Consider the following 120,033-nt stretch of genomic DNA (forward strand, 5'->3'; position numbering starts at 1 on the left):
GGTGTGGAAGAGATACGCGCTTATTTGACATTGTTTGTGACAATGAATTCTTAAACGTTGTCAATGAACTGATAGCTACTGGCGCCCAGTAGACCATATAACACATCCTACGACGGTGTCTCGCAGAGTGCCCAAAGCTTCAAGCTTTGAGAAGCAGTGATGCTTGTGACCCACTCAGCGATGAAAGTTGATGACCCTTGACCTGTGGACCAATGACTGAATATAAGAAAGTGGCCTATATCACTGCAACCATGCATGTGGAAACTTGAAAAAGTCCAGTATTTGAAAAATATCAGGTACTTTTCAAATTGGGGGACCAGCGCACTGGAGATAATAGAAGCAGCAAATGTTCATACTGCGCAAGACAAGTGTATCAGTACACCATCTTTGCACTTATCGGCTAGAGAAATTGAATTTCTTGGGTTTGTTGGTGCACGCGTTGCTGATGGCTGTGTCTGAGTGTGCTGAATTTTATCTCGTGCGACTTTCCCCTTCTTTTTTTCTTTCAACATTTTTGTATACTTTTATCGGTTCTTAGCGTATTTATAAGAAAGTGTCTTTGCAATAAACTCCAGTTGTAGTAGCACACTTGCGTTGTGTCTTCCCTAGTGCCTGTCCATTTTTTTGTACTGAACTGTACGAACCACAGAATACCAACTAGGCCCGTTGATCATGCTACTAGATCATGCAACTGAGGAGCTTTGCTTTGTTGCGATAGCCATGAAAAGACAAGGCGGGACATGTCTGAGCACCTTTGCGCTGTGAACCCAAACCGGGGTCCCCGTTTATTTTTTGGCTTGTGGCTCGCACCGCACTAGTGGCACGCGACTAGCACTCATAAATGGTGGCTCAGGCCCAGAACCATCGCTCTTGGGGACTGCCCGTGCGCCGCCGCGGTTCTATTTACTAGTGACTTTCCCCGGAGAGAAAAACTGAAGAAAACATCCATAAAGAGGTGTGTGAAGCTGGGGAAAGATGAAGGCATGCTGAGAAGTGTAATACTCGTGACAAACCATGGTGCCAACATCATTAATGCGCTTGATCCGTATGCCAGAATTAACTGCAGTGCTTTCGTCTTGAACACTGTCCTTTGCAATGCGTTCGACAACGGGTACCTTACCCAGGAGCTGCTTGAACTTTTGGAACTACAAAAAATGAATGCTGCCGTGACTTTTTAAAACAGAGCAGACTGATGAAAAGCCAGCTACCCAAGGAAATTTCCAGAAAGTATACGCACGTTGTAATTGGAAGTTCACTATGACCAAGTCTGTGCTAACGCTGATGATATTGAGAACCTCTGGGATTCAAGGGGCAGGCTACTTACTCTTGGAGGAAGGCCCTCCTGATGGAAGTCGTTGAATTCTCGGAGCCCTTCCAAAAGGCCAGAGTGAAAAGCTAGAGCAGGATAAACTGGTAACGCCGTATGTTCCGATATACTACGGAAGACTTCATAAGCATCTCACAGCTGCTTTGACAGACTCGCCAGATGTCTGCAAGTGTAAGTCCAGAACACGAGAGCTCCTACAAATGAAGCTGCTACCTTCTTGTGACCACATTTCCACCATTGCTGCATGCCTGATGAGCAGGGTAGGAAAAGTGTCCACAACAGCGTGCATGAGATGTTGACTGATATACCGTATTTATTCGAATATAAGGCAAGGTTTTTTCCCAAAATGTGCGGTCTCAAAGTCATACCCCGCCTTATATTCAAAGCTCAGTATCCCAATATGCCGATTCTGGTGTGACAGTTTTGGTTTCCACCTTCCAGCCATTTCCAAACTTGCAAAAGAGCCCGACAACACTGTTGCAAATGCAACAAAGAGATTTCAGAATAAAATGCATAAAATTTTACACAAACGCAGGTTGCAGATAGTAATTACCGAGTTTCGACAACTGCAAGGGTATTGAATAGTTCGCGATACAGCAGAGGCCATGGCAGCAGACGCCTTCGACCATGTCAACGAGCCGAGCCAGCAGTAGCCGCTCCAAGCCAGTAGTAGCCGCAAAGCTTGTAAACAAGTCGGGACACCATTTTGCATTTTTTGTTAGAGCTCTCGGAGTCCCTGCTGCAAGATTTTCTTTCTCTGTGCTTGTTTCACGCGACCAGCGCAATGGCGAGTCGTCGTTGCCACTACAATGCAGCCTTAAAGAGGAAAGTCACAGCAGAGGCGGAAGTCACTGGAAACTGCGCGGCGGGCCGAAAGTTTCATGTTCCCGAGAACAACGTGCGTCGTTGGCGCAAACAGAAGACGTCGCTCTTAGCATGCGCCGCGACGAGGAAGGCTTTCTGTGGCCCACGAAAGGGAGCGTTTCCCGAAGTGGAAAAAGTGCTGACGGACTTCGTCAAAGAGAGAAGAGGCCGCGGTTTGGCCGTTACTACCGACATCGTGCAGATGAAGGCGCGCAAAAACGCGAGAGCATGGCATTCCCACTCTCAAGTTCAAAGCCAGCCGGGGCTGGGTGCAGAAGCACACGAAGAGGGCCGGGCTTCCGTTGCCAAGGCGAACCTCCGTGATGCAGAAGTTGCCAGGAGACTATGAAGAAAAACTAATTTCCTTTCAAAGATATGTTATCGGCCTGTGACGCGACCATGACTTCCTACTTGGGCAGATTGGCAATGCCGACGAAACTCCGATTTTTTTTCGACATGCCGTCGGCCCAGACCATTCACCAAAAAGGTGATCGCCAAGTGAGCCTGCGCACTACAGGCAACGAGAAGGCTCGGATAACCGTCATGTTAGCCTGCACCACCGATGGGCGGAAGTTGCCCCCCTTCATCAACCTGAACACAAAGACTATGCCAAAGAACGAGGTGTTCCCGCAGAACATCCACATTCGTTGCCAAAAGAAAGGGTGGATGACGGAAGAGCTTTTTCTTGACTGGATAAAGTCGGTGTGGAGCCGAAGACCAGGGGCACTTCTCGCCCGGAGGTCAATGCTGGTGCTCGACGCCTTCCGCGGGCACCCCACGGAAGGTGTGAAGCAGCAGCTCATGGACAACCAGACGGAGCTGGTCGTCATTCCGGGGGGCATGACGAGTCAACTACAGCCGCTTGACGTTTGCCTTAACAAGCCCTTTAAGGCACACGTCAGATAGCTGTACAATGAATGGATGGCGTCTGACACTGTGGCCCTGACGCCATCGGGACGTCTGAAGCGGGCGTCCCCGTCTATGCTTGCCCAGTGGGTGGTCGACGCTTGGGCAGCGATCCCCGAAACCATGGTTGCGGCATCGTTCCGCAAGTGCTGCATTTCAAACGCTCTTGACGGTGGCGAGGACGATGACCTCTTTGAGTGCGCAAGTGACAAGGAAGATTCGGATACCACAACCTCTGAAGACAGTTTATATGTTGCACTTTCGTCTCGCTTCGAATAAATCCCGTTGTGTGCAGATAGTTCATGAATACTTGGTGTCTGCTTTGCTGAAAGGTAAGGAATTTAGTTGCCTTTTTTCTTTCGTTATTTCGCCTTATATTAGTGTGCAAACTTTTTTCTTTTTCTTGTATCCTTCAACTCCCCCCTCGCCTTATAATCGTGACCGCCTTATATTCGAATAAATACGGTACATCTACGTTTGTCTCAAGGAGAACCAAGCACAGAGCAGCTAGATACTGAACCCCCGGCAAAGCATACATTCCCTGAATGTAGGGAGTACAGTTAAACCTGAATATAACAACGTTGACAAAAATTCGCATTTTTTCGTTACATCCAGGTTTTCGTTACATGCAGGTTTCGAGTAAAAACTAGTGGGAATGAAGCAGAAACGAAACTAATATGCTAGGCATCAGTGATGCTGAACTCACCCTCGTGCAAGGATATATTTCACACTCAAAAAATGTGTGTTTGCACTTGCTGCTACTACACGGCCCCCCAATTCACAAACATAACTAAGTATCACTTTTGCTTTTTGATACTTTTCGATGCCTTAACGCGTTTCAAGAACCAAACTTATGCTGAAAGGGCGCCTTTTTGCGAACTTCATGGTCTTTTCTGCAGTCAAAATTAGTTGAAGGGATGCTAGCTGGGACACTGTACCGCACGGTGACGTTCTTATTTCTCGCCGGCGGAGATGGCATTTAAAACTGCGAGCTTGTCCTGAAAAGACAAATCTTTTCTTATTCAGGCAGCAGAAATCATCATCCACGATCCCATACCACAGATCAGGGGACCCATACCATACCGCGAACCCATACCATATCAGGGGACACACGCGACTACACGCCGACAGGCAGGCCTAGCACCTAACCGACACTGCACTCACACGTGGAAACACACGAGATTGCGGTGCGGGCGAAATTCATTAAATTAGTGCATATCACCAGCCAATTTTTCAGAAAAAGGGCAAGAAACCTTGACTCATCAGTGTAGCAAATCCGTTACACCCAGGTTAACCGCTGCAACTCCTTCATTACGTAGAGGTCACAAACACATGGGCTTCTATGAAGGTGGAAATGGGAAATCGTTAAATCCAAGAATTCCTCACATAGAGGTTTGTTACGTATAGGTTTGACTGCAGCAGAATTCTGTGCAAGCTCAGCCAGCCGAAAGTTAACCTTCGGGGAAGTGACTCGTGTGAGGACATAGAGAAACTGCTCGAAAGGTGGGAGCCCAGCATAGGAAGTACAATTCAATGCACGTACAGCAATCATGGATTGAAACACGACACAAAAAATTTCGGGATGCCAACCTGTGCTCAAGACAGCCACGTGATGTCGCCAAGAATGTGGTCAGCAATGGTCAGATGGTGGCTCTGACATAAGAATACGAGCTAGTATTACGTCGATGTGACAGGAACTGAATGAAGATGGTGGAAGATAAAGTGTGTGCAATACTCGACCCTAATTTTTTTCATTTCGATTTATGATTACTGTCCACACCGGATGCTCCTTCTGACTGCCCGCTACAAAAGCCACAGATCCAAATACAACAACCAAATTTCCTTCTATGTCTAAGCCGGGCTTCACGTTATGGGCCCAGCTCACACTAGATACACAGGCGTTTTTGCCTTTCTCCTCCATTTGAAAAGTGGCCGCCGTGGCCGGGGCGCAAACCCGCATCCTTGGGCTCAGCAGCACAATGACTTGGCCACTGAACCACCACAGTGGGTACCGATACAGAAAGGGTGGAATGAAAGCAGGCATGGACAATGCAAACTGCACAGTGGAAAGCCTCTGAGAAACATTTATTACGTTCCGCACACTCTGCTGATCTGGAAAGTGGTGCATATTCATAAATAATCTACTCCAAATGCACATAGATGTTTTTAATGTCACGTGCTAATAGCACAAACACCTGGATGTTTGTTTTCTTATGCCTCGTGCTAAAGACAGCCTTGTACTTCAAGGGCTTGTGACTTTTTGCTTGCAGACATGAAAAATACGCGGATGCCTAGCCATATGAGCTTCACCTGATGATGGTTGGTGCTTAATGGCGCAAGGCTAGTTCAACTAGAGCAGAGAGCTCCAAACAGAGGGCCAGCTTCGCTTACAGTCACGGAGGACATATTGACACCCAGACAGCTAGCCACGTGCCACCTCAGGTGCAGTGAGCGTGCGACGAAGCGGGAGAACATCCGCCTCGTTGGATAAAGAAAAGAGCGACCAGGTGTGGCACTGGGGCTCCGTGGCAAGCTGGGTCGATTGGCGGTGGAGCAGCTCCACAGCGGAAGGCGGGGACAGCGGTCACCGCCAGGACATGTTCCGCTGCTGTTCGGCCAGCTGTGAGCGCAGCGCCTCCTCCTGCTTGCGAATCAGCTCCTGCTCCAGCTCCGCGTGGCTCGGGTGCCACTGCCTGCACAGGCTGTGCTCCAGTGCTGCACTATGGGCCGAGTGCGAGGGCAGCCACTGCGCCTGCGATGCAGCACCGGGTCAACATCGGCCACCCTGACCACCGCCTCAGCTGAAGCAGCTGCAACAGTGTACAGACAGGGGCTCCAGAGAGGGGGGGGGGTCAAAAAGGAGCAACTCAGTCACCCCTGGTCCAAAACCAGAAAAAAGCTAACTGCAGTGGCCGAAAGCATGACGCTCAATACGACTGAGTCATTTTGCGGGAGCACACGTCCTGCCTGCCAAGACTAGTCGTCATTGGCAGGCAGTACGTGTGTCATTTTTTTATGTATATTTCTTTTTTTATATAACTCAATACTGACCCGTTGCAATAGGGTTTTGCTGTTCCTGTAATGGGGAGCTTAATGCTTTCCTTCCCATAATTTTATTCACGATGCTGACTGTGCCACGTTTAAAGGCATTTGCTTGTGCATTTCAAGTGCCACGCAGAGGGCATGATTGCTCTTCCTTAACTAAACAAATATTAGCCTTAATTACCGTATTTATTCGAATATAAGGCGAGGTTTTTTTCCAAAATTTGTATTCTCAAAGTCACACCCCGCCTTATATTCGAATCTCAGTATATTTTACGGCAGTTCCTTCTTACTCTCCAAACTGCACCCTCGCCTTATATCAGTGACCACCTTATAATCGAATAAATACAGTACTTCATAATGCAGGGTCTTTCAAGTGGATAAAGAGCTGTTATTCAAGATAAATGGTGTTTGAATAACGATTCCATTGGAAATGCCAGGGCATACGCGTGTAATACCCGTGCTACACGAGCATTTAAAAGGTCATTTGACCATCGAAATTTCAAATGCCCTTCAAACAGAAGGAGTTCTGCCGATCTACACAACATTTCTCAAAGGCAGTTGAAAGTTTTCGCGTTCACCCGTCATGTTTTGGTGTGGCCACTGCTGCTCAGTTTTGTTTTCATAATTTGGCAAAATATTTTGATATCAAGGTTAACCTCTGCCAACAAACTCCTACGTGAGTGATACAATGATTATAACCTACATACACGCACAAAACATGTGCAAAATAGAATTGGCAATATGGCTTCCATAGGCCTCTTTTTTTTTTTTTTTTTCACTGACAATCTGGAAAGAACAAAGTCACCTTCTAAATGTATATTTAGCAGAAGAAAACAAGAACAAATGAAAAATTATTCGAGGCATGCTCTTTTTACTTGTAAATAATTTTTTGTATATGCGGCATGCACAACCTGCACCCAGGAAAACGAATTTCCTCATTTCAGAGGCCTTTGAGAACCTCAAGGGTCAGTTGTGGTGTTCCTTTGACTCGAACGGTATTTCAGCCAAATGCCTTTGAAAAACATCGCGTAGCAGCATTTTTCCAGGGATTGCCGTGTGTTTCGTGGGCCCAAAGAAGGGAAGTTTCCTGGTGTGGAAAAAGAAGTTTTGGAGGGCCTTGATGGCATGGAAGACGATGCACTGTGGGCCGACGACAAATGTGAAGCTTGTGGGGATCCGCTTAATCCCCTTTCCTCCTCCCGCAAGCGCGATGTTCGAACGAGCGCGCTTTCCCGCGCACGTGACGTCACCTCGCGGGCCGACGTGCCGGCGGGCACCGACTGTCCCGCTGCCGCTGTCGCTCCTCCTCACCCGGGAACCTACCTCCTCTCCTTCGCGCCTTATAATCGCGACGCGCACGTTTCGTGGGGCTCTCTCTGCTCTCTCTTTCTCTCGGGGATCGCTCGCTTGGCTCGGAAAGGAGACAGAGGCGAGAGGATAGGGAACGCGAGGGATCGCGGTTCATCCGCACCCTCGCCGCCACCCGTCTGGAGCGGGGCCCCTGACCCCAATCGGACACGCGAGGTAGGCTAGTCCCACCTCGCCGGCAGCCCCGTGTCGCCTCAGCCGTCGCGGCCCGCTCGAGCCCGGCCTTGAGGCGCGCGTCGGTACAGTGTAGCTCTTAATCCTGTCTTGGCGTTATTATGCGCTGTACCACTCGGCCAATAAACCCCCTGGTTCGTCAGCGCTTCTCTTGGCATCTTTCTTGTATGAAATTTCAGCTTTTAAAAATCTGTAGCAACTTTTTTCCGCATAATGAACCCTCCCCCCCAAATTCAAGCCGAACTTTCTGAGAGAAAAGTGGGTTCATTATGCGAGTAAATACAGTATATCCTGTGCCCTACTTTTTCAAACTTGTTGTAAGGAATATATTTCTTGTGTGTTTTTAGTGGGGTATTTCTCATTTTAAACTAGGCATAATTTCATGCATCCCAGTTAAATGAAACGACTGTTCTTTTGCATTTTCCGACTTCAGTGAAACTATAACGGCAGTAGAACTTTTCCGCCTTCTCACACGAATCTACTCTACTTGAATAGCCCTTGCAGTTTAGAAGGTACACCGCCACTGCCTACAGGCATTAAGTGTTCAACATGCAGAGTCCTACAGTGCCTCCTGGCCCATGTGAGACCCAAGGAGGCACCCTGACCATCACAGGGCAGCTGCTGTAGGGACAGGACAGATAGGGGGCGGCTGCTAGCTTCCACTGCGATTGCGTCTACTGCTGTGCAGCCTCCCCGTTGAGATGTTCGTCCCGTATTGCATCGCCACGTAGATAACAGCTTTTTTTTCCCCCGTGTTCCCAGGTTTCTGATATCACTGTCCCCTGTGTGAGCCTCCTCTCAGGGCATGATGGGGGAAGGCACTGACGACAGCCACGAGGTTGTGCACGAGAGAGTGGTGCCCGCATTTGGGATACGTACCTGCAGCGTGTCAACCAGGTCGATGACGGAACGGGCCCGCTTTCTGGGTGGGGGGTCGTAGGCCACCTCGAACGCTGCCCGGCTCTCAGCTGCTGCACGGCTGCAATGAGCATCCACTGTAGTTGGCTCTAAGGCAACCTACTGCCATATCAGTTCAAGCAAACAGCATTCTTCTCTTCTTAGTGCTCATGAATACTGCCAGCTATGCAAAGCAGATGTTGTCAGAAATCTCCACGGACGGGATTACAGTGAGGTGCCATAAAAACCCTCGTCTAACACCGAGCTTCCTTTTTTATAAATTTTCCCGTGTGTAATTTCTCACTGTTATTATAGGCTGATCACACAGTTTCCAGCCCAAAATTTGCAGCTCCGTTGCCCAGTGCTATCATCATCAAGACTTGTAGTGGAGGAAGTGCATTTTGCAGTGGCATCAGCAGGCTGCTTCTTGTTTCAACTTGTTTCCTTTTGGCCACGCCAACTTCCCAACAGCTGATTCCATGAGAGGTCAAACATGAATGCACACTCGCATGTTTTGTTCCAGTGTGCAGCACTTAAGCGCCCGCTCCTGTGGTTCTGCGGCGCCGTCGTCCCTCGTTGTAAACCGGCGACCGGAGGGATCACCAAAGACAGACGAGATACAACGAGCAGGAAAGTGTGGCAAAAGTGTGAGGGGGAGGGCGGTATGCCGAGGCGGCACAAGACGCTCCCCCGCGGCCACACGCTACAAGGCTACAAGTAACCGAGAGAACGAAGAGGCCACCATAAAGCGCGCAGGAAAGCGAACGATGAAAGTATGTCAAAAGTGTGAGGGGGAGGGCGGTATGCAGAGGATTGCAAGAGACGTGGTCCCCTCCAAGCGTTCACTGATGCAGCGATCACTTCCTGAGACACAGCAGGAATGCACCATCATCGAGAAAACTGCAGTTCACGCTGCTCACAAATTTCACGTTAGGGAGTATTGTAATCGTCGGCCATTTTTTTCTCGTATTTTTACGAGTAATGCATACACCACTCAATAACCCAAAAATAAACGTTTTCCCTTAACATGCGTATTTTGTGACAAGAAAAAATAGTGATGTGTCGCCAATGATAGGCTGCTTCCAGCAGCTGGAGTTTTTTCCAATTTTGTGGCTTTCTGCACGGCAATGCGTGAAGGTTCTGTCTAAAACTGTTTGAAACAAAGAACTATATCAAAATGGCAATAAACATAAAGCAAACTGTGTATTCTGCAATGGACATAATTTTTTTTTATCATAAAATCACAGCAGACTCGGTTGCTACTGACTTTTGATGCCCCCTAACGTTGTGCCTGTGACAGTGACCAACCTGTAAATGGCAATGTCAGCCAGGTACTTTTAAACACATCTGTAAAGGACAGCTTGTCTAGGAAAAATTTAAATACACATAAAAAACAACTGTCGTGCTTTTTCCATAAAAATTCGTAAATTTAAAAATCACAGTAAGAAAGGCCGCTCTCAATTTTTCAGTAATTAGGGAAACCAGACTCCTCAAGCAGGACGTTAACACTGCGAAAAAACATGTTGCAGTATTTTGCTCACTCTGAAGTTTACGTGGCCGAAGTCACACGTCGTGAGACACTTCGTGCCATGCGCTGCCTTTGTGCCACTGCTTTTCTGACTTCACGCGTTTATGAAAGTGTGTCTGTTCCTATTCTCCAGCAACACCATGGAATGCTCAGCCTTTAACAGCCTTCTGAATTAGCAAGTTACACTCTTTTCTCTCTTTTTTTTTTTTTTGCAATGTTTGACCGACGATGCACTAACCCAGCTACACTTGAGACTAAGACCTGGTGAATATAGTGCGCCTTTAAAGGCGAGCATCACTTTTCTTTTAGCAAAAAAAAGAAAAGGAAGAAAGAATCAATGACAGTCATCAGGACACAACTAGCATGCAATAGCTCGTTTTGAAATTTTGTTATGGTAGTGGTCTGGTCACAGCACGAAAATATTCTGAACCAGAAAATCCAAGATATTTTGGCACGAGGGCATTCACTGAGGTAGAATATGAAAGCTGGGCAATTTGCTGGATGACAGTGATGAATAATTATTTACACTGAAAAAGCATTCCTTTTATATTTGGGTGTGTCAGAGGACATGTAAATAAAGATAAACTTGAAGTAAAATGCTTATAACGCTTGCATTACAACTTAACTCCGAGGTTCACGCTGTCAAACACAGCACAACAAACTTAGGGAAGGCAAATAATGCTCTGCCTTGCTGCTGTGATATACAACTGAGGGCTGCTTTATAGAGATTACAGAACAGAATTTAGATGAGCTGTTGTGTCCGTCTCTCAGGACAGGCACACCAGCACCACTGGTGCTACGCATGTCACTGTGAAGAAGCGCACTGGCTTACCCGTCATTTCTATGGCTGGCATACCATAAAACATTAGCGCAAACAGATGATGATTCTTTGTTGCAGCGCCAGCACCATGCGCCTGTCAGCGCAAATGCGCCTACCATGCGAAGGCGAATGTATGCCCTCCATTGCCCCCGCCCCGCACGAAGTCAGTTACGGTGATCAATACACCGAGAAAACTTCTTTCGTTGCCCTGCTCTTTTGCTAAAAGAAAAGCGATGCAGGCAAAGCTGCTTTTCATTGTCTCTTGGTCACAAGTGTAGCTGGGTTAGTGCATCTTCAGTCAAACACCACAAATAAAAAAAATTTAAAGAACGCAGCTTTTTCTTTGAGATTGCCATAAAAGGTTGAACATTGGCTGGTGCTGCTGCAGAATGCCAACAAACGCTCTTTTATAAACGCACAGAGTCAGAAAAGCAGTTGCAGAAACGTGGCGCATGGCAGGGAGACACGTCTCGCGATGTGCAACTTCAGTCGCGTGAACATCAGTGCGAACAAAATATTGCCGCATGTTTTGCCACAGTGTTAACGTCCTGCTTGAGGAGTCTAGTTTCCCCAATTTAAAAAAAAAAATGAGAGCAGCCTTTTTTTAAATTTTTTATTCAATTTATTTGATTTTTAAGTTTATGCATTTTCATAAAAAGCACAGCAGTTAAATATATTTTTTTTTACCATATTTGAGTTATTTTCTACAGAGGCCAGCTTTTGCAGATGTGTTTAGAAGTACCTGGCCGACACTACCTATCGCAAGTTGGTGACCCAGATAAGGGGTGCTGAAGTGAGTGAGAACCTAGACTCATTTGATTTTAGGATTTACATTTTTTTTTTGTCCACTGAAGAAAACACAGCTTGTGTTATGCTTACTACCATTATAACGCAGTTTTTGGTTTCAAACAATACAGACAAAAGTCCCACGCCTTGCCACGTGCAAAGCCACAAAGTTGTAAAAAACTGCAGCCGCCCAAACCTGCACTCATTCGCAACAAATTCACTATTTTATTTTTTTCGCAAGTACTCATAAAAATATTTGAAAAAAAAAAAAAAATGCAAGTGTACACGCGCATGTTTGGACTTTGAATCTGCCCGATACACTTGCATCAGGAATCGACGCGCTTGCCAAAAGTGTAGATCACACCATGTCGGGACTGCAAAGGGAGTGCACAGCTGCCATCAAAAGAAAAGTTGTTACAGCTGCCAGCACCCTAGGGAATGGTGCTGCAGGACAGCAGTTCAGCGTCACCGAGGACAACGCCTGCAGCCACAGGAAGCAAAAGGAGGCAGCTTTTTTCCATGCAGTGGCATGAGAAGAAGTTTGAGAAAAACAAAGAACAGGGCATTTCCCGAGACTGAACCGGAGCTGCCTGCCTTTGCGCAAGGCCACCACATGCTGCCAGTGCCCCTGCAGGTGCGCTTCTTCTGAAGGAGTTGTGGGCGGCGACGATGATGTCTCACGCGTCACGTTGCTTGGGTGGCCTTCAGTGCTTACGAAGAAACTCTATGCCTTCAACAACTGCCCGACCTGCTCGATGCGCTACCACTAGCACGGGGATAGCCTCATAGACAACTAGAACACATGGTATGATTGGATGCGAAAGCGAAGGGGAAGGGAAAACCAACGCGAGGCGTTGTGACCCAACAGTGGCTCTGCTGGCATGGAGACCGCTTTATTTATTTATTTATTTATTTATTTATTTACAAATACTGCGGTCTCAACGAGAGACATAGCAGGAGTGGAAGAGTTACATGAAGTACATATACACGACAGATACAAGTAATAAAGACTGTAAAATGTACACCTCTAGCAAAAATGTTACATCACACATATACACATGAAAAACCACCTAAGATTCATAATATCACGGAACATGTTCAGGCAAGTCTTTCAGAAACAGTTCAGCGGGCAAACGTCGGAAAGCTGGCTCTAGATTGTTCCATCGTTCAATTGTTTGCGGGAAAAAAAGAATACTTAAAAAAATCCAAGTGCGCTCTATAGGGGACAATATTCAAGGGATTGGTGCGTCTTGTTGCGCGCCGCGAGCGATCTACGAAAGAAATTGGTGCGGCTAAACAAGTGGAACCATGTACAATATTGTACATCAAAGCAATCCTGTCACACTCACGCCGGTGAGATAAGGGCCGAAGTGACAGTTGCTCAGCGTGAAATGTAGGGGGAAAGTAGCGATTGTAGCGACGGAATATAAACCCAATTTCCTTCTTTTGAACAGATTCAATCTTAGCAATATCACATTTAAAGTAAGGCGACCATACAACTGAAGCGTACTCAAGTACAGGACGGATAAGGGTTTTGTAAGCAGTTATTTTACAAGGTGTAGTAGAATTTTTGAGAGTGCATTTTAAGTGGCAAGCTTCCGGAGCGCCTTCACACAGATAAGGTCAATGTGTTTGCTCAACATGCACCGCTGCGGCGTAGTGCATGTTTGTTTTGTTTGCGGTGGCGTGTCTTTGGAGCCATGGTCGTGAAAAAAAAAAAAAAAAAAGAAAAAAGAAAAACAGAAGGATTTGGATTTAGCGATGAGGGTGGACGTCGTTAGATAGGTAGAGGCCAGTGAAAAGTAGTCGTCAGTTGCAAAGGCGTTTGGAATTCAAAATTCCACGTTGTAAGAACAACAGCCTTTTTTTTCCCCCCACATTCACGCATTGAGTTTTCGATGCTGAAAGCAACTGCTTATCAGCACAATGACACCTCCGGTGCCGCAGCTCGGCTCGCTATCTCCAGACGTTCGAAAAGGAAAACAGTGGTTGCTTATCTGCACAAGGTTCTAATCCCAACAAGTTACCACACTCTCGGGGTCGGAGTGGGCTATCTTGATGATGAGGATGGTTTGATGTTTATGATCCAAGGCCAACGAGGGCAAAGAGCGCCAGAAAAAAGTGGTTAACGAACCCAATCGGCACCTGCAGACAGATACACGAAGCATGAGCACCAACCCAGCCCAGGACAAATTGCACTGTCCACCATTTAGTGCGCAATAGACAAGACTTGTGAGGAGACCCGTCAGCAGACAGGGGAGAGGGTGGTCATCTGCACGAACAGTAGAGAGGCTATAAAAATCCTTGGCCACACCCCCAGAAATGGCACGCTTGCTCACGGGACCAACATGGCAAGCACAGTGCTGTACCGGCACTATGGAGTGGAGGTGAGGGTGGACTGGGTACCAGGTCACGCCGGTGGCATTGGCGATGGAGCCGCACAGGCGTTGGCGAGCGAGCACATGGACGACCGCTCCGTCCTGCTACCCAAACTATGCCGGCACCAGACGACCCTGACCCAACAGCCAAAATTCTGGCAGCCAAGAAGGAGCGAAGGCACGCCCTTTGGCGGCACATCCCCACCAACCACCACCCACTGCCCCGAGGACTGCCACGGGGGGCTCAGGTCCTCATCCACAAGGCACGTGCAGGGGCCGCGTTGACAGAAGATGGGCTCGCAAAATGGCTGGCCCACCATTGATGCAAGCCTGGGGCTACTGACGACGACCAGGAATAGGGCCCCACACCGAGCTGTTCGACGTGCACCATGGAAGTGTGCCCAACAGTGAACCACTTGCTGTGGGAGTGCCCTGGCTACCATGACCTCTGTGCCCAGTACTTGCCACCGCACATCACCATCCTGCCCCAATGGACCACCCCCAACAACAACAGCCACGACACACTGCTCTCCCTCAGGGCATTCGCTCACGAGGCAGGCATTGATCGCCACATGCGATTGTGACTGCGTGCATGCACACACATGTATGTATGCCCATTTTTCTTCTGCGTGCACCACCTACAGCTCTCAAGCTTGAAGACATGCCGTTTCATGGTGTGTCTATCATCTGCAACATGTCCGCAGGTGTTCCCCAACCCTTCCTGCCTGCCTCACATCGTCGCCACTTGTTTGACGGCATTCACAACACGGCCCACCCCGGCGTTCGTGCAACTCAGAAACTCATTGCATGCATTCCGCTACGTCTGGCAGAATCTCACGAATTTCAAGAATTCCCTGCAAATTTCTCCGAATTTTTTTACAGCTGAGAGACCTTTACGTGGATTCCTGTTCGATTTTGGGCATTAGCCAGTGACATTTATGTCCACTTCATGTAGCGTTCCGGACGCAGACGCTGTTCAGAGAATCAGAGTTTCAGCGTTAACTAAATTCCACTACATCTGCTGCTCAGCAGCATTTGACTATGCATTTCACATTTACTACCAAACAGCATGCTTAGCTCTAAGTTAAAACTGCCCGTATGAAAAAGAACACGACATTTTTGGGTAATAAAAGTAATTTTAGCTTAGCACCGGGACTACCTGGCGCCGTCCTTTATTGAAAGCATGCAGATTACGGCACACCCGAAATACCTTTTTGTATATTGCGCAGGAATAGATGCAAAAAGGCTTGCTGCAGACACCACCACTTCACGATTTACTAACTCTTTCTCATGGTGTATTCTTTCCTTTATGCTCCCTCTCTCATATGAACTGGATTGGAAGTGGTCTTGGATGTTTGTGGCTTGCGGGAACACGACTGCGGATATTTGAACATAAATCTGACGAAGTGCTAATGGAACTTAAAGGCCAACTGCACTCAAAATTTCGACCGTGCAAAATCACTGTTCCTGCATAGTATGACTAAAAAGACCGCGATGTACGAAGTATGACGCCTAAAATGTGCGTAATTACGTCGCAAGCGACCGGCAAAAATCGACGATTTTGAAAACAAAACTGGGAAAAACGCGGCCATTACGGGCGGCGGAAGTGACGTATCAGCCGTCGGCGCGAGCGGCCAGACGGCCTGGCCTGACGGCGCGAGCTGTGCGGACCGGTCGACGCGGCCGGCTCGGCCAGCCAGGAGGAGTGTGTGAGCGCGCGCGTGCGGGGGTGTGGGAAGCGTGCGGAAAAGCAAGCGTTTGTCCCGCAAGCCCGACACTATTCGTGCGCTCCAACAGCAGCACACTGCGTAGGCATGATGTCGCGACAACACTCGAAAAAGTGAGAACCGTACAGTTAACGAAGCCTCTTCGGAGCCATGAAAGCCAGGCGTACCGGCGCGAAATACGAGTTTCCTGGATTCTCCCGCTGCGAGGCAGGCCGATCGGCCTGGACGGCTGGCATGTCACTTCCGCTAAATGGCTGTTTGCGCGACACGCCGGCAGGTGCTTTGTCGTCTGCAAGGGCGTTATTTTGAGTGCCTGAAACTGAATAACCACGCATTGCACAGAGCTACCGGTCGCGTCGCAGTAGTTCTCATGGTACCTACTACACATTTCGAAGGCATTTAGCCAGGGTGAAATTTCAGTGCAGTTGAACTTTAAAAAAAAAAGTAATAAATGATAAGAGGCCCAGTTTACTGACATTATTTTTCCTATTTACTCCACAACACGGTGGTGGGCTCGGTGGCTGTGCCGCGACGCAGTGTAACCCATTTCTATTCATGATGCAGGATTTCGTACGCGCTATCTCCTGCGTGCTGGTACCCGTTCTTCTGGGCCCAGTATCACGCATCGATGCGAGCTACCCTTTCCCAGCAAGGCCCGTCAACGCAGATGACTGGCGCCTACTTCCAGCATTGGCCACCACTGCTCTATCGACGCTGAAGCCCAGAAACTGGACGCTCGAAAGTGCTCTCACGGCCACACCGTCATCGACTTCAACGAACACACAGCGTATAAATTCCCCCCGCCAGCTGGCCGCGCTCTGTAAGCTCGGTGGCTGTGCCATGACGCAGTGTAACCCACTTCTATTCGTGATGCAGGTCAGTAATCCGTACCGTCTTTTTGCTGAAAAATCTAGCAACCAATGCTTCGTTCAGCTACCAAGCCCCCAGTGCTGTGTTTTTATTATTTCTGATTGTATGAACATCGTGTTCTCTTTGCTGTTAATGTTGTCTAGAGATACTGAAACTAACCCTGGACCAACCACCCTAGAGGAAATAATGACTGAACTAAAAAAAACCTGTCTTCTGGTCAATCCCAGCTCATTGGCGATGTACAAATCCTAAAAATCCAGCTCTCCACCACTGATAAAGCCATTTCCGAACTATACTTGGGAACAAGGTAAGAACGGCAATAGCTGATGTACGGTATCACTACGCCTAAGCGACGGACCCGGACGTCAACGGGCGCGCTCATTTTGAAAGGAGATTGCTATGAATGCATGATGTTGCCTGCCTTTTCTCACATAGTTTATTTGTCGTCACTGCAGAAGTTTATAAGCATGTTAAGTTTATAAAATCAGGGAAATGGCTTGTGCTACGTTCAAAATATTCCCAGTAACGCACTACTTGCGTCGCGCGGAGTAACATCCGGTTGCGGTGATGAAGCACAGAGACAACTTCCGTTGCCGTTCTTAAATTGTAACCAAGTATAGGCAAGAGAATCGGCAGTCTAGAATCCCATTACAGTAGTCTCAACACACTTCGAACCAATCTTGACGCCATGGCCATCGCCACCTCCCAGACAGCTACCCAGGTCTCGGTACTGGAGACTCGACTGGACGATGCGGAGAATCGTTCCAGACGCAACAACTTGTCGTTTTATGGCATAGCGGATGACAAGCCACCCAAAATGTATGCGCAGTCTGAGGAGCTTATTACTTGGTTTTGGAGGGACCATCTAAAAATAACTGTCGAATCCAAGGATGTCGAGCCTGCCCACCATATTGGCCGCCACTCGCAACACCGGTGTCGGCCTATTATAGTGAAGTTTACATCTTTCAAAACCAAGCAAGCTGTCCTTGCTACTGCTCCTCAGCTTAAGGGTACCGATTTTAGCATCGGGGAGGATTTCTCGCATCGGGTCCCAAACACACAGAAGCATCTCCTGGCTTTTGCTAAAAAAAAATCAGGTCCTTTCCTTTTACGATATAAGACCCTATTTATGGGCTCCAAACGATACGTACTTAACGAGGCAACTGAAAATGTACAAGAAAGCTCGTGGCAATTGCAATTGCCTAATGGTCCCGTCTTTGGTCACAAAGCTAATCTTTCTTTTTGAGTCATTTTCCCCAACATACGCAGCTATCTTTCCAAACGCGACCACGTGTCCGATCTTGTATCTTCCATCTAATAGCAGCCTCCTTATACTAACTGAAACGTGGTTGACCTCTGACATCACCGACAGCGAAATTTTGACCGACTTGCCTAACTTTAATCTTTTTCGAAAGGATCGTCCCGGCATCCGTGGCAGCGGCCTGATTGCTACAAACGAACAACTTTCATGCTCCCTTATAAACATTGCCTCCAACCTTGAAATATTGTGGTTGCTCTGTCGTTCCGCACCACAGTCCATACTATTAGGTGTTTGTTATAGGCCTCCTAAAAGCAGTCCGGATTTCACGCGCCACCTTAATGGTATTTTAGCCGAACTTACGGCCAAATACCCAAATCCTCCTCCTGGGGGACTTTAATTTTCCTAAGATTGATTGGCTCAACCTAACCTCGTCTGCACCCAATGCAAAAAAGCCAACGATTTCCTTGATATTTGCCTCAACTTTAATCTCACTCAGCTGATAACACAACCTACACGTGTTATTGATGATACCACCAACATTCTTGACCTAATCTTAACAACTGATCCTGAGAGCCTGTCTTCTATAACATATCTTAACGAAATAAGTGACCATAAAATCATTCACGCTAATTTTACTTTCGTTCCTCAAATACGCCAAGCCTGCAGTACAACAATTAGGCTATATGACAAAGGTAACTACAGGGCCATCACTCGTGAACTTGAAGCCTTTCCTTTGACGTTTTTAAATGGCTTTCGGGAGCGACCCACTAACAATAACTGGTTAATCTTCAAAAACAAATTAAACCCGGCTAGCTGATCAATTTATCCCTAAAATAACTTTCCGTCCCACCTGCCGAAAACCTTGGTTTACTAAAATATTAAAAAGACTTGAAAAGAAGAAGAAACACCTCTTTCGGGCTGCGAAGAACAAAAACACTGACTCTGCATGAGGAAACTACAAGGTTGCTGAGAAAGCATATTCAAGTGAAGTGCGCAGACCCGCCGCGGTGGCTCAGTGGCTAAGGCGTTGCGCTGCTGAGCACGAGGTCGCGGGTTCGATTCCCGGCCGCGGTGGCCGCTTTTCTGATGGAGGCGAAAAGCAAAAACGCCCGTGTGTACGAGATTTCGGCGCACGTTAAAGATCCCCAGGTGGTCAAAATTAATCCGGAGCCCTCCACTACGGCGCACCTCATCGCCTGCGTTGCGTCGGCGCGTTAAACCCTACAATCAAAATCAAAGTGAAGTGCGCAACGCCAACCACTCATTTTTTCATACGGAACTACCGAAAATTCTTGCTGATTCACCGAAACGTTTCTGGCAAATAATAAACCAACTTAACACGCCCCCCCATCGCCCTTACTAATCAGTCTGGTCAAGAATCAAGTTGTTCAGAATGTGCCAATATATTCAATGCTGCCTTTTTGTGTGTGTTTACAAATGAATCTAACCCCGTTGAAACAGAATTAGTCCCCGTTAATCTGCATGAAATGCCACCCCTAAACATAGGTTTCAATGGTATCCTGTCCTTAATAGAAAAAATGAAACTGTCATCCTCCGCTGGTACCAATGAAATTACATCCAAGATGTTCAAAAACACTAAGCACATATCAGCCGAGTTATTACTTTTGCTGTTCTCCCAGTCACTTTCCTCTGGTATTCTGCCTCTTGACTGGAAGTGTGGGAAGGTCATTCCAGTTCACAAGACAGATAAAAGAGACTGCCCGTTAAATTATCGCCCCATATCATTAACTAGTGTGCGTAGCAAACTCATGGAACATGTCATATACACTCATATCATGCATTTTCTTGATTCTAACAATTTTTTTCATTCCTCTCAACACGGATTTCGAAAAAGCCGTTCATGCGAAACCAAACTAGCCCTTTTCCTTCACGACCTGCATGCTAACCTCGACAGTAACGTCCAAACTGATGCTATCTTCTTTGACTTCACTAAGGCTTTTGATAAATAATAGTCAAGAGTTCGACGAAAGTTCGTCTGGTCAGGTATCATGATGAGGACGAAGATGCGGTCACTGACCAAGTCAAGGTGAAAACACAGAGACGTTTCGGAACCCATACGGGTTCCTTGATCACACTAAGCAGGCAAACTTCAGTATAAAGTTCCACACCAGCGCCTACTAAAGAAACTTTCTCAATTAATTCTACCACCTGAGGTTCTTAACTGGATTGCTCAATTTCTGACTAACTGCTCTCAGTTTGTTTTCGATAACAATGTCGAACCTAATTCGCTTTCTGTTAGGCCCTGTCCTTGGCCTGCTTTTGTTTCTAATCTACATTAACGACTCACCTAACAATTTATCATGCAACATTCGCATGTTTGCAGATGACTGCATTATCTACCGCAAAATAACTAACACATTTGATCAAGTAGCACTACGGAATAACCTTAATGAAGTATTAAACTGGTGTGACCGTTAGCTTATGACCCTTAATCCTAACAAATGAGAATTAGTTTCTTCCACCGCCGCTAAAATCCACTCCGATTTTCCTATGAAATTGCTAACACACCAGTCGAAACAGCCGTATCCTATAAGTACCTTCGTGTAACATTAACCCCTAATCTTTCCTGGCGAACGCATATCACTAATATCGTTTCATCAGCCAACCGATCATTAGGATTTCTAAAACGTAACCTACGTCACTCACCGTATCACGTTCGTCTTTTGGCCTACCAGTCGCTAATCCGGTCCAAACTTGAATACGCATCACCCATCTGGAGCTCTCACCAAGTTTATTTGATCAACGATATCGAAGCAGTTCAAAATCGCACCGCTCGCTTCATTCATTCTTATTCTTACGATGTCAGTGTTTCACCCCTTAAAAATGAGTCCGGTCTGTCAAGTCTTTCTTTTCGCCGCAGAATTGCTACTTTGTCACTCTACCCCAAGTTTTACCACAGCTCACTCCGCCAACCACCTTACATCGCTCCCGCCGCACGCATTTCCCCCCACACAGGCCATCCACTTCCAACCCCGATCTGGCACCTCAACATTTTCTGCATCATTTCTCTGACGTGCCGCCAAATAATGGAATGACCTTCCCCATGATGTTGTTTCAATCACCTGTCCATCACGCTTTATTCAAAGTGCATCCATGCATCTGCAATGTTAACTTGTGGCTTTTGTTTCTATGTTTGTACAACCCACCCCTTATACAACACCCCCCCGTGGGGTCTTTAAGGAAATAAAGTGAAGTGACCCCTAAAATTCCCCGCATCTATTAAAGATTCCCTTTTTCCCCTTTTGGACAAAATTACAGTCAAAAATTCCCCCCAAAAGAGCAAATTCCCCGCACAGAACACCACTGCCCAGCGCGCAACCTCAAAACTAACGCAGAATTGTGTCGGCGGGGGACCCGACCCTTCTCGAGCCTGTCAGTGTGGTTCGTGATCAAAACGGTGCACTGCTCCCTAGAAAACGTCGCAAGGCTCACCTGTGTCCCTGTGCAAAAAGCGTGCATGCCGTGTTGGCCCGCAGGTAGGGGTTGGCAGGGGGGCAGCCCAGGCCATAGGGCCAGACACCCTCGCGCACCTTGTACGCAGACCGCCGCTTCAGCATCATCCGCAGCATTTCTCGCAGGTAGTGCTGCAAGGCCCCACCACACCCCAGCAATACGATCAGCATGGCAAAGGGACGGCGGTGGCATCTCCTTGACATATTCGGGCAAGCACAACTCGCATCAACAACCGAAAAACCTTGAGGGCAAAGGAGGGGGTCTAAAGATCAGCACTGAGTTTAACGAATAATAAATAGGCTTCCAAGCCCAGTGTACCCCCCTCCCCTCAAGACGTCCTTAATAAAGTTTTAAGAAATGTGCAAATTCCAGTGAAGCAGGGGACAGCGAAACTCGGGAGGGGCCCAAAGTGTCCCATGCACACTAGGAGAAACATGGTGGCAATGACGTCACTTTTAGCGGCACCCTAGCCTCAGGTGTTGCCCCAAAAGATTCAGTGCTATGTGCTTGCTAAAAACGTTGCATGTTGCTGACACACACTGCCCCGATGCTCCGACAGAGGTTGCCGAAAGTAAAACATTGTAGGTAAAAGTACAGAATCTATCAGAAGGAACGTGAAAGAAGCAGAGATGGCTAGGTGGGCAGAAAGGATGGGGACAGGGTCAGTACGGGGGGTAGGGGGTTATAAACCTAGGAAATGAGAAATGAGCGAAGAAAACTTTAGCGATAAAAAAAAAAGTGGCAGTATGCCGCTTTTGGAGGCCCAAGCTAGCTGATCTGCGAACAAGGACCTACGTAATGATATAGTACCTGCAACGAGATGAGACTTCTGTGTGCTAGGTCAAGGGTTCTGAGACAATCGAACACATTGTAATGGAATGCCAAAGTACCCATCCAACCTAATATGGAGGTAACGTCTACCTTCCTGGAGCTCTACCTTTTATGCCTACCTTGCTGAGGCAACTAGAGTTGTGGCAGGGAAAAAAAAGCACTCAAGATTTGAGGAGTTTTTTTCTCGAAATGAGTCAAATCTACCTAAACAGAATTTGAGAAAAAAAACGCAAGTTTGTTACCGGACCTAAATGCAACGCTGTTCAAGCCACAATATGACATGCTTTACATGTCAGCTAGGAGAAGTTTACGGCCGCAAATGATTAAAATTTATGCGGCGGATTTGACAAATATTAGGATGATAACTTTGGATTTGGTTCATACTGATTTGAAACACCCAATTTGAAGGATTAAATAATTGTTTCACATCTCTGTTTCATTTCGGCCACTTGTTCTGTTCATTTTGTCGTCGACATCTGGGAACAGACCTTTCACCAATCTCTTAATTGCCATCCAAATCCGTAATAACCAGCTCCAAAAAGCAAAAAAAACTTGCGGAAACACTTACAAAACAGTCCGAACAGTCACGTCAAAAGCACACTCCCATTGGTCGAATGGATTTGGCTCATTTCGATCCGTACCACAGCAGAATCTGGCTAATTTTCGATACAAAATACGATCTGTGTATACGTTTGCCAGGCACTATCTGACCTATTGCGTTGCAATCTCTTTTCTAGGGGAAAGTTGCGAGTTTTTCTAAAAACTAAAGTATTATCCCACTTTAGTGACAAGAAAAACTTGCAAATAGGTGTTATCTCACTTAGTTCCAGTTTGTGGATTTGACTCACTTAAAAAAACTCATAAGTAGACAGGCACGTTACAACCATAGCTAGTTTGGCTGTAAGACTGCACATGTACAGGCAAGGATCGGCCAAGAAATGGTTCATTTATATCAAAAGCAGCCTTCCATTTTCATCTGAGCACCAGCTACAAGGTGAGGTGGACACCACCACAGTATCACTACTTTTGCTGCAAGATGGCACATGTAGCAATCTCGTAGCCACAGGACATCCGCCAAGAAGCTAGAAATGGACCTCACACCTCCTGAAGCTTGTGGCTGTCAGGGGAAGAAACTTCTCTGCGAGACTCAGTACAGTGGAAGCTCGTTAATTCGAACTTCAATATTTCCAATCTATGGATAATTCGAACTGTACAATTTGGTCTGGCCAAGTCTCCATAGAAGCCTATGTATTGAAAAGCCCATTAATTTGAACGCAAGGGGCCTCCACCACAGATAATTCTAACTACGCGCTGGCAGCTTGGGGCCTGATGCACGGCCAGAGAAATAGCCCCGCTGCCTACACACGAGGCTGCGCTGCCCCAAGTAAGGAGAGAAAAATAGAGAGAGAAGTTCAATTGGGTAAAAGCAATCTAGAACGGCGGACATTTTGTTGCGGACTACGTAAATGTGGACACTAGTTCAGGGTGTGGGGCGCGCTGACAGATGGCATCATTTCTGAGGTCAGAAGCGTAGAACCTGTTGCTGCCAGTGACCCCGAGGAGGTGGCCGACGAAGCACCAGTGCGGCCACTGCTCGGAGCTAATGATCGGATGGAATGCTACCCGTCTCTTTTTCAATTTTGGAGTGCGCAATAAGGAGGCCTTCCGCTCACATTTGCTGTTAGAGAAAAAAGTTCTAGTTTTTGCCTTCAAGCATCAAAGGCAGGTTTCAATCGCGGCCTTTTTCAAGCATTAAATTGCTGGCATGCTCTACTGCTCCGCAATCGCATTGTATGGCTTTTGTGCTTCACTTTCGTTAGTCCAAACTTTCAATAATTCGAACTGAGGTCGCATTTCCTCGAAGTTCGAATTAACGAGCTTGTACTGTACACGCTGGTTCATTTACTTTGAGCACAGCACCTACTGTCAGCATGTTCGAATTAATGCGGGCATGTGACGTCAGTGTGCTGAAGTCCACGCAAACACATTGCTGTACTGCCAAGCTTCACTTGAACAAACGTCACTTGATGAATCAGCATAGAAGTAAAAAAAAACATCTTTTTAAAGCCCTTTCCATGGAATGTTCACAAAGAGCAAGCTGACTCGAGCACTTGCACACACCCTTTCTCTAGCAAGCAGAGGTGTGTTCCTCAATAGCAGCTCCCCCCTATGGGCCTCATGCACTGGTATGGTAGCGCCACTGATGTGCTGTGTACAGCGCCATCTTGCGGGCAATGAAGACATAACCTCTTTGTTCAGCGAGCAGACGGCGTCCCGTAGCATCGCATCCAACGCAGTACGAATATCAGCACGAGGAAGAATGAATGGCCGCTATTCTGTTGCAATGCGATAAAAACAGCCAAATGGTGCTTTAATAAAATGAAAAGGCTTCGCAAGGGCGACAGGAAAGTGATTCATCACAACAAAACCAGCTGTGTACAAGCGCGGGACTGTTTTCGCGCTGCATGAACATGCTGCCATTTCGCAAGGGCTTCAACTGAACACCAGCGGCGGCATCCAGACGAAAGAAAAATAACAAGACAAAAAACCCGCAAGCCCACTTACAAGAGAGGAGTGCAGGAGTGTGCATGCGCGTGTGCATAGCCTCCTGGAAGCGATAATGTGTGCAAGAGAAGGCGCGATCGCTTTACCAATGGAGAAACTCCTGTTCTGTGGGGCCCCTGGCCCCCGCGAGAGCAGGAAATGACGGCGCAACGTCCCAACGGCACTGGCAACGTTTGAAGGCTTTGATTTGTTCACCTTGAAGTCCCAGTCAGGGCATAACTGGCATAACCCTTCAGTTGGTGGACAGCTTAGTGAAGAGAAGATCGGCAACACAACTTTCATGGTGCTTGTAAAGTGAATTTCTCCCGTGTAAACTCCACTGCGTCTTGTTGGTGCCAGAAAGTGACTTGATGTCCGTTGTGCGTGTGGAATTCAGCAAAACATTCATGTGTGTTCATTGCAACACCCAAGAAATAAGGCTTCAAAAGCCTGAAGATTCAGGTTTTTGAAAATACAACTGCGCAGCAAAGCTCTGCCTGAAACTAGAATGAGTGTTCGTTGGATGGCTGAAAAAAATGTTGCTTGATGCTTTTTTTTTTACATGCTTTCATAGGTTTTGGAAATAGATGCGCATGAGGAAGCTTTCATGAAAGCCTCCATACGTTCATTTAACTTGTTTACGCTTGTATCGCTCGACATAGCCATGGGCACGGATATGGTAGAGCGCAGAACAAGCGCTATAGTTTTCTACAAATAGTTCCTCTCGTATTCGTACTCCTGGTGGTGACATCATGTAGTGACATCAAGAGACTTTCTGGCACCAACAAGACACAGTGGAGTTTACTCAGGAGAAATTCGTTTCTACAAGCACCCTGAAAGTTGCGTTGCCTGTCTTCTCTTCACCATTTGGAATAATGGAGATTGTTTCAAAGCTGATAAAATTGAACATGATGTTCTTGTAACCACATTCCAGTGTAGGCAGTTGTGCTCGCGCTGTTATCTGTGTCAGCAAACATATTTCGCGCAACAAGTTCCTTTTGAACTCGTTTCCTTGGGCCTTATACCGTTGCAGAAACGCTAACTTGTACAAGCTGTACACGACCATATGTTTGAGATATTTGAGTCATTTCAATAAAACTGTAGATGCGAGTCTCCGAATTGTGGCTGGTGTGTGTCCATCTGTTTATTGTTGCGTCACTGTGTAGCGTAAGCATTTACATTTCTCGTGTTTTCATCGTAAGCTTTCTTTATATTTTGCCGACATGACTACGTACAATGGAAGCATGCATGTACTGGGGTGCTCCATGTATTTTCTGATGCACATACGCACTTATGACACCAGAAGGCTATTTTAGGAGCTAGAAAAATAAGCACTTGTTTCGTTTTGTAAGATATACGGCATTTTTTCGCAGTGGCGCACGCCAAGTAGCGTGCAGATACGCAAATGCACCTATGGTTCTGTTCTATTTATTTCTTCTTGGGTACTATGTGCTTTGTGCACGTCAACGTCGCAAGCAGCTGATCCGTGCACTGTCGTCGACTTTTATTAGAGAAGTGGCGCTTTCTAAGACATCTTATAGCATGTATTCACGCACAAGTCGTAAGCAGAATATTTATATTGATATAACAACTGTGAACGTAATAAAACCCAATGATGTGTTGTATACTAATTTTCCGGTTGAGCCCCGTAGTGAACTGCTGTATATGTTTATTTTCTTCTTTGGAAAAAACGCCGCAACAGCTACCAAATGGCGCCCCGTGGTTACTTGAAGCTGCAGTGCACGAGGCCCCACCCCTTTTCAAGAGTAGAAAAACCGTGCGTCAAATACAAGACAATAAGGATGGGACAGGACAGGCGCAGTCCTTCCTGTCCCTGCCCATCCTCTGCCATCCTTATTGCCTTGTCTTTGACGTGCAGTTTTTCTACTCTTGAAATGCGGTACCAACTAGCCCAACAACACGCTGTACTGAGCCCACCCATTCTTAGCAGGGGAGTACCCGTAGTGCAAGCAGGATGAGCTGCATGACGTGCTCGTGGATGTCCTCCAGGCCGCACTCCCAGGCGATGACGAAAAGGCGGCCGTGCAGCATGGAGGAGTCCGGCAGGCACTCCTCGCGCAGGCAGAAGCTCAGGCTCCGGTCGGCGGGCTCCCGCACGGTCGGCACGTGCCGCGTGGCCGGCACAAACCGCTTCTGCGAGGGGGCAAGGGGGGAAGAACGGGCACCGAGCACTGAGGGGACGTGGAGATCGCGCTCAAAGCACCCCCATTCCTAGTGCTCTTCCTAGTGTTCACCCTCAACTCGTTTCATTTCCAGAAAGAGCACAGCACTACGCGTAGACCCTTTTTGAATGACAATTTTGTTTTTTTTAAGTTGGGAGCTCAGATGACAAGTCTCTAAGTGGGAACTGTTTGCCAAGTTAGCTGAGGGAAGACCCACCACAGCACTGCAGAGATTCCTGCTCACCACATTGCCCTTCCCTTGGCCCCCAATCTCTGGTAGCAGCTTACACTGCCACTGTTTCCGCAGCCACCCAAAGGCACCAATAAATTGCAAGACATGGCTGGCCATTGGGGCGCATGAAAACATGGCACAGGCACCAAAATGGCGGCAAGCAATGTCATCCCGTACGCCCCCCGTTTGTCCTCCTTTTCTACGCCACGTCTTGGCCCGTCCACTACCAACTAGCCCAGCGGGCAGGACCATTTCAGACAGCTTCAACACGCGAGCCACGTATTTTGTGCAACAAATGTGCACCGGTCAAGGCGAAGAGAGTATTGTAACCTACCTACAGCAGGTGTTCCACAAAGGCAAAGCCAGCTGGGACACATGGACACGTTAAAAGGGCTATGAAGGCAAAATTCGTTTTTGTTCTGTTTAAAACAAGTAGCCCTTGATAAGCCACTCAGCTCCCTTCCAGCTACAAAAGAGGCTTTTTGAACCAAAAAAACACAACAAATATCGAGAAACTGCAGCGATGTAACATGGGCCAGCACTAGAACCATAGTCTACAATGCGTTAACTGCATGTCATCGTTCAAGTGATACGATGAAATGAAACTAGAGGCCCCGCTACAATCATTCAGTTTCGTTGCGGTGCCCTAAGTTTGCATATGCCAATCGCACAAACAAGATTTTGTGACGTCATCGAGCAATCGCCAGAAAGTGGCTGGGGAGTTGCGACTCTTTCATCTGTTTTCCCTAATGCCCAATTACTTGTTTCTAGTTTGCAATAAAGCCTGTGTCCCTGTTTTTGCAACAACGCAGTCTTTTTGTCGAACCAAATTTGCCCTTTGTCTTCACGGCCCCCTTAAGCAGGCCTGCTGGTGACTCACCTCAAAGGTCACCCGCACCGGCTTCTCCCTGCTGTTGAGCTTGCCCTTCTTGAGCTTGTCCCGATGCTGTGAGCTGCTGCCACTGCTCTCACGGCCTGCCAGGGCAAAAAAGGGCCCAATTCACATGGGGGACACAAGGGGACACCACGGCTGAAGCACACACACAGAGGGCGCAATTCTGCCACTCTGCACAGTGAGTTGAACTACGCCGATGCAATGCAGGCGATGAGAGGCGCCATAGTGGAGGGCTCCGGATTAATTTTGGCCACCTGGGGATTTTTAACGCACGCCGAAATCTCGTACACATGGGCGTTTTCGCTTTTCACCTCCACCAGAAAAGCGACCGCCGCGGCCGGGAATCCAGCCCACGTCCTCGTGCTCAGCAGCACAACGCCAAGCCACTGAGCCACCGCAGCAGGTGCCAAGCAACATCAGGGTTCAACCGACCAAGGATTCAGGTGCAAATGCTTTCGTAGTGAGGCTTTACTGCAGGAGGCAGGTTAGCACCTTCCTGCCCATGCCTATTCAAATCTATAGTATACTATTGATGCTTTCAAGTTCTAATTTTGATGTTTTCCCATTCGAATTTGGAGCTATCCAAGTGCGCCCTGAAGGTGTCGCTATCTAATGAGTAGTAAAGACACATCCTTTTGGATTTTTATTTTCCTTCTGCGTGCCGCGATTTTTTAAAGCCCTGCCGGTACCATGTGACGGGCGGTGTTGACACGACGGTGTTCACATTGCGCACTACAGTGCTGTGGAAATGCTGCATTTTCAGTGATTTGGACGATTCTATAGTTCATACCACAAGCTAGCTGCAGCACTGTGGAGGCTACATTGTTGTCCCCCTCAGGGCGCCTAACTCACCGCGAAGGAAGCGACAAAAGGCGCCGGGGCCGTGCGGTGCCACTTGCCGAGAGGGGAGAAGGGAGTGTCCTTTCAGGACCCCCTTCACGGCGAGTTAGGCAACCTCAGTGGGCGCACTACTGATAACAATGCAGCCTCCACAGTGCTGCAGCTAGCTTGTGGTATGAACTATATAGTACATGCGACTTTTTGGATGACATTAAGAGCACTGACTGTGAGGACAACTTTTCATCATCGGATTTTAGCACCGCAAGCAACAGTGCACCGAACCGGCCCAGAACCTGATACCCCTGTTCAACACAAGCACCAACAAATGCAAAAATATAGAAACTGTGAACTGTGCTACAAACAAAAAAGAGTGGAGTAGAAAACCAATGTTTTCTGCGATGCATGTGAGGCCAACCTATGGTTTGAGGCACTACTTGCACAGTGGCACATAACTCACTAGTGCTAACATTTTTTTTTTGTAAGTCAAGAAATTTTACAGTTAGGCATTTGATATTTGCAGTTTTGCACTGATATTATATGTACAAAATGTATATCTTAAACTTTTTCTGTATTTTTTCTCTGTGGAGCAACACCGACATTTTTGCTGATTTTTCTTTGTGCTTGTCCCAAAACTTTTTTGTACAGCTTTTTTTCTCTTTTCAAATAAAAATTTGTTTGAAACAATCACCACTGCAAAGGAAATTTACTCTTCTACAATTCGATACCATACACTTATATGTTGCACACTTTTTGCGACCGGGAAAAAATTGTTTGCTAGACTACCCAAAATCACTGCTTTTCCCGTGGGCACGTAAGTGTTAAAACATGTTTTCATTCCCTCCTCACACAAGGTTTCTCATCGCACATTTGAATGCAGTGATGTTGGCAAGAGAAAGGGCACGAAATGTTGCCGTAATTAGCTTGAAAACCTGGTTGGTGATGAAGTACCTAACTCCTCTGCCACACGTTCTCACTGCCGTGCTTAGCAGGAGGATGCAAGCCAGAGCTAAAGTTGTCCAAGTAAAATAAGTCTACTTGGTGGTAAGCACAACAGCAAGCTGTCAATCTTACACCCCAGTAGTAACTCTCAACCCTATTATGGTCAAGTTTTTTTTTTGTTTTTTTTCTTTCACGTAGAGATGGCTACACTGTTGGATATTTTTTTTAGGGGGGGGGAGGGGGGGCAGCTCTGCAAGGGTAGAAATATCTATTGCATAAAATAATCAAAATAGGAATAAAAAATCACAATGCACTTGACATACTTTCTCTGTGAATCGCTATCTAGCAAGGAGCAACGACTTCTCCAAGCTCTCAAGTCTGAACAGATATCCATCGCATCATCATACTACAGTACTCCAACGTCCAGTCAGAGTAGAATGGGAACATAAACCGCACATCAACTGCAATACTACTTTCACAGGAAAGGCAGAAGAACACCAATGAAGACTCACAAAGGCAGAGGCTTGTTCACAAAAACGCAAAGCCGGAGGCTAGTTCACAGAAACATAAATAAAACATACATGGCTGCATGTTCCCAAAGATGCTGCGGAACAACGTTTAAACCCACCCCAGCTGTCACACTACATGCGAACGGGGGAAACCATGCAGGGCATAACCGCTTTGTCGTTACCACAAAAGGGTTAACTCAACATCCCCCGATTTTTTGACCCCTTCATTCCAGAGTACATGCACTTCACCACTGTTCCTGCCTTCGTTCTTCATTTTATAACACTCCTGCTGTATTTATACCAGCAGTTTGTCAAAATAAACACGTCTGAAGGGCAGCACTCTGCTTCTTGTTCAGTTGTTCTCAGCTGTTCGCATAAACAAGTACACCTGGTTTCGTCTCGGCCTCTACAACATTTCTAGCAATTTTTTGAACAGCTGGAATCGATCCCCATCATTTCTTGTGACCACCATCCACTAAAAACAAAAACAATCACTGCCACTGCCTTCAAAGAATTGGCCGGAGGCCCAACCTGAATCGTCCTAATTGTCATTCCCGTTGTTGTCGACCAGCACTGCAGGACGGTCAGAGGCGTGAAAACCATAAAAATGTTTCAAAACGCTTGCTTTCCAGGTAGAACAAAAACAACTTGCAGCAAACAGAGCTCTTTGTAAGCAGTTATGAAACTCCGCCACAAAAAACGTCCCTCGCCTGGACACCCCCTACACCCCTCAACTGTGGATCAGTTGGGGGGGGGTCTCGGGGGAATGGGGTTCAAAAAAAAAACATGCAATTATTATGCAAACTGAGAATTTCATGATAAGCTTTATTTTAGGTGTTCATATTTCTTTATTTTTGTACTACTGCAAGTTTTTCATTGTTTTCTTGACTCTGGTGTATTTTATGGTGCGACCATTTTGTGTCTGCGCAACTGCCCCAACCAATTGGCACTTGTGCGGGCATTTGAACATTAGTCCGACCTGAAGTACTAAATTTGCAGTCGCCACTCGGCCTACAGCACATTGTATGCCAAAACTAATCTAGTAGCTGATCCAGGGGCTCTAAATAAACCTTTTAAGTGTGCCTAAAGCTGTTGAAGTGAATAACTTTTCTTGCCACCGAAGACAGCAGATGATACGCAGCAGGAAATGAGTTCTTATGCCTGCTGGGTCACATGTCGGCAAGAGAAAAAAAGGCTGAATTCGTTTAATAAAACAAAAAGTTGACTTCTTTTCAAAATAAAGGCGCCGAGAGCTCTGGGTTGAGCCTTGAACAGCGCGGAGAGATTCACGCGACCGCAGCATGTCGGTGTCAGGCCACACCGCACAGTGGTGCAACGGTGAAGCATGTTATAGGTTCCCTTTATCGCCAACAGACCCCGCTACTGTACAGAAAATCCAAAGCAGTGGACCAATCGTAAGGCCGCTTTCTGATGCATGGGCCCATGGCTAGTTTTGCAACTCCTATATGAAGGAACTCTGGTGGCAAAGTCCACTTCGTACTGAGTTAGCCTTAATTAAGGGGGGACACTGCTCTTAAAACAGCTTCCTTTAATTTTTAAGTAAACTCTGTGAAACTTGCCAATCTTGCTGCTTTTTTCCCACTCATTTCAACTATGCTATTCCTCTTTTAGTAAGCCAATTAGTTCCAAAGATAATTAAAGACAATTAGTCATTTTTGAGGGAACAATAGACAAAACAGAGTTAGCCATAAAACTGTAATCTTTATATTTTCTAATGTTATGAAACCTGTCGAGTACAATAAAAGAATCGGTTTTTTGATGCACCACTTGGAATTAATTTTACAGCTCATTAAATCTAGGTGGCACCAGTGGCAAGGAAGCATTTCGGATGTCATTTTAAACACCAAAGTTTAATGGGCTGTAAAATTGGACCAGCTGTAAACCATAGCAACTGTTGCCATCGACACCCTCGATGCGTGAGCAGTAAGCAGCAGCGCACAGTGTTGAACGAGACAGAACGGACATACAGCCTGTCTGTTTTAGGGGCAAAGCCCCTTAGGGGCTGGGGCTGTTGGCGTCTCCTGTTTTCACCAACGGAGATGAACGATGGACGTCTGGTGGTTTAGTATTGCGACTACATGAGACGAACGATGGACGTCGCCATAATCATCGTTCGTCTCATGTAGTCACGGTACTAAAACACCAGAAAACTCGTTTACACCTCGCGCTAGAACGTAATGCGCATTAAAAAAACACCGGGACACTCATTTACGCCTTGCACTAGAGAGCTTTATGCTCCAAAGACAAGAGACTTTTGCAGCACAGCTGTATACCTGTACCCCCCAACGGTTTCATCTCCGTTGGTGAAAACGCCAAGGCCCCAAGAATGCACTTATGCACTGCATGCTTTGCCCCGCACAAGGTTTCACGTTCAAAATTTTTTTTTACTCTGCCCACAGTAGAAGGTCTTGGAGTTCTGTTCAGATTGCTCAGGCTCACAGATTAGCCACTCAAGCTTGAGAAAGCAACCTGCTTGGCTTCCCCTACGTCTCATGAGCTGAATCAGGATCCCCTTGAGAGACCCTCCCAAGAAAAGCTTACCCAGCTGCTTGCAAAAATACCATCCTGATACAGCCTCTGAAAGGGGGAGGGAGAGGAGGAGGGAGTGGAAGGCCCCACTGGGATAGCCAATGCCCCCCCCCCCCCCCCCCAATCAAGGCCACTGACTGGAGGGTAACTCTACCAGGCAGACACAACTACACTCAGCACGGCCAGCTCAGAGAGACCCCAGCGACAGCAACACAAGCAGCAATGCTAGGGAAGGGACATCCAGGCAGGGCAGTATAAGTCACGGTCTACCATTCGAGTCATGCATCTGTAAATGCAACTGCCCCTGCATTCAGCTATCCCCACCTGCTGCTCTAAGCTAAGGAATACATGAACCACAATGGAATTGCAAGGCACCTCGGAGGTGCACAGGCGGCGTGTGGAAGTGTTCAATGCCTTGCTTAAAACCATGATTCAAACATACAAGTGATTTTTCGCGCACGAACAAACCATTCGCAGAATAAACTGCACCTGATGGCTGCAGGAGCAGATGGATGGAGATGAAGAAAAAGCTCGAGTTGCCCTCATAGAGCTCTTCTGAAGCCAAAGCGCACACATGCTTCGGATCACAAAGAGTGCTGCAAAGGCTACTTGGGAGCGCCTGCTTAGTCACTCTTCGGGGGAAAAAAAAAAAAGAGGTTCGATAGCAAGGTAGTGGTATGGCAAAATAATGAGCAAGCAAACACCAGATGATAACCGAGGCATAGGTGGTCAGACTGATCACAGTGCTTGGCTGTCCAACCAACTAGCTCACACACCAAGAACCTGACATTAGGGGAAGCAAAAAGTTGCTTCTTTTAGTGATCCTTTAAAGAGGCCATGAAGACTAAATGCAAGTTTGGTTCATTCGAAAGACTGCCTTGTTGAAATAACACTGACACCACTTTTAACACAACTTCAGTAAAATAAACCAAACAATTAGGAAAAAAAGCGAACGGCCATGTGACCCACTAGCTCATTTCCCACACTAGAACCTATGACGTATTATGGGCAGCTGTGCGAGTGGCTGAGGCTGACGAAATTGCGGAAAAGGCTCAGGAGGCCCCGTCGATCATTTACAACTGGTCATATTCTAACAGCTTAAAAATTAACGCCAGCAAAACAGAAGCCATCTTATTTGGAGCTAAAAACAAGGATACAACGATGCATCAAATGATAACTTTAGGCAGCGTACCTATAGAGATAGTGAATAAGCACAAAATCCTGGTAGTAACATTTTCCTCTGATTTGACATGGACGGGTCACATAGAAGCCTTGACTAGATCACCGTCGTCAGCGGCTGGTGCACTAGTGCGATGTAGAAATTATTTTCTGGTAAAAGCTAAAATTCAGATTTACCATGCCCTGATCGCTGCCCATTTACATTACTTTACTCTCATATGGGGCACCACTACCATTGGAAATATTGAAAGACTCTTTCTTTTACAAAAAAGGTCCCTGCGCTACATCGCCAATGTACCCTACTTGCACTCAACTTCTCTCCTTATAAAATCATGTCTGTCAAGAACATTTATGAATTTCGTTTATTGTATTCCTTTTTCTTTTCAAATGAAAGATACCAAGCTTTTTTTGGAACGCATGGGCGATTTAAAAATGCAAAAGAGTGATTCGCGCACTCGAGGTTGTGACAGGTGGGTAGTTCCGCTTCGACGAACTGACTATCTTCTGCAGTCTTTAAGATGTACTGTCCCTTCCCTGCTAAACAAATGGGATATTGTAAACACAAATTTAAGTGGCTACACCTGAAAAGAAATGACGGAATTGTTTTTAAAAAGTTGTTAACACACACCGTTCTTTTATATATATGTTGATGAAAACTGTCGTTTGTTTCTCTTTTTTTTTGCTTTTTGCCTTTTCGTGTCTCTGGAGTCACTGTATAGAAATATTTCAATTTTTAGGACTTGTTTTTGCTCCTGTGTTACTGCAATTACTATGCTTCATTGTTCATCTGCGCATGACAGTGTATATTGTTCCTCACCTACTCTTTAAGTCAAAGAACTCTGTATAATGGAGAAAAAAAAAGGGAAACAGAACACTGCTACTGTCTGAGCTGCGAGTGCGCCCTCAGGCACCTTTCAAGTGGTCTTCACAGTCACTTTTCGCCTGGGGTACCCTCAACTTCTTGTTGTAAATAAAGGTTGAATTGAATTGAATTGAATTGAATTGAAAAAGCAAACGCAAGGTAGGCAGGGCTTATAAGCTGGTAGAGCGAGCTAATTGCGGTTAAATTTAATGCATATTCTTTTTATAGCAGGGTGATTCCATGCCAAACGTCCCAACCGTAAAATCGATCATCACGGAATTGCTCAGTAAAAATTGTGGGTCATCCTCGCATGGCCCACAATGCTCCCTGAAAGTATTTTTGTCCAAAACATTTTTGTTCCTTTTCTAGCGGCCCTTTTACCTCCAGGGTTTAGAGCAAACTTGCGTCTGTGAAAAAAATCATGAAAAAGTACTTTCTCTTACAATGGCCACCATTTTTTTGTGAATATCATGCTGACGCCCTGGGCTGTTCTATGGCGCATTTTTAAAATATTTTTCCCTTTTTTTGCTGTGATTACGCCATTCAGAAACTACACGTGGTCGAGAATCTTCAAACATTTTTAGAAAATACGAGCACATTCTCTCAGCCAATGAAGCATTTGTACCTGTAGCTCAGCATTGTGGACAATTGGTAAAAATTGTATTTACACTGAAAAAAGGTGAAATGTGCGAGAAAACGTTTGTCAAACTTGGAAAAATCTCCTTTCTGGCCCATATTCACCTTGAAATTGCACATTGTTGTGCTCGTAGTAAAAATATCAAATACAAGCCATTCACTAGTACAAATGATCACAGTTTATTTCAGAAAGTTTAATCAAAACAGTTTTTGTTTTAGCAGAGAAAAAAATTTTTCAATTTGTACAGTGACGGCTGGACATCAGATGTGCATTTAAAGCAACAGGTTATGCAATTCCCGCTAACGCATACAAATAAATCCGTTTAACTCGATGACTCCGCCGCTGTTTATTTCGTAATTTTCGGCATACTTAAAAGATACCACGTATAAAATACCCTGCTTCTTTAAATGCACGTCCATGTCCAGCCTGCCGTTTAGTTACCCGTACTCATGGAATGGGCGCACCACCGCTAGCTCCACGTTGTACTTTTCCCACTAACACACGAATTATTCCTCTTTCCTGTACTGACAGTACAAATACCATTGCGGCGAAAGGTATTCTTGTTGCGCGAACCCGCTGGCTCGCGCGTGTTTCATGCAGGCAGGTGCATGCCGTGCAGAGAAGACGCTCTGCGGAACAACGGTGTGAAGTAGTGTCACTGTACATATTGATAATTTTTTTTCTCTGCTAAAACAAAAACTGTTCTGATTAAACTTTCTGAAATAAACTGCGATCATTTGTACTAGTGAATGTCTTGTATTTGATATTTTTACTACGAGCACAACAATGCGCAATTTCAAGGTGAACATGGGCCAGAAAGGAGATTTTTCCAAGTTTGACAAACGTTTTCTCGCACATTTCACCTTTTTTCAGTGTAAATACAATTTTTATCAATTTTCCACAATGCTGAGATACAGGTACAAATGCTTCGTTGGCTGAGAGAATGTGCTCGTATTTGCTAAAAATGTTTGAAAATGCTCGACATCGTGTATTTTCTGAATGGCGTAATCACAGCAAAAAAAGGAAAAATATTTTTAAAACTGCGCCATAGAGCAGCCCAGGGCATCAACATGATGTTCACAAAAAATGGTGACCATTGTAAGAGAAGGTACTTTTTCATGAATTTTTTCACAGACGTAAGTTTGCTCTAAACCCTGGAGGTAAAAGGGCCGCTAGAAAAGGAACAAAATTTTTTTGGACAAAAATACTTTCAGGGAGCATTGTGGGCCATGCGAGGTGACGCACAATTTTTACTGAGCAAATCCATGATGGTCGATTTTACGGCTGGGACGTTTGGCATGGAATGACCCAGCAGTAAGAATGGTGGGGTAAACAGTGGAAGTTACGAACACACACATAAACATAGAAGCACCAGCACGTACGTACTGCGCTCACTATGCTTGTTATAGCAGCACAGCAGTCTGGCGCTTTGGGGTTGTCTCACACGACACTAGCCAGTTGGCATAAGCGACCTTGTCTTACGTGACCCTGTTTGTCAAGCACACCCAATGTATTACGAAGCGATTATTATCGACCACAACAAAAATAAGCCAGGTGCAAATCCGTTCAAAAACAAAGTGAGTGCAGACAGCAGGCCTGAGTGGTATTATGGCGCCATCTAGAGAACAGATGGTAAACGAAGCAACAAAAGACGTTTTGTCGTCCACTGCCATCCTGGTCAGCACACTTAACATTCATTTCCCATACCTGCACTGGATATGTCATCGCTGACATCACAAAACACACGATTTTGCAGGAGAATTGAAATTTTGGCCTAAATTGTGGAATTTCTCAGTGAATAAAGCATCGCTTGCTGCCAAACAAGCGCTGGGGGCACTACAGAACACCTAATCTTTCGAATAAAACAAATTTGCATTTTGTCTTCATGGCACCTTTAACTCTGAGGGTTTTTGCTGTATATGTACGGCGGCGGGTTTTTTGTCCGTCCCACAAAGTGCCGTGTGGGTATGGTTTCGACCTTCCGTTTGAAACTTCACATCATAATGACGATGCATGCTCACTGGGAGGTGCTGCCACCTCCTAGGATATACAAGAAGCGTTTGAAATAAGATTGTGCTACCTTCTTGCAGAGATAAACAATACTTTCTAGCTGCAGCATGTCACGAGGTCTGTGTCAACACCCTTTCGTGGTTTCAGTTTCGCCACGTGATCGCAATGGAGGCACACGAAACTTTATTTTTATTTTTATCAGCACTCCCTTGCAGGGGCGGCTGAACTTGATTTCTATCTATATTGGCGGTGCCCTCAGCTTGTTTATCACCGTAATTTATCACCGTAAAGTAATTTGACCATCTGGAAAAGTTTTTTTCAAAAAAATTCAACCCTCCAAGGGTTAATGTAACATCTACCGTGGCCTCCGCGATTTGCTGCCGGCGGCGCGCCGTTGCTCCGGCCGTCCCATTCGGCGCGGAAGCAAGGGGAGCGGTGTAATTTTGCTAACTCCGACACACGCCGCGAGGCGGCGCCGTTAGCCTAAGGTTGAAGCGAGGCACGTCTGGCCGACGCTGCCTGCGCTTTGAGTTGTAAATCAGCCTTCGTTGTCGCGTCTTCGGGATAGAAAACTCTCAATATATGGTCCATGTATTTTGACTCGATCCTAAAACACCCACGATTGCCTTTGCACGCAGCTTTAGTGGTCGTTTGCTTGAAAGGCGAATGCCATAGCCCAGGGTTCTGTCATCTCGGGAAGAGTGAATGCCAGTGTGCTGAATTCTTTTTTCACTGTTACAGCATTTTCGCGCGATATCGCTTTGCGAAAATATGCTTTTTTTGCCTTTTAAGTTGTTTCGAACGCTCTGGGTATCCGTTGTGTGTGTGTGTGTGCGTGTGCGCGTGTGCGTATGCGTGTGCTCGCGTGTATGTGTGCGTGTGTGCGAGTGTACGTGCACGAAAACAGCGTAATACCAATAAGCTCTCGTGTATTGTTTATAGGCAGGCGACTACGATAGTCAAATAATCTGTTAGGCTTCCACGGGTACGAATCAATCATTTTTTTGCGTTTTATTTAATATGCTTAGGGGTTTCAAGTACCTACTGCAATCTCGCTACCAAATTATTTGCCGTGAGTGAAAAAGTCATGGTATTCCGCGATGCCTTTCATATCGCTATCGACTCTACATATGTATTTTTTCGAAAGGATGTTTCTGAATTTCTAGATTTGCTGGGGTAATATATTCTGCACATAATTTGTTGGCATGACATATTAAGGGCATTATTTTTTTCGGTGAGCAGTTAAGCTGATCACTAATCTCTGTATGCTCAACATCGGCTGTAATTAAGTTGTTTGGGATATTAGTGAATAAACACATCAAGTGGAGAACTATACCAATCGTAACTCGGGTAAAGATTTTTATTACATTACTTAGACCACGTACATGTATGGTAGACTGGAAGTCTCTCTGTACGTTTGTATATGCAAGCATGCATGCCAATAAATGGCACCAGCACGTTTACCCTGCCCATTGCGGAAGAAATACCAATAGCCATTTGTTCAGTATACACTTCAGATGCTGAAGTATACGACGTCTCTGTTAATAGTATCGCGGTAAAAGTTACGCCAAACGTTTCAAGTAGTGTTGCAATGTCATCTACTTTATCTGTCAAAGACCGCACGTTTAAAGGAGAAAAAAGGAAACGACACAGGGGGTATTTTCGTGTTTGCTAATGGTTGGATTTCGGTCGGTTGAATTCCCATAATTTGGTTCTTGCTCGGAACGCACGAAATATGCGTTCCGTGCCTTCCAAACAACATGTACGAGATTTTCAGAAATAAAACCAGAAAACGTGTTGTGTTTTGGAACCATGTGTGACTACAAAAAATTACTCCCACCTCCCCTGGCGGGAACCCCTGTGTAGATGCGACGCATAGGGGGTTCCATTGTTGTTTCCGTTAGGTTGATTCTCCCATCGCGTGAAACGTGCCGTGAACCCCCTGCCGCGGCTATGACGCAACATGGCGCGGCTATGACGCAACACAATCCACTTTAATCCAATCCAAACCCAATCCAAGCCAAGCCAATCCAATCGAATCCAATCCAATGAACCTCGCGAGAGAGTGTTCGCTATCGGAGAGGAGGAGAGGAGAGGAGAGGGGTGAGCGGCGGAGATCGCAGCTCGCGTGGCGAGGAGAATGGGGGAGGGGTGTGGACGGACAACAACAACGCCGTATGGAGAGACAAGGCGAGTGAATGAGATGCAGTCGCATCTAAAAGAATACTGCTGTGCAATGAATTCACCTATTCATCACCCCGGGCATAGTCTACGTCGAAAATTCAAAGGCACCAGTAACTACCCTAATGGCACCAGCAACTACTTCTACCTTTCTCCTGCATTGGTGTGCAGTAACTTTTTTATTATTAAACGTTGCACACAGGCTGCGAAGGCCGAGTTTTCGTCCTCTGCGCCCGCCCACGCCAGAGAAAGCGACCTTAGGCTACGCGCGCCGCGGTGCGGCGAAAAACGCGGCCACGCCCCCTTTTCAACTTACGCTCTCTCCGGGCGATTGGGACGGCCGGAGCAACGGTGCGCCGCCAGTAGCCGATCGCGGAGGCCACGCTTCTACATAAGGCAATTCGCCCCTCGCAAAAAATTGCACCTTCATAAGTGAAGCAATTTTGCAAACATCCTTCAGCGATACTTTCAGCTACGAAGGGTCCAGCAGAAAAATGTTTTGATACAAGTGAATGAAAATACATGAAATACATGGCCAATTGCTTCTCACTTTTGAGATAACCTAACTATCAAGTTCAAGATATTTTTTATTTATTTTTATTGCTTTTTATCCATGCCAACAGTCCCTTCAGCCCCTTGGCCTGCCCATTTTCTTTCATCCCCCTATAACCTTCGACGCTGTTTTCACTACAGTAACCTAGAATTGGGAATGGTATGTTGTTCAATCTTTCCTTGGCTGCTTTTACACTGTTAGCTGTAGTCACGAGACTCCTATAAACAAGCACGTGTTATCCCCTGTGCATAGCCAGAAATAGCCGAAAGCACATTTACCATTTTACACCTTTTACACCTGTTACCTCATCAATGCCCTCGTCGATGACGCCAACGGTGTGGATTCGTGACATCTCTGTTCCCGGATCGTTCAAAGCACCCACCGTGAGAAGGGTTATTTCAGATTAAGGTGGCTGGGCGACCTCTTCAATTTGTTTGAACCTTATTTATATAATTTCCCGATTACTCTAATGTTCGGATTCACCAATATTTTCTCTGGAAAATTTTTTGTCCAACTGTAAAGAAAATTTGGAACGCAACAAGGTGACCTTTGCCGCTACCTGCCCGTGCGCCTCGGTCAACTTTAGCAACGTCTACCAACGAAAATATTCATGTAGGTGAATTCGTAAGTTTTATGCTCAATTCACATTTGGTGTACACTGCCCCAGAAAAGTTTTGTTGCTGGCAAAAATATACATTTTTTGCAATAAAATGTCACATTTGGCTCAGGGGCCAATTTTTTTCAAACTTTGAGGCTAGCTTGTACAAAAAATAATTCAAGATACAGCCTTCAAATATTACTGAATTGTGCTCCTCACCTTTCTAACGGACACAGCAAATATTAGAACTTTATAAAATACGGATAACATGCAACGGGTGCGCAAGTTTGAAGAAAGAACTGAAAAACACAAAGTTCAGACGCTAATATAAAGAAACACCCCTTCAATTTTTTTCCCAGATGTAGGCCTTTGTATGTTCTTTCATTATCATCAAAAACATGCTGCATCATTTTGTTCCTGGGGCCTGTACAGTGCAAGGGAGGAGCCCTGTTTGCCCGCCTCTCCACGATGTATTTGTAGCGATAGCGACTTTTCTCAGATTTGTATAAAATATGTTTTGTATAAAAGGCAAATTATCCCTTCACAGATACAATAACTGAGAATGGAAGAGAAAAAACTGAATATTTAATGTCCACGTTGGCACCATAACAACCAATCTGCGACCAATTTAAAGTGTATAGATTGGGGAAAAAAATGACAAAACCCTTAGGTTCAGCCCCAGATATAAAAACGCAATCTTTTAATTTTTGCAAAACTTTTTCCGGGTGCAGACCGTTGCATCCTATCCATATTTCATAAAATTATAATATTCGGCGTGTTTCTTTAGAAAGGTAAGGAGTACATTTGAGTAATATTTGAAGGTTGTATCTCGAGTACTTTTTGTACAATTTAGGCTCAAAGTTAAAAAAAAATTGGCCTCTGAGCCAAATGTGACATTTTACTTTTCCCAGGAAAAATATTGATGAATCTGGACATTATTCGAGCAAACTGAAAAGTTCAACCAGCCGCACTTTGTTCGATCTTAAATGAAATTACCCAAAAGCAATGCAGGTTCGCAGCCGTGATGCACACATTCGCTATAAAAAATTTCGATGTTTCAGCTCATTACAGGCATATTTCAAAACCTCCTGCTACATGCAGAGTTGCCCTCCTCCCCCCTCCCCCCCTTCCCCCCATTTGTAAACAAAAACTCGCAACATGTTAGTCATGCTTGCCACCATGCATGTGTTCGTTGCCTACCAGTTTGTGTAGTTGCAAGCACACTCTGAAACGAGCTTTCGCGTAGATGCCCTTCCCCATATGAAAACAAATAGAGCAAAACGGCCTTTTTTCCCAGCTGTGTGTGCCAAAGGAAGTGATGCAGTAAGCGTAGTCGAGTTGTTATCGTCCCTGCCAGTGTTCAATCGCATTACCTTTGCAGAACAGTCTTGCAGCTTTGTTCTATTATTAAAACACATCACTTGTGGGTGTCAGCAGAGACCTGCGATGTCCTCCATTTGGTGTGCCCGTCGTATTCCCCTCCCACATCTCACAGCACTGCAGGAAGCACAACACTGCACTACTAGCAACAGCCACGCACGTGTGCCACCCACTGAGGGGAAAGAACTGCAGCCGCCATGCTGCAATGCACCGCAAACTTAAACTGCCAATTTGAGAAGCCAGGCATCCATTTTTCTCTTTTTGCTCAACGTGTTCGCCAGGCGATGCATGCAGTGGCCTTGATGACTTTGCTAATCATAGAACAGCAGAGATACGGCCGCGTTTTTCTTCTCTTTCAGAGTCCTAAGGTTGCCTTCCCATTTGTTAGCTGTGCACTTTAGCCAACGCCGCCGGTAAATGCCAAGCACCCTTGCCAATTTGTGCCCTTCCTCAATGCCAGTGCTGTACCTCAGCAAGGCCCCGTTTTCCCCCTTACGCACACCATGGTTGCTTCAAGGTGTAATCATCAGCGGCCCTTTCAAGGGATCAGCACTTTGTCCACTTATTAGCCGACGTGAGCCCCCCATTTCAAGTAAGGGTGTGCAAATATTCGAGACTTCCTAATATTGAAGCGAATAATGCAATATTCCGTTTGGCTTCCAATCGAGTCACACTATTAGAAATACTGCACCAGCGTGCACCAGCGCTATGTGCATGCACCAGCGCTATGTGCAACTGGCAGTGGGCTTTCCCGCACCACTCCGGTACCGTGAGAGGAAGGTGCTGGTGGGGAGCACCTCTGCTCTCTATGGCAGGGGACAAACTCCACCCTCCTGCTTTCTCTTGGCCTCCTGATAACATGGTTGCGCTCAAGCTGCCCCGGTTAACACCTCAAGATAAGAAAGCCCAGCTGCGTACTGTCATAGCCCTCGAGCACTCCCCCTCCTTTCCGGTTTCCTCATAAATGATGCGCAAATTGATCTTTTAAAACCTGTAATATTCCTTTTTTTTCCTATATGGGACATGAGAAAAACAATGAAATCGTCTAGCTTCATGCTCCTAGACACCCAGATAAAGCTTTTTTGACCAACAGGCTACAGTCACCACCTTCCTACTAGCGAAATACGGGACACACTAGCCAGGAAAGGGGGGGGGGGGATTACCACAGCACGATTAAAAATTGAAAACTGACTAGAAGAATTTCTGTGTTAACTTTTGCTGAGAAATTTACTCTTGCAATGTTTCGTGATACAAGGTGACCCTCAAATCCACATAGCCCACGTCTTCCCAGGCAGCTTTCAACCATTGTCACCCACTAGAAATGAACTGTTGCACCACGCCGACACAACACCCAGGCAGCTGCAAGCGCCTGCCAGCTATGAGGAAGAAGGTGGGAGGGGGGGGTATGTCTGCAACACTGAGAGGTTCCCGTTCGAACCCATTCCCATTTCAACCTCCCCGCTACTAGTTCCCTCCTGTTTCAACCCGGTGCAAAACGACCTTCCCGTTTCACACTTTCCCACTTTGCCTGTTCCCATTTGAACCTATTCTCATTTCAACCTTCTCGTTTGTTCCCTCCCGTTTCAACCCAGAACAAAACGGACTTCCCATTTTGTATTTCCCATTTAGCCTCTTCCCAGAATAACGTAGCCCAATCGACCGAGGTGACTTGGACTGACTCGTGCAATTTTTGAAACTAAAGTTATGTCCGACTTTACTTTAACTGAATGTTTTGACTTACGTCCGACGTAACCTGAAAATTAAATTGAAGTCACATTCGACATATTCTACAGTATTAAAAAGTTTATTACTCTACACAACCTTATTGCGATGGCCCATTTTACCATACGAGGCGTCAATTAAAAAACAAGTAGGTGGCTGCGTTACGTCTGACCGGGTACAGCGTCGGTGAATAACTGCTGAAACTGCACCCTACCATCTGCCTCCACATTGGCTGAGAAGTCTGGAGAGTGCTGCTCTGGCAGCAGTGTGGGTTCAAGTCCTGATGGTTGCATGGGAGTTTTAAAGTATTGAATTGTTTTATATACGAATGCACCAGCACTTCTTGTTATATGCAACACACAAAAGAAAAGGAAAAGACAGGAACTAACAAAATTGAAATTTTTGCCACCGGCGCAGTGCCAGTTTGTAGCATTCGTATTATGCTGAGAACAAAGCTGAGTCTTTTAACAAATACAATTAATAATTTATTACAGGTAGTAAAAGCCTACTTTTTTATTTCTATGAGGGGAAAAAAATCTCGTGATATTTAATTACTGAATGTTGCTGACTATGGTCCAAGCTGGTGGTGCTTACAATCCATTTTAATGTGGGAATAATGGTCACTTTATATGCAAATGTCTATAAAATGATTGCCATTAAAGTGTAAAGCTAAAATTTTCTCTTCGAGGAAATAATTCGCACACATTTTTCATCCACACGTTAGGAACACCCCAAAGCTTTATTCTACGGCATGTACTTTTCACGGGTAATACATAGGTGGGCACGCAGTATGTGGAAAAGCAAATGCAGTGGGCAACATTTAGGTAGTCACCCATCTAATGCTTCAAACATTTTTTGCATAACCAGCTGCCGGCTTGAGAACTTTTCTTTGGATTGTCAGCACAGACATGCATCACATGCAATGTACGCACTTCCATTGGGTGGGTCCTTGCAGTAGTTGCATTTCCACCTGAGTGCCCGCTTCTTGATTATATAAGGAACAACCGTGCAACTGATGGGATTAGAACCCACATCAATGTAGGATGTTCCGTTCACAAGTTTTTTACACCGAAATTGTTCCGATTTTGAAATGGGAACAGCGTTCTGGGAACGGGTTCAAACTGGAAGCGCCCAAACGGGAAAGTCATTTCGGGAACGGGCGCCCACAGGACGGGTCAAACGGGAAGGCTGTTTTGGGAGTGGGTTCAAACGGCCCAGGTTGAAATGGGAATGGATTGTTTCAAGCTACACCTGCAACACCACCACACGCGTTCACGCAAGAAAAAATCTCCAACTCGTAATACAATCAACGCCAAAAGTGGTCCCGCTCGGTACCAAGCGGTCCGCCAACATTTTGAGTATCCCCGTGAGCGGTGGGGTTACAGGTGTAACTCGGGTGACCACATGAGCTTTCTCCTAGACTTGCGTACGTATCTGCACCAACTGGTTGCGTCGCTCCCAAGTTCTGGCTATGCAAGCTCCTCCAGGAATGACGTCCCACCTACCCATTCACCCGCAAAGCATGGGATTCTTCTGGCTGACCCCAAGAATGAGCTTAGTATTATGCCAGACATTTTTGAATATTTTTGTGCCGATTGCGGGATCCAGGACGAAAGCCCCCAATGCGGGACAGTTCTGCGAGTCGCGGGATGGGTGCTTACTCTAAAAAAGGCATTGACACTGTGGCATTGGCAAAGCTGTTTTAGTGTGAACGTTGCACGCGTTTGTTATTATGCACTCACCCCGATTAAGGTATCAACTTTTCTTATAAGTTTATAATAGGCATAACATGCCCTTCTCAGAACCCATATTTAAGATTCTCAAGTGTGCGTGCAAAGACATACGTGGCGCTAGTGCTTTCTAAATGCAAAATTCATTAGCTGTTAGAACTTGGAAAGGAACCCATGAGCAAATGCAAAGCGAGGATGATACCACCATGCCATGAAGGCATGCAGCGAAGGGCTTATGAATCAGGTTAATTTTTTAGGCATTGTATTGCCCCATACACTGATTTTTCATTTCATTTTTTTTTTTTTAGAGCTGGCACGATGGGTCCATGAAACTGCCATTTACATTTCCTGTTCCCAAAGAAATCATGCTTATCATATCGCTTGCAAAATATATTTATGCCATAATTACGCTAATGCACCAAAGTATTTGCGGTTGAAGTCACCGGTAGAGGCGAAAGCTGCCCCCATGTGAAATCTAATATCAATAAAGCTAATAGCAGCAGGATAACTTCTTAGTGCTTGTTTTATGCCGCAGAATAATTTCACAAAATCTTTTAAATGAGCGTTTTACTTTTCCTCAGGCTAGTTACCGAAGCATGCTTCTGCAATTGTAAATTTCAGCTTTCTTATAGGAAATCCCTCAATATTAGCCTCGGTTCAAAACTACATTTGAACATCATTAATTCAAACTTTGAGGGGATAGAAAATCTGTTTTCACATTAGCCGGAGTTTGCGCCGTACTGTGTATGGCGGTACTGTGTGCACTATCACCATTAGAAATGCATGCAAGATAGAGTTGACTGGTATTGCACGTTTCGGAGTGCACTTTCAATAATTGCAGCGAAAGTACGGCATGCGCAATGGTCAGTTCGAGATGCGAACCTGAAGAAGCAAGCGCGCACTTCCGGACTATCATCCAGAGTGTGAAGGTCGCGTAGTTTATGCCAGCTGCTTCGGTGTACGCTGAGCAAGCACGTGATTACAGGTTTGAGAAGCTGCGGAGGCTAGTGACACACTGAACTTTTGCCTTCAGCTTCGAATTTCACGAAAAGTAGTCTGTGCGGACGGGCAATATTGTTCGAATTAACCGTGGCACGTTTTAGGTTTGAATTAGTGAGAGTTTTCCCCCATTCAAATACACGTCACTTTGCTGGGACCAATGGACCAGTTCGAATTATCCGCTAGTTCGATTTATGCGACCTCGAATTAACGAGGTGCAACTGTATTCACTTCGATTCACAACTATTCAAACAAAATCATTATTCGCTTTGTATTCACTTCAAAAGCAAGAATTACCGTTTGCACAACTCTATCTTCAACACTTGCTCTTCCATGACCTCCCTCAACTGGGAGCAGCACCTGTGCAGGCTTTGTATCGGCAGCCACAGACGGCCACGTTTGATGCAAACAACCTGTGTGTGGCATGCAACCAACGTCGCACGGATGCCACCTACACACCCCGTGCCACCACAGGGTCGCGCTGTAGAAGGGACTCCCCCGTACCACGCGACTGGTCCGACAGGGATCTCTGGAACAACCCCCAAACGGAAGAGGCCCACGCTCTCCGGAGATCTCAACGAGGGACCGAGGCAGGTGTGCATGTTCTTGATTGCCTTGCCCGTCTGACTGGCAGAACTTCTTCTGTTTGGCTTTGGCTTTGCAACGAGCACCAAATTTTGGTTCATTATTCAAAGGGCACATCCACTGGTCTGGTTCCAAGACATCCACAAGACATGTATGCACGCCTAGCAGTTGCGAAAATCACCACTCAGTGCGGCAGAGAAACTAGTCCATGAACCCGAGCCCAAACAGGGGGGAAAAAAACAAAAAAACGCACATCAACAAATGTTGCCCTTGTCTCGGGGCATATGACAGGCTCGGCTACAAGCATAGCAGAACCTTGTGGGAAAGGAGAGACACACAGCGCCAGTGCATGTTTCTCCTTTCATGTGTACCGTACGCCACACTGTTCTCCTTCCTATAATCATGCACCAACCAGGCAAGTGTGAACACTTTTGACCCGCCGCAAGGCCCCTGTGCAGCTTGCTTGAGAAACAAAATGCTGCCAGTGTTTCCAACAGCCATACAGTTGGCACTTGCCTCGCCAAATCCCCCAAACCACTCCGTCCCTGCCTCTCACTGCATTAGGGCCACGCTGCTCAGCCCTGCCCCACCAGAGCAAGAATGTGTGATCGAAGCAGCCCAACACGGCGCTAGGGCCCATGAGCTACTGGCCATCGACTAGGGGACTGCAGTGTGCCAGAGCTCCCAGTCGGCGCCTCTTTCTCTTCAGCTGTTGGTTAATGACGGGTTACCACTATTGCCGCCAACAGGGCATAGCCCTAGTCTCACCTGGGTTGGGGTCCTGGCACTTGTTGAAGAACGCCAGTAGGAACTCATTGTGGGCCCGCACTGGAACAAGGGAGGGCAACAGACATGAAGACCGTTCAGCTTACGGCTATGAGCAGCACACTGCCCCCATACGCTTCCTCCATGCAGTGAAGTCTCACTGAACCTTTCACGAGGGGTTCGGTATAACAGTCCCAACGGGTCCTCTGGTTTATTGACGTCACACAGTACCGACTCTTGGTGTGGTTGCCTCACAAGTGTCTTTGGAATCTTTGTTTACGTACAGTGGTGCCATGTCAGCTAGGCTTAGTTGTTCTAGGACAGAATAGAAGAAAGACCACCGCCCTATTTTTCCCACACGTTCCGCTACAATGCAGTTCTGTACCAGCTCTTTGTGGTTACTGATTTTCCACTGCACCACATTCGATGCACTTGTTCACAAACTTCCTCGCTCCCTTTTTGCGCTCGTACTAAGTAGGGGGGTACAAATATACCAAATGTCAAATCTCAAGTGTTCACATCAAACAATTGCATACTTCACCCCAATGTGGTGCCTAAAAACAAATAGTGCTCAAAGATTTTTTATCTGCGACAGAGTATCAATCAAACCTGGGTGTCAGGTTGAGGACTGCCAGCATGTAGTTTCTGGGGACCAGGGTGGAAACTTGGAGCATCACTTGCAGCTTCGCCATCAAAAGGTATATGACATTGAGTGCTTCATTAGGTGTTCTCAGATTTTTTTTTTGTGTACAGTTGAGCTAATTAATGGACATTTTTACAACAAATTATACGCATCACTATATCTTTTTAGCATAACTTCCTAATTCTCATGATTCTTTAACGTAATTTCATAAATCCGAATTTTTCTTGCCCAAATATGAACCGTATGAACCATTATTTTTTTCGTTCCGAGTTGAACTGGAACGGAAAATTTGTTTATAGAAACGAAACAGAAACCAGATCAAAAAACATTTTGTTCTGACACTGTGGTAACGACTATCACCCCTACACCCCTAGGCCCCAGCACAGAAGAAAGGCTTATCCAAGCCACTGAAAATTGTTAGGGAAGTTGAAATGCAGAAGAACAACTACCGTATTTACTCGCGTAATGATCGCACTTTTTTCCCCAAAAATATGATGCAAAGTTAGGGGTGCGACCATTACGCGAGGTAAATTTTTCGAGAAAAAGTTCAGCGCAGAAAACGCAATTTGCAGGTCACAATGTTTACGATAACTCTCATGAACATGATAAACATGACAAATAAAAACACAATAAAAAATTACGCCCACCTCCCCTCGCGGGAACCATGGTGTGATGCGCCGCTGAGGGGGTTCAAGCGCAAGCGGAGAGCAACCGTCGACCGAAAGGCCGCCGGAGAGTGGCACACCGGTTATATTCTAGGCACTACATATGCGCAGCGCGCCCGAAGGAGAGGAAACCGCGGAGAGAGAGAGTACTGCACATGCGCAGCACCGCGCGCAGCGCCGCCCACCGGCGGAGTGAGAGCGCGCTGGGCCGCACACGCTCTCACCTGGGCACGCGCCGGCGCCAGTGCGTCTGCCGCGGCTATGACGCAACACAATCCACTTTAATCCAATCCAATCCAATCCAAGCCAATCGAATCCAATCCAATCCAATGCTCCTCGCGAGAGTGTGTTCGCTATCGGAGAGGAGAGCGGGAGAGTGGCTGCGGACAACGGACGCACGCCGCGGACAACAACAGACGCATGCAGGAAGGACAGGACCGCCGACAAGAGATGCTCTGAGCGTCGCATCTAAAACTCCACTGACCCCTGAATGAGCCCGAGTGATGCAAAATGCAGTGTTTTCATTACGGAACGCGCCGGAGCGAGTTTCCTGTGAGGTGAGAACAGGTCGACCAATAAAAGGCTGCTGGCTGCTGCTGTCACAGTGTGGGACATTAAGACACGGCTTCCAACACAGCAAGCCGAGCGCGTTTTTCTATATGTTTTGTAAGTACATTATGCGCATTTAGTGAGAGTTTCTTCCGCACCAATAATGAACTCACGCTTGGCGATATCGCTAATATCATCAAGTCCGCGGCAATAACGTAGCCATGTCCCCTTTGAAAGAGGAGGAAACTAACGTAAGCACGACCATCGTCGTCTAGACTTGGCACACATACGACATATGGCTGCGGCAAGTCCAGGGTGCGATCATTGCGGGGGAAATAAAAAAAAGTCATTATTTGACGACGAACTTCAGGGGTGCGATCATTACGCGAGTGCGATCATTATGCGAGTAAATACGGTAGCTGCTTTCAGCTCCCCTTTGTTATGATTTCGCTTGAACAAACTTTTCCTGAGGTCACTGGAAGCTTGTTCAAGGTAAGTTTCCAATGAAAGGCATGTCCTGTGAAGCCAAGAGGAGAACTAGGGCAATTAATTAAAGCCACCTCGGACACAAGGTCAACACATGACTGGGAATCTAACCTCCGACCCTCAATTGTACAAGGGGTTGTACTGCACATGCAAATAAGCCTCAAAGGGCAAGGAAGTTATTTAGAACGCCAGCATGAACTAGTGTTACCAGTCAGCCTGTCAACCGATACCAACAATGGGGGAAATTGCAGGCGCAAACTGTATGTGCTCAGCACAGTGCCTATGCACAGGACTTGAAATATTGGGGGAGGGTGTTGAATGCATTTTGTAAAGGTTGAGGCGTCAAGGTACATGTTCACAAGAAGCGCCAGGGCAGGCACCTTGTGAACGTTTGTTCACTTTAGCGCCTCAACCTTTCCAAACACATCCTAGGAGTGGTTTTGGTGGAGGAGCCAGAACAGGATGGCAAAATTACGGAGACAGACTTAGGAAGGCAGAAAATGCACAAGAGAACAGATCGGGGAGGCAGGGAAAAGGAACAGATGAGAGAGAGAGAGAGAGAGAGAGAGAGAGAGAGAGAGAGAGAGAGAGAGAGAGAGAGAGAGAGAGAGAGAGAGAGAGAGAGAGAGAGAGAGAGAGAGAGAGAGAGAGAGAGAGAGAGAGAGAGAGAGAGAGAGAGAGAGAGAGAGAGAGATTGGGGGTGGGGGTGGGGGGCTAGGAACTGGTGAGAAACATCACAAAGCTCATGGCCGGCAGTGCGAACATGCATACTGCACACCGATTGCCACTGAACGAGACACCCCTATTTCCAGAGGTGGAGCAGATTGTTCCAGCATTTGGCTAGCCAAAGAGCGAAGTGCCTCGTGTGACTGTTACTTGCTTAAAGTGCATGTAGTGTACGGCACAATAGCAGGCCGTAACAACACAGTGGCTGACCACTACAGTTCGAGAGCCCACAGTGTGCCCTTTGCACCACTACGATGCCCACAGCAGCAACTAGCACCCGAAGCACCCGAGTGAAGGAACGCTACCTCCATCTTTGTTCAGAAGCTTCCTGGCCTCGTTGTCGAAGTCCTCCTTGGTCAGCTGCAATGCAACATATTTACATTACAACGTGCGGTGATGTCCTCCACTCATGGAATCACCCAATCCACTTACTTTGTGGCTGAACCAAAGTTTCAGGCAGTTCAGGTACCTGCAAAGAACACCATCACGTTTCATCACGCTTCCCACAAGAGGTTTTCTGACAGTGCAGGTGCAATGCCTTTCCACAGCTGCCTAACTTGAGAGTTAAATAATACTACCGTGCTGCTCATAAAAATCTAGACGCGAAACATTGCTGTGCAACAGACACGGCGCTTACTCTGAAAATTATTTGTGCCTCTACCAAACCTTGCGGCGAACACGAGGCTGTTTAAAGAGCTTTCGTTGACAGTCCGGGCTGTCAGCCACAACCCGTAACTGCTGCTGTGCACATACCCAAGTGAGGGATTGGCCAAGTTGGGCTTTAACCCTTTCGGCCCTGGCAGTGTCAATTGACGCCATCACATAAAAGTTCCTCTAGCACATAAAGAACAAGACCCAAACTGCTAGTTTTCTGGAGAATTATTCTTTAATAATGCCTATTGCGATGCACATCACTGTTGTTGCGTTTTAGCAGAGCCGCACGCTACAGAGAAGAAGCTAAGGCGAAGGCTGAAAAAGACGGAAGTCCTAGTTTTATTTCCAACTTTGTAAATCTATAAATAAGTGTGCTATGAAGCTCATTTTTTGTTTGTAGGTTCATGTGGTCATAAACTTTAGGAAAATATGCAAAGAGGATGTCTCTGCTCAACATAAAAGTTTTTGTAGGTAAGGGGCAGCGCCACAACCAGGACGGAATGGAGACGAGACAAGCGCAAGTGTTTGTCTCGTCTCTCATCCCGTTTGTTACGCTGCCCCCTACCTATGAAGATGTGTACCAATCAGCTCAAGTTTTAACTCTTCTGAAGTTCTTAAAAACTTTTTAACTGCCAGATGTCCTAATTATTGCCTCATTGATAAATCTGTTAATACTTCCACTACCAGCTCTTTTTAGGGCCCCATAAGCCTACGGACGAAAAGTTCGTAGGCTTATGGGGCCCTAAAATTTAATAAAACCCACAGAAAACACTGTTTTGCTTCAAATAAAAAAAAACTGGGCTGAAAGAGCTAAAGGTACTAAGCGCCCACATACCAAAATGCAAAAGTAAGCTCAATAAAAAGAGGAAAATGGGGAAACCGTACACTAGTCCCTTGTGCAACCAGTCCCAGTGCCTTCCGTCCCTCTGAATTCTGGAACGCTCTAGCAAAAGCACCTCCTGGCATGTCTCCACAACCGCACATGTAACCTATCAATTTTCTATGCAGAATTTCTTGCTCTTCTCCTTGCCACCCTGAAACTTGACTCGGCACAATCTTCAGTGATGTTGCTCACGGACTCTCTCTCCGTGTGCATGGCTCTCTCCTTGGAAACTGTTAATGATATGCTAAAAAATTTTTACACCCGAGTCCCCACTCGTGCAGGAAATTCGGCTTGTTTGGCCAGATGCCTGGCCACTGTGGATTAACCCTTAAAATGAAACCGCTGATATGTTAGCTATAATAGCCTTCGCTTCACTGATTGTAGAGCTGCTTCCCCCGTTTGCTTGTGTGCTAATAGCCCGTTATCGCCAAAACCGTATGGCCCAAGACGCCTCTGACACGCTGCACACTTCTCGTGAACTTGAGCACCTCAGGTTCTGCTGGAAAAGAAGTCTCTGTCAAACTCGTTCGTGCAAAGCACCGCTGACCTATTTTTGCTGTGGTGTCCCCCCACTTAATACCTATGTCGGGCAGATCTGACAACCTCCCCCTTGGGCCACTTTTGCCACGAAATTGAATCTGATGAACATTTCTTCCTTTTTTTGCCGCCGATTTCAATCATTGGAGAAGTCTGCTGGAGACTCCCCTGCAACGCCTTGGACTGGACTTTTATCTTATCCCCCCCCCCCTCCTCTTTCTTTCTTTTTTCATATCTCTTTGGCCTACAGACTCAATCCTGTCATGTTATCTTCTTTCTCCACTCCTCTTTTTTTCATTTTTTCCCTCTCTACCTTAGACCTGCACACTAAATCACTTCTGCGCATTTCCGAGAAAAAAATAAACTCTTCCTGGCCAATCCCCTTAAGTGGGTATGCGCCCTTTTTATATGCCATCATCTTCACCAAAGTATTTTTAAAGGCGACAGTGCGCAGCGGTCGCTATTCGGTTAGTACACCGATTTAACCGTTGTGGAGAAAATGAGCGGGTAATGGTAGGCGGGCCAAGCGCGTGGGGCTCGTGCTCGTATGGCTCGGCGGATTCTTTTGCGCGCATTTTTTTTTTTCTTTTCCCGCAATTTCCTTCACTACGTATCCTGGCCCTAGATTTGGGACGTTGCAAACTTACGCTTTGAAGCGGTCTCCCAAGACAATGGAAAGCTTCTGCTTGGCTGCTGCAAGTTGGTTTGTGGACACCGCCATTGCAGCTGAAGGAACAAGCGTTACCACAAGCGTTACGCCGTCATTTCCTCTTTCATAAACGTGAGAAAAACGTTTATTCTATTAGCAACAAAACCTTACAAACAAAAAAATACGCGTACTTAAGCGTCATAAAGTGAATATGTGCGTTCTTTTTGTTTTCAGCATTCTGCGGTAGCTTCCGCATCGGCGTGTGCGTTGGCTCCATCGGCTCTTTTTCCGCCTCGCTAGTGAGCGGCTAGGATGGCGAATGTCCCAACACAACAAGTCATGAACACCGCCGAAGACATCGCGGATCAGGTGAGCACTTTTCTTCAACATCCGCGTCACTCTTTGGAAGCCCGTAGTCTTGGCAGTGGCACCTGAAAGCGCGTTCGTTCGCATCGCGAGTTTGGGATGTGCGGCCGGTGTCACCCCCGTCCCCCCGAGAGGCTCTTGTAATGACACGTATTGGACGTGGCCGTGGCGACACAGCTCGGTGCGTGCGCTCCGGGTTTGTTATCGCAAGCGGCTGTGATTCGAGCTCGAAAACAGTTTCCCCCCGTCCCAGCGGCAGGGCGACTTGAAGTTGACGCCGACGTGGCAAGCGGCCCGTTCAGGGGTTCGAGTGCATTGCTCTGCCGCGATCGCATCGTAGCGCATCTGGGCAATCCGGCCTTGTCGCCGGCACCTGCATCTCGCGCCCGCATGGCCTGACCTCCGGCTCGATCCGTTTGAGCGTCCCAGGAACAGTCGCGTCCCACGCCGCATTAGATGTTGCGTCGCGACGCAGGTATAATCCGACAGCACGAATGTTACCTGCTATTTTTTCTCCCGTCGCCATTCGAGCTGTGCGTTTCGCATTGCTTACGCATCCGTTAGGTTCCCTCCAGGTGTGGCGAGGTTTCGAGATGATCGGCGGTCTGACACCGTCTGAGCGTCCAAACGCTTCGATCGCCGCACAGATAAGTCTCGGGTTTAAACGTAGGCGCACTTGCGTTCCTGTCGGTCTAGGGTTGCTGCCGTTTGTTTTTTGGTTCCCGTGCACCAAGAGCAGTGGAAACCAAATGCCCGAGGGTAATTAAGTTACACTGCAGAAACAAAACTGCGCGAAGAAACTGAAACGAAAAAAGGCCGTCTTGTTTTCGTTCCAGTCCTCGTCTTTTTTTTTTTCACCCATCATGAACATCAGCCAACTATACCAGCTTTGCGTTTTAATCGGAACAAAAAAAGTGGATATTGCTATCACAACACTAGGCAGTGCGTTACTCTGATTCCAGGATTGGGCAGCCTCGAGAACGAGGGCCTACACTCGCCCTTGGCTTTTGCATAGCGTTTTACTTTTCCGGTTAAAAAAAATAACAATGAGAGCATATGTGGAATTCGCTGTGAAGCGTTCGGTTGCAGCTGGAAAAGTATGGTAGGAGAGACGACCAGCATAGCTTGGGAATGACGTTTGCTCTGCAGCGGGTTAACGTTGAGGCACTGTGAGTCAAGTGTCACAGAAGTGCACAAGTGGCTGACATTCACTACATCACTGTCGGGCGGTGTCAGCATGTTGTCGTCATCTCTTGCATTTCTGCAGAACAAAGATTGCTAGGAATTGTTGTTCGCTTTCCCTTCTCCAGTGGATACCAACGTGTTATTCATCCCGTTGGCATGATGAACAGTTTGTTTTCATTGCTGTCTCTGTACACACCAATTCTAAGTGATATTTGTGAGAATCTTGCTTCATGTTTGGTTGTCTATACTTGATGGGTGCTGGATTACTTACTTTCTTTGTCTTATCTGCAGAAAATTAGAGAAGTAAACAGCCACTTGTTTCGCTTGTGTCTAATCACCATAGTGTCAAGCCTGGTGCTCATGTTGGCATGCTCCTGCCATCACTATTCTTCTATAGAAAATAACAAAAACAGTTTCAACCCGCCACAGTGGCTAAGGCGTTGTGGAGCTGAGCCCGAGGACGCGGGTTTGAACCCGGGCATGCTGGCTGTTTTGCTTATAGAGGGGAGGAGAAAACATGGCTATCTCTACATTTAAGTGTACGTTAAAAGATCCCCAGGTGATCAGAATTCATCCAGAGGCCTCCAGTACCTCGCAGGTGCATTGCGCTTTTGCGACATTTCAGTGGGTACATGCGCTGTTTGGAACCTTGTGCTTGCCAGCTCAGTGCATGGGGATGTCAGCGTCTTGCCTTGTAAGGCACTCCAACCCGCTTTCACCGATCAGAGCGCTTCTTGGCTTTGTGCTCCTCACTCGGGTCGTGTCATATAGTCCCATCAAGAGCAGCGGGCTATGACCTGCGTGCCAAGCTAGAAGCGGCAGCAGGCAGCAACACTGTGGTGAAACGTGGGTGCTTCAAGGCACGGTTGTTCAGCAGCAACCTTGCCTTGCATCTTAACTGCACATCCTTGGACGCACAACGCTAATGTGCACGTGCGAAGCTTCCAGGGGTGGCGGAGAGGGCGTGGAAAGCCCTGTGCTGACGTTTCACTTTCGGTGGCTGCACAGTGAGTGGGTAGAGCGCTGGTAGAACCCGAGATCGTCAGCAAGCGCATTACTTGCTGAGCCAGCTGATATCGCTCGAACAGACTGAACGGTGGGGTCAAGCAACTGCGCTAATGCTTTCACAGACGCAACACAGACAGCAAAAAAGCTGCACCTGAACAACTTTCAGGCCCACCAACAGCTGCCCTAAGTGAAAAAACTCTTAGCATTAGCACAATTGTCTCTTCATAGGAGACTGTGCACTAGTAGGTTGGATTCCTGGTTATGGCAGTCGTTGAAGTTTCTGATGAAGGTGAAAAAAACAAATGCCTGTGGGTCGAGATTCTAGCGCACACTGAAGATCCTCGAAGGGTCTGAATTAATCCGTAGCCCTCCACTAACCCGTGCCTGTAGCCCAAATGTAGCTTTGACTCGTGAAAGCCCAATTTGAGTTTGAACTCACCTTACACCTTGAGGAACCTGCGCTGGGAAGTTACTGCCCCCTTGCTCAGCTCAGACCCATCAGAAGCAACAAAATCAAATTTTTGGCTTGACTGAGGGGACGTAGAAATGCAAGCTAATTTTTTGCTTAGCCATGTTGGACAGACGTATCGTGTCACCAAGTACAGATATTTTCCTGGTGATTTCTAGCAGTTGCTGGCTGAAAAAAAAAATTTCTTGGAGAGAAAAAAAAGAAATTTAGGGTGCCAAACCAGCTCGCCCCACCCACCCTTTTGAGCTGCCAGACTTTCCTGCTTCCATCAAGGTCAAATGCGAGAGCCATCTGCAGCACCCCCTCCTCCGCGTTCTGCTCCACCGCTTTTTCTAAAAACAAAAGAAAAATGAAACCGCAATCTCGGTGCCATCTTCAAAGGGGTATCATTCTGCAGCGAATGCCTTCTTTTATTTTTAATTTCTGTGGGAAATTTAAAAGCCTCGGTTGGCTTTTTCCAAAGCTAGCGTGTGATGATTCTCATTCGTACAGTGAACAGTGCATATCACTCAAAGGAGAAAGAAAAAAAGTGTCAATGAGACCAGAAGTGAGGCTACGGAAAGAGCAGCCAGCTGTGGCAAAACTGGTGCCATTTAAACCTCGTGGCAGCCATCACAAATGAAAAATCTGCTCCCCTGGATGCATTGAAAGTTTCATATGGGGACGGTGAACCTGTGTCGGAAGGTATTTTTGGGGGTAACATCTCCTTTGTGCAAAATTTTCCCCCAGAGATGGTTGTGGGAGGAGTAGTGTTAGCCCCCTAGATAATCCTCTCAGTCCATCAGGGAGTAGTTGAGGCAGAAGAAGGCAGTACAGCAAGGGTGTCCATCTGGTTGAAAAGCAGGTGTTCATCGCAGGCACCCTGGTGAGCCTGCATTGTCCGTTGTTCACAGTTCTGGACTTCATTGGTAGCGTCACTCTCAAAGACCATTTTGGTGCATCCAAAAAGGGGAGGAAGCCTTTAGTGAGTGGTTGGGCACTGGGCAAGCTTCATTCGTGTAATTCTGCCACAATATGGAAACGTTTTGAAGGGAAAATACCAATGGTAAAGTGCAGGTTGAAGCTGGACGCTGCCTTCTCTCTACCATCAGCTGCTTAACTTGTTGTTTATGGGAAATGACTGACGGCCCTATCATCGACATTTTTCTGTCGGGGCAGCTATTGTGTATTTGGCCGAGCAAAGTGCCGAGTAGACGGTTGCAGTTAGCCGTGAGAGCTTGCTTACGAGCGATGTGAAAATACCATGCTGGCAGTGGCTAGGGCCACAAAGAGCTTAACCGGAGTACTACGTCTTTCTACCAATTGCCAGGTGCATGGCAGCTGGTGTGCAGTGCAAAGCAACTGCACTGTGTGTCTTGTGAACACAAGCTAGCATGGGCTTGTTCAGCCATGGGCCTCCCTAGCATTGGGGAAATGAGTTACCGTGTGTGAAAATGTTTTAGTGACTCTAGCAGTAGCCAGTCAGCAACGTGGGTGCAGTTGTAAGGTTACACTGAAACTGGAGAGTATGAATTGTAGTCCCCTAGTCCAAAAGTTTTTCACAAGCATGTTACCCCAAAAAAATATGCAAATGCAAATGTGGTTCCAGTTCTAGCTGAAAAAAGCAATGGTGTTTAGGGTGGCCACCTTTCCCCCAAAAGAAAACCGGCCCTCCAGGGGAAGGGGGGGGGGGGGGGGGGGGTATATAGAAGGTTGAATTTGTTTCGGAAAACAGACGCCATGTGTTTTTTGCCATGCAATGCCGGTTATTGTAGCGTTTTCCTAGTAAGAAATCAACATAAAGTTTGCGCAGAAAGTGTTTAAGAGTGTCTAAAAAGGAAACCTAAACGTGATTTTCTGGAAACACGTGACGTATTTTCTTTGCTCGCGTGTCTTTGCACAGCTTGTCGGTACATATTTATTGTCGTAGTCACTGAATTGACGCTTATAAAACGCCAGAACGATCGTAATCGTGGCACGATGGCCAAAAAACCGGCCAATGACAGCCGGTTTTAGGTATGGACTGGCAACCCGCCCGCTGTCTAAAAAACCGGTCGGGCCGGTCAAAAACCGGCCAGGTGGCAACCCTAATGGTGTTCTGGTATATTTTTAGCTTGATTGAAATGGCAAGTGTAGTGGTCTGTGTACCAGCTCAGACCATTGAGCGTGTATGGTGCATCACACTTCTTCGCACTGGTATTTCTGCAATTATTGGCTGGTGCAACTTGAACTTTAATGAACTGCATGAGAAACATTGAACTTGAACCTGGTTGTATGTATGAACTCGTATACTCTAACGAATTGGTTATGAGACAGTGTGAGTGTTGCCTTGGAAATGTTTTGTGCATGTTGCATAATTTGTATATGCTGAGCTGTCTTGCAATGCCCCTTTGAATTCATATATCCAGGTTCGACTGTATTTATGTGCAAGCAAAAGCAAGTGCCAGGGTCCTTTCCTGCTTGAGAACTCTTCCAGTAAGAAAACGGGGCTCCTTGCGCTGTTTCCAGAGTTTGTGTCGTGCTTTGCATGAGTGTGTGCTTCCCAAGCCCTGCCACCCTGTGGCCTGCCAAAAATATAATAGGATTTCAGTGTATAAAAGTAGCAGCTAAAGCATGGCCAATTTATTGATGCATTGTAATGCTTGCGTACATAGAAATTTTGCACCTACAATATGGTATATGTTGGAATGTAGTGTGATGACACCAAAACAAGAGATCATAAAGAATTGTGTGGATGTTTAACCTACCTGTGATGACAGTGGTGGAAATGTGGGCGACACACGTAAGTTGTGCCAAAAAAATAGGGTTCGTACAGGTTCCTGAAAGCCCTTGAAATCGAAAAAGCCTGGAATTTTTTTCTTTTTTCTTCTAAAAAACCCATGAATTCCTCGGGGCAACAAAGAAACGGCCCAATCATGTGACCTGTTTTTCACTTTCACGGCTTATCAGTGCTGCCCAGCACACTCCCCACCAAAAACATTTTTGTACAGTTTAAAGCCAGCTTGGTAGTGCAGTTGTTATACAAGGGCTCGTGTGGAATGAAATCCATGCATAGGACTTGGGAGAGGCTTATGTTTGGTGCTGCTTTCTTCATTGTCTCGTCCTGTTGTTCATTTTGCTTATCTTTCCATCGTCATGCCTCACCACAGCTATGCCCCACCACTTCTCAAAAACGGATTGTTCGGACACTCCAGGACGAAATAACACAGATAAGCATGGAATGGGAGAACTCGATGCATTTAGCTCCTACGTGCCTTTACTGGAAGGTTTCATTTTGACACCTTGCGGGATGGTGGGAAGAATCAGTGGACTCGCCTATCCCTCCTCCCCACTCTTGACGAGCACAGGAATTCAGGGGAGCTACTGATTTAAGTTCCGGGCTGCCCGAGACTGTATTAAGAGTGTGTGCTTAACTTGAAATGTTCAAAAGGGCATGGCCTATGTAAAGTTCCTTCAATACATATTATTGCTGGTAGCGCTAAGCTTGCTCATTTCTAAAGAGTGGAGTTATACCAAAGAGGGTTTTTCAAGGTCTTTTTTTTTTAACCTAAAGAAGGAAATGTTGAGCATGTGAGCAGAAGAATAGTAAAAAGTGGGAAAACGTGCTGCCCTTCACCCTAGAAAATGCCCTGATGGGGCCTTGAAAATTCTTAAATATCCTTGGATTCTTGTCCCTGAAGCCTGTGCAAACCCTATTAAAGCAGTGCGAAGTTGAAGTTGACGCTTACAGGAAGGCGCAGTAGCTCTGACTGGTTGGCATTCTTGTCCTCTAGTGAGGGGATCCACGTGCCCTGATTGTTCCGTGATTGTTCTCACAGACGCTGAGCTCGTGCCAGCCCGTGCTGGATAGGTGCCTTACTCGGATCATGTCCCATTTTCTCCCACTGATCAGTTTCAAAAGTGCGTTAGCTGACCAATTGATAGGGTAGTTAATTGACTTCGCAGATTTACTGATGAACGAGCGTTTAAGGGAAATGTGCCAAATTCTGTTGACCATGGATTGTTGACATCAGCAGCAGGAACCACTTTGTTATGAACTGGTAACGGCTATGTCAACGTTTTTTCTTCTTAGTTGAGGAAGCCAGGCACGAACCGCATTTGGGTTTGTAGTCAGTTTTGGCGCAACAGTTGTGGTTCAGTTTTTGGTTTCGGTTCAGCTCCAGTTTTACACCCTGGTTTCTGGGGACACATTTCACTGACTTGCGACCAGGGTGGGAAATTTTTGGTTATAAGGAGTTAAAAATGCGCAGGTGCTTAGAGAGAGAAAAAAAAAAAATGGACACTTTCAGGAGCAACCATCTAATAGTGTCTTACAGGGCATTACAGTTTCGCTCAGTGGAAAACAAGCAAGTGCTTGACACATCAAAGCAACAAAACAAAAACACAACATAATGCCAGTGGCACGGAACAAAAATTACATTTCCGTGCTCCACTTGTCTCGGTTGTTGTTTTTCCGGCAGTAGGTGAGCAAAATGGTTTTTTCGTCTACGTGTAGATGAAGAGCGAGATTGTGTTGTTGGACACTTGAAAACAGCGAATTAATTGTTTCCAGAGCTAATATTGAACAACACTGGCAGTGTGGTGCTTGTGCAAACCTGCCATTAGCATGAGCTAGTGATGCTTCTAATTGCACCTACATGATGTGTACGTATTCTCGGAGCAGTTACTGGGACACAGCACATTAGCAGCGTGGTCTGTGCTGATGTGCAGGTGCTGAGGCGGGGCAAGCACGTGCTGCCGCACCTGGGCCGCTTCTGCCTGGTGAGCACGTTCCTGGAGGATGGCTGCCGCATGTGGTACCAGTGGGGGGACCAGCGGGACTACATGAACCACTCGTGGGGCTGCGGCTGGTTCCTGGCCTCGCTCTTCGTCCTGGTCAACCTGATCGGGCAGCTCGGGGGCTCCGTGGCCGTGCTGGCCCGCTTCCACGTCGTGCCCGCCTGCGGCCTCCTCTTCTTCATCGTGCTCCTACAGGTCGGCGCCTCTCTCTCTCTCTCTCGTGGCGCTCATTCCGGGCCCCTGCTGGAGAAGGTTGTTGGTCTCGAGGGGAGAGACTCGTTCGAGTAACTACACACGACCAGTAACGCTGCTTTTGCTCAGTGCCCGCGGGGAAGTTGGCAGCTCTAGGTATTGTTATGAATTTGTCGGAATCGAGTTTTCATACTGCATTGAGTTCGCTGATGCAATGCTCGTCATTCACCTTGCCTTCCAGAAAGTGCAAGATAAGTATAAGTGGATAGGCAGTGATTGTACAGCAGGGCTTGCTGTTCCCGTAGCGGTGCATCAAGCATAGGAGCCCCTTAGCTTTGCACTCCATCTACTATCTTTATCATGGCACCTCAGTGTTGGAGTACAGTTCAACCTATTTATTAGAGCACCAGTTACAACAATATATCAGATATAACAATGAAAGTGGGGTCATTGTCGTTACTGGTTATAACAATTGAGCCTGACAGCTGCAGGCAACTCTAACTGCAGCATTTGGAGGCATGTGTGAGAGCTGGGGGTTGACGGGTACATTATGTGTGTAATGCTTCTTTCTTCTTTTCTTTTTTACATGAAAGAAGTTGCATGCGCCTGCGGGTCTTTTATCTTTCCAACTGGCAGAAAAAGTTATGACTTCTGCCTTCTGCATGGCCAGTCTATCCTTGCAACTGCCACTCTACTGCTGCCAGCTGGCTCGGAAGATAAGAGGGGCAAGGAGCGTGGCTTCCCAACGCTTCATAGATTTTTAACGAAGCTCTTACACGGGTCAGTGTAGAGTCTGGTGGACTAGATCCTCTGACTCCTGTTAATCCCCAAGCTTTAAAAAATAAAAATATCTGCGGTAATATGAAACCTCGAAATTACTTTAAGCAGGAGAAAGTCAAGATGATGGAGAGGCTTTGTTCTTATTTCGAAGACATTGGTTTTTCCTGCACGTTGTGTTGAGTGTTGGCGGTGAGATCTTTGAGTGGCACCCCCTGGCTCTGACGTCGACTTAGGGATTCGCGCCGCTGTCGTCTGCTACACTCCGCTTGTGAGGGGCAACAGTGCCTGGTCTAGAAATCGCCCGCTTCGTTGCTGTAGTGCGTTAAAAAGCGTATTTCTAGCGACTCAGTTATTTTGCCAGCTTCTGACGCATCTGAATAATTCGAAGCTGTATCCCCCACAAGTTTGCAACACACGAAGAGATAGAGAACAACTTTCTTCAGAGTATCGGTCAGAAGATCGTGTGTAACTCGTCCTTTCTTGCTTATTCGCGAGGATCAGCGATCAGAGCTTCTCGATAAGTATTCAAAATGCGTAGGCTTCCCTGCAGTATTTTTGAGATGCTCCTATGAAGACTCAACAGTCTAATACTACGTACCAAGCAGCGGCCTCTACACGCTCATCGCACAGCAGGAAATAAAGCGGCTTTCTTTGTTTCTTTCGTTGTTGTCTTGTATCGGATTAATGTTTCTTGCTTTTTTTTTTTCTGCCCAACGCATTAATTTTTCTGCGCCGTCAATAACTTCTTATTAGGAGGTTTCGGGATGTTTGGGAGCCTCACAAAGGTCGTGTGGATATTTCCTTCATTTTGTATGGCATACATTCCCTTCTTCACAAATTGGCTTTCATTACGGCTGCGTGCAAGAAGGTGCATATCCGCAGCGTGCTTTGTTTATTCACATGCAAACACGAGAAGGTTTGTGCTACGCGACCGCGATCGCGCCCTAAACAACGGGGTCCACAGTACTCGAAGGCGGCTTTTGTGCTCCGAATTTCTATCGTAATTATATCGTTATCATAACGAACTGACTCTCAACTCGAACAATGATGACATGATTACGGTGTTGAAGGCATGATATACTCGCTAACTAACGTAATAAATAGTATACCTGCATATATTACAAGACTCGAAACCGAAGAAGAATTCAAAGTAACTCTTTATTGCTTTTCAACCCTTCCAGGCGCGAAGAACAAATCCTATTTACTTGGGATGGCGTTCTATGATTTGAAGAAAATTACTTTTACTCTCTTGTCCTGGACTGAGGACCCGGCCCACTAACCAGATCGATTTAATTGTTAAACAAAGTTTTCCCCTCCTCCCGTACTCCTCCTCCTCCTCTTGAGTGCAGTTTTCCTATGACGCATATCCGAATATCGGGAAGATATGGCTGTGCAAAATGTTCCGAAATATCCCTCCAGGTCTTAACAAACATATATGTGTTACTATAAATTTAACGAAGACGTGACTCGTTTTGCTCAATAAACCTCCATACTGGTTAGATGCCTGGTATAGAATCAGCACGCACGTAAATACACGCTGGGTTATTTCGAACTCAACCTACAGTTTTTGCAGTCTATAGTGCACGTCGGCAAACTTTCATGCCTTGACAACGTAAAGTGATGTGACAAAACGCGTTCGAGCGTTCGGCAAGGTTGCAAAAACTGTTTTACCTTACATATGATTACCGGGAATCGTGATGCCTACTGCCAAAGCCGACAGCCGTGAAGGCCTAGAATTTGTTTTGGTCTTCCATTTTCGCTGTTGTCGGTTATTAGCAGCTGACTGTTCCTTTTGTTCGAATGCTTACATGAGAAGCTGACGCCTAGCTCAGACTCTTTCGCGTCCGCACAGGACCGGCTTCGCAAGGAATGGGGTGGCGCCGGCAATGTTTCTCCTGTAGCGGTATCCAAAACTATACTTTAATTGACGCCATGAGCTAGTGTATGCGATTTTAAGCTTATTATTATGATAAAAAGTTACCCATACGCCAATTCTGGTGCAGACAAGCATCAGACGTTGACCGAGCGCGAAGAAACAGCAGGGAGAGCGATCCTGAGTGAAGCAGACGACAAATGAGAGAATTCCTAAGCTGACGTCATGGAGGCGCGCTTCGCAGCGCCGCCTGTGTTCACGCTCACCGCCAATAATTGACCAGATTTACAGAAAGTCCCCAAAGTGGAGTAAGTTTCTTTGGAGGAAAATTTGACACCCACCTCAAATGCGGCCGTAGGGCTACTACAAAAGAAAGCTATACAGCTTTCTCAGAAACTTTGCAGTTGAAGGAAAATTCATCCTACGACACATTTGAGAGGGGTGTCAAATTTTCCCTCGCTGTGTTAAGTCTGTTGGTGTGTGCACCGCAGCATAGTCTCCGCGCCTGTGCAGTTTTACGTTTTGGGTTGGTTAAATGCTGGGCAACACCGTTAAATGCTTCTCTGTTGAATGCTAAGCCTGGTTAAAGCAATTTAGATCTATTATGGCAGTTACTTCTTGATGGCATGTCGATATTATTTAAAAGTGGGTTAGACGCACAGGGATGACATTCCGGAGTTGAGCTACTGATTTGGGTGGTTGTTCTGTGTGTGCAGGGGGTGTGTTCCAGCAGCTTTCAGTGAACAGAAGGGCTCAAAGCACCCTTATTAAGCTTGCACTGAAGAAACAGGAACAGAGGAAGAAACACACAGACGAGCACACTCTAGCATCTGATTTTATTGGTTCGAAGAAGGAGTTAAACTGCACAACAACCTCACAGAAAACCCTTCACGGCGCGCACAACAAACATGCGAAGTACTCTGGAAATATTGCTGAGGAAATGTTGCTGCTGTTTTCATGTCTGTAGTTTCCAAAGTACTTCATGTGTTTGCTGTGTGTGCCGTAAAGGGTTTTCTGTGGTGATGTTGCGCAGTTTAAAGGTACACTGAAGTCAGAATACAAGTTGCTCTATATCGATAGATAGCTCACCAAGATAACGAATATACCACTCTTGCACATTGCTTTTTATAAAATGAGGTAGAAAGTAGCGAAAATGTAAAGACAGGTGCTGCCACCTGTTTATAGTTAAGATGAACTGTCTCAGAAAGGGACTGCCGCCAACCATATCCTGCTTGATGTATGTAGATGACTTTCAAATATCTTTCAAATCATGTAACATATCCATTTGTGATCGTCAGGTCCAGCTTGGGGTAAACAAACTTTCCCGCTGGGCAGATGAAAATGAATTTAAACTTAATCCTTCTAAAAGTACCTGCGTTGTATTCTCAAAAAGGCGGGGCATCCTGCCCGATCCCGACGTAAAACTCTTTGGTGACTCAATTCCAGTAAAAAGAGAACAAGTTTTTGGGTGTGGTGTTTGACGAGAAACTCACATTCATCCCTCACATAAAACGACTCAAACAAAAATGCCTCAAAACAATGAATATTCTAAAAGTCTTATCTCACCAATCATACGGTGCAGACAAACAACTTTTGCTTCGACTTTATGCCGCGTTGGTGGGGTCACGGTTGGACTACGGAAGTGTTGTGTATGGGTCAGCCACAAAAACAGCACTTAAAATGCCCGACCCAGTGCTTCACTTGAGGCTTCGCCTGTCTTGTGGGGCATTCCGTACCAGTCCTGTCCACAGTCTTTATGCTGAGTGCGACAAATGGTGCTTAGCGTACCAGCGAATTTATGTTGATCTTCTATATGCCTCCAAAATCTCATGAATGAATAACCATTCCTTTAAACCGGTTTTTAATGATACGTCCACAACTAAACTCTTTTTAAACCGCCCATCAATTTCCGTTCCCTTCTCGCAGAGAGTGAGGGACGAGGTGACTATTCATGAGGTCTCCTTCTTAGACACATTCAAATCATCTCACACTGATCTTGTAGCACCATGGCATCTCCGTCCTGTGTCATGTGATCTGTCTTTCATACAATACAGTAAGAACAAGACACCAAGAAGTGTGATTTTACAGCATTTCATGTATCTGCAGGATAAATACAGGGCTGCAGAGTTTTTCAGCGATGCATTAAAACGTTCACTACGGTGTCTTGTGCTGCGCATGGACCCAATTTTGAAGCATGTAAAACCATGAATGTCAATACAAGTATTTTTACGGCAGAAGCATATGGCATTTTTCTGGTTGTAAGTCAGATAGTTGAACATCATATTCCTAAATCCGTCATCTATACAGATTCGCTAAGCGTTGTCCATGCATTGTCATCCGGAAAGTCATCGAAAAACCATGTAGTTAACCTTGTCTTGAAATCACTTATGGTGGCGTATTCTTCAAACCTTGAGGTGACTGTGTGTTGGGTGCCAGGCCACTCTGGCATCGGCGGAAATGAACTGGCAGATGAAATGGCCGCCAATGCTGCACTCCGAAACACAGTAAACATAACACTACCTTACACAGACCTCAAGCCACGCATAAGACAGCAACTCCGTAAAACTTGGCAAGCAGACTGGAGCGGACAGACAACAAACTACACGTCATAAAACCATACTTGGGACAATACACTACTGACTCACACAACAGGCACATTGAAGTTACCTTTGCTAGATTACGGACAGGCCATACACATGTAAAGCACTCGCACCTGCTCACGGGATCTCCATGACCCCTGTGTAGCAGGTGTGGGGAGAGCCTATCCGTGGTCCACATACTCATACAATGCAAGGTACTTGACACAACACGACACAAACACTTCAGAGAACTCTACAGACAACATATTCTACTACACCCATCGTTGTTTCTGGGTGACGATGCCATGGTTTCTGTGAAACGCGTGTTTAAGTATTTGTCAGACGTTAAGTTTTTAAACCTCATTTCCTATCATGCATAATCAAATCTGGCCCTATACACCAGCCATCACCAATATTTTTATTGATCTTACTATGCCCGGTTTACACGTTTTATACCTACCTTTTGTGGTAATCACTTCTTTTCGTTAATCACCTCTGGCGCTCTTTGCCCTCGTTGGCCTTGCGCCATTAAACACCAACCATCATCATCAGCTGCCACCACTGGCTATACCGCGCAATGTCTTCCCTGGCTGCCACTGGATGGGGCAGTCGTACCGCTTTTCGAGGAAGCATGCAAGGTACGCACAAGGGAATGGTTGGACGCCAACATTCGCGGGGCCTCAAAAAGGCACTATATTCTTCTACAAAGCATCAATACTGACCACAGGTCCCATGAAGAAACATTTTGCTTGGTGGTCCGGAGCTGCAAAGGACGTGGGAGTTCGGGAAAGCGCGACTTGTTTGACCGAAAGGAACCAAACCACTGCGTACTTGGTAGTGTTGTATTCAGTTGCTTCTGTACCGGTGTACATTACCGCTGCCTCGCTTGCTTCGAGTTTATCGTGATGCAAACTGCGACTGCAGTCTCTGTTCCATCCATGTCATGAGAAATCAAACACTAAACGAAATAAATCAAACGAGAAATCAAGTGCTAATTAAACGCTACAGGTGAGCCCGCTTATAACGAACACAACGGGAAACTGAAATCACTTCTTTATATCCGCTTTTCGCTATATCTGGACAGAAAATTAATGTATACCAATGGTAACGGGAAACGAAGATTTGTTCGTTATAGCCGCTATATCGTTAAAACCGGGTTCGCTATAAGTGGGCTATACTGTAATAGAATCTGACGCAAACAGCGACTGCAGTCACTGTTTGCATCACATTTGATCAGTGTTTGATCAGCATCACATAACGAATTAAATCAAATGAGAAATCGAGCGTCAATCAAACGTGACGCAAACAGCGACTGTAGGTCTGCACGTTTGTGTCACGTTTGAGCAGCGTTTCATTAGCTATTTCTAAGCATTTAAGGCATCTTTCAGCACCGAATCAATGCTAAAATTGCTAGGGAAGGTCAAACTTTTGTTTGAAACCAATAAAATCATTTGGTAAAGTGTGCTCATTCGTGTTTTTCTTCCTGTGTCCCCGTTCGTTCAGAGCAAGCTTAAAGGGGCCCTAAATAGGCTTCCAAAGGTCGCGATTTCATCTGCTCAATCGCTCGATTATGTGTTCACGACAACGTATACCAAATATTACACATCTGTGTAAAGCAGGGGTCACACAAACATACAAAAAGGATCTTCCTTTCTTTCTTTGTTTATCTGTCAATCGTCGTCGCCATTCTGACCAACTCTGATGTAAAATTGCAACTCTGATGCAGCCTCTATAACGCAGCTGGTTCCAAAGACTACGGTGCTGCAATTGGCGGGTTTCCTTAATTAAATGCTGCAGCCAATCAGCGTTCCCGGCTCTGGGGGAAACGCAGGTGTGCACGTTGCAGCGTTTCAGCGAGTGGCACTCCGGCACCGGTGGCATGGCGTATCTCAGTAGGGACGAGTGTCGGTCGTTGCCATGCATCACACGAGCTTAGCTGAGTTTGTAGATATAGCGCGTCGTTTACGCGGCATAAATAACGCCGAAAAACGTGGAGCGTCTCTGCAGGAGGAAACACCGCTACACGCACTACCACAACAAGCATCTGCCTACACGGTGGACAAGGAGCCCACTGTGCGGTGTATGCGCGACTTGGCATACACTGCAGCAGCTAAAACTTGTCGCCCCCTGCCAGAGCAGGACTGTTGCTGAAAATCAGTTTGCAAATGCGTGCAAGGGGTTGATAGTGCATAGAAAGATTGCTCTGGGGATTGTCGTCAGCACGACTTCATAAAGCTCTGACCAAGTAACTGCGCCGATGCTAAGCCTTTTCTGTGCGACTCGGCCTCGGAGAGACTGGTGGGGAAGGCGGTCAAAAATTGCAGGCGAAATACTGGTTAAAGGTGCAGACAATGAGGGCTACATAGCAGGGCACAATTTTTTCGGTGATAATAGTGTGCAGTCTTGTTCTAGTCTTGTGGTGTACAAATAAAAAATGAATGCTTTAAAGGTGTATTATGGGTAAGTGGCAGGTAAACAGTGTTACGATGGCTTCGGTGTGAGGCTATGGAATGCGTGTGATTGATTGATTATTTGGGGGCAAAGAATAAAAGAACTGGTGCTAAAAAGACAGGCGTGCTATCATTCAGTGAAAGGTGAGGGGAGGGAGGTGAAGGTGTGATTTTAGTGCTAAGACGTTTGAGCTACAAGGATAGTCAGGAAGGATGAACCTGGATGCATGGTTTTGAACTGATTCAAGGGTGTTAGAGAGGATTGGCTTGGTGAGGGTCATAGACGGTTACGGTCATAGCACAAAAGGTTGTGTCTGGCATCATTCATGCCATAACGAGTCAGCCTTTATTTTTATTTTTCTTATTTCATTTACAAAGTACAATTAGGCATGCCTGTGGTGTGGGTGGCACACCTTAAACTTTCACATCTTTGCTTTTACTGTACATATTCTGCGGTGTGTATGTAAGGATCCCCCCTTTCTTTATTTATTTTTATTTTTTCACTGGCATAAAAGCATAAACGAAACAAAAACACCCTTGCTGCTCGCCTTACATCTGTCGTTTCCATCTCCTTTGCAGACATTTGCCTACAGCATACTTTGGGACCTGGGCTTCTTGCTTAGGTGAGTGAGCATGGTGGCCTTTTATTCGCTTCTGGCTGAATTTCTTGTTTTGCACGGTGAGGAGTAGTGGAGTCACTATTGCTCTGTGGGGGGAGAGTGCTGATGTGGAGGGATCTGGAAAAAAATTGCATCATGTTATTGCATTCCCTTTAGCACCCTGTTCATGACAAAGTCGGTTCCGGTTTACTTGCCTAGGGAAGCCTAACGTGCATTTCACGGTTGTGTTCTTACACTTGAGGAGTTATTTCACATTTCTCCACATTGTTGTTCTAGCAGGATTTTTTTGTTGTTGTTATTATTATTGCTGTTCTTGGCCTTCTTTAGCCCTCGGTTCACCTGCATGGCACACGTTGGGGACGGCAACTGTGTGAGCATCATTGTGTCAGTGTCTGATACGTGTCTCAGCAGCCCTTTTTGAAGGAGTCACCTCACGTTTTACCAGCTTTGTGAGGGAACTCCTCAGTCCCCGACAAGCAGTCAGGATGTCTCTGCGAGTGGGACTCCTTCCCTCCAAATGCTTTTGAGACTGGCGCTGCCAAGCCTGCGGTGTGTGCCACCTCTGTTTAGCAGAAGCATTTCTCGTGTTGAATGATGCGTGATGCGCGCATTCCGCTCGGCAGCAGGGGATGCGGGCACAGCTGGCCAGGCAGGGTGCCAAGCAGCATTCGTTTTCGCTGGCAATGCACCCCAGCCTTGCCGGCTGGGCTCCGTCCGTGCCCTCTGCTATGGGCCCGAGGGGGTCGAGCAACACGGAGCTGCCCTTGCAGATGCCACAGGGTTGGGAGAGAGTGGTGCAATGCCAACGGTGGCTCTGCTGACACAACACTGGCAGCGGGCCAATTCCTTGCGAGTTCAATCATGCTTGTACACACGCCTTTTGTTGTTGTTATGTGCAAATAGGGTAATAGCCCAAAACTGAAGTCCATTTTCCTTTGTGTGTGTACTTTGCAAGAAAAGAAAAGCGTAAAGGAGGCGTGGGTGACGCACTGTGTCCGGTGACAGCAGCTTTTCCCACATTAGGGGCTTTGCACAAGGCAAAGTGTGAGAGTTCTATCTAAAATTTGTCAGGAATAAAAAGCTACACCAGAATGATAGTAAGCTCAAAGCAATTGTTGTCTCCTGCAGTGGACAAAAAATTTCAATGTCATGAAATTGAACCAGGTGCTAGGTTGTTGCCCACTTTGGCAACCCCTATCTCCATACCTGCAATGGTGACGAACTTGTAATAGGTTATGTCTAATCTAATAGCGCTTTCCATTGGGCGAACAGGAGCACTTATAACTGCACCCAAAGTGCTCTCGCGAGTTCTGGCGTCTTCCAGTGGTCGGGCAGGAACAGGGGCGTTGTGTTTCATTGGTCGATGAGGAGCACTTTTTTGGCGCCGAGAGCAGCCGAGAGCAGTTCTCGGTGCTCCGTCGCCAGCGGCGGAGTAACAGGGAACGCCGAGGAAGTCACATGACCTCTTTTGCGTCACTTCTGGTTTCACCCCCGGGTGGCGGAGGAAAAATGGCGGAATCCAGCAGCCGCGGCAGTCGCTCAGTGCGTACGGCAGCAGCTAAGCGCGGCCGTCTGGACAAGGAATTGCTGCTACTTTTAGATGATGAAAGCACCACAGATTCAAGCGCAAGCTCATCATCGGACAGCAGCAGCAGGGACGACGACGACAATTTGACATTGCATGAGTTTATGTTCAAGCACCTGTTCACCCCGCCGGAGCAGCGACCGAAGGTAGAGTCGTGTCTGGAAAAGACGGTGGACGCTGTTATCGTTCGCAGCTAATTTTTGGGAGACACGATGGTGACCCCTTTATCATGAACATGAACACCCGCTCGGCTTCTTCATTTGTCGCCATGCGGAAGGCAGACACAAAACCACCGGCACGTATCTGGCAAAACTGGCGAGGAATAACTTCGTGCGGACATCACGAGCGCGCGAAATGCTCCGGGAAGCGAGCGCGGGAAACGTTGGTCACACGACTCTTGACATCGCGCCCTCCCCCTCTCTTCACTGCTCCCGGAGCAGCGCGAATGTTTCATTCGCGGAACGAAAGCACACGTCCCCGTTACTCCCGTGTGCTGCTCTGGCTGCTCGCTTCACTTGCTCCTGTTCGCCCAATGGAATTCGCCATAAGGGGACCATATTCCGTTAACCCCAAAGTGGGACAAGGGGGTGTAAGGGAGAACGTGGGACATAGCTTAAATGACAAATTGCACTTTGTATTACTAAATCTGCGCCATGTAGCCTTCCTGGCCAGTAACTGATACTTCTTGCTTGAATGAATTGCTCTCAACAATTCTTCATTTTTCCTGATGTCACATGTGTCTTATACCACTCGCACATCATGTGCCGATTCACCTTTAAGAAACAGTATTGCTTTGAGTGTGGTCAAATGAAGCTGCATCTCCATCCTCGAAGAAAATACCTTTCCCAATGGTGCGTTTGTGCCTGGCAAGCACATGACGTACCCTACTATTGTCTTGATGTTGTGGCAAGGCCCGTAATTTGTTTTGAAGTGCTGAAGTACGTCCACCCGCCGTTCTTCAGCTTGTCGGTATGTGCCCGGTAACTTGAAAAAAACAGCTCGGACATTGCGACTAAGCAAGAAAGCCACAACACACAGGCGCTGTTTTGTGTTTCTTGCTCAGTACCGTAATGTGCGCTGTTTTCTTGAACTACCTCAAACGGTTTCCTTTGGCTCTTCCTTTCCTCCAGCTTTTCCTTCGCGACACAGGGCCTGATACCCGTCTTTCATACTTTCGACCGAAGGTGCGGCAAAACACCGCCCCACAAGCAGTCTGCTGCGACAGCGGGACCACAGCCACAAAACCGGGGCATGTCCCGCCTAAATTGGGACGTCTGGTCACTTTAGTTGTGTCGGCCGGGTATTCCTACTCGTATTTCTAAAAAATGGCTTGTCTAGAGAAAAAAATTGAATATACACCCCCCGAAAAAAAAAGACTCACTGCTGTGCTTTTTCCAAGAAAATGTGCAACTTTAAAAATCTAAATAAGAAAAGGGCCGCTCTTGAGTTTCTCCAAAATTGGGGATACGAAAATCAAACACAGCCCAACAAATTTAGAAGGCTCAAGTGGAAGGCCTTGGTGCTGGGAAGCATAATACACAGGACTGATCCATGTGGACTGGAGAACAGAGTTTAGGCAGTTCAGGCAGCCTGGTGCCCAAATAAAGCCGATTCTCTCCACAGCCCCACGATACATTCACAATATCGGGGAATCTAACTCCCAGGATGGGCGCACTGGCATCTTGGCCATCCTTGCGTAGGAACTCGCCGGCTTTCTAGTTGTTTCAATGGTAATACAGTAAAACCTCGCTACAAGAGACACTCAAGGGACCCGGGAAATGTGTCTCCAGTAAACCAGGTCTCTTATATGCAATGCTGCTAACATGGCGAACATAGGAACACTAACCAAACAGACTTCATTAAAATGTTTCTTATAACCAAGTGTCTCTTGTAACGAGGCTTTACTGTATATCATACACCCTCGACATAGACAGACTGTATTGCTTCGTTGACATGCGCCCGGCATGCGTTGTTGGCGGAAATGCACCCATTGAGAAGAAGCCACGGTTTTGACTGGTTTACCACCCAAAGGTCAATGCATCCCCTCCGTTGTGCTTGCCCGCCACAAAGTCAGTTACGGAAGTTGCCGCACCAAGAAAGCTCATCATTACGTTAAGCTTCTCTTTGTTTTTGCTAAACGAAAAGTGACGCCCACAAAGGGTCTGGGCCACAAGCGTAGCTGTGATAGCAATGTTGCTATGATAGCAATGTCCAGTCAGACATTGCAATTAAAAAACAGTTGCGGCTTTCTCCATAAAAGGTTGACTGTTCCCTGGTATTGCTGCAGAATGCGAAGAAACACTCTTTCATAAACACAGGAAGTCGGAAAAAGTAGTGGCAGTAACGTAATGCATGGCACGGAGACCCGTCTCCAACGCGTGAATTCAGCCACCTTTAACTTTGGTACGAAGAAAATAATGCGGCATGTTTTTTCTGCAGCGGTGTCCCCCTGAGGGGTCTTGTTTCCCCAATTTTCTTAGAAGAAATAGAGAGCTGCTTTTTTTTTTTTTTTTTTTCATTTTGATTTTTAAAGTTGCACAGTTTTGGGAAAAGCACAACAGTCAAATCTTTTTTTTTTTGTGCATATTTAATTTGTTTTTTTTTTTTAGACCAGCCATTTTGTTACTTATGTATTATGAAATAGTTAACCAACACTGCCTATCACTTAAAGTTTGTCACTATAGCAGAATTTTTTTTTTTTTTTTTTGTCTATTGCAAAATCCGCATTCTGTAAATTCCCATTCTGTCTTTGAACATGCTAAGATCCTGGTGTAGTTTTTGGTTTGCAAGAAATTTTTAGATGGAAGTCTTTATACCCCTGCTGCACTGGGGTTCCTGATGCCCTCAAATCGAATGTCATTCGACTCAGATAGGGGCTTCAAATTCCATTTGGAATTCACCGTGCTCCACTACAGATTTGATGGCAGTTGAAAGCTTTAACAATTGCTTGCACTGCAGCAGTGGCGCTGCTGCCGTTGAGTTCAGTTTTATACACTAATTTGGTGGCTTTTTCTGAATTGCAATCAAGGTGTTTTTTTTTTTTTTTTTTTTTTTTTTTTTGTACCTGCAGGTGCATGTTTTGTGCTTTCTGGCCACACCGGTTTGTCACTTGCTCACACCTGTGCTGAGAGTTTGAAGTTATTACATCTTGATATCATGACTTAAGTGAATAAAAAGGTAAACAAACTCCCACAATGAAGAATATTTGGCTTGTTTTTAGGTACGCAAGTGATATATTTTTTAATGCTGACTTGGGACGGTGCGTATGAGAAGGCAGGAAATGGCATTCGAGAGCCACAAATGTCTCGGGATGCTCATTCAGCTCGACAGTCATTTGAGCCAAATGCGGTCGAAAAACATTGTGGAGCAGCGTCACATTCGCATTTAAGTCGAATGAAATTCGATTCGAAGGCATTCAAGATGCCAGTGTAGCAGGGGCATTACACTGTGCTGTGCATGAGACGTTTAAGGGGCCCTGCAGCACTTACCGCCGACTACTCTGAATGTCTTTTGGGGTAAAGTCTATTGTCCCGGAAATCTCCTCTCGCAAGAATTGTAAAAATCCGTTCACTGTCATCGAAGCTACGCGATACGAAAAATCGCGCATAATCGTTCCCTCTCAGCTCAACCGCGGACTACGCGACGAAAGCTGTGCGCTGTCTCCCGGAGAGGGGGGGGCGGCTCGTGGCGTTTTCTTCAGTGACCTTCACAGGCTGGGGAGTTTTCTCTTTTTCTCCGTAACATGGCGGGGGCCTGTTTCCGGTCTGGTGCCACAAAAAGGCAGGTATGGTTGCCTGCTCGCAAGCGCGTGCTCAGGTTGGTACGGCGTTTTTGAAGCAATAAGCGTTTGTTGTCGAGTGGAGTGGTTGAAAGAGAGGTACAGAGTTCATCACTCAAACTCCATGCGCACTCATGACATAAAAGAAATGTGCCAGAGCTGTTCGTACAGGTTCAGGCATGGAAGCGGTTGATGCACAGCGGCGATGACGGCGGATCCTCACAGGAAATGTGAGAAATAAGCCGTGAAGTTGACCTGGAACGGCCAATATGACAGCCGCCGCTGTAATGACGTAATTACGGAGGTGTATAATGAAGGACATTGAAGAGAGGATGGTTGGTTTTTCCATGTTTTTCACAGCGATTTGCGAGCTGACCGCTTCACAAGCACCTGTAATACTTGGCTCAGGTATTCTTGGCAGTGTAATCTAAACATCATGTAGGTTTATTACCACTGCTCAAAGCATGTTGCGGGGTGTTCCTGCAGCACGTTTTGAGTAGTGCAAATGAACCTGTGCAGAATGCCACTGCCAGGAATACCTGAGCCAAGTATTACAGGTGCAGGTGAAGCGGTAAGCTCGCAAATTGCTGTGAAAAACTGGAAAAACCAACCACGCTCTTTTTAATCTCCTTCATTATGCGACGCTTTATGTCATTACAGCTGTGGCTGTCTGACTGACTATTGATGGTCAATGGCACGATTTATTAAAGGTAATACAGTCATGAGTAAAATTATATATTTGTTAAATTTATTTTCCACCACCAAAAGTTATTGCCAAATATATATATATATGTAAAGAGCGAGAAGATTCTTTTTTATTATTATTATTTTCTCTTACACATTTGACTATCCACAGTCGTAGGTGCCGTACATCAACCTCTTCTATACCTGAACCTTGTGCATACAGTTTTGCCTTTTTTGTGTGTGTGTTTCAAGTCTGCATGGAGTTGAAGTGACGAACTCAAGACTTCACCTTCAACCAGACCACTCAACAACAAGCATTTATTGGTTCAAACGCCCTACCAGCTTGAGCACGCGCTTGCAAGCAGGCACCAATTCCGGCACTGTCCCGCGCCACACCCATCACGCCGGAAATAGATGACTCCAGGTTGTGAAGAAAAAGAGAAAACCCGCTGGACAGTGATAAATGAAATGCCAGCCAAGACAATGTCATCGAGTTACTGCCTTCTGTAGGAGAGAGCGCACAGCCCTTCTCGTGTACTCCAAGGTCACATTGAAAAGGAACGGCACAAACACTATTATTGCCGATTTTTCATCCTGCATCACAAACGGTGGTGCTGAACCGATATTAGATGCAACGCATCTCATGCTCGCCCCTCTGTCCTTCCTGCGTCTGTCCAGCGTTGTCCGCACAGCTGCGCCTCTCCTCCTCTCCTCTCTCCGATAGCGAACACTCTCTCCCAAACAGCTGCGGGCTGGCGCAGCGCGCTCTCACTCCGTTGGTAGGCGCCAGTGGGCGGCGCTGCGCATGTGCAGTACTCTCTCTCTCTCTGCGCTCTCCTCTCCTTCGGGCGCTGTGAATATAAAGCGGCACGCCGCGCTCCGACGGTCTCAGTCGATGGTCGTCCGCGTTACACTTGCACTCTCTCGCAGTACGCGACGATTGCTTGATGCAATCGTCGAGCCCCTAACTGTGCACTTTACAGACCACAAGGCACTCATTCTCGTCTGCAATAAAGACCGTACCTGAGCATACGTGTACTGCATGAGCATTGCATGGTGAAAATGGAAAATTACGCCCACCTCCCCTTCGCGTGAGAATCCGTGCTATAAGCGTAATCAATACGATGGAAAACGCCGATGGAAACCCCCATGAGATGCGTTGCATCACACCAGGGTTCCCGCGAGGGGAGGTGGGCGTAATTTTTATGATTCTTGCGGGGGGGGGAGATTACCGGGGCAATCCGCGGCGTTGTGCTGCTGAGCCCAAGGACGTGGGTTCTATTACCGGCCGCTTTTCTGACGGAGGCAAAGAGCTAAAAGGCCCTTGTCTTCGAGATTTCGGCGCACGTTAAAGATCTCTAGGGGGTCAATTAATCCGGAGCCCTCCACTACGGCGCGCCTCATTGCCTGTGTAGCATCATAATCTCATAATCAATCAATCAAGATTACTGGGACAGCAGACCTTACCCCAAAATGCGTTCCAAATAATCAGTGGTAAGTGTTGCACGGTCCCTTTAAAGGAGCCATGAAGAGAAAACAAAAGTTTGTTTTATTCGAAAGATTAGGTGTTTCATAGTACCCCAAGCGCTTTCCCGGAAGCAAATGATGCTTTATTCACTGAGAAATAAGGCAATTTAAGCCAAAATTTTAAATCTCCCGCTAAAATTGCACATTTGGTGACGTGAGCAATGGTGTCACACGGGCCGGTCCATGAAACAGATACTTAGTATGTCGACTCCATATAGCACCCACACGCGGGAGTCGACCGAGACGGCGGCCATTTTAAAAATGCTAGTAAAACCTAGTGCACCCGCAGCCCTAGTCATGGAATCGCCTGATCCGGAGAACAAAACTCTCGCCGAGGAGCTCGGGCTTGCATTTAACAACCTCACACCACTTGAACGCTCAACGCTTCTAAGTGCACGAGCGGCAAGAGTTGTGGGATACGCGGTGGACGGGAAAGCGACCATTCCGCGATAGCCACAACAGACGAACGCCCTGCCGTCGGCACCGCTGCCTCGTCAGCGCCGTCGCCACGGACGAATACAGACTGGTACGTATGTGCCGTATTTTTATTACGGTTAATAATAGTTCAACTTCAGTAGCAGTATCGCTTATGCCAGTTGGCCGGTGTCGTGTATGGAAAGCCGTTCGCGCGAGCTCTCTGCTTCGACCAGAAAGATACGAGCGTCAATGCGCGGTGTTTACGGCATTTTTCCTCCAAGGTCAGAGCGCCTCGAACCCGAAAATTCGTCTGCGCGACGGCGAGATGTCGAGCTCGGCCAGGCGGTTGTTTCGTACGCATTGGCGCACACGCTTGCGTGTTCGTTCGGAACTTCAACCGTTTACTCCACCGTTCTTTGTCATAAAAAGAATGTGCAGTATGTTTCACGGGCATTTAGCTCGCTATGCAAACTGTAAGCCCTGCCTAACATGCGTTTGCTTTTGCCGGCCTCCGCCAATCGCAGAGCTTAGCCCATGTGACGGCATAGGTTCTGTTGCGGGAAATGAGCTGGTGGGTCGCATGACCATTCCCGTTTTTCCTAATTATGTAGCTTATTTGAGCGAAGTTTGCGTTATAAGTGGTGTCGTTATGGTTCTAACGAGGCAATCTTTCGAATGAACCAAACTTGTGTTTTCTCTTCATGGCTCCTTTAAGTTGGGAAAAACTGCAGCTGCTCGAAACGCAGGTCACGTACGCCCCCCCCCCCCCCCCTTTTTTTTTTTGTTTTGTAACGCATGCACGTTAGAGAAAAACGAACCGAACTTTTGGGCTACTGTTACCCTGCTGCTTGCACATAACTCATACAAACATAACTCATACAAATATGAGAAAAAACAAACTGCACACGTGCATGGATGTTCTTACTCTCGTGGAATCAGCCATTGAGGCATTGAGATAACACGGTTGGGTAGAAAATTGGGCGAGTCGGAAGTTGCTCATGATGGTCAGCGCAGAAGAAACACGGGACAGGAAGAGAGGGGATGACACTAACGCTGTCTAACAACTGAATTGTTTTATATATAAGCAGTAACATGTTATTTAAAGGGACACCAAAGATAAAAATGAAGTTGGTCTAAATAGATAGATTGGCGTCCCCAAAAAACGAATATACCAGGCAGTACCTTTAAAATATCTCGCAAAAAATAAAAAAATGAAGCTATAAGTCGCCCAGCAGAGATAACGTTAACGGAGATTTTAAACGGAGACACCACGAATTTGCCAAGAGTCACGTGACAAACAACAGAAAGAGAAGCACGCACACAAGCTCTTAAAGAAACACGTAAAATCTTTCTTTACACGTTAACTTTTATAATACATAAAAACTTATAAATGTATAGGTACAATTCAAGCCTAGTCGACATTCGAAAGCTGCCAAGCCACGGCGCCGGTGGCGGTTGCGATGGTTATTGCAGGTTCGGCATTACATGCCTGTTACATCCATCTGTACATATACGAAAGCTGCGCTACATAAGCCCATCTGTTGAGCCGTAAATTTGAACATCTTTGGAGTTTTCGGATGAAAGTGCACACGCCTGCCTGCATAGTAATAGCACACAAATGCCAGCCACGTACTGACATTCAGGAGCGTGTGCACTGGAGTACCTAGGCTCATTTTCACACTAGGCATTGGGCGTGGTTACAAGTGGAACTAACAGATGGCGCCACATATCAAGCTGAGTGCATCGGAGCAACTAAAATTACACTATCCATAAGGAGACTGCAAAGCATAAGAGCGTCCCTGGCGTCGTTCTTCCAACTGCGGTTGCCATGTCCACTAGACGTTTTGTAGGTAAAGTAAAAGACCACATGGCACATTCACATTGTTTAACCACCACCGCACGTCCCGTGTGGCACTAAGCTTGAAGCACACAGAGCGGACGTGCAGGGCGGGCAAGCTTTATTGCCATATGCACCGGGATCGCAACTAGTGGCTCCTGCGGCCACGATGATTCACTTGGTAGGTTTTAGTTTTCTTGCTATCCCACATCGCTGTCTCACTCGCTTCCGGCCTTCGTTTACATCACGCGAAACGTCATGAAATGGCGCAAGGGAGGAAATGTGTTTCTCAATTGGCAATTTCTCAGCAATTAAACCATCTTTCGTCACCAAATAAATGCTGAGAGGGCTACGGGGCAGTTGAACTTTTGCGTGAGCCCAACTTGCTAGTTGCCTTCAGTGTCCCTTTAAGAAGGGGGGGCTTATCACCCACCATGCGCACAAGACTTTTTTTGCACACACAAAAAAAGTAAACTGACAAACTCATACAAAAAATTATCCAGAAAAGCCACCTTGGCATCCGCTAGGACTACGGAAGGCTGGCTCACGCACACGTCTTTGCTTTTATAAATCTGATATGCTTCGGCAATTTCCCGTGGGCACTCACTTTTGTGCCTCATCACAATTTCTGTCTGGTTGAACTTGGGAGCACGGCTGCACTTCCAGCAGTGGCGGGATAGGTGAGAGTTTGGTACACCCTTGAGAGACCCCGCATGTTCTCTTAAATGGACGCCTAAGCACCATCCCGTCTGTCCAATATGCGTGCCAGTGCATGGATGGAGAGAAATGGAGTATGCAGCTCCACAAATGCAGTCTGAAACGTGTATCGTGCTTTATAGATCACTTATCACCACGAGTAGCTGCTCTTCCTTCTTGCACCCTTCGATCGATACTCACTCACACGCTTGTCAACTTCTTGCCAGCTCGAAAGACGACGTTCACGTCGTAACGACCAGCAGTCTTTTTCAAGCGGTGCGAGACAGCCCAGATAGGGGATAACATCAAATTTTCAGCGCCTATCTGAGAGCTTTACCCCTGCAACCAGACCATCTTTTTTGTTCTTGCTCCAATCGATTTAGAAAGCGTTGTGACACTAAGGCAGGAGTTGTGCGCGGGAAACCTGCTGCTTCCAATCTATCACTTCGGCCTTACTGCCGCAGGTTTATAAAAGCAAAGACACGTGCATAGGCCACACTTCCATTGCCCCAACAGATGCCGAGGTAGCTTTTCTGGATAATTCCTCTGTATGAGTTTGTCAGTTTACTTCCTTTTTTTCGCGGATTGTTTTGGCTTTGCTCAAAAAAAGCTGTGCGCATGGCAAATGATATGCCACCCCTTTTCTCAAAGGGGCAGGCAACCAATTTTTTGTCAAGGGTATGTTCTCTAGCTCATATGAAAGCCAGCATGTTATGTAAGGGGGTAACTGCAAGGAATTTCTAAATAAACAGGCGGAAATAATTTTAATTTGGCACTAAACTTTCCGAAATCTGAAAGGTGGTGGTTCGTACTGTGCAAATATGACACTACACAACATGTCCTGGTCACGTGACCTGCAAACCTTGCAGCTGCTGAAACTGCTGAAACGTTTATTCACTTATTGAAAACCTTTTAACGCAAGCATTTGTATTAGTTTAAATTGTATATAGCTAATCGGAATGGGAAATGAGGGGCTCGTTGAAAATAAGACAGAAACAAGAGTTGGCAGTCAAGAAAACCTCGGAAAGCAAAGGGGAGGGTGTGGTAGGTCATTGAACCAGATAAAGAATTTGGAAAGAAAGAAAAAAAAATGCCCACCTGGCGGGCATTTTTTCTTTCTTTCCAAATTCTTTATCTGGTTCAATGACCTACCACACCCTCCCCTTTGCTTTCCGAGGTTTTCTTGACTGCCAACTCTTGTTTTTGAATTGTATATGTATTTTTAAACATTCTTTTAGAAATTTTACAGACACACCGCCCACCTCCACTGGGTTGGTCTCAGTGTGCCTAACTGAACCTCCATGCCCAGAGTCAGTGAACAGGCCCAGTAAAGGAGATTCCTGCTTGTTTTGTATGTTGCTTGGCGATTCTGCCTGTGTCGGGGGGTTTCTTCTGCTGAAATATACGTTTTCAGTTTCCAAAAACGCCAACGGCAGCTTTTAAAAAAGAATACGTGCCCGGGGAGAATCGAACTGCCAACCTCCACAATATGAAGCCAGCATTCTACCTCTAGGCCATCAATACACGCAGCTGGCAGCTTCTAGTGATTAAAAACACACAAAGGAATAAGAAAGCATGTAAATCACAATTTTTTTAGCTGGGGACAAGTTTTTAAATACCGCTTTTCATCACGCATACAGACTAAAGTATGTTGCCGTATTGTATGTCATATGGTTGCCAGCATTATTTTTCGGAGGACACATACGGTTTGTATATCTAAAAAAAATTTTGATTTAAAATGTTGCAGGGCACTATCAGCAAAACTGTTCCGCGTTAAGGTTTTTTAAGGATGCCCTTTCATTTTGGATAGAGGACATATACTTAACAAAAATCAGTTGTCTGTCCCTTTAAATAACATGTCCCTATAGAAAATTCAGTTAGACAGTGCTGGTGTCGTCGCCTCTCTCATGTTTTCGTCTGTGCTGACCGTCATGATTGAGATAATGCCAAACTCATTGCCAGCTCAGAGAAGGCATGGGCCTCTTTGGCATCATCTTTTGCTGACATAAAATACAAACCTCCGTCTGAAAGATGCAGCCTGGGCCCATTGATGGAACACATTCAGCTACGTTCATTTCTTGAACCTGTAGCTGTACAAGGAGGCCTTTTTGGTAGATTACTAATTTGGTATGCTGATGAGGACCTTACCACCGAAAATATCGTGCAGTTTTGCCTAGCAGAAGCAGAGGGCAAGCTTTTTACTATGTAGCAAAAACTAGCCGCAGGGTGAACTGTCCCTCATCGTCTATTCATTGCGGAGACCCTCAAACAGTCTGGAAGAGGACCAAAGCAATTAAAGGTGGAAGCAAAGTTAGCTATGCTGGCACAAACACACCCGGCAAAGATGCTAGTGCGCTTGGCCAGCACTTTGAATTTGTTGCTACTTTTCTGTACTGGCAAAAAGATCAGAGAACACAGACCTGTTTTACGTGTGAACTAGTGAGAGGGATGTTATGATATCCCAAACTAGTGAGAAGATGTTATGATATCCCGTTGGACCCAAGACGTACAGCAAAACAGCATATCACGTATAAATGGTAGAACACTTAGAGGTAGCCTCACAAAGATCGAACCCTTGTGACAAAGGTACAGGAAAAATTGTATCGGCAGGCACGCACTATCCAAAGTGTACCGGTGCCCACAGAAGCTGTTGGACGGAATAACATGCAAACCCATTCATTCACTGCTGCCTGCCTGGGAGCCTTGTCCAGAAACGGGGCCGTGTGTCAATATTTTTTTATGTGCGGGGCACCTGTGACCAACTACGGAATTATCCGCAGTCTTTCCACGTTTGGTAGTGCAAGGAGCGCGTTTCATTGAGCACCTGCAGCAGACGTGCTCTTGGTGACTGTGCCGCCGCCGCCTCGGGTGTCCCGCAGGAGCCTGTCCCTGGTGGGCGCCCTGCTGCTGCTGGTGGCCGAGAGCCGGGTGGAGGCCAAGAGCCTGTTTGCGGGCGTGCCCTCGCTCGGGGAGAACAAGCCCAAGTCGTACATGCAGCTCACGGGCCGCATCCTCCTTGTCTTCATGTTCATCACCATGCTCCGCCTCGAGCTCTCGCTCCTGCAGGTGGGCAGCCCTGTTGGGCGACATTTTCAAGCAGCCTGTGAACTCGAGCTTCATGCTAACTTCATCATAGTGCAAGGAAATGCGAGTTTTACAGCTGCGAAATATAAAAGAGTTCCAGTTTCACTCTTTGTCCCTATCGTGATGGGCAGTTATTTTCCGTGATCAGAATGAAAATATTTTACCGAGCAAGTGATGCCATGTTTCCCAGCATTACAGTTAAACCTCGATGTAACGAAGTCGGTAAAATGCGTACTTTATTTCGTTACATTTAAACTTCGCTACATTAAAATTCGAGGTTAAAACGAAGTGTTTACCGGTTCCTGCAAAATAAAACGTGGCGCGCATACACGGCTGGCGCACTGTTTTTGTTTCTGTCCGAGCAGGTCTATGCGGGCATCAGTGTGAACCGCATGGAGCGTTTTCTGCACACAAAAACGCACCTCAAAAGCTACAAGCACAGAGACACAGCCGCAGAGACCACCCGCACGATGTGGGTAGCCCCAGCGGCCGCTTCTAACCGCTCACTCAAACACAACACGAGGGGCAAACAAGGTTGTTCATGCGGGGGGGAAAAAAACTGATAATGTGGGTGAAATGTGCACTGTTAAGGGGAGACGCGGGTCTTGGAATCCCGAAATTTGGCCAAAAAATCGATTTTTAGAAATCGCCATTTTCGGAAAGTAGAGCTATTTTTCTACCGGTTAGCAAAATATCCAGACCCAGAAGTACGTATTTGAGCCATAATATCAATTTATAGCACCGACGCCCGCTAAAATCGGCCAAGATTCGACGCGAAAATAGCATTTTTTCGACGACTCGCCCCTCGGGTTCTACATGCGCCACGGCGTCCATCTTGGTCTCATTCGAAAGCGCGTCTTTTCGTTTTCAATTCCCCGCCAGAACCACTCCGTTTCGTCCGTTGGTTGCGAGTAAAACCGGGGTAGAAAAGAGACGGATCGCGCCGCCTAATTGGTTACTGACTGCACGTGACCGCAGGGCGCAACCTCATTGGCTGGGCGCCGTGGGTCGTCTGCTCGGCACTCTCATCACAGGGCAGCGGCTGATGTATTCGTCTATGCGAGGACCGGCAAAAGCCCTGCATGGCGTAAAAATAAAGTAACGATGTATATCGATAACCGAAAGGAAGAACAGGCATTATTAAAAGCGCCTGAAATACGATTTTCTGCTCCTGTGACGACGACTTATCGCGAGAACGGCGCCGAGACGGAGGTAGGCTTAGCGCCCGCGCGGGCTGCCGAGACGATAGCGTAGCGATATGATTACGCCTGCGGGGGCACTAAGGTGCGTCTATCTTTCGATCAGCAGCAAATAGAAAGAAAAGAAATGATAAAGTGGAGGATGCCGCATGCCGACGTCGCAAGGGAAGTGTGTTCATTCTGTTATCAACGATGCTGCGGCGGTTCGGCCCGCATTCCGGCGCGCGCTTCCTCGTCGGCAGGTTACCATATAGATGAGCGATTTGAGAATTATAAATGTTCGCACTGTGCACAATGTGCGTTGGTGACGTGATATACGAGTAGATTAAACCGAAAACGTGGTTATCCCACCTAGCCAAGCGCATGCACGTTACAGAACAGTGGCGGGCATTCCGTTACCAGCCCCTTCGCTGCATCTCACTTCACGCGATGCAAATCCGATTTGATTGCTACAAATGAAGCAGTAACATAACAAAATAGCGTTTACAACTGTGGTGCACGCTCGGCACCTCAGCCCTAGTCGCCAAAGAGAGACGGCGCGATGCCAACAGCACAAAAATTGAAGCAACGTTCTGGCTTTGCTTTTGTTCAGTTTTTCTGCCAGGTGCCATCTGTAGACAGAGGATTTCATAATTTTCCCACCAACTGATTTCAGCAAACTTGGTATGCTCGATTTGAGCGAAACGCGAGCTACATTCTAGAACCTTTCTTTTTTTCATATGCTCAATAGATAAAACTGTCACTTGTAGTAAAACTTCAACTGCGATTTTCTCAGCTTCCCTTTTTTTGCATATGTGCCTAGCCTTACAGGGGTTTTGAGGTAGTTTTTTTAAAAGGATTTCTACAAGTGTTATACCGTTGAATTCGGGATAAAATGAACTGCATGCTGAAGCTATTTTAATTGGCTCATTTTGCCTCAAATAAATGTTATGAGTAATAATTAGAGGTCATTAAGTTTTCAGAAAACTGTACTTGGCATAATTAGATTAATTCTATCCAATCAACTATCTTTACAGGAATATAAATAGCTTCAGCATGCATGGCAGGTCTTAAGCTACACATCCATACCATTTATTTTTTAAAAAATTGAATGAAAAGTTCCTTAAAGGCCCGTAAGAAATTACTTAATTAGGCTCCAGTGTTTTCTTTATAACTCAAAAAATAATTCTACCACTTGAAAACTAATTACATCATTGAAATGAGGAAGACAAAACACATATGCACAGTGATTTTCATTATCACAGACCAATTAATAAAAAAGTTCATTTCAAGACCCACGTCTCCCCTTAAGTGTATGCGCACTATGTATTTTCACTTTCTGTGTAATGAAGTCCCATTTGCCAAATTCAATGCATCAGAGTTTCATGGAGCACTAGGCACGAAATTTCGGTTGTAGAAGTAGATTTTGGGAGACACAAGCGCCAAAACGAGGTCTCGATAAAATGCGAATGGCGGCACAGGCCACCCAATGCTGCAGATGCAGCGAGCCATGGAGTCCGTGAGCGAGCTCCTTGCCTAAAAAATTCCCCCGCATTTCCCCGAGGGGGAGAATGTGAAAGTGCGAATGCACGGTTGTCGGCCCGCTTGCGGCGCTTGCGCTCGGCCCCCGCAGCCCACCGCCTCGCCGCCTTCTCTTCCATCTCTTCCATCGGGTTTGTAGTATCACGTGTACACCACGCAGTTATCAAGCCGCTATAACGCCGCTGAGTCGCCAACGCACGCCGCTGAAGACGTAGTTTGAATGCGTTAAAGATATAAAGCGCGTTACTCACGCTGATATCAGCGTGGCGTCCGTGGCTTAGTCGGTAGCGCGTCGCGCTGCGGCCGCAAAGTCCTCGGATCGAAACCTGGCGCCGGATGCTGTTTCTTTTTTAAATATAGAGGAGCACTGCGGACGCCGACGCCGCCGGCGGTGGATGGTTTGGGGTCGCTTATAAAGTGCATTCGCACTTAAAACTGTGTATGGCACCGCCACATGTCGCCGCATTGCCCTTCACTCATTTTTTTCACGCCCACATCCACGATTCCATGCCGGCAGCGACTTCTGCCTCGGCTAGAAAGCGACAGTGGGAAGAGCCTGACGACTGTCGCCAATGGGGAGGAGCACACCCGATGGCGGGAGCTTCAAAGCGCTCGGAGATGCTGGCTGGTCCCGCCAGAGACGATTTTAGCTTACTACCGCGGATGATATTTGATGAGCCCTTTTGTAAGTGTGTGAGTGTGTGATTGGGGTGCCGAAAGCACTTAGGGTCAGGAGGAGAGGAAAATTTTTGAAATTCCATTCTAGTTCCTCAGGCAGTATGTAGTTTTCTCTGATGATGATGATGATGATTGCTATTGATTTCCCCTTTGTAGCGGGGTGATCACGTGTCATCTTACCAAAAAGGACTAATATACCTATGTTTTACAGTCTTGGTTCAATACTAGCGCTGCTTAGGGCAGGCACAAAAACTTATTAGGCACAAAATACTTTTTTCCTGTTACAGGTGGTAGCTGTCCTAGGCAATATTCCCCTCTCTGCTTTTCATCCACCACCATTCTAATCTTTTCGTCGCCTCGACAGCCTTGAAGTTAACTTCCTCTGTGATACCCTTAAATCCTAGGGCTTCCGGAAGCCGAATATTTTCCTTGTGTAGATTTGGATGAACACCCTCGCATTCTAACACTATGTGCCACATAGTTTCTGTTTGTTTTCCGCAGACCACGCATACCCCATCATTTTGTGAATACTTCCCCACAAAGCTCTTAGTTCGCCAGCAACCTGCTCTATACTCGGGAACAAGTTAAGAACGGCACCAACTCATGTACGGTATCACTCCGCCTAAGCGACGGACCCGGATGTCAACGGGCGCGCGCGTTTTGAAAGGAGACTGCCACGAATGCGTGATATCGTCTGCCTTTTCTCACGTAGTTTGTTTGCCGTCGGTGCAGTAGTTTATAAGCATTTTAGGTCCAAAAAGATACAAAAACGGCTCATGCCATGTTCAAAATATCCCCAGTAACGCGCTACTTGTGCTGCGCGGAGTGACATCCGGCTGCGGTGATGAGGCACAGCAGCAACTTTGGTGCCGTTCTTAAGTTGTAACCGAGTATAGCCTCAAAAAGCAAAGCACTGCCCTGGGAATTATCGTAGAAATTTTCCTTTCTGATGTCCAATTTCTCAGCCGTGCGCATCTCTAACGACGTTATAGCTTCCATTTTTTCTCTCCATTTATTCGTTTCTATCTGCCTTGCCTCTTTTTTAGTTACCTTGGCTGTTGTAAATTCTCCACTGTACTTTTCGTATTTCATCGTTAGCCGTCTAGTCTTGCTTAACCACTGCGTGTCCACGCTCTTCAAGTATAGGTAACTAAAAACCTTAGCTGCCCACCTACGTTGATTCATTGCTCTCAACCTCCTCTCAAAACATATTTTGCTGTGCGCTTCTCGAACTTTAAACGACGCCCAGCCCATATCTCCTTGCACTGCTTCGTTGGTTGTTTTTCCATGCGCGCCTAAGGCCAAACGGCCTACCGTTCTCTGGTTCACTTCAAGGCTTGATAGAACGTCAGATTTTAAGCAGAGTATAGCATTCGCAAATGTGAGACCTGGAGCCATTACTCCTTTCCACATTCCTCGTACTACTTCATATTTGTTATACCCCCACAGAGCTCTATGCTTCATTATGGTTGTGTTTTACTTTCCCTTGCCCTTAAGTTTCTCCTCATGAGTTCTTAATTAAGTAGTTATCCCCTTCGTCTATCCACACTCCCAAGTATTTATATTCCTTCTATAATCCCCCCCCTCCCCCTCCTTTATTAAGACGTCTCTGTGCCGGCAAGGCTTAATCTCACCAGGGACACAAACCCAAGTTCTCAGCGGAACTTTCCGAGAAAAGTCATTCTCTTAAAAAAATTGTTAGGTCCTCTGCATCCCTCCCAGCACTGTGGCTGTGCAGAGCTGAGAGGTAAGGAGCAGCTTAATGAAGATTGAGATCACTTTGGTAACAGCAAGGGATGGAACGGCAGACAGGGTGTAAACGTCTTGAGGCATTGTCTCGCCCTCCTTCACGGTGCCGTGCACATTTGTGGGGGCCGTCCCTGAGTGCACTGTCTGCTGTCCCCTGTGCAGATGCTGCAGAACCTGGTGGCCACGGCGCTGATGGTGCTGGTGACGGTGGGCTACAAGACCAAGCTGTGTGCGCTGGCCCTAGTGCTGTGGCTGACGGCGGTGAACGTCTACGTGAACGCCTGGTGGTCCGTGCCCTCGTACAAGCCCATGCGTGACTTCCTCAAGTACGACTTCTTCCAGACCATGTCCGTCATCGGGGGCCTGCTCATGGTCGTCTCGCTCGGCCCCGGCGGCGTCTCGCTCGACGAGCACAAGAAGCACTGGTAGTGACCGTGCCCCTGACGGCAGGAATCAAAGCAGATCAACCCGGAGCCTGCTCGCCACTCTCATCGATTCACCTCCTCCGTTTACCTAGGGACGACGACGACGGACAGCAGATTGAACAATAAAGCGGCACGCGCTCTCGCTTCTCCCGGGCTTCCCTTTTCTCTGGCCCGCGCAGGCGAGGAGCGGCTCTGTATTTTCCCCATCGCGTGAACCAAAAATACTCTGGCCTGATCGCATGCCCGGTACCCCGAGCGAGTGTGTGTCCTCTACTGTGTTGTTGGCTGTGTGGTATGTGCCCTCTCCGGTGAGCCCTTCAAGGGGCGGGCAGGCTCGGTGTGGAGCGCCGCCCAGTCGGGGCTGGCCCCCTCCAGTGTGGGGTGCGCCGAGGCTCCCCCGGCTGGCTGGCGGGCTGCATGTGCCCAGGGTTTTGTCTCCAGTGGCATTCCATTTACTGTGCGAGTGCAGCAAACGCTTGGGATTTTGGGCTTTTCGGTGCATCGTGGGGTGCTTAACTTGCGCTTGAAACGTGCAGTGGTGTACGCCTCGGCTCTTCTCGCGGCATGCGTGTGATGAAGCGGAATTAAATGCTTGCCTAAGCTAGGCCCGGCTCTTGCTTTGGATTCTCGGTGTCTGCCTCTGTGGTTGGTCTATGGGCGCATCGGGGCCCCTCAGGGACCCAGTCTTGATGCTCTCTCGATGCCTGGTACCCTTTGGAGTGCTTCTTAGCTTCTGAGCCTGCTTGAAATCCAGAGGTTCAAAGAACGGGAGGGAGAAATGAGAGCACATACAAGGCTGTGAAAATGTGCAGAGGTGCCATTATTTCTCACTTTATAGTGGCGCATGGATTCCCAGCGGTCAGTGCTGACGACAATGCGGCACAGTTTGAGGCAATGTGAGCAACAATGGAGTGTGAAAATGTCGCTGCACTTCCTGCTGTCTGGGGCTCCAGTGGCGGACTGGGACGGTACCCTTCTTTAGGCGTAGCACTGCTCGCCCTACAGTGCATGTCCCCTCTCAAGTGGTCAGTCCGAGTCCACCCCTGGTAGCCACCTGTCGTTTCAGCGCAGGAATCTGCACATTTAGAGGCCATGAGTAGCAGAAAGCAATGCCACTGCGGAAAAATTCAACATGTGCAAGTCTACCAGACACAAGACGCCAGTAATGATTCAAATAATGTGATTTGAATACAGTCTGGGACAATGTTTCATGGCTGGCACTCCTGTCGGTTACTTCAATCCTAACAATGGATAATTAATTTGCCTGACTATAGCATGCTTCATTGCAGTTGTAAATGTTGTCCAAGTACTTTGTCAGGTTACCTCTGCAATAGTTCCTCCCCTTCAATTTGTGCTTTTTTTTTTTTCGTTTTTGTCAAGAATTTCATTTTCCTTGAGACGTTCTCCTTACCGATTTGGCGTCAGCTGCAACTACAGTATAGCCCACTTATAGCGAACCCGGTTTTAACGAAATAGCGGCTGTAACGAACAAATCTTCATTTCCTGTCACCATTTGTGTACATAGATTTTGTGTCTAGATATAGCAAAAAGCGGATATATAATTAAATGATTTCAGTTTCCCGATGTGTTCGTTATAAGCGGGCTCGACTGTATTTAACACTCTGCGATCGCATTTAGGCTTTACTAGCTGTGTGCTTACAAACAAGTAGCTATTAACCGTTAAATAGCCAAGGCCAATTCCAAGGACCAAGATGAAATCAAACCACATCGCAAACTAGCCTGATGGTGCAGCAGCTTTGGAGGTGGCTACGAATGGCATCTGGTGTTTTTCTCCCATGCTTATATTTATAAGGAACTTAAGCCCTAGAGTTGCGAGAATTGCACAATCTTAACTACACAATGCAGCTGCAGATAGTGTGAAAATTTTGCTTCTGTGTCATATAAAAGAATCTCGTGCAAAAAAAAAATTCACAAGCTGCAGCTTGTTAACTTGTCTGCTTGGTGTAATCGAGAAATAGTTGCATCTAGGGCTTTTGCTTGAAAGTCTAATTTCGCGGACAAATTGGATCCTTAAATGTGAGCAGAAACAGTGGAATAATATGTCTGTTTTGAGGTATTTCTTTGCTTTTTAGCCTAAACTGGGGGCACAGTTTAGCAGTCGAGAATGCTGCAAACCACCCAAAAACCCGTGCTGTGATTACTAAGCTGCGGTTTCTAAACATTCAAAAGTTCACTGCTGAACCGTGTTAAAGGGACACTGAAATGAGTTGTTAGCATGGTCTAAACCGAGGCGTGGAAGTGCAGCTCCATTTGCTCCACGCTGCTCCAGTGTGCTTTTCTTGCTCCATCCTGCTCCAAAAGGCAGAATTGCACGGCGCCACAAGATGTAAGGCAGCTGTGAGGCGATGTTCAATGCCAGTCACATTGAGCACGGAGCAGTAGGCACTCATTTGTTCAGCTGTCATTCACGACGTCGTGCGCTCTGGTGAACTCCCGAAAGGATGCTCGGAGCGTGGAGTTGATCGTTACAATATCCCGGACTCCAAATGGCAAGGCGGTTTCACAGGACTTGGGGTGTGGGTGATGCGCGAACTTTGGCCTGAAATGCTACTTCACCGCTCAGTGCACTGTGCCGTGATGCACACTTCGGCAGCCATCATTGCAATCTTTCCGCTTAGTGTAAAAAGCGAATTAGTTTTTATTGTACGGTCGGACCCTCGCCACTTATCTTGTCAAGAGTGTGCTTGCCATTCCAAAGGTTTGATGCCACTGTCACGGCCGCTGGATGAAAGGCGCACTGACATGCGGCCTGCCACGTGCCTCCAAAGCGGCGTGAGTGCGCCTAGAGCCAAATACTGCCACCGCGGCGCCACCGTTCCGGGACTGGTTGCAACGAGCGCGGCCCGCGGGACGCCAGCTTTCGGGCCGCTTATTTCGAAGTGTGGGCTTATCATTGGCGTTCCACGCTCCACTTAAGGCATTTACCAGCACTAATGTTACGCCTGTTAAAAGACAAACACGATTAGCGGCGGCCAAGCTTCATTTGGTCAAGATGGAAGTTAAATTCCGTTCGCAGCAGCTGCATTACGCGTTGATAGTGTGCCTTCTGTCTTGCATTGCTGTGTCGTTGTGTCTTACATCGCCCGGCATGCTTTTTGTGACCTCACGCCCGGCAGAGATTTACGTTTTGTCTGCAAGCTGCGACTGCAGAGAATATATTAAAATTCCGGACAAACAGAAACATTTTTTTGTGACAGCGCTTGTTATTTATGAGTGCCAACACTTCTCAATGTTTAAGACATAACCAACTTTTATGTAGGTTATTCCTCGTGCACTAAATAAAATACCACAATTCGTATTAATCTCGCGGCACATATGACTTGATTACACGTTGTTTAGTTATGAAGTAATACTACTATCACAGCTATGTCGGCCCTTTTTTATTTTGACATTATATATCTACAGTTGAAGGAAAAGCGATTCCAGTTTCTACCTGATGTTATTACTTGTTCTCTGTAGCCTCGAAAAAAATTAAGGAGAGCACATGGGATGTCCGGGTCCACAAAATACTTTAAAAAATATTTGGCGAGCTCGGAAAGCTAAATTTTTGCCCGGACACGAAAGAAAAAAGCGAAATTGTACAGAAATTCCAAAAATTGCCTAATAATGCGTAAGCATTCAAACACCGTTGTTCCATTTCACATTTTCTTCTTTTCTTTGCTATTTTAAACCAACAATCTACATCTTGAATATCATAATTATTAATTGTTCTAACTGCGTTAATTATGCATTTTTTGTGCAGATACAAGGCATTACACTTCTTGCATTACGTAGAACTTATGCTTGGGTACTCAAAAAAGAAAGCTGACGTAATAACAACGTATGTGAAAATTTTCCTACGCTACGAAAATTGATTCGAATTGAAGCGCAGTATGTTCACAGAGCAAAACTATCGCAACGTCTTTAAAGCGCGCTAATTTGAGCGCATACTTGTGCTGCTCCAGGAGCTCGACCGTTAGCTTCAGGGATAAATGCATATGGGTTTGAATCGGCGATGAAATAACGGAGGAAATGTACCTAGTGCTAGTTCTTATTGCAAAGTTTGAAAAATGCTTAGCAGCTAGGAGAGTGGACCGTACGCACTGTCTCTTGAACACAGCACGGTGCTTTATTTTTCTTTCTATACAACCTCTGTCATCAAGTTATCAGTAGTGCGTTTAAAGGCATTGTTGTGCCTGCGAAAATGAAACAACCCAAATCTCTATGCGCGGCAAGACATGATCGAGCCAGTATAAGAGTATCAAAAGACACGCATAGCAAAATGTCTAGTCTTTTCAAATCCTTTTTCAACCATCCTACCGCGTGGCCTCAATTTATGAGGTGCGCATTTCGCCCGGCCAGCATTTTTTTTTTCAGAGAAGTGTCTTTAAGGCAAGCTTTAATCCGTTGCCGGCAAATATTCATCTCCCGTGTGTCGACACCGCGTTTCCCGAGAAAAGGTGACCTTTTTGAAATTTAGGACGAATAAATTCCCACCATATACCTGCCGCTTAAACTGTAACTAATCAACTTGAGGCTTTAAACTGTGCAACGCGGTTTACGTGCTGCGTGTGAGATGCTGCGTGTGAGATGTTTTCAGACAGAGCTAACCGGTGGTTATTATCTTTTTGTTGAATATTATCTTTTTTTAACAATGTCGTAGAATATGGGGAATCTTTTTAGATTTGTTAGATTGAAAATGTATGCCTATATCTCATTCAAGAATTATTTTAAATTCTGGCTGCTTCAGTCACGGCCGGGCGGTTGGATCGAGCGACAGACTGGCAGACATACATACATACGGACAGACAGTTTTCGCGGTCGAGTAGCCCAGGAATGACAACATCTTTTAAAACCCGTGCGCTGGCTGCCTCTCAGTAGGCGCAAGCGCTCGCCTACGGGGACCGCCCCGCTCCGTCCCGAAACCAGTCCCCGAACGCTAGCGCCACGAGGGAGTCAAGTGGCGGCAAACGTAAACACCGCCACTCACGCCCTCGCCCGTTGATATCCGGGCGACGCGGCAGGCCGCACCTTGCGTGCGCTCTCATCCAGCGGCCGTGCCACTGGGTTGTGTCGAACACGATGAGATAAAAGGCGGTGCCCTGGAACGAGCGAGAGGGGAGATTCTGTTAAAGGGACCCAGAAAAGCTTTGTGAAGGTGGCAATCAAATACATTCAGGTGGTAGAACACATAACGGGGGATTTTTGAGCCAAGTGTGAGCCCCATACGTTGTACGGATAATTTGTAAACAATTTTTGAAGATCGCCGTTCTCAGCCGATGAGCGCGCCACCGCAGCGAGCCGACCGCGGCTGACGCAACGTCGAGGCACACCCCTGATTCGGCCGATCGTCGGTCGCCGGCAACGTCACTGCCATTGGCTTCCGGTTGCTCTTCCTCCTTCCTGCGCGATCCCGAGGCAAAGGCGGGTCTGCAGCGATTGACGTGTGCCTAGGCGCAGGAATGTAGCTAGCGGAGAACGGAAATCGAGCGTCGCGATGTCGCATGGCTATTCCCAGTGTTTCCAACTGCTTTGAAAGAAGCAGAGAAGGAGGAGGAATCGATCGGCAAGGGGGGAGAGGTGCACTTAATTGCTTCTGGCGCAGCTAATACTGAATGTAGATAAATAATTCCAACGGCAGTGCATCGCTATATTGGTACTACGCGACAATAACGGCAGTTTGGAACTTTTACAAAAGGCTTTTCCGGGTCCCTTTAAGATAGCAAGTATCTGCAAGTAATCAGCTCCGCAGGTGTCTTTCCCAATGCCGCCTGCTTCTTGCACAGGAGGGAGGTGACTGGGGAAGGACGCGTCCTCTCCCCCATTTTCCCTCCGGAAGCCCGCTGTTTACGCTCGAAAAAACAAGTTGATAAACAATTCGGATAAACACAATTCACTTGCGCAGTATTTTTGCTTAGTTAGAAGCATGTAAATACTTGGCCAATAATGCGAATAATACGCCAGGATATTTTCTTGCTTTGTTTTCTGCACGTGAACATTTAATTATTTTTAACTTCTCTGGAATCTAGTGAGGTTTAGTTCAGATTATCTCTAGTTTCCTCTTAATTTCTTCCTCTCTTAGGGTTTATTTTATTTGTCTATAGTCTCGTTAGGTGTAGAATGAAGGTAAACACTTAGGTGCAAGACAGACCATTTTGCCGAGCTCGTCTTCTCTTGGTTTTTTCGTCATGGGTCTAATGGTGTTATTTTTCACTTGTCTAAAGTCTAATTAGGTGCAGCTGTTTAAAGCATTGCTTATCTCTAGTTTTTTCTTGGTGATTGCTCTGTCAGCTGTGATGCTTAAATTCCGAGGACGTATATTTTTCTAACTTGTCGAAAAACTGGTCTGCTCGGTATTGATTAGATGCTGAGTAGAAGCCCCTTGAATTTTTTTTTTTTTTGTGCTTACCAGAAATGAAAAACTGCCAATAAAAGACTTTTGGCTTTAGAAATCTGCTCCCAAGCAGACTTAAACTGGTCCGAAATTCGTGTTTTGGTGCTCCAAAGGTGCTCCAAAACTGCTCTTTTAGTGCTCCAAAATTGCTCCAAAACAGCATTTTTCCTGCTCCCTGAGCTACTCCAAAAGGCTCAAGCCCGCTTCCACCCCTGTAAACCTTAACACGTGCAATTCTTGAATATGTAGGCTATGTTCCTTGTTTTTATAGCCAGTGTATGTGTATTTTTAATGAAATGAGTTCTGAATTGCTGCTTCTCTCTCAGCCACCTCCCCTTGACAACATGCTGGTAATTAAGTTCAGAAGGCTAAATTTAGTGAATTGCTACCATGTTTAACCTGTGCATAAACAAACCAACCGAAAGATATTTTTCACGAAATGGATGAAACAAGCATTTTGAAGAATGGTATTTTGAAGCACATTGCAGGTCACTGGTGGTTGGGGTGACTCCTCTGCGCCCCCCCCCCCCCCTTTCCCCTGTTACAAGGAAGCAAAGACTTGTGCTAAATGGTCAAATGAGGGACTGAATGGGTTAAACTGCACCATGCAGCCAGAAATAAGATCTCGACAAACTTGCATCAGTGGCTTTTTAAAGTCGCAAAGGTACCCTTGTGACCTCTCAGTTCGACAATGGAAGCCATTTTTAAACTGGTAGTAATGAATTAGCATTTTGTTTGATGTTAAACTTGAGAGTCGTGTGCACTGTTGAACCACTGTCGGTGCAAAGGCTGTACTTGAGCACTCCTTTGGCGTCGGATATGGGGTGGTGCCAAATTCTCTTGGCCTGTTTATAGTGAGGAGCGGTTTCGGATGTGCAGATGTGAGCTTTTTGGTTGCAGCTTTCCCATTCGAAAAGAGCAAGAGCTTGGTGGAAGTTGTTATCCAAGCATAATTTTCTGCAACAGAGGCACGGCACAGTTGGGTGGCGACATGCGTCAGCCAGTGCGTGTTGGATGGATCATTTGGTAGTGCACTTGAATGTCGCTTTGATGCTGTCCATGTGTCACAGTTTGGCTGAGAGGGATAGTGCCAGCCCCCTTGGGTGGCCCCAGAAAGTGGGGCGATGGCATCGTCCTGGAGGAAGCTTGTTCTACCACCACCACAAGTCCACCACTTGTGGACTTGTTCATCGTGCTGCCCACGCATTGCAGGCGTTGCTCTTGTTGGGCTGTTTTGGGGGGTTTGTCTGAATTTAGAGTGAATTGAATAAAAGGCAATATGCTGAGTTCTAAAGAAGCCCCCTTTGGTCCAGACCAGTGATTCGAGGGGCTGGGAAGGACCAAGGATTGTGGGGCTTAGTTCAGACCCACAGACACCTGGAAACTGCCTCGGCTTCGCACAACTGCTTTGCCTACGTGCCTCCCACGTATGTTGCTGAAGGAGAATTTGTCGGCAGGTAAACCAGGGGATTTCTTCTGTTCGTGCACGGAAACTTGGGCGATCAACTTGTATTGGTGCCATTCAAGTCTGGAAGGTGTGAAAGGCCTGCTGCTGCGGAGAAGAGGACGTAGAACGGTTCGCACCAGTTAGCCCATTGCAGGCATCTATGAGAAAAATAGGCAACAGCATCTTGTTATTCTTCAGCAAGGTGGAGTTACTGCTCCTATTTGGGAAGTTCACCCACAAGGTGCGCTTGGCTGGCAGCTACAGTGAGCAGAAATTGGGGCCGCATTGTGCCCGTTTAAAAAAGACAAGTCGCACACAATGTCGCAGTGCTGGGAGAACAGCTGGTTTAATATAAACACAGTGCTTTCCCTAATGCAGCACTGCTTTTGACCGCGTGCTTCCTTTAAGTAGTGTTTTCTCCCAAAATGAACCGGTGCATAAGTTTGGACATTTTTGTGTGGGTTCAGGCACAAATTTGCTCACAAGGCAGGCGACTAGTTATTTCAGTACTTCCATTTAAGTATGCTTGAAGAAGCTCGGTGTATTGCAGAGTAGTTGAAAGAATGTTTATGCATATCAGTAGGCAATTCTGATCATTTCTGTTTCATTGTTTTGTAGACTCAGCGGTACAGGGCCGTGGGTAGCATTTTCTTTTGCTGGGCGTGAAAGGAGGCTCGGCACCGTAGGTGCCAAAGTTCTTGGTCGGTGCCCTGCTTGGGGCAATCAAACGGGCCATTAAAGCAAAACACAAGCAAACTTTGGTTTTATTTCTGGTAACTCGCGCAATGGCACTCTGGCTCCACTATTTAGTGACGCTAGGCCCCGTTATATAGACGCTTTCAAAACAGAGACAATGAATAGTGAAAGTTTCACGCTACCCGAACTCAGCAGGGGAAAACTGGATTAAAGGAGTATACTGACGCGAAATTTCAAAGCTGAGATAATTGTAAAATGCTCCCTTTTTATCAGGAGATATCTCCGAGCAAGTTTTAACAGCAACCGTTCGGGGTAACATATTCTAAATCCATTTTAATCTTCGCCCGTACGAGAAAGCCCAGAGCGGGCCAGCATGACATCATCTGATACTTGCCCCAAACTGCCGACGTCGGGGCTCCCGTGATGAAGCCGACGCGCTGGCTGTGGTTGGCGCGCGCTGTTCCGGCGTGTGTACACGTCATGGTTCTGGAACTGACGTCATGCTGCCCGGGCGCGACAGCGCGCGCCGCCGCTCGAGCCCGGCCGTAGGACGGTGAAGACCTCGGCCGGTCTGGGCGGGCGCGTGCGCTCGCTCGCGCGCGCGTCCAGAGCGGCAGCGGTACGGCAAAAATGGTGAGGCCACGTGATACCTCCTGTCATGGCGGCCGCTCGGCGTTCGTTTTGTCGCAACCGAAACTGACACGAATAAACGACGCCCTAAATGAGTGTTTGCGCTGCGCTCGACCGTCTAATGTGTCATTCTATGATTAGTTGGCTTGTAGGCACGCATAGCAGCGATAAAAAAAAAATGTCGCACGAAAATTTCGTGTCAACTGGACTCAAAATTTCAACCTCTTGGAAACGTTATTTCCGTATAGTCGGCCTAGTAATACAGCAAGATACAAAATATGGCAGCTGAAATACGTGTATCCGCGGCGCAAATGACCATTGAAAATCGGAGATGTTGAAACCGGCATTGAGAAGAGCGCGGTCATTACGGCAGCTGAAGTGAAACGGCAGCCGGCCCCATAGAGTTTCATATTAATATATTAGTATGATATATTAATATGAAACTCTATGGCGGGCCCAGGGCCAGCAAGCCGCCGCACGCGGCCGGCCATACCTGCGCGCAACGCTCGACCGGTTCTCCTGGCTGGCCGTAGACAAAGCGCAGAGCCGGCCGCAGCGCCACTTCCGCTTCATGGCTGTTTGCGCGCTACGGCGGCAGAAATGGTGGCTAGGTGCAGCGTCGTCCGCAACGGAGCTCTTTTAAACGCTTCAAATTAATTAACCACGCACTTCACGGGGCTACCAGTCATGTCCCAGGTGGTTTGGGGGTACGTTCAAAGTAACTTGGACCGAGGCGAAATTTATCCTGCACAATATTTGGAAATAGCTTTTTTTTAAGCCAGTGCGATTTTTGTTTATTTGCTGGGACAACTTCTATTTCTCCCCTGGCCTTCTTTCAACAGGCTCCGCGCCTGTGGTCCTTCAAGCTTCATTTGTTTAAAGGTGTGTTCGTAGACACACGAAAATTTATCTGAATGAAGCGATTATTTGTCTTGCGTGGGTTGCCTTTGAACAGTCCTATCATTGCTGGCCACCCTCCTCCAGGCCCGCGCGACGTCTGCCCGATTTAGTCGGCACAGCGGGCTGCAGCTTTTAGAACGCCTCTGGCGATTATCTTATTGTCGTTTTCTAACGAGGCCTGAGACTCTCTCACACCTCCAGTTCTCTTGCAAGCATCCATTCGCTTGGTATCGACTGCACGATGTGGTACTATCATGCTTCCGCGTATCAGGCCTTCCCTTTTCCCCTACCCCACATTGGTTTGGCGCATTACACCCTGTGCTACCGCAATTAGCTCTTGGCCACTTGGCTGCTAACAGTGTTTTTGTGCTCACGAGTGACACACCACGAGGCTACTTACTGTTAGGATTTTTATCGATGCCTAATTCATCTGAAAATGTAGATGTTGTGTATTCGAGGTCTGCACCTGAGTCGTCGTCTGGGGTTCTCTAAACCAAGCTCGTGTAGCTATTATGGTCTAGTTTGCTTAAATAACGCACGGTTTCTTACCTTGCTGCTTACTTTTCTGAAATATTGCCAGTCCTTTATAAATAACTACACATCAATTATCCTGTGGCTTCATTTCGCATCGCATGTTGCATATTATGCATGCTTGCATGGACATTTCGAAGCCCACGCATTCAGTATCTGTGAAAAGTTTTTTTACATTGGTATCTAAATGAAAGATACAAATTTGTCGAGACCAATCGCTCTTGTCGCGCGACGAGAGCGATGCCGAGTGACAAGAGCGACAGAAATCGCTTCTGGTAGCTCCAATCGCAAGTTAATAATTGTTTTGTACATGTGAGGGGGTGACAAATTTTCTGGGCCCCGGGCAGGGTGCAAGTTTACCCAGCAACGCCACTGCGCTGAGGCAACCACATTAGAGAGATCGCGAAAGTGACTTCGAAACGCGATCCCAATATTGCCGCACAGCGCCCAATACGATTATCGAAGTACACACGGCCGCAAGGTTTTTTATGTGCGCATTTGTCACAAAAACGGGAAATAAACGTATTTCAGTAAGCAGAATGTCGTACTTTTGTAGGATGCACTGTGCCGCCGCTGGCCCCCGGGAGGTGAGCGACTTTTTCTGGCGGCCCAGAACCGAGCGATTCGATGAGCGATTTGGTCCGCAGCGCAAAGTAGTTCGTCGCTGGCAAGCCGGTCGTGCACTGGCTAGTCGCGTCGCTCCCCTAATCGATCCATGTGGTAAGAACTCGCGGACAACACAGGTCAAGACGTGGAGAGGGTTGTGACGTGCTGCACGCAGGGACACCTCCCCCCAAGCATTTTTATGTGTGGGCTTCCCTTCCCCCCCCCCCCCCCCTTCCCGTTCCCCACTTCCTGCCCCTTTGACGTTTTTTTTTTTTTCTTTTTTTTTTTTTTGTGCTCAACTTACGGCCTTCACGTTCCCAACTCGTGGAAGTAGCCAATTTATGTCGATATCACTCCCAAAGCACGAAAGCAGCCCCGGAGTACCGAACCGAATCGCTGGCGCTGGTCTGCTTGGCGGCAACTTGAGCTGCGTTTGAGGGACGCGGGAGCCGTTTGCCAATCTCCATGGGCCTGCAGTAAGTCTCAGACTTTTTTATCGGGGTTACTAATTATTAGCGACACAGCGTGGCGGCACTAGATTTGCCGGGTGGGGTCGTTCTCACCGCGGAACAAAGCAGCAAAGGAAGCGCGCGGCTCCAAGTTAGAAAAGAAGATCGACTTTAAGCAACGGCTCGTCGTCGGTAAGTGGAGGCGCCAAATGAGATACACGATCGGTGAAGAGTGCTATAAAGAAGGCAGGCGAGCTTCGCCGTTTTGAGCTTCGTGTGTGCGCTTGCACTGAAAGAGGCACGCGACCAATATGTTACCCCTAAAGCCCCTCTCCACCATGGCCATGGACGAGAGCAGTATATGGAGGGGCTTTAGTTACCTTGGAAGCATCGGCGGCAGCCAGGTGAACAATCCTGGGATTGATTAGCTATCAGAAGTGGACGAGGAATGCGGTGCGTCAACATAAAAAAAATGCACTGACGGTTACTATACTCCCTTATGCGAAATTTGTGTGCAGCGCGAACTGCAGTCTTCTCGGTAGCGGCGCATATCTACTGCGTCTCAGAAGAGAGAGAGAGAGAGAGAATAACTTCATTTTTGGTTCCAGGCTCAGTCATATCGAGTGTCCCTCAGGTGAGGGAGGCGCGCCAGGTAATCGTGAGCCCTAGTGGCGAAGTAATCGCATGATCAGCGAAAGCACGGCGGCGCGCGCTACTCAGCTGTTATCGCGCAGCGCGTCGCCGCCGCCGGCGAGATGTTGCAAATTGAGTTTAAATCTCCCGCGCAAATGTCACGTGGTTCGGATAACCCATGCACGACGGAGCAGCGAGCATGTTGCAAATCGTGTTTAAACCTCCCGCGCAAAAACCATGTGGTTGGATGGGCTTGGCCCGGAGGAGTAGCGTCTGCCGAAAGTGTGAAAGGGAGGCAGTGAGAGCGCGTGCCGCCTTCACCCTGACAGTTTGGCCAGACTCTCCGACGAGTGCATCGCGCGGGCTCAGCATATACCGCCCTCCCTCGCACACTTTCGCCACATTTTCCTCCACCGCTTTCCTCCTGCCTTCGCTCGCTCGGTTACGACGCCGTGGCCGTCGTAGCGGCCTCCAGAGTGTTTGCGCTCTAAAACCGCATGAATGGCTTTAGGTATAAACACACCCACCGACTTGTGTGGTTTGGCGGCAAGATACGCGTGGGCAGGGGCCTTCAGAGTTAGTGAATGTAGCAGACATCAAGATGCCCCGCCGCCGTGCAAAAGCATTTATGAATTATAGTTGTTGCACTTTGTCACCCCTTTCTCCCATCTCTTCAACGTCTTTGTCGAACTGCCAATGGCGTTGTGCGTGTGCATGCAGTCTTGCCGTGCGCCCAAGGCGTGTCCCCCTTCTGAGGGTGGTGCTGCAGAGAGGGGAGCTTTCTCCTTTCCGATCGGACAGGATTGTATGTTGGTAAGTTCAGGCACGTCACTTCATTAATTAAAACATCCCGGCAACTTGATATCGTTCGTTGGGTTTGGCATGTTTCCCGGCATTGTGTTTGCATTGTGTTTGTTTTCGCACGGGCCGGGTTGACTTGGGCGGCGAGGGGCGCGAGGAAATTCCGTGGCAGCCCTTTTTCGTTCGCCATGCTTTTGCGCTTTGTCAGCGAGCAGGCCCGGAGATGCAAAATCGTCAGGAGGACCTCTCTAACGTCTCGTTCGTTTTGGGAAACCGGCGGAGGGGGACCATTGACTTTTTAACGACCGCTATTACCAGTGGCGTAACTAGATGGGATGGCGCCCATGGCAAATATATTTTCACGCCCCTCATGATTAAGGTGATTGTTATTATTATTATTATTATTATTATTATTATTATTATTATTATTATTATTATTATTATTATTATTATTATTATTATTATTATTATTATTATTATTATTATTATTATTATTATTATTATTATTATTATTATTATCGTCATCAATGTTGGAAAAAGGCCATTTGGCTGTTCTGGGAAAGTGAATGAGTGATTTTTTTATTGATTGTCCGCTACACTGGACTACAGCATATGTATGCATCGTACCATACGCCAGGAGTCCACAAAGTCCACAATTCGTTTTGGGCAAGACGCGATAGGTGCGATGTGTACCCGAGATGACATTCAATGCATGCGAAGTGTTGCTTCACGACGGGGTCAAAAACAGCAACTTCAAAAGACCAAGGAAATTTCCGACGTTGCTCTCGTGGCTGTTTGAAGACTCTCGGTGCCCTCGCAATGCTAACTTGTGAGTAGCAAGGAATTGTATCCACTGGCGGACTCGTCAAAATTTCACGCCACTTGTGCTCTTCTTTCTACATCTGTGATTGAAGGTCGGCACCGATTATTTCTGCTGTACAGATTAAATTTATTTCCACCGTGTGAAACACATTCGGTGATTTTTTTTTTTTTTTTTTGCATTTTCGTGAAGTAATGCTCTCAGGTACCTTACACTTGTTAAGTCGCCCTTCTTTCTGGAAAGATGATAGTTGATCTGAGCGGGAAGAAAAACGAGGAAACAAATGCAAAATGCTGCCCGTTTGAAGGAAGATATAGGCTAGTCACGAGCGGGTCACTTCTTCGCCATGCGAAAAGCAAAAACGCCCGTGTGTACGAGATTTCGGCGCACGTTAAAGATCCCCAGGTGGTCAAAATTAATCCGGAGCCCTCCACTACGGCGCGCCTCATCGCCTGCGTTGCATCGGCGCGTTAAACCCCCACAATCATCAACTTCTTCGCCATGATTATCGTCTAACTTCTTAAAGCGGTCGTTCGTCATTGACCGGTTGTTTATTGGGTGTTTCAGTGCTTCAACTTCACCAGAAAAATAACCGCTGCGGCTGGAAATATAACGCAACCGCGCAAGCTCAAGAGCTCAACGCCTTCCACTGAGCATTCGTGGCGAGTAGTTTTTGATGGAATACGACCATTTTAAATAAGGCTTAGGTGTGAAAATAAAACAGGCTCCCTACAATCTACTGCACGTGGTTTTCCATCACCTTGTAAGAATACCTGAAGAGTTAATCGAATCGTAAGGGTGCAAATTTTAAGAGCGTCCCCAACCCCACCGCCCGCTTCTGGAATACAAACGAAAACAGATAAAAGCACATGCATGCATGCAGCACGCACACACACGGGGTATCATCTGGGGTTGCCTCCTGGACGCTTATAAGTATTCACACATAGGTGGCGCCGCTTCGTGACAATGAAAACACTTTAACGGCTTGATCAGCGACATTGTAGCAGAAGAATAGTGCTGAGGGAGACTAGGGCGGACAGAGGGGGACATATATGCCGGGAGGTGCGCCAGGCGCTAGCGCCCCGTGTGCGTCCCCCGACATTGCGCCCCATGTGTGACCCCCTCTTGTCGTCCTTGTCGTCCTCAGCGCTCTTCTTTTGCTACAATGTCGTGCCAACAAGCCCAAACTGGCGCTCTTTTCAACCGCGACTTCTGCGGCAGTTCCGCCCCGCTGCGGCGACGTGCGGTAACCCGCTACCCTCTTTTTCCCCTCGGGCACATGTTGGGAGGACTCGGTTCGGCGCCCCCTGCCAAGTGGCGCCCGGGGCACTTGTACCCCCCTGCCCCCATTAGTTACGCCACTGGCTATTACCGCCGTGGGCGCGATTACCGCCATGGGAATGCCCGCGGCGGACAGAAGCTGTAAGGTCGTTGAAGTGGTCATTCTTTCTACCGGGGTTATACTAGCTGGGCAAAGTTCCCATTCGTTCCACGTCTGACCCTGGCGACTCGGTGGCTGGGATGTCACCATGGGTGAGCGGCAAGGCTTTGTAATGCACGTGACGTGTTGACAAAGCAAGAAATCTTTGGCGGCACGGAGCACAATCCTTAGCGAGCACGGTAGGGACACCGCCGCTGTGGGGACAATACTTCAAGACGGGCCGCCCGTCTTAAAACCATCTCGAACGCCCGCCACGGCAAGCGTTCGAGCTGGTTTTTATGATATTTGTGTTTTGCGGAACACCTAGAGTTTCCATATTAGAGAGAGAGGTGGGTCACGTGACTATTTTGTATTGCGACTAATCGTGGGTTAATCAATAGGCCATCCCCACTTTCAAATTGTGACGTCCCTTTTGTGGGCCAGGTTTTGGTGGTAAAACCGAGGAGTTCGACGTTTTTGAGAGTGGAGCGCCGCTTGATGCGGGCCTTACCCGGTCTCGTTTTCTACAATCACGAGCCTTGAAAGTTGTAAATACTTTGTGTAAATAAATTATGCATATTGTACAACTGCTTCGGGTAGGCCATCGCTCGCTACGTGACGTCGACCAAGAGTCAATAGAGAGTTTTAGCACTCAGTATGCTTCGTCTGTTCCGTGGTTACCGTGTTGACCGGGAGAGAAGGTGTTTATTAAACTCAAGATATTTAGAAGGCGAAGTTTTGCCTCTCGACAGAGGGCACAGGTCTCACCGGGGGACCGGGACCACACTGCGCCTGCGCGCGCAGGCACGGCGAGGAGGGCGCACCCCACCGTAACGAATGCGGGGGCACGGCGAGGGCCGGCCGCGGAACTAAAATATTTGTTTTTTTTTGTTTGTTTTTGTTTTTATCTTTTGTGACGTCACCTGAAGTTTTGATACTGCAGCGTTTAGGAGACGGAAAGACGCTTCGGCAATCCTGTATAGTCTTGCTCTTTTGGAGGTAGAAAATCCGTCACGCGTTCACGTTAAACTACGTATTGGGCCGTTGTTGCAGTTTGAGAATTAAAGTAGTCAGAAAGAAGTAGCAGCGCGTAACAAAAGCCTTTTTTTTTCACATAAACTGATACCCCGAAAGCCCAACTACCCGGCTACGCCACGTTTACCCATGACCCTGGACACTAGACGGTGGTTATTTTGCGAAGGCATTAATCGCCCAAGAACACCCCGCCTCCTCTCCGATCGCCCATACCCGATCAACCAAGTGTATTCAAATTTTATCCTGAACATCTACAGTCCTCCCCAACATCCCCTCCGAGATATCGATCCGCTCCTGAAAGGATCAGCCAAGAGAGCCGGCACAAACCCCCTGCTTTTGCACGGCGACTTCAACGTCACCATTCATTGGGGTACTCTCAAGCGACCAAGAAAGGCACGGCACTTCTCGCAGCCCAACACGATATGTTTACGCTGTGCAACGACCTCACCCTTCCACCTCGACTAGGAACAAGTGTCACTCGTGACACAACGCCGGACCTCACATTTGCCAGCAATGCACCCCAGACGCGCTTACCAAGCGCTCATGGAAGCGATCATTACATCATAGCCCTCGCCTTACCCCAACGTCCCCTCCGAAGATCCATCGGACAAGCAACGCTCGTAGACTGGTCATCTTTCCGGGACCGGGCGGCCGTTTTGTGGCACCACCGTCGCTTCAGCGTACAGCGCCGCCCGTGGCGAACTGCTCGTCAGTGGAATGCCGGTGGGGGTCAGCGCGCCGTCGTTGTGCATGGTCCTCTGTCGTTCTGCTCCGGCGCGACTGGCAAAGCGTAGATAACCACAATGACTTCTTTTCAAATCGGTAAACCTTTAAAGTAGAGGCAATCTTATGCCATGTGTATGATTTACGCCCATATTCAGTAATTGCAAATAGCATGACGACGCTCAATGCGCCAAGCTGGAGGTTCAGTTGGAAGTGCTAGTCCGTTCCTTCGTGCACATTTTTCATGCAGTATTGCTGCCTGCGTGCAGTTTGGCGTATCGAATCTCCCTGGAGTGGTGTGCGTTTAAATCCCTGGGCGAGTGCTCGCGCTTCTGGAATCTTTTTTTTTTTTTTTTGGGGGGGGGGGGGGGGGCGGTAGACTCTGGACTCTGGCCTATCCCGGCCATGCCTAGCTAGCCACGACTAAGCTAGAGCAGCGGCCTTCGCAAGAAGCCTAGAATTCCTGCCTGCGGCCGCTGCGAGGAGTCGGCGCTGCGGGCCCACCCTGCTTAGAGTTCCTCACTAGAGTTCCTCTTAGAGTTCCTCTTAGAGTTCCTCTTAGAGTTCCTCTATATGCGGGAGCTATATGAAACCCTGCTGATATGCGCGTCTCCCACTCCGCACCGCTGCTGCTCTTCTTTTCTTTTTCTTTTTCACTACAGTCCCGACTACTGGCGTACGCAGAAGAGGAGTGAAATGGGGGGGGGGGGGGGGGTAGGAGGAAACAGGTTAAGTAACCAACTCCATGCCCATCACCGAATAAAGAATTCCGATCTTCCGCTATTTATTTTTGGGTCGCACGCTGCGTACCTGCCATACGCGGTTTCGATGCATGTGCTCACGACGATGATGAGCCATTTTTCAATTTCTCTGAAGAAGTTAATGAAGTAATTAGAAAATTAGGGAGAGTACGGAATGACCCGTAAATTTTTATTATTACTTCCGTAAATTACTAGCTTTGGCTATTTCTGTTGTCTTGAATTCATTTTATTTCGATTTATTTTTCGGTCCTTCACGTTCCCTTCCCACCCATGAACTGAAATCCTGATTACTACACTGTTGTGGGTGCCCGCCGCCGAGTGCAACAGATTCGCAGCAAAATTTTACTAATTTCGCTCTCAGCGCGTGAGTGATTCGACTTGTCTAGTATCAATGTTTCGTGTTCGTATGAAGGTTTGGAATACTTTGCTTGGCGCAGGCTACTACCTAAGACTTGCACAGAGGCTGTTAAGAGACTTCGGAGAAAAAGCATCGGTGGATGTCTGGGAACCGAAGGGCACCAGGCAGACGGGAAACCAGTTTATTTGGGGAGAAGCAATGAGATCTCGCAGAATTGTGCACAAACGGCACGAGAGCTTGCCAGAAGCTAGCAAGTGAACAATAACGCCAAAGAGAATTTCACAATACATTGCAGCAAACGGTAAAACCACAGCTGTACCACTTGAATACGTAAATAATAAAAGGTTCCTCAGTTCCAGCACCAAAGAAAAAATCGTCTTCGACGTAACGAAACAGTCGCGTTACTTTCATTGCACACACAAAAACGTTCGATCTGGGTAGCTTCATGGTTGCAAGTGCTAGACGGTTTGTGCACATCGTTCATAGACTTTTCATTGTCTTCCGTGACTCGAGTTGAGCTGGTAATTAGAGGGATTCCGAGCTAGTCTCCCGGCAATAAAATTTCCTGACCGCCTTTTACGATTTGTGTCATCAATTTGAGGGCAGCTCAACACAGGCGTGTGTTGGCGGTAATGTTTACGAGTAGTTGTAGCAATGCAAACTCATCTGTGCAGCGCGGCGCTACTATCTCGAAAAAGGTGAGGGCCCCTTCTAACAGAGCGAGATACCATGACCTCCAGTAGACAAGCCTGCTTGTATTCCCTGGCCTCTCAAAAGCGTGTGTGGCGGCTCATCTGTGCGGCTCGTCGCCAGAAGCTTGGCTTAAAGATTCACATCCCAAGCTAGATATCAGCTGCGCGATTTGACCACCAAAGTAAGGCAAGTGAGATAATGTCACACGCAGCGCTGTAGCGGCGGAACATTCTTTCGTCGTCTTTTCCGTTATGAATGCGAGAGAGAGAGAGAGAGAGAGAGAGAGAGAGAGAGAGAGAGAGAGAGAGAGAGAGAGAGAGAGAGAGAGAGAGAGGTGGGGGGGAGGGAGGGAGAGAGGGAGGGGGGCGGAGGCGGCTGCTTACCTTAGCAGACTTAAGATGAGCTGCACAGCGCGAAAACGGACCAGGGACAAATGAGAAGAGGGACTACAAACAAGCGCTTGTTTGTAATCCCTTTTCTTATTTGTCCCTGGTCCGTTTTCGCGCTGTGAAGCTCCAACTTAGCCGGCACTCTCACGCATTTGACGTTGCCCCCGATTAAGGCTAATGCGTGCAATTCCCCTCGCTCTCTGAAGTGAGAAAATACCCTTGCCTTTTTACACTCGGTTACAACCAACGTTTTTAGATTAGGTCAGTTTGCAAACTGCGCCTCGAGAGGCGGCACCATTTTGTCGCCAGTCCGAGAGGTGGCGCTGGCGTAGCGTTGAGATTTAGTTTGGGGAGCGAGGCTCGCCCCGGCCATGTGTTTACGCTGTGCTGTTGGCGCTCGCCTGTTCGTCACGTCTGTATTAACGTAATAGCTCTGTGCTGTTATCGTGCATACATAGTTTAGTGGATCTCTGAAGTGTCGGTGCGGTTTGTTGACGTGCTGCGCGCCGGGCTGCCGTTCGGTGTATGCTTCGGAAGCGGCCAAGTCCGTGCAGCGGCATTTCTTCAAAGCGCCGAGGGGTCCTGACGGATTGAAGGCGTGGGAAAGCGCGATTCCGCGGAAAAACTTCGAGGTTACGCCGTAAACATACGTTTGTGACATTCATTGTGAGCCTTCAGACATCGTCAACTGTTACGAACACGCCGTGAGTGGTCAAACTGTAAGGATACCGTAAGGCAGGTGGACTCTGAGGGACCCCGCGGCGCCCCGTATTTTCCCTGACATACCTGAGCATCTGTCGCCACCAAAGACGTCAAAGTCATGCCGAAAACCACCCAAATGGATGACAGTGGTTCCCACCTATGTTGGGTCCTGCCAAAATGATGGGTCTTTGCACGAGGAAACTGGCGTAAGTGGCGCGAGTGGTGTAGAAAGCGCCGATGTCAGCACGTACATTGGGAACTGAGCTGTGGTTCGCGGTTATGCAGGAATTCAGCGAATGTCCGACATTTCAATCGTAGAATGTGAAGGCTTCGCCTACCCAGGTTATCCTCTACAAGCTCGGAGATTCTGGGTGCAATTGTGGTCATTGAGAAGGGTGCAATAGTCGGGCAAAACTTGTCGGTTGAAGTTAATTCAAGAGGTTTGCTTGTTACGCCGTGTAGCTACAGCGATAAAAATGGGAATATTCACCCTCAGCTGACAAGGCAGAAGAATGTAACAACATTTATTCGCTACATTGTTGCTAAAGATCAGCCCTTGGAACAAATGTTACCTGTTTCCAGACGTTTCATCCGCAACAACTGCCGTGAAAGGGCATGCAGTGTGTGCGGCACAACATATTCACGGTGCTGTCAGATCAGATCCCAACCCGGCGCGGTGGCTAAGGCGCCGTGCTGCTGGGCGGAAGGACTCGGGTTCGATTCCCGGCCACGGCGGCCGCTATTCTGATAGAGGCGTAAAGCGAAAACACCCGTGTGTTCGAGATTTCAGCGCACGAGGTCGCGGGTTCGATTCCCGGCCGCGGCGGCCGCTTTTCTGATGGAGGCGAAAAGCAAAAACGCCCGTGTGTACGAGATTTCGGCGCACGTTAAAGATCCCCAGGTGGTCAAAATTAATCCGGAGCCCTCCACTACGGCGTGCCTCATCGCCTGCGTTGCGTCGGCGCGTAAACCCCTACAATCAATCAATCAAATCAAATCAATCGAGATTTCAGCGCATGTTAAAGATCCCCTGCGTGGTCAAAATTAATCCGGAGCCCTCCACTACGGCACGCCTCATCGCCTGTGAAGCGTCGGCGCGTTAAACCTCTTATAAATCAATCTGACTAGTCAAAACTGAGAAGTGTTGCCTATCTGCAGATTGCAAAAAGAAACGAGCAGGAAAAAACGCAGAAGACAGCATAAGCGATGGCTCAGCGGAAAAACTACCAGGCGAAACGCTTTAAAAAATCGGCTTATCAGGACTACAAGGAGATAAATGAAAGTTTCTGTGACCCTAACAGATAGTCCATCAGATTTACGAACCAACAAAAAAGAATAGCAGTACGACAAGCATTCTCATCCGAGAAAAAAACGTTTATTTCTTTTTTAAGAAACCACATTTATACCTGTCAAAGAAATAAAAAAAACACTGGTTTATTAATTGGTTCAATATTCTTTGTTAGCAGCGAAGCTGTTTAACAAATCGTAATTTTTCGTGTCCGCAGTTAAAATACCAAGAATTTGCTGAGCGCGGGAACGTGAGCGCGTGCACGTCAGCACTTGGTTTCCAATCGGCTCAATTGATCAGTTTTGTTGGGGTTGTAAACATTTTCTTGTGACAACGTACCTACTGCATTTTCTTACACAGCATAAATAAAAATGTCGAGGCGTTTTTTCTTGATTCCAAGTAGATGGCTGACTATTGTAGGCTTTCCCGCAGTTTCAGAAGTGTAAGACGTGTTCGGCTATGCTTTAAACATTATTGAGCTATAAGGCATCCCGTACTGGGGAAAAACTAAATGGAAAAATAAATAAATAGAACGGGAAGCAGCCGAAGACAAGCGGACTGTGCAGTGTTCGCCTTGCCTTTTTTTTTTCTTCTTAAGTACAGCTTGTTTCTCGTTATAATGTCGATAAAATGTAAAGCTCTTGTCACTAAAGCGTAAGAGTAGAGCGAAGTTGGATTTCGCATGTCAAAGAAGAACATTAAAGGCGTGCGGTGGTCGTTCACCGGCGCCTTTCCAAGCAAGGAGTAGCAGACGACGCGCCGAGACCGATCTCAACGCTACCGCAGCGCCACCGCCTGGTCGGCGACAGCACCGGCCCGCGCCGCGCTGCTTGGAAGGCCGCGCTCTTTGCCAACTGACCTAATCTAAAAACGTTGGTTACAACTCAAGAACGGCACCACCTCATGTAGTGTATCACTCCGCCAAAGCGCCGGACCCGTGACGTCAGTGCGCGCGCGTTTTGAAAGGGGTTTGCTATGAATGCGTGATATCGTCTGCCTTGTCTCACGCAGTTTTTTTTTGTCGTCACAGGAGTCGTTTATAAGCATATTAAGTCCAAAAAATCACGGGAACGGCTCACGCCATGTTCAAAATACTCCCAGTAACGCCCTACTTGCGCCGCGCGGAGAAACATCCGGCTACGGTGATAAGGCACAGCGGCAACTTTCGGTGCCGTTCTTAAGTTGTCACCGAGTATAAGAACCCAAACGAAAGCCACAAAACAAAGAGATTTCCGCGATAGGAACTATGTAAAAGCCGTATGCATAGCCTTTCGGTACGCACAGAAAAGCGGGCCCAGTGCATCGTCATCCACTATCATGGAGGCATTGCTGATAGCACACGCTGTATGAAACTAAAACTCCGTTAAGTGTGTTAATTTTGACCACCAATCCACGTCCAGTGACTGAAGCAACATATAAAGATTAATTCCATTCGAGAGCCGTATGAATCGGCTCTCATACAAAACGCATATAGCTTCAGTATAAGGGCCGTTTCCTAATTCTTGTGTGTAATTCGCTGTATGCGTGCGATCGTGAATTGACGCAAATTTTATATAATTTTGCCCAGCTCGTTTGACGGATCGTAAGTATTATATCAATTACTATTTTTCGGGCGGCGGCCATGAAAGGCCCATCGGCTGTCCTTGGGCACGTATTAAAACACGATTGAATATAGTATTAATTATTTTACTATTACTGTTAATATTATCGTATAGTGTAATATCATCGTAATCCTTGCAACCCCCCCTCCCTCAAGGCGCACCAGCAAATCCGCCCCCGATGGAACTGGTCAACATCGGTGTCTGGTATTGAAAACCCTGACTTAAAATTTTCGTCAATTCCCGTTTTCACCGCAATAATATAACAGACCTACCAAATTGTGCTGATCGATACGATCTCTGTACATTACATAAGCACAAACGCTGCGAAAACAGCCCGCGCGCGCGCGGAGAGAGAGAGAAACAACTTTATTTTTTTTTTTTTTCCAGACAGCCAGAAGGGGAAGGAGTGGGATTTCCCTGCCCTTCTTTTCAGTCGTCGGCCAGGAGTCCTTGACCCCTGGCGGCTTCTTCAGCTTCTTGGCCTGCAGAGCCAAGAGTAGTATTAACTCTATGAAGCCAAGATCTCAAGCTCAAGCGCGCGCAAGGGCCTGGCAAGGGTAATCTCGCGTAGCCCCCACGCGGATAGCGGCGGAACTATACGCCGAGACTCACTGCGAGCCTGGGCCGTATCATTACAGTGAACTAGAATACAGTCAAACTCCGGTACAACGAACTCCGCTACAACGAAATTCCCGCTTCAACGAAGGTTTTTCAATTCCCCACCCGCATCCCATAGGCCCCATTTTCCCGGGACACAAGTCACTCGATCTGCAACGGACTGAACCACTCTAACTAATTTTGATAAGTTCTAACAACGTAAATTATATAGTAGCAACATTTCCTCCGAACATCCGGACATCGAGAAGCTGCCGCTTCTCGATGTCCGGATTACCCGCGCCGACGGCGCTCAAAAGCGGCGGCGGCGGCGGCGGCGGAGGAGGAGGAAACCGCTTCTCGCCCTTTCTCGCGCTCCTTGGCGCCCATGACGATGATGTCGCCATGCAGCTCCTCGCAGACTGTGAGCAGCGCATTCTCCCGTTGCTCGTGCGAAAGCGCAAACAGTCAAAAATCAGCGATTTTTTCAAGTTTTGGAAATAAAATGCTCCCAGAGTGTCGTGCATATCCTGTGCATATCCGTGACCACAAAGTAAAATATAAACTCCGCGCTGTGATTTCACGACGCCTGCTTTTGCGCGGATCTCCACGAGTACGACGCGCATATTACAACGCTGGTCTAAGCGCCGCGAGACGCGTTGTGACCGCAAATTACGATATAAACTCCGTGCTAAAAAAGGGTGCTATTTTTGGCGGAGCGAGCTCCAAGCAAGTTGGCAACATTGGGGCGAAAAAGTATGTGGGAGATTTCACGACGCCAGTTAGACGCCTGCCCTGTTTTCTTTATTTACTGATTTTTCCGCGACAACAAAATTCTCGGTACAACGAAATTTTTCGCGATCCCCGTGAATTTCGTTGTAGCGGAGTTTGACTGTATACAGTGTGTTGCGACGATAACTGGAACACTTTAAAAAATTTTCCTGAGCGATCGGCCGCTCTGTTCGCGCTCAAACTTCACACAAAGGTCGCATTTTGTGGTCTATTTTGTTTGACACCGGGAACAACAACGGTAGTTACCTGTTTATTCTGAAAATAAATAAAAACGATTTTCGCCTATGGGAAAATGGCGGCGATTTGGACGTGCGAGCCCGAAAACCGGGTTTTCTGATCGTCTGTTAGCTCATTTCTAGGTGCATTTTCTGATCGTCTGCTGCACCATTTGGCTCCGTACGTGAATCCCAAACATGCGTTTCACTCTGCAGGTGGTTCCGTCGTTCCAACATCAACTTGCGCTGGCTCGCACGTCCAAATCAGCGGCCATTTTCCCATAGGCGAAAACCCTGTATATAGTATCATGCTCAACCATCACGCGCCGCCGCTCCATCCCGGCCGTGACCTAGCCAGCGCTGGCGTTACTACAGGTTTTCCCACTCTATTTAATCCGATCCGATTAACCCGATCAGTTTAATCCAGGTGCCAGCGAATTTATTCCAAGTGCCAACCAATTTAGTCCGGTCGCCAACCAAATTAATCCAGCTGTCAGAAGGTTGTTCAGGAGTGTTTTGTGCGAAATTAGGCGCAGCTTTGCGGACTTTGTTGCGCGTGGTTCGGTGAAAACGTGGTTTTTCTTGATCCATTATGTGCAAAATATGTTATGCGCGCTGCTTAAAGGTATGTCACCACCTTTTCCAAAAATTTTTGAAATTTGGACCGGTAAATTTTTATTTCACATGGACCTTATAAAGTACCGTCTTTTATGATATTAAAAAGTCAGAAATAGTAAAAATAATATTTTTGACGCTTGTTATTGACAAAAAACATGTCCCAAACTTCGCCGTTACAGGAACATTCATAACTATTGAATTGACTACAGGAATTGCACAATGTTGGGCACCGAGGTTATATACCCAACCAACCATACTTTGCAACGAACTAAAGAACTTTGCCATTCGATATTTAGGAATCAAGTTATAGTGAAGATACCAAAGAAATCAGAAAAATGTGTCAATTTTATCTGTATTCCTATACATAAGCCATGATTCAAAACTTACCACCCCTTTTTAATCCTTGTTCATCGCAGAGTCTGTTAACAAAGAAACAAGCCTGCAAAGTTTCAAGGAAAAAGACATTCATTTTGAAGTTACAAGTGCTCGCGCAAGAAGAAACTGCAAAAAAAATCGTCAGTGTACAGACCAGACAATCGTGCCCTGGAATGTCAAATTCACCAGGTTCATAGCTAGGAGCCTCCTTTGCTGCCACGAGCTCATTGTTGGCTTTTCGTGCTGCCCGTATTTTTTTCGCGGAGATGCTTTTGTCTCACCCATTAATTGCCGCTTACCCTCCTTCTCTCGGTACTGGTCACTGGTACAACATGCTACGAGAGTTTCGATGCTCACTGCCATGAAAATATCCGCTGTGCTTGTGTTGCTATCGTTGAAGCGTCACACAGCGTACGTATATATACCAAAAAGTAGTATGTGCAGGCTCATGTGGAAGTCTTGGGCAACGGCAAAAACTAACGATAGGGTCTGCATACGTATAGTTAGGGCTGTTCGTTTCCGGGTTTTATTTAAAAAAAAAAACGCGGGGAAAGATCGGGTGCTATTTCTCAAACTGATAATCGTGGAGAAATCTTTTTTTTTTTTTTTTTTTTTTGTAAGGGCATTCCGAAATTCGTTTTTTTTCGGGTTAAATCCACAGATGTGCTATATGTGATACACTCGGTTCGTTTAATCAGTAGGTGTAACGAGCTGCGGTAACCACACGCACGCGCCCGCGCGCTCGATTCCACACGCGTTCTCGTGTCTACGCGCCCAAGCGCTTGACGTGGGCGAGGGCACGCAACCACACGGAGGCGACGGAGGCGCGTGAGCATGCTCCGCCCCGCGCTTGACGGGACCGCCTTGTCGATATGGCCCAACTGTACAGCTCCCAACTCTGTTACACTGTCATCGTAACACACACAAACGTCGGCTTTTCGTCTTACAGCAGAGCAACATTACCTTTAACGCCAGCTTCGGACTAAAACACAACAGCATCGCCGCGTCGCTAGGCACACACGACGGCGGAAAGCCATGTTTGTCTCCGGCTGATGGGCGACGAAGTTTGTTCGCGTGCGTTGTTATTCGCCGATGGTGTATTGTGCTGGTGCGCCACGGAGGAAGCGCATACACCCAATAAACCTTTGCGGCTAACGAATCAACTACGCCGATTTATCACAACGAGGAGACGGGAACTTTGAAGCAGCGACGTTGTCGGCTGCGGCCACCGGCGGATTCACCCGCGGCCGCCGCAGCGTGCCCGGCCCGGGAAACGCAAGCGCGTCGAGCGGCGGCTGTGATTGGTGCCGGCCGGTAGGCGCGCAGGAAAGCGCGCGAAATATCTGGCAAAGCCAGATCAGAGTCCGTCAATGCTTTTCTCTGGCCAGATCTTCGAGAACGCGTCGCGCTTCGCCAGGCGCGCCATCTCCGGCCGGTGCGAGGTAGCGCGTGAACGCGCGAGCGCGTTAAATCTAGCGCGCAGGCGCGTGCATGTGGTTAATTTCTGTTAAAATGGGAGTTTGTTTCAAGCTGGTCATTAGGGGGATATTAGGGTTTTCTAGCAAACACTCTATTTGACCCGCCGCAGTGGCTAACCCTACAATCAATCTCGGAAATTTGTTTTTTTTTTTTTTTTTTTTTTGGAAATGGGTCGGTAATGATGACAGTAAACAGCATCGATAACCTCTGAGAAACGACAAATTTTATCCACAAAAAGCTATTCATCGATTTTTTACACATCCTTGTTTGCGTAGATTATCATCTGCATGCGCAAAATGCCGGTCTCGATTCGAGACTTGCCCCATCGTGAAACGTGCCTCAGCCGGGAGAAAGTTCTCTCGACATCACAGCTTCCATTATTAGCTAGGTACAACAATGTCAGCGAAACATTTGCCAGCCTGGGGTAGCGAGCGGTAGAGTCATGCCAATAATCAATGAGGTCGAAAGCCGTGCAGTCTTAACAAAAAAGCTCGTAAAAGGGTAGTAACGGCTGTATTTACTAAATTTTTATGGAGTTTACTACCCCCAAATACGGTAGGTCCTACCACTAAGTGTGGAACCGTTACTAGTCTAGTTACTAGTCTACTAGTCTAGTAACTGCTGCTGGTTTGATACTAACATTCACTGAAGTAACAAATTCTATGAATTATTGAACCTAATAACTACAGCTCTTTTTCCGCACCAAATCATCATTAAAAGTTTTTGCAAATCCACATGCTGTCTTGTATATCCTCACATTGAACTGCATAACTCTAAAATTATCGCTAAAATATTTTATTTTTATGACCAGCCCACCGACTCTATCAGGAGACTTTCCGCTGCTGGCTATAAAACAAGAAGACCAGATGTATTTCTAAGGTGACTAAGTAATACTCGCTCTCCTCGTGCAGCCCGTCAAATCTATTCAGGATGTCCACAAATTTGAGACTCAGCATGGCCTTAAGGACATTTTCTCTTTCCCAATGCAGAACTCTTGTGGAGTTGGCATAATAGTCCTTAATACGTCCTTGCTGGCACATAGCCACTTCACCTTTGATACAGAAGGTAGAATAACAGTTTTGGACTTCAACTGGAGTGGTGACCGATACCGCCTAATTAATATTTATGCTCCACCATACCCTTCCACAGGGAAAAACCTGTTCAAAAATATAGAATATCTGTTTCTCGAAAACCGGCATGTCATATGCCTTGGAGATTTTAATTGTGTATTAAACCAGGATGACAGGATAGGGCCCTCACATAGAGTAGATTACCAAGGACGTGATTTAAACAAGTTAATACTTCATTTTAATTTAATTGACGCACATGTACTCCTTCACGGAACAACAGTGCAGTACACATGGCAACAAGGAAGGACGAAAAGTAGACTAGACAGAGTCTACGTTAGCTCGGTTCTGGCAGACATTGTCACAGATTGCGAAATAGTGGAAGCTGCAGCATCGCTTCCGCAAATCTCGGACCACAGCCCTGTAGGAATTAAAATAGCTAGCAAAGGAAACCCAAGCAATAATCAAGCCTGGCAGCTGGACACTCGCATACTATATGACAGGACATGCAAAGTCAGCCTAAGAAACAGAATAGCAGCGTCAATCGAAGGGAGGCAAGTTAACGACTGTGGAATGGAAGACCCTCTGCATTGACGAGGGAAAAAAGCTCAGACACAGGCAGTCAGATGAGTTAACAAACATCTTAAAACGAATAAGAATAATAGAACGAGGCAACCCTGCAACACTACTAATGCAAACCTACCTTAAAGATTTAAAACTGAGACACTCCAGATTAAGCAGGCTTTACTCCACCTCTGCCAATGTTCCAGACAATCTCCCAGTGCCAACCCAGAAGTCTTGAGGTACGAACGAAACAGACAGCTGAAAGCAGAAGCAAACAGGTCAAACCAAGCAAATCTCACACCAGGGGACATCGACAGGTTCATTTCCTACTTTCAGGAAATGACCTCTAGTGAGACAACCAGAGACGTCGGTAGCATTACCTCTAGCCCCTACTTAGCAAGTCTTCCACAATTACCAGTTGAGGACTTTGTACACTTAGTCGCTCCGATTACATTAAAAGAATTAACAGAGTCAATGAAGCAACTCCACAAAGGCAAGGCGCCAGGAGTGGATGGATTGCCAGTCGAGTTTTATAGCACATTTTGGGACCTTATTGGACCCTTCCTATGCGCAGTACTAAATGACGTTCTCACAACGCACACAGTACCCCGCAGTTTTAAACGAGGTAGGATTATCCTAATACCAAAAAATGCCGGGGCTTGGAACGAACCTACAAGCTGGCGCCCCATTACGCTACTGGGGACGGATTACAAATTGCTCGCATCAGTACTAACAAGACGACTACAACTTACTTTGCCGGAAGTGATAACATCGTGGCAAGCCTGCTCAGTTACAGACAGGAACTGTCAAACCTTAAACATGTTAAACAGAGACATAATAGAGTACACCAAAACAAGACAGGCTAGAGGCTGGCTCATTTCTTTAGATCAAGCACAGGCGTTTGACAGAGTAGAACACAACTACATCTTCGCAACATTAACAGCCTTCGGATATCCACAACAGTTTATTAATATATTAGTAATCCTTTATGAAAACATGCAGAGTGATCTAGTAGTAAACAAACAGGTAGCAACTAGTCTGAGCGTAACAAGAGGGGTACGACAAGGGTGCCCACTTTCCCCATTACTTTTTGTTTTAGCAATAGAACCGTTCTTAAAAAATGTCGAAAATAACTCGCATATCCTAGGCTTACAGCTTCCAGGGAGCCAGACAGTTAAAGTAACGGCGTATGCCGATGATGTTACTTTGTATCTAAGGGATGAAGATAGTTTAGTGCATGCACTTAATTGCTTTGAGGAGTATTCCGAGTTAGCTGGTGCAAGACTAAATTGCACAAAAAGTAAAGCCTTAAGCCTAAGTCCATTAGAAAAACAACACATATATGGCATCCCAGTAGTCACACATGTAGAAATCCTCGCAGTTACTTACACGTCAAGCGGGGCACCAGACACTTAAACAACTCAGGGAGGATGTAAACGAAGCCTTAGCTTACGACTTTCCATACGCGGTTAGAAGGTATCTGGCACTAAATGTTTTTACAGGGAAAGTATGGTATATAGCCGGGACAGCTGCCCTTACTCGATACATAGCGGTTAAAATTACATCTGAAGTATTGCGCCTGTTCTGGTCGGATAAAACAGCCCTGGTCATAACCGGGAAACTGGGCCTGCCCAGACAATTCGGGGGTACCAACATCCCCTCCGTAACCAATTATGCCGTGACCTATGCTTTGAAAAGTGTTCTTAGGGTCCTTGATCTGCAGACGGGGCATCCAGCAAGGCAGCTCAGTGTATATTTCTTCGGAGCGCAAGCTAGGTTATTTCCCCAGCACACTCCGGATGGGCCCAAGGCAACTCAGCCACCCCCATTTTACGCCAAAGTAATAGCGGCATATAAGAAACTAACCACACATAATTCACAAAGAGAAATAGAAGACACGAGGAACATAGAACTGGCTCAGAAATTAGATGAGACGAGTCCTGAAAACCTAGAAGAGAAACAAAAGAACTTTCCCTGGCGCACGCTGATCAATGCAAATGTACCGGGTGAAGCCCAGGACGTAACATGGAAGTATGGGTGGTCAGTCTTGC

General features: G+C 47.0%; 3 protein-coding genes and 1 pseudogene across 4 annotated transcripts; 3 read left to right on the plus strand and 1 right to left on the minus strand.

Annotated features, from left to right (window-relative positions):
• Positions 1-5,154: 5,154 nt before the first annotated feature.
• LOC144137620 (transcriptional adapter 1-like) lies at positions 5,155-54,059 on the minus strand. The gene is made up of 9 exons (XM_077669566.1): positions 53,940-54,059; positions 51,651-51,687; positions 51,524-51,578; positions 48,153-48,212; positions 28,096-28,190; positions 26,760-26,954; positions 21,405-21,556; positions 8,564-8,663; positions 5,155-5,849 (listed from the first exon to the last, which is right to left on the minus strand). The coding sequence occupies exons 1-9, from the start codon at positions 54,011-54,013 to the stop codon at positions 5,682-5,684; spliced, it is 936 nt and encodes a 311-aa protein (XP_077525692.1). The 5' UTR covers positions 54,014-54,059; the 3' UTR covers positions 5,155-5,681.
• On the plus strand, positions 15,550-17,412 carry LOC144137642 (uncharacterized; annotated as a pseudogene).
• LOC144174346 (uncharacterized) lies at positions 17,258-18,615 on the plus strand. The gene is made up of 2 exons (XM_077703000.1): positions 17,258-17,262; positions 17,306-18,615. The coding sequence occupies exons 1-2, from the start codon at positions 17,258-17,260 to the stop codon at positions 17,934-17,936; spliced, it is 636 nt and encodes a 211-aa protein (XP_077559126.1). The 3' UTR covers positions 17,937-18,615.
• A 116-nt stretch (positions 54,060-54,175) lies between the features above and the next one.
• On the plus strand, positions 54,176-89,548 carry LOC144137629 (surfeit locus protein 4 homolog). 2 transcript variants are annotated; one of them, XM_077669572.1, is made up of 6 exons: positions 54,436-54,488; positions 59,357-59,423; positions 61,659-61,922; positions 70,181-70,224; positions 83,625-83,811; positions 89,139-89,548. In XM_077669572.1, the coding sequence occupies exons 1-6, from the start codon at positions 54,451-54,453 to the stop codon at positions 89,403-89,405; spliced, it is 867 nt and encodes a 288-aa protein (XP_077525698.1). In that variant the 5' UTR covers positions 54,436-54,450; the 3' UTR covers positions 89,406-89,548. The 2 variants fall into 2 exon arrangements, with proteins under 2 accessions (XP_077525703.1, XP_077525698.1); XM_077669577.1 differs by lacking the exons at positions 54,436-54,488; positions 59,357-59,423 and adding an exon at positions 54,176-54,310.
• The last annotated feature ends 30,485 nt before the right edge of the window (positions 89,549-120,033 follow it).

The sequence above is a fragment of the Haemaphysalis longicornis genome, unplaced genomic scaffold (genome assembly GCF_048455015.1).
Source record: "Haemaphysalis longicornis isolate Haplotype H1 unplaced genomic scaffold, Haemaphysalis longicornis Haplotype H1 scaffold_1, whole genome shotgun sequence".
NCBI lineage: Eukaryota > Metazoa > Arthropoda > Arachnida > Ixodida > Ixodidae > Haemaphysalis > Haemaphysalis longicornis.

Bases quoted from the DNA above. Each gene is read 5' to 3' on its own strand.
- LOC144137620 (XM_077669566.1), bottom strand. From the start codon at position 54,013: ATGGCGGTGTCCACAAACCAACTTGCAGCAGCCAAGCAGAAGCTTTCC. The intron at 51,688-53,939 runs GTAAGTTTGCAA...TGTTCTTTGCAG, and splicing joins TTGGGAGACCGCTTCAAAGC to GTACCTGAACTGCCTGAAAC. The intron at 8,664-21,404 runs GTGAGCCTTGCG...TGCTCATTGCAG, and splicing joins CTTTTTGCACAGGGACACAG to CCGTGCAGCAGCTGAGAGCC.
- LOC144137629 (XM_077669572.1), top strand. From the start codon at position 54,451: ATGACACGTATTGGACGTGGCCGTGGCGACACAGCTCG. The intron at 54,489-59,356 runs GTGCGTGCGCTC...TCATATATCCAG, and splicing joins GGCCGTGGCGACACAGCTCG to GTTCGACTGTATTTATGTGC. The intron at 83,812-89,138 runs GTGGGCAGCCCT...TCCCCTGTGCAG, and splicing joins TCGAGCTCTCGCTCCTGCAG to ATGCTGCAGAACCTGGTGGC.